The 122,266-nt window shown below is 37.5% G+C and overlaps 2 protein-coding genes and 1 pseudogene across 5 annotated transcripts; 1 reads left to right on the top strand and 2 right to left on the bottom strand.

The window, feature by feature from the left end:
- The first annotated feature begins 2,035 nt into the window (after positions 1 to 2,035).
- On the top strand, positions 2,036 to 75,555 carry LOC117405914 (leucine-rich repeat and calponin homology domain-containing protein 1-like). 4 transcript variants are annotated; one of them, XM_034009429.3, is made up of 22 exons: positions 2,588 to 2,603; positions 5,729 to 5,814; positions 33,438 to 33,582; positions 41,437 to 41,563; positions 42,748 to 42,853; positions 45,559 to 45,695; positions 47,833 to 47,963; positions 49,591 to 49,678; positions 50,813 to 50,918; positions 51,587 to 51,705; positions 52,069 to 52,136; positions 53,561 to 53,647; positions 54,535 to 54,621; positions 54,738 to 54,774; positions 55,488 to 55,604; positions 56,635 to 56,691; positions 57,863 to 57,929; positions 60,555 to 60,665; positions 64,053 to 64,162; positions 65,517 to 65,654; positions 66,054 to 66,131; positions 75,139 to 75,555. In XM_034009429.3, exons 3-22 carry the CDS (start codon positions 33,560 to 33,562, stop codon positions 75,250 to 75,252), a joined length of 1,908 nt encoding a protein of 635 aa, XP_033865320.2. In that variant the 5' UTR covers positions 2,588 to 2,603; positions 5,729 to 5,814; positions 33,438 to 33,559; the 3' UTR covers positions 75,253 to 75,555. The 4 variants fall into 4 exon arrangements, with proteins under 4 accessions (XP_033865317.3, XP_033865318.3, XP_033865319.3 ...); XM_034009426.3 differs by lacking the exon at positions 5,729 to 5,814 and having other exon boundaries at positions 2,036 to 2,603; XM_034009427.3 differs by lacking the exons at positions 5,729 to 5,814; positions 60,555 to 60,665 and having other exon boundaries at positions 2,036 to 2,603.
- Positions 75,556 to 81,053: 5,498 nt separating this feature from the next.
- Positions 81,054 to 85,335, bottom strand: LOC117405782 (S-formylglutathione hydrolase-like; annotated as a pseudogene).
- Positions 85,336 to 98,903: 13,568 nt separating this feature from the next.
- LOC117406193 (5-hydroxytryptamine receptor 2A-like) lies at positions 98,904 to 121,673 on the bottom strand. Its single transcript, XM_034010109.2, has 3 exons — positions 120,808 to 121,673; positions 106,395 to 106,595; positions 98,904 to 102,426 (listed from the first exon to the last, which is right to left on the bottom strand). The coding sequence occupies exons 1-3, from the start codon at positions 121,193 to 121,195 to the stop codon at positions 101,630 to 101,632; spliced, it is 1,386 nt and encodes a 461-aa protein (XP_033866000.2). The 5' UTR covers positions 121,196 to 121,673; the 3' UTR covers positions 98,904 to 101,629.
- Between the last annotated feature and the right edge of the window lie 593 nt (positions 121,674 to 122,266).

Below are 122,266 nucleotides of genomic sequence, written 5' to 3'. Positions count from 1 at the left end.
TCAAAATGTTTCACAGGTAGTGTACCTTGAATCAAGTGCATTTTTAAAACCATCAACTGTAAAAGACCTTGAAAAATATTAAATATGTCAAATTGAACAAATAATTAGGTCAATTATGTTAATTGAGCGCTTAAGTTGGAATGAAAACCAGAAGACCCTGCGGCCCTCAAGGACTGGAGTGTGAAACCCCTGCTTTATATATTGGTCTTAAAAAAGCAGGCATGATGGCAGGAATCACAAGCCAGGCACCAGGAGTTACAGTTCCACGATCATATGCAAATTATAAACTGGCTTGGGCAAACCGAGTGCTCTGATTGGTAAAGACTTGTGTGTGGTACCTCCTAGGGACTGCTGGGATGTCATGCCCTCTGTTGCTTTGCTACCTCGTAACATGAACTACATCCTTTGCACCACAGAAGTCAGGCTTGTACTCTTTTAGCATGAACACTGGGCTAGTATTTATTTATTATTTTCTATAAATGTGTTTCTGCAGCTGCAGAATACAGTCCTTAAATATTAACTAATACAATTATACAATTGGAGAAAATCATTAAAAACTTGTTTTTGGATTGCAGATAAGACCTGATGCCCTTAATAACTTGTGCTCAAGAGTGACAATCCAGATCAAGTTGCATCATAACTGGAAAAGTGGTTCACTAGAAGTTTGGAAAATACTGACACAAAGACAACCTCCATACATAGATTATGACACACTAAAGTAGGAAGTTTTTTTTTTTTTTTAATGTTTCATCAAGAGGTTCTCCAAACATACACAAAACTGTAAGTGTGACATATATAAACAGTTGGACTGACAGCTTCCAAAACCCCCAGGTTATGATGCACTCAATAATTTGTGCTAAATAATTAAGTTTCATCACAACTGGACAAATGGTTCTCTAGTCTAGATAAATGTCACATTTTAAGTTTGACATCTATTACACATACAGACAGACTCCCATTCCCCGATAACGCAATCATTTGTGCTTAAAGGTCGTTCGCATATTTCGTCACATTTGGACAAGCGTAACAAGATCGTGAACTGGAAGACCTACAAACAGGGGTGTAGTGTTGGTGGGTCGTGGGGGAGCGCCGCCCCCCTTCTCTTCGTGAGGTAGAGCACCGCTTCCATACTTCACGTGTAGAATATTGAACTGTTTTGCTCCTATTAATATATGGAGATATACCTGTGTCTAACCCATACAAATAAGCAAAGAATACAATAACCGTAAGAAACCCTTGAGAGATAAATGATGAAAAAAGTTTGAATATAGAGTGCCTGGTCTGGAACAACAGGTGTGAATAAGAAGGGAACCTGTATTAACGCTTTACAATTAGATGTAATAATTGGGACATTTCTTATTTTAGACCCATATATAAGAAATAATGTAGATAAAATAAGCTAAACATTTATTTAAAAGATAAAACTCAATCGCAACAAACAAATAAAGGGTACCTGTGGCCTTTTACACATCTTACTTTGCAAACGGATGCACTTCAGATTCAAAACCTCAGTCTCACTCGCTCTTAAGTGAGACGAGTTGATTCTGGACCAAACCATTCAATATATGAGAAGGGGGAGTGAGGGAGTGTTGCACATAGGATTAATAATACTAATGACGGCGTTTTAATCATTTGTGTATTAGTGTATGAAACTGGTTGTGAAAATATGTACGGGGGGGGGGGGGGGGCTGTATATAATAGCTACGCCTCACTTATAAATATAGCAGTACACCACTGGCTACAGGTAAGAAACAACACATAATCATTCACCAAAAAAATGTGTCAACTAGACTAGAGCATTGATTGACTACTATAGGATAAAGCACCCCCACATTATGTTTTGCTAAAATATGTTTTTATTAAATAAACAATATACCGTAGTGCTTTTTGTCTCAGTAAAAATAAAATTAAAAAAATAAATAAATAACTGCTCTCAAATAGAATAGAATCAATGATTACTTCAACATAATTTTACAGTTAACAAACAGGAAACGGATAATGTATCTTGTAACTAGTGACGCATTATTTTCAGTTTTCCTGAGGTACCAAGCCGTTACTGCATCCAAGTTGTGAGAATTTGCTGCATTGAATGCCATTTCAGTGGCGACAGTGAGGAGGCGAGTGAAGTCTCCAGCAGCAGCTTTGTCTGTTGGAAACTGGACTATCCAGCAAGGGGCGCTGGCCTCTCACTGCCGCTGTCCTGGACTTCCCTTGGCAGGAGTTCAATGTGTTTTTAGTAGGAGCGCAGTCGCAGTGGGCTTCATCCAAGACATTTAGAAAGGAAATTCCCTACCACTGTGTGTATTACTAATCTCTGTGTCTGTTAACTCGATCCAGAAAAACGTTACATTTTTTATATTACGACTAAGGTGTGAATATGGCGACGCTGGGGTCCGAGCCCCAGCCACAGTCTCAACTCGTTTCGGGTATTGTCCAAACTAATATGAACAGTTTGGGATGCAGTAATCTGCCACTGAACCGAGGTCTGGAAAGAGCTTTGGAAGAGGCTGCCAACTCTGGGCTTTTGAACCTCAGTGCGAGAAAACTAAAAGAATTCCCGAGGACCGCATTAAACTACGATCTCACTGATACAGTCCAGGCAGGTAAGAAACCGTGTACCCTACTGTGCTGTTAGAATTTGTATGTGCAATCTTGATAATTAGCCTTTTTTTATCAGCCTGCTATATGTTTCAAGTAATATACTGGAAGTGTTGTTCTGTAAGTAGAAGTTGTTTGTCTTTATCCTATTTTTTAATAAAATATTACATTGGCAACATAAAAAAAACTAAGTACTTTTGTCTTTTGTAGCTGGTTGCATTGTTTTTGCTGAAGAACCTCCTATTTACCGATAATTGCCAGTGAATAGTTTGCGCTGCAGCAAAGTTACTTTGTAAATTACAAATTGAACTGTGTATTTATTTTTTATTTTTTTTATTGTAAAGCTTGTTTGAAAGTAATGATTAATGCTAGTGTGCTATAATCACACACGTCATTAACATGTATGCGAGATACATATTTTTGGTAGTTGTCTTTTTATAGTATGATGCTTAAAGTTATGTTGGTATTTAGTGTAATCGTAAGTAAAGCACTTCGATTAATTTTAGATGTTGTTTTAAACGCCCTATGGTTAAGTATAACACCACTTCAAGTAAATAAATACATTTACCAGGAGTGTGGTCATTTGCAATTTGTACATTTGTATCATGTCAGAATATAATCACTTTATTTGTTTAAACAGAAAAGCAAATGTAGGTATGTTCGCACTAGTGTTGTATGACAAGGCGGAATCCCCAAAAACACATGCTCTGTAATCCTTTTGTAATCCAGAGGATTATACTTGTTTATGCATCGCGTATACAGACCATCCCTGAGTGCAAAATAACCCGTTTGTGTTACATGTTTTTTGTTTAATAGAAAAAAGAGGAACAAAGTGCTAAAACATTATTCATAATTTAGTAATTAAAGAAAAAAAAAGTATTTATTATCAGGTGTGCCAATTTCTGCTAATGAATACCCAAATTGAATATTCAATGAATAACACATTTTTGATTTGCAAAATGTCAAAAAGCATATTTTGTGGTATGGGGTCAGATATAGGCATTACATAGATCTCACAGATGAGTTTCAGTGAGCTGGCAACAGAACAACATGAATAACTACTGTAGGGGTATAAAAGTACCTGTGTTTGGAAGAAATTTGAATACCCCTACAGAAAACCAATAGGTTTTAGTGAACCTGACTGTTTGATTAGAAGTAAAACCCACATTGTGATGTTGAATATTTACAATATGCAAATGTATGCATATTTACAAAATGTAAAACCAACAGTACCTAGAGCCGAAACAGAATGTCTCCTAATCATAAAGCAGCAGGATTTATGGTATCAGTTATCCTGGCTGTCAGATTCCTCTGTCAATGCCCATGCTGGCATTGTGACTTGTATATAATGGGTCTGTATGGGCATAATTGTTTCATTGCCAATGAAGCAAAGTTATTGAGAACGCTGTAATACACCAAGCATCTCAGCACCTCTCTCCACTTCTTACATCTTTACATTGACTGCCAGTAAATGATTGTATTGATTTTAATATCTTGGCCCCTGTTAGTCTTATTTGAGTGGGTTGCTTCACTCTTGTTTATTGGTCAACCAAGGCATTTAGTTGCTGTGCACCTCGAGTGTTGAATGTCGATGTTTTAAAGCCAGATTAAAGACCTAGCAGATCTTTTTTGATTTAGTAGGCCCACAGCTGGATAAGTGCCCTGGGATGCATGTACAGTATATGAAGGGTAGTTTTGGTATGGTGTATATATGTATGAGAGAGAATACTGTATGGGGTAGTGTGTGATATGAGCATTTCATTGAGCAGTGTGTTCCTGCTAAAGTTCTGTGTTGCTTGTGTATGGTTGGAATTCCTTTCAGTTTGACAGCTCACACTAGGGTCTGTTGCTGCTGTTAATGAGCACGTGACTCCTGTAATAACCAGCTTGTTGTTTTGGGTGATATCAAGTGGATGAGTTTATTGAATAAATTGCTCACCAGTTATTCTTTCTCTCTCTTATATATATAGATGTGTGTGTGTGTGTGTGCGTGTATATGTATGTATGTATGTATGTAGATAGATAGATAGATGTATGTATGTATGTATGTATGTATGTGTGTGTATATATATATATATATAGATGTATGTATATAATAGATAGATATAGAGATATAGATAGATATAGATAGATATATGTGTGTGTACACTACTGTATGTAAAGATGAATTTAGTTTAATAAACTCTATAGAAAATTAAGACAATGTAATAAATCAATGTACTAGTCACCCATATTGTCAGTTCAGTTCAGGTATGGCTTATGGTGGTATTGGTTGCAATTGATGATTCCAGAAATAGTAAGTAATATAGGTAACCACTTACATTATAGTATGTATACATTATAAGGTGGTTGATAATAGGCCTGTCCTATAGTGGTAGAGGCAGGCATGAAAGGGTTAACAGGGGTTTGCAATTCATATCGCCTGACGCCCCGGGCAACAAGATGTGTGCGAGGGACAACAAGTTTGTCGGATAAGCACTTTTTTTCTTCTTCTGTCACAATGTTTTGTTGCTAGAACAACTCCCATAGATTTCTAGGGAGTCAAGCAAGGTCCTGAAAACTCTAAACTGCAGAAATACAAATGAAAATTAAACTAAATAAAAATGCGTAACTCTAAACCGCGCAACTCTACAAATGCGTAACTCTAATGTTGCTGCAGATTTCAACATTACAGCGATCGCTTTCCCAACCATTCTGAAAAAATGGGATATAGTAATGCAGGCCTATGAACAGAAAACAGTGGATGCAAGTTGTCAGCATTTCCCGCTTGCTCAATACTTATTGAGGACGCCTTTACTGGTTTAAAAACGCGCTTGATCAGAATGGGACGTGCAGATTACAAGTGCAGCTCATTTGCTATGTATACTCTTTAAAAGTGCACTTTCAACTGTATTTTCAAATTTCAAATGCACAATACTTTTAGATGTGTAATATTTTTCATTTTTCTGTAATTGAAATTTAATTTCAATGTTACTGTAACTTATATAAAAATTGATAGTATGCATTTGGCTTAGACTCCTGATAATACAAATGTATTTGCTGGTCCCTTTTGAATTTGTATTAACGGAATTGACTGTACATAGATTATTTAGCCTATTATTTTTTTCTCCCTCTTAATACAAATGATTAGATTTTTGGGGATTCCTACTGCAGAAATAGCCAATCGCAGACTGGAGCTCAGCATCTTCCAACAACAACAAACCGAGACGCAAACAGGTACATATAGGTTTTAAAGAAAATAATGAGAAAATGTGTTTTCTAATAGCAATAGTGCCCTCTCGATGAAGGCTTTACCATGTGGTAGTTGACCTTGACTTTTGTTAGCACCTTCCCCTTCGGCTCTATACACATAACATACACATCGCAGTCAACTACTGCACAGTAGAGCCATCATCGACAGGCACTATTGCTTCAATAGAAAATGTTCCCTGTTTTCATTTTAATATCGAGCTTGACACTTAAGACCGTTTTTATTTTGTTTCCGCACAAGCAGCGTGTTCCTGTAGCAGCCTGAAGGCACATTTCTATCTATTACAAAGTCTGAGGCCCACTGTGTGAATCACTTGGCACACTGTCTCAAGTTCCATCTTATCAGTCAAGCCCAAGCTTCGACAGCCCTGCTCATTTTACACTGCAATTACAACCGAGTTTCACTTGCCAGCCAAATGCAAAGTCTCAAAGCTAACACATCACACAAACAAGCAAGCTTTAGGTTTTGAACACTGGTTCAGGAAATTAAACAAGCCAAAAAGTATAACTAAATCCTACCAACTTAACAGGGCAGCGGTTAGCCCAGATGCCTATGCATTGGGAGGCTGTGGGTTCAATTCCTGTTCAGGGGTAACCCAGCCAAGAAGTAAATCCGAAATGTGTGCACTTCTCTGAATGGTAGAGCAATGGTGAATGGTAGAGAATTTGAAAAAAAATTCTACTTGCCCCCTCCCCGTAGCACAAAACAGACACACAAGTAGAATATAACTTGAAGGGTTTTACTTTTATTTAACAATGAACACAATCAATTAGTGATTTAATAATAATTTTTGCTTCATGCAGTCGAATAAAGAAAATGTAATTCAGTCCAAACATACTTGCCTAAACTGCATGACACATGGCAAAACAAAAATAATAATTCAACTAAAAAGATTCTAAAGAGAAATTTAATTTGAGTACATTTTAAAACTTATTTTACATTCAAACTAGGTAATCTTCAGATTCTCAGCTGTTTAGAAAGGTACAATACGGTATACTTTTGGTGGGTATTTGTACTGATACACAAGCTGAAAGTCACATTATGCTAAACAGGTAGAATGTAAGCGGTAGGGGCTAGGTGGCATGGCAAGTTCATTCAGTAGCCTTTCAATCCTCTCACTTGGTTTGATTCCCGGTTGAAATGAGATTGATGGTCTCCGCTTAGTCCAAGCAGTTGTTCAGATCATAAAACCACCACACATCGACGATTCCAGTAGACAAGGGTGCTGAGACTACAGCTTCTGAATCCGGAGATTCTCTCTTTAGAACGTGGTCCCATACTGTATAAGTCACAGTTGAGCCACACTGACAGGGCAGTGTGTGAAAACTGACATACTATAGTAGCCTGGGCTGTACCTTTTTAAAAAGAAAAAAAGAAAAGTAGAGATTGTGTTTGATAAAAGTTCACAAATTAAAATGTTGTTTGTTCTCTGCTACTGGTGTACCAAAAAAAGTCACTTACTGAATAAATCTAGTAGTAGTATAGACCTAAATGGTTTCTTTAGATGATACTTTGTGATTATTGGAAACATCTCTGCACATTTAAATTAAGATAATAGCTATGGGCTTCTGGAATGACTAACTGAAGACCAACAATTAAGGTACAAGAAGTAAACAGTGATTTCAGTTGATTTCACTTCAGGGATTTCTGCTTGCTTGTTGGAAACCACCTGACGATAAAGAGGATCTACAGAACAGTTGTGGACTTTCTTTAAAAGACATGTTTTCTTTAAAAGACACTTTTTCATTTATTATTTTCATTTTTTTTCTAATTCATCCAAACATCTTTTATTATTTTTGCTCTTGATAAAAACACATGAAAGACTATTCTTAGTGTGGGTCCTATTTGGGATTTGTATATTTTATCCTATACTGTGTCCAAGCCTGTGTATTTGTGACTGAAATAGACAGCAATCACACCTTAATTGGGACTTGGATACTTGCACTTTCCTTTCCTATCTGTCAGCTATATTATGCATTTGTGTTGCGCCTTATAATGAGAACACAAGTGCTAGTGAGGCAAGTGGGAGCCATGTCCATACAACCTTATAACCTGTTCCATGGGTTACAGTATAAAGGAAGCCTTATAACGAGGGAGCACTGTATAAGATGCTATACACATTTACTGTAGGGTACAGTCAGTGTTGTCAGATTGGGCGGGTATTTTTTTTTTACTGTACGTGAAACAATGTCTTTGGGCGGGATCATTTGTTATCAAGGGTTGTACTTAAAGAAAAGGAATGATTCATTGATTCGTATTTCAGGTGAATGTTTAGTAATTCAGCACATAAAACACAATAAAGTTACAATTGCAAGCAGTGCAGTTGCTGTTTGTTACAATGGGGAACAACATCACAGGTGACTGTGATGTCACAACTTACGCTCCTGATTTGGCAGGTTTTTGTAAAAGCAGTTGGCAACCCTGGTCACAGTATACCTGAATTGCAAGCTCAAAGCTCAAGTCTCGTCTATCCACACCCCAGTACTCTGAATCGACCTATAATCCAAAATGACACGAACATAATGAAGTGCAAGTTGATCGCAGTTGTAAAACTACATTTCTTATCATCAATTTCTGACAAGCAGATAAAACATTTCCAGTTCTGTCTGTATTGTATTTTTCAAAGGGAATTTATGATTTTTTTGCTGATAATATAAGTATCACAGACATAAATGTTTTTTTTTTTTGTTTGTGTGGCACAGATTATAATTAGCGCCGAGACAAATCACCGGACTCAACAGGGTCTAGTCCCAACTGGTTTGGATAAGCGAAAGTATACTGGATCGTATACTGGGAGTGTTTTCCAATTCGACTTTAATATAATGTACTGTAACTGTGCAACGTTTAATCAATTTGGAAGAAAAATGACATGTCAATTTTTCCATTCATCGTCTGTACTAGGAATCTCATTAAATAAAACACTGAAGCAACACATGCCTTCTGAAGAGAGTCTCGCAAGGAATGAATCTGCAAATTGTAATATAAATTATTACAGTTCTGTGTTGCCCACATACGCCTGTGTACACCGTTAGTTCTACAGAAGTGTACTGCCTTAAGTTGTGTCTTTAAGTGGTTATTGCTGAGCAGTCTTGGCCTTGGGGCAGGAAATTGTAAGACCTCCTCCCTCTTTCTCCATAGGCATTTAAAGCACTGGACAGGGGTTATTTTTGGCTCTGTTTCAACCACTTTAAGCTGTGCTCAGGAATCTGTCCTCCCCAGCTGCCAGGGCATCCCCTGGACTGTGTGACAGTGAAACAGTCTCATTAATTGGTGTGCTACAGTAGCTGTAGCATTTGAGCAATGCGCTCAGCCTTGAAGTGGTGTGAGACGTGGTCATCCGAGACAACAAGCTTCCAGTTTGTCAAAACACACTGGCCTTCCGTGCAACCCCGAAGCATGAACTGGTAAAAAGCTAATGGTACATCAAAAGGGCTGCCGGCAGATACTGTATCATGTTTGAATGCTAAATAGAAGATTAAATGAGAAACGGATTGGGAAACAAAGCTGTTAGTACTTTTTCAGTTTCGTTATCTAAACACTGCAAAGAGTTCTGTGTGTGTTTACATTACATCCACATACCGTGTATTATACTTTTTATTGCTAATATTCATTCCTCACTCCATAAGCAGTCCCATTCAACAAGGCACACATTCCAGTCTTGCTTAATCAACGTTGGCATTTTAATTTTCCACAGTTTTATCATTTAATTTTATGTTGTATGTTCCATGTTCTGTACCTCCCTGGTGTAAAATTGTGGCACAAAGGCACAACACAACTACCCTATACTGGCCGCCACACTTTTTATTAATTAATTAATTAATTAATTAATTAATTAATTAATTATTATATGAGAATTCACACTTGGCCTTAGGCTGCTTTCTGGAGATCATCTTCTTAATTGCTGTTAGCATCTGCATTGTAAACAGGGTCAAGCGTGCCCTCTCTGGATGGTCTTTGATTTCTTCAGTAATTAGTGCAATCTGTGAAGCTACAGCACTGAATGGGAAACTGCTGGAAGTGTCAACACAAGGCGCTCATGGGCAATTTAGACTCGGTTGCCTTTCCTAAAACGATACGTTATTCCTAATTTGCTTTGTTTTGATTTGTTGTATAGTATTTAATTACGTAAGGCTTGAATCACTGAATCATGTGTTGATAGAAGTAATCTAGTAAGATGCAGAAGGCAGGAAGCAGTGAGTGCTGGCTTTGCATTTACTGTATCTTTTTAGCCTGCAAGGGTGTTGCTACAGATTGCGACTCATAAGTTATCAATTCATCTAGTGATGACTGCTTTGGTATTGCCCCAAGTTTAACTGCCCACTTGCTTTTCTGTGACGATTTCTGTTGCCAGACGTAGAAAGCATCCAAAAAGATAGCATTACAACTTGTACTGAACTCTGCTGGACAGTCCTCTGACTGGAATCTTGTGCTCTATTCAAGTCTTTAAAAGGCTGTTTTGAGGACTGTTTTTGTTAAGTGTTTATAAACATTCTCTTGGATTAAACTTTGAAAAATTTGAATTTTGTATACTCATCCTCCTCCTCCAACTACACATTCACCACTGAACGTCCCTAACACCAAGTGTTATTTAGAGACATGTAGATACTGTCCAGCACGATTATCCATGTCAGAGTTATATTAGACAGCAGTGCAGGCCTTGCCCACTTCTGTATATTTAAAGTGTTCTGTACTCTTATGATAGCACACTGGCATTGTTAAAATAAGTAATGTAATAACAATCCAGAATTTAAGGGTGATTAGATTGTTTAGATTCACTGTTATTATCGAAACAAGCACCCCCTTACTTTAATCAATGGATACCTACACTTTAAAACATGAAATTATAAATACAATCGTCTCTGGCTAAGAGAACACCCCTCAGGAACAAGAGAAGTGTTCTTTTAGCCAAAGTGTTCTTTAAGACGGAGTTGACCATGAGACACAATATGAATCAATCAATAAATAAATACATACATATTTATTACTTGTCATGACGCATGTGCATCAACATATCACATGAATAGAATAATTAAAAGCAATAGGCAAGTGTGTGTAAATAAAGTATAATAATAAAGTAACAGACAAACTAACGTTAATAAACTAACTGTCAAATTAAATTAACACAGCACCCCTACACACGTTAAAAAATGCAGCAGAATCTCTTAATTATGAATACCTGTACAAGAGCAATATTCAAAACATGCATACAATTATTTAACAGAATGGTGAAGAAGCTCCCCAGAACGTAAAACACCAAATTGCTCGGAGACTTGTCTGATTCAGGTTTTTTGCAGGAGAACCATTTCCAACTTTCTGTAGCAAGAGAAACAGCCGCACATTTCACGGTTTGTTTACATGCCATTTTGTAGCGATAAGATGCACTCGTGGAAATCAGAAATACAAAACGAGCCAATGATATGACGGTGGTTTTGGAAAGTTTGAATAAACCAGTCGGTGTACCTCAAGACACTCTCGCGATGACAAGTCACATTTGAAATAAACCATTTGAATTTAAGTTTGATGATGATGAGTTATCAGGTTACAAAACAGTACTGGATCAGTTGTGAACGAATCACTAGCGGTGCCAAAAAGGTGTTCTTTTAAGCGAAGTTCCTTTTCCTTTAGCCGGAGCATTTACAATGGGAAAAATCTGTTTCACCACAAGGGTGTTCCCTTAGGCGAAGTGTTCACTTAGGAGGTGTTCCTATATGCAGAGACTACTGTACCCCTAACAAGTTGTGGGGCAATGTATTCATGTTCTGCATGTCAGTTGTAGTGGCCAACCAGTTTAAAGTTTGAAATTGGACTGTCTTTCAGTGTTGAGATCTTTGGACCCCCCCACCCCCATCTTCTACAGTAGTCATGAATTGAATCACTGTGGTTCAGAAAATGTTACAAATAAGCAGGAAATTATGGCATGTGGTTTTTTTTCATGTGTCACAAAAGTAAATAAGCAATGTGAACCTTTGAATTAGTTAAATGAACTGTAAATATGATCCTTAATGTTTACCATATGAAAATTGCTAAATGGCAGTGGAAACATAATACTGATAATGGTCTGCTGTACAGTAATTCAGTTAGTGTTTGTTTTCTTGGATCATAACAACAACAACAACAACAACAACAACAACAACAACAACAACAACAAAAAAATCACTTTCCCATGAACATACATGTCAACCCCTAAGTGTTGGTACCAGTGAGACCCCTGCTGAATAACCTTGGGATTAATGAAAAACCTTAACCTAGACCACTAGATTTTGTTTTGGGGTGGGGGGGTGGTGGTGGTGACGGATCAAGATTTTTGCACATGGCTGACAGCTACGCCACTGACCTAGACTTAAGGGCTATGCACACCGGGAGCGAAGCAAACAATACGAATACAGCATGAGTACATTAAAAAAAAAAAAACTGTAGCTAGTCATGAAAAGAAAATAAATATTCCGTTCGTCTGCAGTGATTTTAAATGGAAGAAAACAAATCCTGATGTAAAAGCTGATTTACAGTATGTACACAAGATTGCTTATGTGTATTAAGCCCAGCATACATGAGGAAACATGTTTCCAGAAGCAATGTTTCCTCGTGTATGCTGGCTGTTTCCGTGTGTCCAGAAACCAGGAAACATGTTTCCCAGAGTAGACCTGGGTTCTACTTTGAGAAAAAATTTTAGGAAACATTTTGCCTTTGGCCAATCAGGAGAGACTCTGTGAGTGTGAGTTCATCGGTCATGTGACTTTGCAAGATGGCGACGTCTACAGACTTCTGCAGGCTATGGATGCCTACAATAGTTTACGTTGTAGTAATTTCTGTTTAGCCTAGCAGTAGTTAACATAACGTTATGTAACACTCTGCTAAATAAACAAATAATAATAACATAAGTGTAGTTTATATTAAATATTTAAGTTCAACTTAATGATACTACTTGTGCTGTATTTACCTGTCAGACATTTATTTAACTGAAACAAACATTCATAAGAATTAACATAGCAAAATAAGATAGTACTACTGGTGTTAGCCAGGTGACAGGAGCATGCATTAATATTTATGTGAGCACTTCTCAAAGAACTGACTCCAGATTAGTGTTTATAACTATTTAACAGAAACGATGATGTAAACGGGGATTTTAAGGCGATTTAAGTGAAATAAAGTTTGAAAAACTTTAGGCAGAGGCTGATGAGTCCAGTGCTGTTAGTTTACGTTTGGTTAATAAAACCTGTCTTTTCTTTTGAAACAGCCGCACCTTCTGCGAAGTGTTAAGGCAATTATAAGTGCAGCACCACTCGTGCAGTAAGGCTTCCATCCATATTGAGGTGTGCGGCAGGAATGACCATGTGCTGCTTGAAAAAGTTTCCCGACAATGTTTCCTGATAATGTTTCTTCAAAAATTGTCAAGGAAACATGTTTCCTCGTGTATGCTGGGCTTTAGGGGCGTGACGATCCACTGTCACGATACGATGCGTACTGCGATATGCAGGTATCGTGGGCCTGATTGGCTACTTGTGTGGTGCATAATAAAAACAAATGGCAATTTAATGACTGAGTTAAAAAACAAGAATGAAATGAGAGAATAGTATGTATCCATGACAACTATACTAATAAAACACTTATTCATTCAAGAACCATTTGGTGAACTGCAATGAGCAATGTTGTGCTTTTGGTCTTGTACCAAAGATACGTACCTCTATTACGATATGCTATATCATGTAAAGAAAGATACACTCTTAATTGAGCTCACCAGCATGCTGCAGTTTCTGTAGCTCATACACATTGCACAGTGCCAACCCAATCCAGTGGCACATGATTTGTTACCTGTGAGTTAGGGACTGGAGAATAACACTTATGATAAAAATTAATTAGTAATATGGATACATACTATAATTGGGGCATTTGCTCCAGTCTTTTATTAACCTGAATCATTTAGGGTATCATAAGCACTCTCAAGGTATTTGTTCTCTAACACAGAATGTTCTCCTGTCCTAAAATGGGAGATGTACTGTACAGTATGTTAGAGTAAGGTGATTGAATGCTGAAGTACCTGTGCTTTTCCCATAAATATACTACACGTTTACCATGCTTTTTAATATGCATTATCATACCTCTCTGGATTTTATAATGCTTACCTATGTATATTACACTTTGCTATGCTGCTACTATGATAAACTTCTATTAGGGTAATTCATACTATACAATTCATAGGGAACAGCAAAGATTTTTGTTAAGTTTGAGTCACTTAGTAAAAAATAACATGTGTGAGTTCCATGATGTTTTAACTGGCTTTTCAATTGCTGTGAATCCCCAGAATACATTTGTTCAAGAGGAACCAGAAACTAAAAGCATGAATAACCCCATTTATAAAGCTTTTTAATACAAAGTAGAATTTCTGAGATCCCTATTTCTAACTGTGTAAAATTGTTTCATGACTTTCACACAGTTCCTTTGTCTACTGAATTGCAGACTATAAAACCTATAATCTTACTCGGCTTGGTCTCTTTCTTATAACTGGTTTGTTGCCTATGAAATTCATAAAATTCGGATTGTTTGCCTCGCCCAGGGTGGTTAATGTATTAGAGGCCCAGCTCCCAAGTTTTCCACTATTCGTAAAGCAAAAGCATTTCAAACAAATGTGAGTGTGAAGCTGGTGTTTTCTTACAATTTATTTTTTGTTGCTGTGCATCATTTTGTTTCCTTTACGTTGCTTTGTTTTTATGTCATCAATGTTATCCTGCCATCATGCTTTGAGTTAGATGGAAGCTGCTTTTCTCATTCACTTCCTGTGTTACAAGTCATAGGATCTGAGGTACGTGTTTATTTTAGCACCTAGCGGGGGATTTAGTTTTCTAATTTAGAAACCTGAAAATAAACTATACATTTCTCTTACAATGTTATTGAATAAAGCACAGTAGTAGATGCTACATTAACCTGTACGTGTGAACACCAAGTTAAAAGTATTAATCTAATGTTAAACTTTTACTAGCGTTTTTTTTATAAAACGCTGCATCAGACATAACATTGTTGAATTTGTAATCCTCTACAGCACGAATTTGAGTTGTCGCCAATGGTTTTTACCCTGGTTTTCTCCCCAATTTGGAATGCCCAATTATTATTTTTTATCCCGGTTCACCGCTGTAACCTGCCGGTGACTCGGGGAAACGGAGCCTGAAACACATGTCCGCTGAAACATGTTCCTGCCAATCCGTCATTTTTCGCACTGTGTATCCACAGCAAAGCCACCAGACCTATAATGCCAGAGGACAACACAGATCTGAATGTCTCCACTGTAGACCCGCAGGCGTCCTATCAGCCACATGGGTCTCTGGTGCGCAGTGAACCGTGGATTGCCCTGCCGACCTCAGCCCTCCCTACCAGGGCGGTGCTCGGCCAATTGTGCGCCGCCCCCTAGGAACCCCCAGTCACAGTTGGCAATAATATAGCCAGGATTTGAACCTGCGATCTCCGGGTTATAGGGCGCATCCTGCAGTCCTCGTAGAGCGTCTTTACTGGATGCGCCACTCGGGAGCCCCCCTGATGCAATTTTAAGAAATGTAACGAAAGCAGGTCTGCATCCCATAGTTTGCAATATTGAATTTAGTTAGTTCAGGGAAAAATATAGGCAGCCTCTTAAGTGAGACCAACAAATTAATTGATTTATGAATTTAAAAACCTGGTAGGTTCTAAATGTCTGGAGTGAGCATTTGGTCCCCTTTAATATAAAAGCAGTGGGGGATGCCTGGTTGAGTAGAATGGTTGGTTGTCCTTTTGATATGGAATTTTGCATTTGTGGATTCTGTTGCAGTGCTTTTTTGTTCTTTGTTATCTTAGACAAAAAACATTTTCTGTTTGTGTCTTTTAGTGTTTGTTTCTTGTTATAAAATTGTCAAAACATTAATAAATGAAGAAAAAAATAGAATTGTGTACCATAACATTAACACTTTGTACTTTTATTGGGACCCCCAAAATTTCCTCTGGGACCTTCAGTTTTTTTTAGTTGGGAGTCCTGGACCCTCAATAGGAACAGTTTTGGAGAGCCCTGTAGCATAGTTCTCCAGTCTCCAGATCTGGATAGGTGCATGCACCTCTCAAGCTTTCCGCTACAGATTTGGGACATATTCCAGAGCCTGTTATTTTAAATAAAGTTGTCTCCTTGTAACTGTCGACCTTTATCCTCTGTACGCACTCTTAAATTATTTGGATTGCTTATGAAAATAGAGTCTTGGCAACATCATGTCTGCTTTACAGATAAAAGCAGTTCAACAGTTCTATGAAACCTTTGTGCTCTCATGGCTAATTGAAATAAAACCAGGATAAAACTGGGGCAGCACTATTGAAGAACACAGCTGGGGTTCCAGTGCTAGTTAAGATTCGCTTAGATTCATGTGGCTTTCAGATTTTTGTGAATCAAAAGCGATGTTTTCTTATTGCTGGCAAAGTTAGTGCAGCTGTCAACTCGCTTGTTTCTTTTGTGGAAATGACTTGCAGCTCTCTAAAATGAATGGCTGGTTTTAAACACGGGCCGAGATAGGGGAGTACTCTGTTAAATAGTGAAACAATTCATGATTTTTCTAATGAGGGGAACACTGTGTTCCAACCAAGGCAGCCTGTTTGAAAATACAAAAAGAGCCACAGGAAAGCAGCTCTTACACGGACTCCTGCGGCTGCCCTGCTTGAGGTTTGGTTCAGTGAAGAAAGGAAATGTTTTGTGTTGTCGTGTTTCCAGACAATGAACTGGGGGTGGTGACGCTTCCTGGCTCTGTGTTGGAGAGAAATATGGAAAGGAGTGGGTCTTGGAAGATGAAGAAATATGATGTTGCTTTGTGGACACTGAATTGACTTTCAGAGTTTTTTAAATTTACAGTGTCTCACAGACAGGCCTGACCTCACATAAGTATAGGAGAGGTGGTATACTATCTACAAATAAAATACCATCATAAAAGCAAAATAAAAACCTAAGTCATTGTGTTGAATTTACAAATCCTTGAACTAAAGCAAAACCTTTTGACAAGATTTGGGGGGGAAAACATTTAGCTTATCAGCCAAGAAATAGTAATTAATAGGTTTAGGTTTTTAGGTTTTAAAGACAGTTATTAAAATGTAATGTGGCAGAACAGTGCATCACCAGCTAGTTATGATTTAGAGAAAGAACAGTGTGTCTTGTGACAAGGAATGTTTAATGTCTTTCCAAAATACATTCCAACTTTAATAAATGAATTGGAGCAACAATTAAGCATGGTTTAACAAAACATTTAAAATAAAACTGCTGTCATGGAAATCTTAAATGTTGTAAAAACAACAGTAGTGCCTAGAATCAGAATGCCCTATAACAAAGCTGGACACAAAATCATTGGACTAAAGCAAAACTTTTGACAAGTTGTTTCCTTTCTTCATTAAGATGTATAACACGCAGTATGAATGGTTTTGAAGGAAAAATGACAGTATAAAAAAAAAATGAAATTTGAAGATACAGTATCGTTTTTGATGGCACATCCAACAATCCGCATTTTTTTTAATGAATCTAGAGAAAGCTTTTTTTTTTACTGCTCTTGTGTTATAAACACATCTATGTAAAGAATCAGATTCTTTGTTTTTGCTACTTTTGTTGGTTTTAGCTGTCAGTTTTCTGTCACAGCATAGAGTCTGTTAGATGATTCTTCATCTTCTTGTTCTGGCTATAATAAACAGAAGTTTTGACACTTTGAGCGCCACTGATTTGCTGTATTTGTCATTTTTCATATTTTTGTTTCTTTTTTTAGACTGCATAACTGTGCCCTGTATAATAATGAGGACGTAACAGCAGTGCTGTATGGAACACCCCCCTGCTGTGAGAGAATGCTGGGCCATTGTTAATTGGGGGTTGTAGTGCAGTATGCTGAAGATGTGAATTCTAGTCTGCCTACTTCCCATTAGCTCAAAAGTATAGTAGCTCATGAATAATATCTGAGGGGTGGGGCTAGTTTGAACAGCCGTCTAGCACCATGGACTGAGCATGTCAACTATTTAATTTAGAAGCCTACAACAACTAGATGATTTTGCTAGTCGAGTAGCTGGTGCCAGTAGTCAACTAATACTGTATAGAGATATGTTACTGCAATTACTGTCTTGATGTGTCTTTCTGGGGTGATTTTCATTTGGCAGAGAAACCCTGTTAATATATGATTAGAGTGTGCACTTTTGCCTTTTTTGTTTCCACTCAGAATGGTTTTGTTTTAGAGTCATTATTTATTTAGTGACAGTGCAGGTACAATGCAGTGCAAGCAGCTGGAGGCCATTTGTTTAAACAGCACATTTTGCAGAGGGGACGAGGTTAAGATGTGCACAGAAGAGGCCGTATCTCTTTAAACCTGGCTCAAGGTCAGGGTTTTAATCATTTTTGAAAATGTTTGGGGATTTTCTGTTACACAGAATGTCGGATCCCAGCTATAAAAAAAATAAAAGACTGTGACATCCCCAGAACTTTGTAGGCTTCGGTATTATTTACAGGAAGATAAGAAAACATCACATGTACCCTTTAGTCTGTGTTTTGCTGAATGTGTTCCTATGCTGCGGCTCAGTGGTTAAGAGACACTATTAAAAACCAGTTTTCCAGCTGTTTCCTTATTGGTATACAGAGACTGGCTTTCACGTCAGTTTGAGCCAATTAAAGAAACTCATTACAGTTCACATGCAGAGTTGAATCTCTGTTTTGGTAAAAGCTGTGTCACCTTTGTGCCAATATTGATTCTTGATCCTAGTGGGACACTGGTACCCTGTTACAGTGGTTTATATTGTAGCGTGCACTGGGGAAGGCAGCAGCAGGGCTGGTAGGTGACGTAATCACACCTGGAGACATAAGCCCGATATACGCTCCCTGTAAAGGAGGCGGCTCTTTTGTACAGCGGTATCGGCGCTATGCTTTAGTGCGAGAGGTCCCGGGTTCACGCCCGCCATCCACCTGTGTGTGGATTGCCTCGCCCTGTGTGATGCACCTGCCTGCATTAACCGAGATCGCTACAGTATTTTTACTTCATTGCAATGTATTTTAGAAGTGTTACTCAGGGTTTCATGCATGCAATTATTTTATTGTCCAGTTTCCTTTTTTTCTTATAGGTGACTGTGTTCCAGGCCCAAATCTTTGCGGCGTCTGAAACCCACATTTTGGAATACTAAGTATAAAGAAAAACATGTAATGAGTCTTGCTCCAGATGGGCCGTGGCTTGCGAAGAGGTCAATTTAAATTCCTCTTCAAATGTTTTTATTCCTCTTACTTATTTGTGGGTTCCTCCCACACCCTGCTCCCAAAATCAGCTCTTGCATGCGAGTGCCGTGTGTCTCGTGCAAGTCCTGTTTTTGTTAATGCATTTTATAATAGATTAGTAATTAATGACACCAATTCATTAGAAATGTACTTTTTTTTGTGAAATCCTTAAACAAAAACATTATCTTAGGTAAAAATGATCTCCTTTTTGAGCATTCCTATTAGTTACTGTATGCAGTCTCTAAACTACATTCAATTCAGTGTGGAGGTAAGAAACTCTACCTCCCAATATTGGAAGACCATTGCTTTAAACTTAGAAATGTATCCTGTAATCTCTAACATGGTGGGATATGTGAACTTGATATGGAAGATGGCACTTGTTTTGTAATTTATTGGGAACTCAACATGCTATGGGGGTGTGACCTACTGTACATGCAACCTAAAACTAATTTCCCCATTGCACATGTGAGACAGATTTACAAAACCTGTGACTGCCATTTATTAACCTGGTGCCACACTGTAAAATAAATAATAGTACATCTGGTGCACTGCTGTCTAGAACCATGTGTCATGTAAGTAGGTAAATAGTGCAAACCCACTGAAGTTTAAAATGGTATACAATCAGCACTCACATACCTGACCCTATAACATTTTTACTTCAGTGATGGTTAAACGCGTGTGACGCATATCTGATAATTTCATTTTGGCCCATTCCAACCCTGGTCCGCTTTACAGGATTGTGTTTTAAAATAAGTAGGCTTCCATTTAGATGTACTGTAGTTGGTTTTGTTGGTACAGTACTATATTTTCAACGGAAGAAGTATTTTAATTCAGAACGATATGATTCTGAAAATATCACTTGCCAAAATAGATGACACATGGACTGTAATACAGTACATACTTTTAAATCCAGTACGTATGGTAGCAGTATGTAAAATTCACCATATAAATAAAGTTTCCAGAATTAACAGTATACAGTCAGTATTCAAAATTGCTAAATATAGGCTCAATAAGAATGTCACAGTTCACTTACAAATGAAAATGTACAAAAGCAACTAAAGAATTAAAAAAAAATACATTGCAGTCTCTAAAACTGTTTAACCCTTTCATGACCAAGCATTTTTCAGTGGGATGCTCCCCCAGGACGAGGTGTTTTTTGGCTTCAGTTGACTCTCTTCCTATAAAAATTCACTATAATCTATTTTTTACAGTAGCATCTTGGAAATGGTGTCCTTTTTTCAGAACACTCTGGGGAACATTATAAAGTACTTCAGAAACCATACAAACTTGTATAAAAACATGTTATTCTATGACCCGAGGGACCTTACAATACTTCCTGAAAGTTTTGAAAAATATTGATGTTTGGGCAAATTACAAGACATTGTTTCACCTGAGTGATTGCAATGACATAATACACATTTATTCTCAGGGTCTTTTATTGAGTGATTGCAATGACATAATACACATTTATTCTCAGGGTCTTTTATTAGCAATAATGGACACTACTTGCGATTTCCTTTCTCAAAATAAGTGTTTATAAATAAAATAAGTTATTCATTCCATTATTATCAGTAATAAGGAAAAAACACGTACCTGATACATTTACTTCATGAAATATCTGCTTATATCCACTCGTTTCTTGATATTTCTATATGTTTTTACAACATTTATATATTAAAACACATGAGACAGAATAAATGTTCTAATATAATTATACGTCAAATACACCAGATCGACAGTGTTTGCCCTTTTTTATTCACAGTTACCCATATTACCCTCCGTGTAGCAGAGTTCTAGTTTGAAGTAGCTATGCGGACATTTTGAAAAGAGCTTTGAAACAGACTTTAAAGTTATAAGTGTAAAAAGTTGTCAGGATGTTAACAATGAAAAGAAAAATTACAGGTACGTTATTTAAACAGTTGTAGCAACACGTGGGAACGTATAACAGTACATTTAACAGAACCCCGCTACTTAATCTTTTTTTTTTTTTTAATTTTAGTAATCGGCAATTGATTTTATCTCATTTTTTCCTCCCAATTTGAAATGTCCAATTGTATTTTAGGCTAAGCTCACCGCTACCACCCCTACGCTGACTCTGGCGCGGGGAAGCGTGTGCCGTCAGCTGACCTCTTCTTTTCACTCTGCAGGCAGCCAACCCAGAGCTACAGCGTCGGAGGACAACGCAGCTCTGGGCAGCTTACAGGCAAGCCCGCACGTGCCCGGCCAGTCTACAGGGGTCGCTGGTGTGCGGTGAGCAGAGAACACCCTGGCTGACCTAATCCCTAAACGGAGTGCCTATACAGGATGCGCCACTCGGGAGCCCCTTCCGCTCCTTACTCTAGTCATTTGAACCTTATCCACCCATCTACAGTATGTGACAGTAGAGACAGTGGCCATTTTGCCTGTGACCAAAGAACTGGAAGAGGATGCTGTACGTGAAGATTCTAAGCGAGAAGAGCAAAATAACCAATGAAAAACCTCTGAAGGCCAAAGTCAGCAGTTACGTGAAGATAATAGCCAGCACATGTTTAAAATTAAAAATGAATATTCAAATAGTTAAATCAGTGCTTGGATTATTGCGATGCATTTTCTCCACCTGAAAATAAATGTGTTTTTTTAACAGCCATGCGTGTAGTTTTAAGCAGAACGCTCTGCACAGAATGTTCTGAAGCACAAGAGAAGGAACTACAAGCCTGAATTCAGAGTTACTTCTCTGATGCTTACCATACGTATATTTAGACAGCTCATGACGTAGCTCATAACTCCGTTATAAGAGGAATTGTTTTGCATCCTTACTGTAATAACCCAAACCGGGCCTTTTTGCAGTTGCTAAGGAGTTTTTCCCAGCACCTTTCAATAGGGCTGCAGTTTATCGCATGATTTGTTTTTTTAGCAGGAACATCTGTATTCAATTGTAATAAATACAGTTAATATGAAATTCCACACAGCAATAGCATTCTTCATTGCAGTTTTTGAATTGTTTACAGCATTAATATAAAATAAAAATTCAAAACAAATGTTCATGCCATGAGACTGAGAAAATGAGCTGTAGGCCTGATTTATAAAAAAAAAATCACTGAGGAGTAGGGCCTACACTGTACTGAGTCAGCAAGCTATTTATAGACTTACTCACTGAACAGGGCTTTAGAAAAGCCACAGGCTTTCATTCTTTATTTTTATTTTTCTCTTTCTTTTTCTTTCTCTTGTATCTTGCTCTTTTTTTCCTTCTCTGTTTCCTTTTTCTTGGAGGCATGTTAAGTTTATTTTTCCAGAGAAAAACTGCTGTACTGTATTATTTGAACTCTCAGTCATGACACTTTTTCTTTTAAATAACCTTTACTTAGTATTTGAACCATACTATTATTAGCCAGGCCATTATTGTCTAAGAATTTCGCGATTTTCTCATAGCAAGCATTTTTTTTTTTAGTTGCTGTTTTTTTTTATATCAACTATATTACTGGAAACCAAAAATAGATCTCTTCCCTATTGGCTGCCACTCTTGGTTGTATAAATATGAACTGTGCAACACAGCTAGTGTCTGCACATTGCAAAGGCATAAGGACTGAAGTTTTAGTGTTGTTTCTATAGTACAGTAGATTTTAGTCTGTGGCCTGCTTGCCTGGGGGGTGGGGGTTCCTTACTGTGGACAACAATACTTGATTCTCTTATTCCCACACAGTAGAATTTAATATATTTTTGCCAAAATGTTGATTTTTTTTTTTTTTTTGTCTGCGGCCAGTGTAAAAATACAATTGTATGCTGTCTGTGTGTTGTTAAAAATAAGTCAGCATTCTGTGGAAGAAAGGTATTTATTTTGTGTGGACTTATTGATATATCTGCTTTGTGTAAGTTAACTATAAAAGGTACTGTAGCAGCATTACTGCTGTAAAGCAAAGACTGAATCCGATTTGGTGTGACAATTGTATTGCATATATCCTATATAACTTAATTCTACTGTATGTAATACGTACTATTGTCAGCAGGGTTAATCTATACCTCCAACGATAATCATTACATTATTTAAACCTTGAAATCCTTCGCCATTCTCTGCACTGGCACACTGTAATGATATGAGGGGGGGTTGCCTGATCCCAGGCCAAGGCTTTAGTTAGAAAACTCCCCCCCCCTATTTTCCTTTTCAACTGACTCTTGATTACTTGAGAGTGCGCTGATATTAAATTATCACCTTTCTCATTGCCTTTCTTTCACATGTTTTAGCTTTACTTTTAAATGCTAAATTAATAATACTGAATTGCTGAAGTAACAATTATTTATTTCTAGCTTTTCTTGTATTTGAGCCAGGTGCTGGTAAAGTCCTGCCACGGCCTATACGCCTGCTCAGCGCTCGGCATCGCCACGCTCGGTCTGTGAGACTGGACCCCCCTCCCGTGGCTCTGTGTCAAGGGAGGGTAGGCATCACAGTAGAAGGAGTCAGAAGAGCTTATGCCCACGATATAGCGGGCTACTGCAGTTTTGCAGCCTACAGTACAGTGGCAGCCCGCACCTGCTTTTCGCGTAGGCAGGTGTACATTCAATTGCCCTGTGCCTAGGCAACAGGCGCAGGATGTGCCTCAAGAGAAGCAGCACCATAGAACCCAGGGTGCTCACTACTGTTCAAACTGGTTACTTGCTCCAGTTCCAACACGGCCCTCCTCCCTTCCAGGGCGTGACAATAACAATTGTCACGGACCCACAAGTCGCCACTCATGTGGTTCAGTGGTCCATTTGCATAGTAGACCCCTCCAACAAGTGCGGGGGGTTCTTTTCCAGGTATTTTCTGGTGCCAAAAAGGGATGGTGGCCTCAGACCGATCCTCAATCTGACATGGCGTGGCGCTGGGCAGCGTCGCTAAGAAGGAGGTGGTCTCCACAGACGCGTCCAACTAGGGTTGGGGCGGAGTTTGAAATGGACGAGACAGCATTTATGTCTGGAGAAGGTCAGGTAGGACCAGGCCAGGGTGCTCTTAATAGCCCTATACTGGCCCACGAGAGTTTGGTTCTCCTCCCTGAGGCAGTTCCTGAGCGACCAGCTGTGAGAACTACCGATGTGCCGCGACCTGCTCAGTCAGGCGCAGGACACTTTGTGGCACCCCAACCCATCGAGCCTACGGCTCTGGGTCTGGCCCCTGAATGGCTGCATTTGAGCCGTCTGGGGTTATCGAACAGGGTGATTGACGCCCTGCACAATGCCAGGGCAGCCTCCACCTGTTACCAATATGGGTACAAGTGGGGCGTGTTTCAGGCTTGGTGCTTGTTCCGTGGGTTCGAGCCCACAACATGCCCCATGGCAGTTATACTGCAACTCTTACAGGACCTTTTTGATGAGGGGAAATCCCCGTCTACTCTAAAGGTCTATTTGGCAGCCATTTCGGTGTGCCATGTAAAAATAGATTCAGTCTCCTCAGGAGCTCATTTCCTGGCGGGGCAATTTTTGAAAGGCACCCGGCAGCTTAGGCCACCGGTGAAGGATGTAGTTCCTCATTGGTGGTTGAATTTAGTGCTTAATGTGCTGATGAAACCTCTGTTTTGAGCCCATGCACTCAGCTTTGTCTTTCAAGGCAGCTTGCTTGCTTGCTATCACCTCCGCTAAGCGGGTGAGTGAAATGCAAGCATTCTCAGTATCGAAAGCCTGTCTATTTTTTTCAGAGGCCAGAACGAAGGTTACCCTTCGTACTAACCCGGCGTTTTTGCTGAAGACAATTTCTGCTTTTCATGTTAACCATTTGGTGGAATTGGAGGCTTTCTATCCCCCTCCTTTCCAATCTGACAGAGCATGCCAGCTCCATACGCTTTACCCAGTGCGGGCATTAGCTTATTATGTTGACAGGACTAAAAGCTGGAGGCAGTCAGAACAATTCCTTGTTTGTTACGGGGCTAAGTCCCAGGGACAGGCTCTGTCTAAGCAGCATCTGTCTAAATGGTTGACGGGCACAGTTAAGACTCCTTATGAACTGGCCAATATGCCTTAGCCAGAAAAGCTCACCGGCCATGTGATGAGAGAAAAGTATAGCCTTGGGACGCTGAGGAAGTGCAGTCTCTAGTTTCTTTGTGGGCAGGAATAATAATCGTGTGTCAGAAATTAGAAAGTTTATGCCCGAATTTCTGGCGATTTGAAGCAAATGGACATACACTTAACTCGCACACTCACAAACACAAAATTCTACCATATTGGTCATCCTTGACCTTTATTATATTAATATAAAGAAAAAAAATGAGGAAAATAAGATTCTAAACTTAATTACAAAAGTATATTAAAACAAAATACTGTACAGCTGTACCATACATACAACTACAGCTCTTGTGCTCGCACAGCTAAAAAAAACAACAACTATAAGGTATATCTTTGGCAAAGTATAGTTTTAAAACCATCTTTTTTACCCCTTCAACAGAACTAATTGAACTTTATTAAGTTGATATAATCAGTAAAATGTGTGGATTATAAAGACATTCCTAAATATATTTACAAAATATAGCGATACAAGATGCAGCTGTACCATTGGTCATTACCACTTAAAAAGAATGTTACAATGCTTATCTTCTCTGTAAGACTGTGAGGTTGGCCATATCTCTTACACAGCATTTTACTGTCATCTAGTGAGCACATTGGTTGGGAAACAGTTTCTGTGAGCGAGAGGTATTTATATCACAACCAGGCCAGTGTTCAGTACATACAGTACCTTGTTATAAATAACCTTTCCCTAAAAAAAAAGGAAATACAATTTTGTAAATAGTTCAATGTACTGTAGAACAATGTTCTGGATGAAACCTATGGCAAAATAAGATGTAGTGCTTTGTCCTGGAAACAGATGCTCTGATTGGTTGAGAGTGGCCTAGTGATTTATAATTAAAATAAGAAAACCACAGGCATAAGGCATAGTGTGATTTAGAATTGGCTAAATTGTCTTCTGTAATACTTTAATCACACTGTGAAGCTTGCAGGTAGAGCAGGTTATATGGGAACCAAGCCAGGTCCTGCAGAGACACAGATTCTGCATCCAGTTCCTGCAGTCCCTTATCTTACACCAGCACTTAGTTCACTAACAGCAGCAACAACAATAAATAACTACAGAAATTAACAAGGCTTCATGGAGGAATCACAGTACAAGTACACCCCAAGGTGTCACTAACAAACAGAACTAGTACATAGCTGGGGACCCACATGAAGCACTACGCTGGTCTTTGCTATCAGCTAAAGTTATTATGCAAATCACTGTGGTGAATTATGTTTTTAACAGGCATTATGACTGTTACTGGACTTTGTTCCAACTACTTCCTTCTTTATTTTCAGCAGGGTCAATGAAATAAAAAAAGGAAGTTGTTTGAACAAAGCACTGCTCTGGAATTGAGTGAGCCATAGTTGCCTACCCCTGGTCTAGTTCTGGTACAGTACCTGCTTACAGTATCTCTTGAATTATGCACTGACAGGTCAAGATGGGTAATCATGTCCTACTCGGATCACCTTACCTGTTACACTGACAAAGAGCACCAGACTGGTAAATGAGCCAAGTTGATAAATAATTAATAGGGATCGCTAAAGGCTCTAAGCTGTACACTGTATAATAGGGAACCATTGTCAACAAAAGTACAGAAACGGATTAAAATACAGACAAAATAACTTAATCCACTGCCAGCAAAAATCTCATTGCAGGAGTTGAAACGACATGCAACCAAGTGCCTGGGTGACTCACATTAGCTTTGAGGAATTAAGTAAGATATTGTAAATATTGTTTTTTTAAAAGTTTTTACAGGGAATTGTATTTGAGTAGCTGCATACTCTGCAGAATTAATTGACTAAATGTGATCTTTGCCCCTTTAGCAGTTCCAGGGCGTGGCTGTTGTCTTCAAATGACTTGTTTTGTGTAGGAGTGCAACATGAAGCTGCTGTATGTGGGAGTACACTCAGTTATATTTTGATTACGCCGTCGTTAGTACTTCCAACTTAAGCCCGACTTAATAGTAAATTTCACGCCAAGTGCACCAAAGCAAAGTCATCTCTGGCGTAGTAACGACCACGTTGTGACCGAGGTGCAGCAGGGAACGGAAATTGCCATAGTTTCACATGTTGGCTTTTGCATTCTATAAGCAAAAATGTTAAGAAAAAAAACTTTACAGATCACAAAATATGCACACTGCTGTCTCTATATAAAGAGAACAAGGAAATTCTTAATTCTAAGCTTAACACGACAGTAAGACTTAGTCAGAAGGATAAATGGTGCCATCGTAACACATACACCTGCTTGGAGCACCCTGAGAAAGGTACTGTGAATATTGTGTACTGTGTGTAACTTGTTTATGTAACTAGTTAGTCGTTCTTAGCTAGGACTTGTGAAAAGTTTAGATAGCACTCCGAAGAAGGAGTTAGGGTTTTGTTTTGTTGCTGTGTTTCATTTATTTGTGTTTGTGAATAAAAGTGTGCATAAAAGCACTAAAACTGCAGTTGTTGGATCTGAGTCCGCTGTTCAAAGGCTTGGCCGGGACGCTTTACCACTATGTAATTTGAGAACTTCCTGGTCATTTTAATATAGTTCTTTTAGCCGAAATAGGTTGGGTGACTCTGAGGGTTTTTTTTTTTTTGTATCGCTACAAAAAAAACTGTACAAACACAGTTCTAAGAATATAAATTCAAGTGAAATACAACAGTATTAGTAGTTGTACTGTAGTTTTCAGTTTGCTCCCTTTATTTATCAACATTATTGCAATGCCACCCGCTACCACCAATTGGTTCTTCACCTACAGGAGGGCGAGACATCACAGCCGCTCTGTGGTCTTTTAACTTCATTTTTTATTTTTTTCATGTGACCCCCAACTAAGTTTAAAAGGGAATCGGACACTGAATTACTACCGTTTGTGCCCACGGTAGTAAACTTCAGAGAAGGACTTGCAAAGTTGCACAGATCACAAAAGGAAACAAATTTAAGTTCTCGGTGTGGTGCCGTTTAGATTATCAGGTCTAAAGAAGATAAACCAGCAGAGGGGAAGAGCTAGACAAACAGCCTTTGCTTAAAAAATCCTTTAAAGCTGGTAACGTTTGTGGAGTACAAGGGAAGGGCTTCTAATGCAGGTCATTGGGTCATCAGCAGTGATTGCCTACAGTGGCAAACAGAATTCCCCTCTTAGTCAGTTAATAACCACTTAAGTGTGCCAAGCTTTAACTAAATTCACATAACTCTGTTGTGTGCCTAATTGGCTTCAACTTGTTGCACAAGGTGGCCTGTCCACACAACCGTATATACTGTATGACACACATCACCCAGTGAGGCAAGCAGATATTGTTTGATTTGCATATCATGGCTAGAAACTACTTCAGTTTGTCAGCTGCCTGGCAGCCTTCACCATTGGTTTCCGTTTGAGAGCCACAGGGCTAATTTGAAATCCCCTTTGGATCTGCACAGTTAATAAATTTAAGAGTTGATAAAATCAATAAATAATGTTTTTAACTCAGTGACTCACAAAAGGACTACACAATTGGCACAGTTGGATTGAATAACAGGGTTGGCTGTGACAATCACAATTGAGCTGTATTGTGGACTTCAGGATCATGCATAATTGTAACTTTTATCTTAAGTTCACAAACACCAAAAATGAGCTGTAAAGTAACTGGTGTTGTCGAGAACATTTAAGATTAACAATAACAAACAGATGTACTGACCTCTCTAATTGTTTTACAGTGTGTCAGTGATGTGTTATTAATATACTATGTCTATTCTTGTAATGTGTGTACTCTCATTTGAAATACTCTACAATGACTAATCTTATTCTAATTAGTTTCTTGTTTGAATGAATAGTGAATGACCTCATTTGGCCGTGTGATTTATTGGCGAGTAATGCCAGGAGTCATTTCCTTAGTTGTAAACATGAACCTCATGTAATCTATACAGTTTCTTACATACAGGATGTGCCCCAAAGTAAAGTACAAAGGAAGTAACCCAGAACTTTATCAACAGAGCAGAAAGCTACTGTACAAGACTCTCTGCCAGTTACAACTGATGGGAAAAGAGACCAAAACTAAGATTTAAAACAATGCCAATGCTAGAAAGTGTATATAGCAAATAGTGGAATCTAGTACCAGTGAAAGGCACAGTGAAACACATGAATTATAGATTTTGCTGGCATGAATAACAGGCAACAATACATAAAACTACTCAGAATAAGCAGTCAACAAAGTAAGGCAAAGCTAGTGAGGCAGCGAGGGGGAGTGGTTGACTATTTGAACTCTCTATTTTATAACCCCCCACTCCAAAAGGAATACCAGACTCTTAGTGTAAGTGTTTCCTTGTTATATCCTGTCTTTACAAATGTATTGAGCCAGCTGCTAAGTTATGTAGTAGTTTGACTAGAGTAATGAATAACTCGATTAGTTTACAAGAGAATGGTCCTGTTTGAGGTTACTGCATTGCAGCAGCTCTGTTCTGTGTATATAATATTAGTTTCCAGTGCCTGCTCTGTTGCAATATGCATTAAAGGGGGTGATTGTACTGTAAGGAGAAAAACATTTCACATTTCTATAGATGCATTGGGTGGGGGACCACAGTCAGGATGTGTAATGTCAACCCTAGGCAAAACATTTCCTAGATCAAGTTTCAAAGCATATTTAGATGTGATGTAAATCTGTAGGGTTCAATAAAGCTAGTTAAACTTCCTTGAATAGTTCTCATTACAGTGAATGTGTACCCATAAGTTTCAACTTGGCAAAGCAAATCTATTTTAAAATGTTAAATAAAGCTGGAGTTGAATTACAGTTACATCTGTGTTAAATGTTGTGAATGCATAAATACAATTCAGCTGACCACTGCTAGTCTTTTTGCTGACCATTAGGCAGCGGAAACAGATGCCCTTGGTTTGAGGTCAAATCCAAATCATTTTAAGCAGAGCATTACAATGTCCTGTAATGGCTTCAGTGTTCCATTCCTTTCCAATTACAGTATAACATATAAACCCAGACTTTAGTTTGGCATCGATGTAGCAATGCAGAGGTGGCTAAATGATTTAAAGAATGATAATTAGATTTAGAAAAAAAGACAAGTTCAGGAATGCCATCAAGGACTGATTCCAATTTTAGAAATAATTAGCAGTACTGGTAGTGTATTTTGGAAACCAAAACAAGCTACTTCATTATTTTTTTTATTTTTTTTAAACCACCTAGCTGACAGCTGAAATCTACAGTGTTTTTGATTTCAGTATACGTGTGTGTTTGAATCATTAGGGTCCAAATGGAAGTAGCGCCACCTTTTAAACTTTTTTATTTTTTGTATTTATTCTAAGTTGAAAAGAGGCTCAATAAATCTCACATCTGATAAAGTTAAACTGTGATAGGGATCACTTGCATGGTGAAAAACCTACATCCCTAACAGTGAGTGTGAGACTCTGGTGTATTTTAGCAAAATGCCTTGTTGTGTTACTATTTTTAATATTTACAGTAAGCAGTGGGTGTATTTAGATCAATTGAATCAATTACTTAGACCCTAAATAGCCCTTCTGTCTTTTGCACCTGACCACAAGGATACAGGATTGAACCACGGCATGTGTTGGTTTATGGCTATAGAAACAAATGTTGTGAATGCAATTAATAACAATGCAGAATCAAATTGCTACGGTAGGTAGTAGTGGTGCAATCGGCACCCTAGTTTCGTATTCAATTTATTGTAGAACAAACATTAGCTTTTTTTTTAACAGAAGATCCAGTAACTAAAAACACAGTTGTGGTGTGGTGCCTTATCACATTAGTACACAGCTGCACTGCAGCAGGGTAACCAGAATCTAAAGGTCATCGCGAGTCTTATCCAGCTTATTATTATTATTATTATTATTATTATTATGTGTGTGAGCTGCACACCCTTGCATACGGTTTTCTTTGTTGGTGGATGTTTGTTTCTGTAAAAGCTTGCCAGTCTCATAATTTCGGAACTGCTTTTTCGATTGAAAATGTATATATGGCTTCATAACAATGGGAGAATGAAACAGCACACTTACATATTTTTTATACTGTAACTATCCAATCCCCAAAAAAGATTTGCATAGATATTTTTATTGCTGTTAACTTGTGTGTCTTTCTTATTGCAGTCACTGAGACACTTGGTGGTATGCATGTGCCACTACAGGTGTTCCAAGTTTTTGGGGGTATAGTGAAAGCTAATTGGTACCATTGGCTGTACAGTAAGTAAAATTAATTTGATTGGATGATCATATTGTTACCAATGAAGAACCTTTTAATTAACGTGCAGTACTAAATTATACTGAACTACGTTATGGATTATCCCTATAATTGAGCATTGCTCTTATGGAAACAATGGAAATATACTCAGTCTTACATCAAAAGTACATCCTTGATCCTTGATGTTCTCACCACTTACCCATTGCATTTTCTTATACTGTAAGAATTACTGTAATAATCAAAACACAAGAAAGAAGGCTGTCTTTGATATAAACCTTTTGAAAACAAACCAGTATCTAAAACAGATTTTTTTTAAAATGTAATCCAAATTTAAAAACCCACATCATTCAAAAGTCATTCTGATTCAAAAAATAACACATTAGGCTGCAGTGATTTATTGTCGCTTATAGTTTTCATCACTGGGTTCTGGTGACTTAATCTAACTCTCTTTTGCTCTTTTGAATTTATAATGACACCTCCATGCAAATAGCCTTGTAATTCACTGCAGCCCTTCTGTCATTTCATGTGTAAATACCAGAGATAAAGTGCTGGTATCAAATCTATGCAACCAAGGTTATATTGATGATGAAAAACTCAGTGGTGTGTGCATTGGCAGGGCAGCAGTGAATACAGACTTGAATTCCAAGCCCAGTGGTGGGTAGGACTCCTGCTTTGTACTGTAGATACTGTAGCCACTCTGAAACAGCCAGGCTGAAGACGATTCTTGTTTGTGCGCTGAAGTCCCAGAAAGAAGCAACAACACAATGCTTGCCCTGTAGGAAACTGCATTACTAGTTGGTTCCCTTTTTGGTTTGTAATGATAACGTGACTATGAATGCGTGCTGTTTCAAGGACCTTGCGCAGTGAGGAATATCCTTAACGTGACAGTTTTACTTATTGATGAGTGCTTTTTAACAGCCTCTGCTGATTTAACCTAGACTACAAATCAATTTGTCAACAGTGGTTCCTGTGGTTTCAGTTAGACTTGCTAAACCATTTGCAGTTTTTGTATGTCTTTCTCTTCTAGTGGGTGTATGATTTTCTATGCTATTAATGATATAGCCAAGATAACGGGGCTGGTCGGCTCATTGAATTGTCAATACTGATTCAAATCCAGCCATAGTCTAGCTCTAGTGGTCTTACAACCCAGTTCCTATTGCTGCATTGCAAAACTCTGTCACATCAATGGCTATACAACACTCGATGGTGCTACATTTAGAAATTCTAAAATACATTTTAACAAATGTATTAAGTTTATTTTAGGATTTTTAAAAAACAGAAACAGTTGGCACCTTTGCAGGACAAAATTTGCATGACTGGGCTACTGTACCATCCTCACCCTTTCACCAAATTCATACACTGGCAGGGGGTAAGCACGAAGATTCACAAAAACATATCGCATAAATCTGAGTCTGAATAACTATGATTTTGGGACCAGTTAAGTTGTCTGGTGAAGGGCCACAATAATAGCAATATTCCATTGGAGAAAGAGGCGCTGGCATTCAATAATTGTGCAAAAAAAGTGCAATTCCTCCCATCTAATCTTTCTAGACTTGCTTAAAAAGGCTCCAATCAGTAAGTAGTTTTAATTATCTCAGAGACATTGAAAGACAGTGGAGAAGCAAAATAAGTGACAAGTTGTTGCAAGGAGTTAACCTTGGAAAGTTTGAAGAGTTTGTCAGTCACATTAAAAATAGCTGGTAATGAGCTTGCAATGATGATAATATATTGGTGTCCGCCATGGGCAGGTCTTACATTTGTATCTACAACCAGGCCAAAGAGAGTTGTGATGTGAATAGACGCATTTGTATTGAGAGTTTCTATCCACTTAGGGGGAGGGGGTGTAGGACTAATATATAGATAAAAGTCAATTTTTATTATATTGACTGCTGTGGGGGGAAAAAAAAAAATTCCAGCTCCAGTTTTAAAGAATGAACTTTCAACAAATCAATCCCAGCAGTGATAATAAAACGGATCAGCTTATCAAGGCTATGGGAATGGGAGTTTTATTCTTCCTTACCCAACTCTTACCAGATCACAAACCCACTGAAACACAGAGTGGAAACCTACTGTAGCAGGCACAGATTCTGTCATATAAGTGGAACTGTTTTGATATTGGACTGATATGACTGCACTGGTGGGATTATGAATGCATAACTGGTAGTTCTGATGAGTAACTTTTTTCTTTTTCTCTCTCTCTTTTATTCAAAGACCTGTCCAAGAACCGCTTGCCTGAAGTTCCTGTGGAAGTGTGCCATTTCGTCTCACTGGAGATATTAAATTTGTATCACAACTGTGTTAAAGTCATTCCAGATGCCATTGTCAGTTTGCATATGCTGACATACTTAAACCTGAGGTATGTGGCCGTTATTTTAATTCATCATCGCCAATTTAGTTTTGAGAAGGTTTTTAAAGTAGTTCAACATCTAATTTATATGACTCATCTTTTAGGAGAAGGCCACTTTTCCCAGGCTACAGTGGGTCAGTCAAGCTTGGTGACATCATTGAGAATCCCTACAGTTGCCAACAAATCCAATAGGACCGCCACATAGGAATGACTGACATGCTGTAGTATTTGTAATCCAAGGGGTTTTATGGTGTAGATAACATAATGGTATTTATCCTTGAGGCATTAACTAGCAGAATTAGGTATGTTAGTGTGTAATGTGTTATTTTTTTTAACTTTATAACAATTATGTTTTATTATTATAACGATTCTCAAACATGTTTTAAAACCCATTATAACAAATTGAAACCCAATTTAAATCTGTAAACCTGCAGTTATAGTTTAATCCCTACCAGTTTCCTTACATGTATCCTAATGCCTGGAGTAAATAGATAAGCGGCTACCAAATGTACATTAAAAGACCAAATTGATTTCATCAATCAGTAATTTACATTAGAATAGATTTGAGGGCCTATCACGTTTTGATGCACACCCACTTCAGGCAGACTGCAAACTGAGGTTCATGGCCCACCAGATCATTCCACCTTCCACCTTTCAGAGCAGAGAATACATCCTTTTTTTTTTTTTTTAAAGTGTCCTTCCTGTATTTAACAGGTTGTGTTATCAGCAGTGCCCATGCATTTGGCAGCTTTAACATAAACATGTCATGCATGCTTCACTACTACTAGCAGACTGTGCTAGCAGACTCCGAGATGAGAGAATGAAAATGAAGCGCCGAAATAATATTCCTACGTATTTGTGTTTTGAAAGGGCAACGAAAGCTTTAAAAAACGTGAGAGTAAGTAGCTTCAGATATGTCATTGATGTTGTTTACATTTCCCTTACTCATTTTATGGTAAATATGGAGCTTCAGTTTTGAGTTAGTATAATTATTTTTTAAATCTTACTTTGCTTTGAACTTCAATGCTGGCACTGAACAGCCTCCTCATTCTAATGTCACTGTGACTCTGGTGAAGGTAATTTTCATTTGCTTCCTGTGTAACACAATAATATGACCCCACCTGCGCCTGACTAATTGAATTCCATGCTGGGAAACTGTGGGCTCAGGTGGGGTCCTAGGGAACGGGGGAGAGGAAATCAAGTACAGCTGACTCTTACTAATCCCAACGAGTTGGGACTGGAGCAACATATGTTTGAACTGTTGTTGCAATTATTTGTCAGCTTTTCCACTTGGGGAAAATTAGTTTCTTAAATATAAATTCTATTTCTTCTTTGTTCTCCTTGAGGTATGTTGGGAAAAGGACAGTTTTTTAAGCAATCAGCCCCATTATCTTATAATGTTACAATAACTCTAATGTACTAGGAGGTTAGAGGCAGGGTTAGTGATATCACCTATACTACACTAGATGCTCACTATTCCGAACCAGTTGAAACCGGACACTGTTCAGATTGTATTCTCTACTTTACAAAAAATGTATTCAGGCTTTTGTTTCGTATTTTTTATATTACATGTAATCAGAACGCTGTAATAGCCCTTTGAATGAAACATAGACAGCCGTAAATGTTTTACACACTCATCACATAATTGGGATATTCAGCTGTGGTTTCTACAGCGGCTGCCGTCAGCCTGCATTTCATTATGAGAGTGTGGTTTGGGCTGTTAGGGTTCAGGTTAGCTACTGTACCTGTGAATGAGGCTATTCTATAACAGCATTGTAGACCATGTGCACTAATTGAAAATGTGCATATTTATACACAATCTGACTGCCTTGGGCACCTTCTGGTGTTTTCATTGTAGGCCATAATTTTAGCTGCCACGCTCATGAACCATAACTGGTAACAGACATGATTAAGAACTGGGATATCACAGATGACTTGTGGAACTTTTGCTATATTTCCAGTGTTATCTCACATTTGTTGAATATAAACCTTGTACATGTATTATCAGTTTATACAATCAAACAAATGAATGTGTATCATATCAGAAATGTATACCCTGTTAAGCTGTGCTGTAATAAGAGATCATTCGCTGATGTTCAGGCATCTAGATCCCTCCAGGTGGGCTGAAGCTGGTGAATTGGGCATTTCAAATTGAGGAATGAAAAACGGGGGGTTTATTATGTAACATGATTTACAGTATAATGTGTTTACATAAGCCCTACTTAAGTAATGTAAACCCTATATATCCCTATACAATATAACTGGCACAGATTAGGTAAGCTATAGATTCCCGTTCCCTCAGCAATTGTATTTTGTGAGATCCACTCTGGAAAAGTCTGCTTCCTTGCAGTCGTTTTCCAGTGAAGTTCCAGATGTGTATGGAAACTGCTGGATTCCTTTTCCTTGACTTCTCATTGTGCGTCTGTCCGAGTAGCTGTCTCAGTGATTTGGAATACTGATCAGAGTATCGGTATTGCCGAAGGTGCAGTCTAAGATCACATCAACTCTCAAGACCCACTTGTTCTCTCTTGCTTTCAATACTCTTTAAGCCTGATATCTGCTATTAGCTGCTGTCTAAATTGCTATTTCAGGTTTTTCACTCCATTTTATTGGTATGATTCTGTATGACACACGCATCCACAATGTTTAGAATTCACATCCTAGCCTTATTTAATGTAGTATGCCTGTATTTAATGTATTATCCATTGTTCCTCACTATCTTGTAAAGTGCTTTGTGATGGTGGTCCACTATGAAAGGTGCTATATAAAATAAATATTGATTGATTGATTGATTGATTGATCCCCTGTGATCAATTTCATATTATAATTGATAATATTGCTGTTGATCTGATGTTGATGATAAAAATGGATTGTTTAATAAAAAAAGCATTTCTTTCATTGTATCAGCAGTTGGGGCACAAACAGGGTCCTCCTCCTGCCATCAGTGATGGAGAAGCTGAATGGCACCAGTCACCTCTTGTGACCTAGATGGAGTGCTTGGCTGTAACTCAATTACTTGCTGTCCCGTTCAGCTGGCAGAGCTACACAGTGCAGCCTGTTCTGCCTTGCCATGCAATAGGATTGGTAATTTGATTATCACAGCTGTGACATATTGAAAACATTATTTTATAGAATCTAGTTAATTACCTCAGAGTTATAGATAATAGATTTTACCCAGGGTTGGTTCTCTGTGTTTGCACGTCATTCTGTTTACGTAAAGACAACTCTGGAGGCACTTCTTGGAAAATAGTAAAACAAAACAATACCATGAAAATAGAGGTAGTATAGTAATTTAATACAACATGGATTTACAACAAACCTTAAATTGGCATGCCAGTGGGTATCATGTTATGTGAATTAAGGAGGGGCTGTGCTATAATGTTTGGAAGTAATGCATTTTAAGCACCATACTATTAAACATGCATTGCTTTAAAATAGATGCTTACAATGATTCTGTATGGTTAATATTACAGAAACGTTCCAGTTTTACCTATTTGATCATAGCATACTGAATTAATGTTATAGAAGCATTCTACTGTTATCCTAGCTTTTTTCCCTCTCTCTCTCTCTGAGAATGATTAATTGGTATTTTTAATTACACACTTAAGATTTCAACAAATTATTGTGCTGTGCTAAATTTGTGCAAATAACTGCAAATACTACCAGTTCCGTTCAAGTTTTTAACGATGTACTTTAATAAGAGTTATTATTAAAGTTATTATTCTTAATTAAAAGGCTATCACTACTATATTATATGAGTAATCCTTTTGAATTCCTTAAAAAAAAAAAAATCCTTCAAAGAAAAAAAAAATATCTGATGCTGGGATCAGAGACCATAAGCAAAAGCTTTATCAATGAGCTAGACCAGAACTGGGCAGACACATGGCAAATTAAATTTAATAGAGAAAAGTGTAAAGTATTGCATACAGGCAATAAAAATGTGCATATGGGAGATTAAAACTTTACAATGCATTAGTAAGACTTCACCTAGAATATTGTGTTCAGTTCTGGTCACCTCGTTACAAAAAGGATATTGCTGCTCTAGAAAGAGTGCAAAGAAGAGCAACCAGAATTATCCTGGTTTTAAAAGGCATGTCGTATGCAGACAGGCTAAAAGAATTGAATCTATTCAGTCTTGAACAAAGAAGACTACGCGGCGATCTGATTCAAACATTCAAAATCCTAAAAGGTATAGACAATGTCGACCCAGGGGACTTTGACCTGAAAAAAGAAACAAGGACCAGGGGTCACAAATGGAGATTAGATAAAGGGGCATTCAGAACAGAAAATAGGAGGCACTTTTTACACAGAGAATTGTAAGGGTCTGGAACCAACTCCCCAGTAATGTTGTTGAAGCTGAAACCCTGGGATCCTTCAAGAAGCTGCTTGATGAAGATCAGGAGATTTCTCTGATTTAATCTAATTTAGGATGATGATTCCCTGGAAACTGGTGCACTTTTGGTATGTTATGATGTGTTTACAGCCTTGGCCTATCACCATCCATTCTTACCACATCTTGAACAAGTATGGCTTAAATCTAGAAAATTATAGTATGATGATATCCCAAAATTACTAAACATATTTGTAGTGGTTTTCTGTGACAGGACATCATGATCATAGAAGAATCATTGCTTTTTGTGTGTGTTTGTGAACCTTTGTTCTTGAGCCTAATTAACTCAGTATCATACTACAGCTGCGATATTGAAGGATAGATTGTTTGCTTGATAATTAATTCACAAACCATTTTGTCTGATACGTAAGGTGACCAGATTTTTAAGTCCTTAAACTGGGTCAGTATGGAAATATTGTGAACTTCCAATGTAAAAGCTATGTGGAAGATCTCTGTTTTTTATTTTCACTTTGGCAATGTTTGATCTAATATCATATTGAAAGTGAATGCAGATACTCATGGTGATATTCAGAGTGGAATATTTTACTTTCAAAAACTTTTTTGTGAATAAATGGTCTTATTGTCTTTGTAATGTCATTTCTACACAAAAGGGTAGTCATTACATTACACAGTAACAATTCAATAATATCAAATTCTGAGATTCTATTTTACCATTTAAGATGCCATGGTATTTGTTCTGTATATTTTTTCTATTGCAGTTTCTGTTTGGATCATTAGTGTGTCGTGATTTAATAGATACGAGGATTTTTTTTTCAGCCACTTTCAACTATTAAACTATTACTATTAATAGGTGTTAAATATCCTGTGTTTTGACTGTGTGAAAAACATGCAGCCCATTAATCAGCTTTTCTGAGTTTTGTTTAGAAGCTGCCCTGATTGCAAAAACAGCAGTTTCATTCTGAAGTAGTTATTAAGTCTAGTAATAGTAATCCATGTAGGCAAACCCTTTAAGTTTCTCTGAATAGTTGTATTTCCAAATTCCCCCTTTAACATGCTGTAAGCCGACAGGCATCATTAAAATGGAAAGGAGCCAGTTAAAAACGTGTTAATTGCATGATGAAATTTCTTGTCTTCTGTTTTTCGGTACCAATCATGAGTCTTCTGACAATCTAAATTAACTACGCATTTTACGAAGGCTAATTCATTTGCTGATCTTGGCTGGAGTTTATTTTTTTGAGTCAACAGTATAGGCTGAGACATCGATCAATGTGTAATAAGATTAAATCGTATTCCTTTTCTGATCAAATGAAATGTTGTCACTTCCTTACTTATGAAAGGAATACTATTTAATCTTCCTTAATATAAGCATAAGGATTAGCCTGTGTAAAATGCGCAGAGACACTTTCTCATTATCATTGATTGGTACTGAAAAACTGCAGAGACAAGCCAGGACATACCGTCATACGATTAACATGTTTTTAACAGGTTACTCTCTGTTTTTAAGTGATACCTGGCGGCTTAAAAATGTTAAAAATGAAATTTGTTAATACAACTAGTTGGAGAAACTTTAAAGGGATCGACCCCACTCCCAGTAATTCGAGCCCTGACATTTGCTTCTTTTGCTGAAGGAAAAATGTATGTTTTTGTCAATGTGCTGTTTTTCTTCTATTAAACTAATAAATGTGATAAAGTAAAAATAAGGAGTCACCAAATTAAAAAGAGATTTATCCTGCCTCCTAAGGCAGCTTATTTAGATATTTTTTAAAGAAGAAAAGTCAAAATAAACAAGGACGTGATTCTGTTTTTGTAATTGTTTTAAACTATTTGTATCATATACAGTACTCCACTATCAATTTAAGTAATGTTTTTAAATAAATGAAATGGGCATCTGCAGACCTGAAACTATCATATTTCATTATTGCTAAAAACAACATAAAATGTATACTTAAAGAAATAAATGTTCTGAAACTTTTAAAATATTTTTACAACATGAATTTCACAAATGTGAAAATTAACTCTTTTTTGTATTATTGAGTAACATACGTTTCCTTAGAGGGTACCTGTGGTGAACTGAAAGTGAATATAGACTTATTTCAATAGAAAATATGTTTCCAAATACTTTTGTCACATTTTACAGCCCCTCCTATTGTTGTGATGGGCAATTTTGATGCACAAAGTGTACAAACCATGACAAGCTTCAGTGAACTGCGTTGTAAACATGGCACGGTGATCTGACATGACAGCGTTGATTTCCGCAATTGTTGCCTATACCTACACACAAAGTTGTTTGCATGCAGATATACAAATATCATGGATGAAGATAATAATTCCAACACAATACAATGGTACCTGTATGAACCATTATTGTTAGACTACAGTAGTGTAATTCAAGCAGCGAGAGTGATGATTCAGATGAGGCTAGCCAACAGTTTGTTTTAGCAACAGATATGGTATTAACACAGCAGCCTGTATGAAAATAAAGTATTCTATTACCGGCGCGACAATGCTCTGGGGAAAAAACGGGATGAAATAAGCATCCCAAGAAAGGTTCTGGGGACACTGGGACCAGTGTTCCAAAAGTGGGACTGTCCCGTCACCTTACCTTTCTAAGCATAATATAAAAATGTAAAATCCCAGATAAACATTTGAACGATATCTGGTCACCAAGTTAAATAAATCTCTCTGTGCAAACCTTACTTTCAGTATTTCTAACACTTCCAAGGTCATTTTCACAGAGAGAGAGATTATCCCCTCTTCAGGGGATTTTTCCTGACATTAACCATCCAGCTGCTTCCCCTAATATCTGACATGCCTTGCTGTCAGCCCCTGAAGACATTGGTGAGGTAACCTAGGAAGTACAAGTGTAACAGATTTCCTATTTCAGATAAGATTTAAAAGTGAAAGGGCATGTTTGATAGAACGTGTTTCATAAAAGTACACAACATAGAATTATTTTGTTGGTTACAACCACTTAAGGGTTATAGATGATAAAGCAAAACATAGGTTCACAATAGATAAATATATTTTAAGTGTGATTTGTCTCCGATTAGAAGCCTTTGACTAAATAACTTTTTCACATGCCTGAAGTTAAACAAATCTGGTTACAGTGAACTTACTACTTGGTAATATTTTTAGACTTGGCTTTTGACCACAATTTTAAGTAAAGGAATAACAAGGCTTAGTTTGACACACAGGCTTTCATTATAACTGAAACAAGAGAGCGCTGTTCCAGGAGAAGGCAAACTAAATGGATGTAAAAGGACATAGTTGGGACTTCACTTCTAGTTTTAAAGTGAAGAAGAAACACAAATTGAATAAATAAACCAGTCTTTCAGTCTGCACTTTACTGAAATGAAGACCTTTAACTGGAGTGTTAGGTTGAATCTAAATGAACTCGCATGTTAAGCTGCAGAAAATGATTTCTTTCACTGAAACCCCATACTGGCCTTTTTGTTACAAATCCACTTTTCAAGTTCAAAAGTGTTTTATTTTTTCTTTCTGTTCTGTTTCAGCCGAAATCAGCTCTCTACGTTGCCAGCTTGCCTGTGTGGTCTTCCTCTAAAAGTCTTAATAGCAAGCAACAACAAGCTGGGGGCCCTGCCAGAAGAAATCGGACATTTAAAGCAGTTAATGGAATTGGTATGTACAACTTGTGTAGATCTGGGTTTTCTGTTACAACACATGACCTTCTCTGACAGACTCAGCACTTGGTTTCCTTTTCAATAAAATAATATATATGTATATCAGCCACCTTATGTGACCGTTTATCCTTTGTAGAGTGAAGCGAAAATGAAGCTAACCAATGCAAAAACAGTGATCCTTAAACAGAAAGCTGCAAAGCCTGTTGGATTTGCTACCTTGTGTATTTCTTTTTTTAACATTCTATTTGTAGAACTGGAATCATACTGTTATTTTTAGCACAGTGATTATTCAGCGTGTTTGGAAAGTAAAGTATTTGAAGCTGATTGTGTTTCCCAGCTGAATAAATATATAAATTAAACTTTTTGGTGTTTTTAACTATTTTTATTTGTGCTTCCATTGGCTACTTTCATAGTCCCCAATTACCTAAATATTAGCACTAACCAGGATCTGTGAAGCCAGCTATAAAACTCAGCGAAAGCAAAGTGCAGGGGATGCAGCAGGAAGGTTCCTCCCTACTGTACAGTATACCCCAGATTCTCAGTGTATAGTGAAGAATAGTTTGATAAGCAGTTCTCTTGTTACAGTATGTGTAGTTTCGGAATTGCAGACTGTTCAAGTAATGTGGTGGCATTGTATTCTTTCTCCCCTCTGCTATGACTGACATATTGAAAATCAAATACAAACGGTATATTAGAATTAAGAACAAGAAGTGTGCAACCCATTCAGGATTTCTGTAAAAAATAAATTAAAGAAATGTCATTTCCTTAAATAATAAAACAGCATTTATCTGCGTTTTATCCTGGAAAACAAATTGCATATTAAGATAAGATAGATCAGTAGCGTTGAATTCTATGAATTATCTGTATGTTCAGAATGAAAGTAAAAGAAAATAAATAAGAACCAAACGATTTGAGTCACAATGGAAAGTACTAATGCCAATAAGCAAGCTGAAATTGTTTTAAAGTCTTGCTTATTGGCCCTTTAATAGCTACCTCTTTGTCCTTTTATGTGCTACACAACCTTTTCCCAAGAGGGAAATAGCATTGAATTTTAAAGCGGCTTGAGATACAATTACCCCAGAACCGATGTACAGTATGAGTGCATGCTGTGCAATGGGATGAGTGTAAATGCGTAATTCTCTCAGAGTAATAGCTGCCACGTTCACTTTGTTTCTATGACAGGACATCAGCTGTAATGAAGTCACGGCTCTGCCCCAGCAGATTGGGCAGCTGAAGGCACTCCGAGAGCTCAATGTCAGGAAGAATTACCTCAGCGTTTTACCGGAGGGTAAAGTAAAACATTACTCTTTAAGTTTCCCATGTGTCACTGGTCAGTTTAAAAGTGCAGTAACTAAGGTTTTGAAGTCAATTTCTGATGAAAGCTGCTGAATATCCCCTCCCATCTTTTATCGTTTTGTTGAGCAGGTTTAGTTTTCTTAACTTTGTCTCTGACGGCACAAGCCAGAAACAATGTCCCAAGTTCCATTATATGTATCCTACACACCCTACTGTAGGTGTAGTAGGGGCAGATATCCACCAGATTGGACATAGACAAATAGAAGCTCTCTCCTAGCGAAATACATTTTCATAAATAAAACATGAAAGCATGATTGGTAGTTTTTAATGAGTGCTTGGCATTTTTACACTTTTCTTTTGTATTGCTGTCTTGGATCAGCCTCCAGTTTTTACGTCTCAATGATTCAAATCTATCAAATCACTTAATGCTGTGTGGATTTAGGGTTCATACCACAAAACCACGCTTCATACTGCAGAACAGGTTATTAGGTGATATGGTCTTGACTCCCATTTGTCCCATAATGTATTCTTATTATAAGGAGGAACAAAAATGACAGTGTCTTGCCTATGGCTCTCAACTGTAGCGTTATAAAGGGGAAACACTGTAGTTTCAAAAAGTATTATTCCTAATACTTAGACAGTTGCTGAGCTGCATACAGTGTGAAAATATATGCAAAAGGCAGATAAAAGTGAACTGGTAGCTCAGAAATTCTTGGCATCCAACAATATGTAATTTTAAAAAAAAAAATGTTTAACTTAATGGATTTAGACTGATCATCTGATCGATAACTGCAAGTAAACAGCACTTTTTTCAGGACATTTTAGAACACATTTGGCCATCGAATACTTGTTAGGCTTCCCAAAACTTTAATCTGCTCCTGTTCGCACGTGGTCAAATGTATCATCCCGTGTAGATTATAGTTCAGATGCAAAAAAAAAATTATGCTCCTGCGTCCTGACGCATTTTGGGAAGCGGTGAACCGATTGATCTGAAACTTCGCATACGTCATCAGCAACCAAACCCACTTCAAGTTTGTGAAGCAGAAGTTGCTGCGATAAATTTTACTATCAAAATGGCTGCCAGCAAATTCGCCAAAATGTGCCCCAAATATCAAACTGCTTCTGTTTGCAAACCGTTTAACTAACTAATTCTGAACTTGGTAGGCATCATATTAGGGACAATGGAATTCAAATATGTCAAAATGGTGTTCTTTTGTAAAACAAGATGGCGGCCGGACCTACATTTTCTTCTTAAATTTAAAAGTGCTTCAGTTAAAAAAAGGATTATTTGAATAACTCAAAAGTTGACAAGCATCATCCCTGTGTCAGTACAATTGACTTTTTAAAACATTGTGTTTGTGCGTAAACCAATATGGCCACCTGATGAATTTCTTTTAAAACCTTTCAAAAATCTTCGGTCATAACTTATAACTCCTTACAAAGTGCAGATGGGCTAATGTTTACTATAGAACACAGATAGGAACCCATATATGCTCAATTGAAAACCTTTGACCTCTCCTTAAACATAATTTTCTCATTAACTGATTAATCTAAATTTATGAATTAACAGTAAATTAAGTTTGCACATGGGGTTTCATTTATATACTGTTTTACAGATATTTTCTGTACTGAATAAAGTTGAACAGTTCTTGATAAAAAAATAATAATGGCTAATCTGTCAACCTTTTAATAAATAATCAATTGATTTAGATTGGTCATTGGGATATGTGTTTTGTTAGTGCATCAGCTTTGATCACTGTAGTTTACTGTGTGTGCACAAGAAAACAATGCAATTTTAAAAAGCATGTTTAGATCAACCCCATTTGGTGATACAAGCTGCATACTTTTCCCATAGCAAAGTCGGTGCTTTCTGTCTGGACAAGTTCCAAATTAACATCAGTGTTGCAATCTGGAACCTTTATCAGCTGGGTGTGGGGTGATTATTTCAGGGGTTCATTTCAGACACTACTTATTAAACCTGATGATGGGGCTGGATTGCTTTGTGTTGCATCAGCTTATTGCTCCTTATGTCTGTATTGCACTTTTTTTTTTTTAAGATGTACAGGAAATCTATACAGAAAGGCCAATGTTTTTAATTGGGGGGGTGGGGGTAAAACTGATCCAAATGAAGTTCACACTGTTTGACCTCTGGAGGTCCATTTGATTCCCATTTCAGTAGTGTTTCTCTAGTCAAGGGTGATTTAATTTGTGTGTTTTAACAAAATACCAAAAAATCCATTCTACTGTTAAGCTAAATGGTATGGTTAGCATCAGTATTCAATAGTTTTCCTTTGCCTGTGTTTTCTAAATCTTCAAACACTGCTTGAAATTTGCTGTAAACAGTACAGCACAGAGACAACATGCTGAACGTGTTTTTGTTGATGTGTAAAATGTGTACAATTAAACCTTAGTGAAAAACATACATGGCATTCACTGAGAGAAACATCCATGTACAATCTGTTTGAAGTCGTTCATTGGAACGAATTGTATTATTCATTCCTTCAAGCTGTCCTTGTAACAATTGTGCCTGATTAAAGAAATATTTAGGAACGTGTGTCAGGTCTGATAATGCATACTGAACTGTAATATACGGTAATCTGTACCCCAAAGCAAAGTTTATCATTACTGGAGCTTGGCGTGTAAGATAATAAAAACAAAGGTAATGGTTATCATGTTTTGATCTGTTGTTTCTTTCAGATCTAGTGAGTCTTCCATTGGTCAAGCTTGACTTTTCTTGCAATAAAGTAGCAGTGATTCCAGTCTGCTACAGGAAGATGAGCCACCTGCAGACTCTACAGCTGGACAACAACCCTCTACAGTCCCCCCCTGCACAGGTACTGCACAGTGAAATAGTTAACCCTAACCCAACCCTCTGCAGTCTCCCCCAGCACAGTGAAATAGCTTACCCTAACCCTAACCCAACCCTCTGCAGTCTCCCCCAGCACAGTGAAATAGCTTACCCTAACCCTAACCCAACCCTCTGCAGTCTCCCCCAGCACAGTGAAATAGCTAACCCTAACCCTAACCCAACCCTCTGCAGTCTCCCCCAGCACAGTGAAATAGCTAACCCTAACCCTAACCCAACCCTCTGCAGTCTCCCCCAGCACAGTGAAATAGCTAACCCTAACCCTAACCCAACCCTCTGCAGTCTCCCCCAGCACAGTGAAATAGCTTACCCTAACCCTAACCCAACCCTCTGCAGTCTCCCCCAGCACAGTGAAATAGCTAACCCTAACCCTAACCCAACCCTCTGCAGTCTCCCCCAGCACAGTGAAATAGCTAACCCTAACCCTAACCCAACCCTCTGCAGTCTCCCCCAGCACAGTGAAATAGCTAACCCTAACCCAACCCTCTGCAGTCTCCCCCAGCACAGTGAAATAGCTAACCCTAACCCAACCCTCTGCAGTCTCCCCCAGCACAGTGAAATAGCTTACCCTAACCCTAACCCAACCCTCTGCAGTCTCCCCCAGCACAGTGAAATAGCTAACCCTAACCCTAACCCAACCCTCTGCAGTCTCCCCCAGCACAGTGAAATAGCTTACCCTAACCCAACCCTCTGCAGTCTCCCCCAGCACAGTGAAATAGCTAACCCTAACCCTAACCCAACCCTCTGCAGTCTCCCCCAGCACAGTGAAATAGCTAACCCTAACCCTAACCCAACCCTCTGCAGTCTCCCCCAGCACAGTGAAATAGCTAACCCTAACCCTAACCCAACCCTCTGCAGTCTCCCCCAGCACAGTGAAATAGCTAACCCTAACCCTAACCCAACCCTCTGCAGTCTCCCCCAGCACAGTGAAATAGCTAACCCTAACCCAACCCTCTGCAGTCTCCCCCAGCACAGTGAAATAGCTTACCCTAACCCTAACCCAACCCTCTGCAGTCTCCCCCAGCACAGTGAAATAGCTAACCCTAACCCTAACCCAACCCTCTGCAGTCTCCCCCAGCACAGTGAAATAGCTTACCCTAACCCTAACCCAACCCTCTGCAGTCTCCCCCAGCACAGTGAAATAGCTAACCCTAACCCTAACCCAACCCTCTGCAGTCTCCCCCAGCACAGTGAAATAGCTAACCCTAACCCTAACCCAACCCTCTGCAGTCTCCCCCAGCACAGTGAAATAGCTAACCCTAACCCTAACCCAACCCTCTGCAGTCTCCCCCAGCACAGTGAAATAGCTAACCCTAACCCTAACCCAACCCTCTGCAGTTGTCTCCAAAATTAAGGACTGTTTTAAAGCATGCTTTTTAAGGACTGTTTTTGAGTGTTTATGAACAATCTTTTGGGATAAACAATCCTTTGAAACCTTGGAATAAACTCCTCCCCTTCTCTAAAACCGTTTAAAAGGGTTTGTGAACTGCAAACGTGATTTAATGAATCAAAATGGGATCTAACAAAATATTCCTTAAAACAGTCGTTTTGAGTTTTGTGAATAGGGCCCCACATCTCAAAGATATATCTTGTTTTACACAATGCTAGTTCAGAAAATTGTTTGTTGTGAATGATTATAAATTAGGGGCTAATAAAACAAAATGCTATTCTGCTGTGTTGAAAAAAACTTAAAATAAAGTAATGAGACACCCCTGTTAAAGATGTTGTTTTGGAAGGTTGAACTGTATTCTCTGAGAACATGTAATTTTTTTAATGAAAAATTGAAAACAATGTAATTAATGCTATTGGAGCTACCTAAAAAAAACAGTTAAAATTAGAACATGAAAAAAATTAGTTTAGTTAGCTCTAACCATTAGCATTGTTTCCATTTCTTCCAAATCCCATCAACATTTAAAAATAGATCCTTGGTTATAATATGAATTCTGGCAGTCCTTTTCCAATCCTGGAATAAATAATGTTTTATATACCATAATATACTTGACAGGTCAATTTCAACAGGTTCACTGTGACAGCAATGCAGTAAGCCAGTGTACACCTGGACAGGTGCTTTTGATTTCCACCTCTTTTTACTTTATTCTCTGTAGATCTGTATAAAGGGAAAGGTGCACATATTCAAGTACCTTTACATGGAAGCCTGCAGGATTGACAAGACTGTGGACTCGCTGTATCTGCCAGTGATAGGGAGGCTCAGCTTGTCCCAGCCTGCAGCTGGGAGGTGAGTGCTGTCAGTAACCAGCTGTCTGAATGTCTCTTATTTTCTCCTCTCTCTCTCTCTCTCTCTCTCTCTCTCTCTCTCTCTCTCTCTCTCTCTCTCTCTCTCTCTCTCTCTCTCTCTCTCTCTCTCTCTCTCTCTCTCTCTCTCTCTCTGGAGATTTAGCTACCATTTATAGCCTCGAGATTGCAGGTCAGATTTTTGTCCAGTTCATTTTATAAAATCCGTTCCCTCATTCTTCCGTCATCACAGCCTCTGCCTCCTTCCCCCTGTGCAATTGAGTGTTTCATTTTTACTAAATTTCAAACCCTTCAGCAAGAACACCACTAAGCAGAGATCAATATTCTTTTCATTGCTGTTTCTGTCAGATTATGTGAAAATTGGTGTAAGGCAGCCCAATTACTCCTATAGAGAACTGCCATAAATGTTTTTGTATATGTACGTCACAAAACTTATGAAAGTTTGCTGTATGACCACTGGAATTACTTGCATTGTTTTCATTTTACTTATTTGTATTCATTGATATTTGTGGTGAACCAGCATACGGAGAAACAGGTTGTCCTTGTCTTCTTTATTGTCTTAAATTTGGAAGCCAAAAATATGGGTGGGGGGAGCGGGGCGAGGGGGTTGGGAAAAGGACCGATTACAGCCAAGCCATGTGTCTGTAATTAGACTAGGACGATGTGGGAGTGAAGGCTTGGGGGCTGTTAAATTGGTTGGCCTCTTTAGAAATTCCTCACGGGATACACTCTCATTTTACCACCTTCATGTTGAAAATGCTGTACCAGAATTAAGAACATTTGAGGGTGCCTTATTTTGTGCTTCTTTTTTCATGTGCTCTAGATTTTTAAAAGTAAGTCATTTCAGTCGGTGTGATACAGTTGAAAATAAGTATCCTATTGAGGTAAAACTACAAGGAATCAAGCAGACAAATGTTTTGGCTAGTGCCTTCTTCAGTGTAAGTATCAGATTGGAAGAAATGCATCCGATAAATAAGTTTATCGGTGGGAAATACAACAGCATTTTTTAAGGAAACGAAAGGCAGAAAAGTAGCTGGAAATTGGTCAGAGATATACCGTTTTTTGAACAGACCACAATCATTTACTATATGATGCCTATACTATTCCATGGAGAACATTTTAAAAAAATTGATAAGATATTTCATGGAAGATGAATAGTCTGGTTATGAGCATATGCTTCAAAATTTGTATAGACCAGTCACTAGCATCACAGAACTACCTAACAGCTACTACCTGTACAGTAGCAGTGCTGCTACCTACCCCTCCTACTGCAGACAGACTGGGGAAATCAAATAGCCCAGCAACCCAGGAGCAGCTCAATTATTCTGCTTTTCTACACCCACGCTGTCCATGTCGATGTTTTTCTTTTGAAGCTATTGTAAATCTCTTCTTATGGTCTCCGGGGATAGAGCAGGCTACAAATGAGTTACAGAACGAGTTACAGGTAGAGGATTGCTACGGAGCTCTTTTTCCATGTTAAGGGGAATTAGTTGCTGTTCGTTCTATTCAAAGGAGAGAGAGTGTGTTCCAGAGACGGCTGCTGTCCTCTGCCTTTGTCCCTGCAATTTATTACCAGTACTGATTTTCAATTCTCTCTCCCCATGCTTTAGCATTGAAGATATCGATCAAAACCGAAAGCAGGACACAGATTCTGGACTCGGCAGTGATAATGGAGATAAGCGCTTATCTGCAACGGAGGTATGTAGTGCCATGCCAAATTGTTTCTTGTTGACAGTTATTATTGTTGATAAATTATTAATGAAAGTAAATAATTCAAGTTAATAAACTTCAGAAAATGGATTACTTTCTTTCAAATGTGCCACCCATGTCATTGAGTTTTGATTCTTGTCTTGTTTTTGTTTTTCATCACATCAGTGAAATTTATTTTGAAAAGGTTTAACACAGCATTGTTCATAATGTCAAGCCAAGCTGCTGTAGACCATTTTGACTTAGGTTCAGAATCCCACAAATGCTATTTGCGTTATCAGTGTGAGACTCATTTATTAATCTCATCTTCTGCACCTGTGCAAGTTTCCCTGCTGACAATTGCATTGTGATGTGGTACATTATTACTGCTGTTAACAAGATGCATTGGATATGGATGCATTGAGTTATAGCAATTACAGAAAAAAACAGGTGGGTAGGAGGACAATCCATTTTAAGTCCTTTCCATTCTACATTTAAACTGAAACATAACCAGTGCAATGCAGTACTAAGCTGACCGTTTTATATTGCATTTGTGTTTCTTCCACTTGAGTAGAGTTTGCAAAATTGATGACACTGTATCCAAATCTCATTTTACGGTCCTTAATGGGAATTTATTAATGGGACATGAATATTGTATGACTCCTCAAACACATGTAAACGTAATAGTGTAAGCCGAACAATAATGCCCCCTGAGGCTTATTACACTGTAGGTGCATGCGGGCTTTTTAGTTAGGATCGAGAAGTGAGAATTCACATGTTCAGTCCTGGTGGGCTTTTCCTGTCAGTTGGACGCCAATTTACCATCTGCTACGTCCTCAAAGTCTGAAGACAAAGGGCGTAATTTTGTATGCTTTACGACGTGACGGTTTTTGTCTGAAAACCTGTAAAGAACTAATATAAAAACATGTCAGATGAAACTGGCCCCTGCTGTGTAAATGAGGTCATGCAAAGGAGTTCTGTCTCTCTTGTACTATGTTAAGATCTGGGGCTGAAGTGTGTGAGGTGCCAGGTCTGTGCCCAAACTCTGTCTGTGCCCAAACCCTGTCTGTGCATTTGTTTGCCTCACCTAGTTGATCTCTCTATGCGCGAATATCTATTGACTTTGTGATGCCCAATCTTTTTCAGCCATCAGATGAAGATACTGTCAGCCTCAATGCACCAATGTCAAACATCACAGAGGAAGAGAGCTTTAGTAAAGAGGACTCCAGTGAACGTATTAACCCATTTAAAGGTAAGAAAGTGCTAAGACTGGATTTATTTCAAGTACTATAATCTTTTACATTATAAAATATGTATTGTCAGGCATTTTTTATGAAATCCGGCCACAATTAGTTTCCATAATTCTACTATCTGTTGGATGGCTTCAAAGTATAATTTAGGGTATTTTCATCACATGATTTCTGAGTGGGCTGGCAAATCTACATACTGCTGCAAGTCTGGTGAATTGGGACAGAGGAATACATGCAAAGAGCATTTGTTGCCTGTTTTACCCAACTCGGACCCATTTTAACAAATATTTTGTTCTGTATGAATCATCATCTTTTAAATACAATCCATCTCACAAGTGCAGTGGTAGTGCAAATATTACCTACAGGGTGGGACATTTTTCTTTCTTTTATCCTCAGAAATCCTTCAGAAATTGTTGGAAAGCCCTGTATTCCACTGCATATGTAATAACGTAAGATGTACTAACAAGACGAGGGCATTTGGAGGATAGTACAGTATATAACAAGGACTGTCTTACATGTCATAAGGCTGAATTCATGATTCAAAACGGTCCAAATGTATTGCATGCAGTATGAGGTAGCATGTGCTGCGTAAAAAGTACTGTAGACCGTGAACAAGTGTCCTGTCAACTGCTCTGTAACTATAATACCATTTCTTTCTAAATCATTACAGAGGAGTTCGATCAAGATTCTGTAAAACTGATTGAAAACAATAACCCAGAAGAGGGGCCTCAGGACAAGTTTTTGTACGGGGGGTCTGGTCTGAGCACTCCCTTTGTGACCTACATGAAGGCAAGTTTCAGTATCTCTTCAGTGGTACTGCAGGCTCCCCCTAATTCATACGACAAGAGTATGTGAATGTCACACAATGACAACCTTTCATCTGCCAGATTTGACAAATACAATTGTTTACAGAGAGATTTGTCAACTACCGACAGACTTTACTGGAGACGATAGTGAGACTTTATGGAAGACTATTTTGCTTGAGCATTATGAGTTAGCCAAATGAATAACACTGCCTTTGATAATGTGGAGTAGAAGCTGTTTTCCTAGTGACTGAATTTCTCGCAAATTCTCAAAAAATAAAATTACAGTCGATAGATTGCGTCAGTGTCTCCTGATGTTTTGTATTAAATGTTTCTGATTTGTTTACAGGGGAGGGCAGCTGAGTTTGACGAACCTCTCAGAATAGAAGAAGACACAAGCTGGGCTACAGAGCCAATGTGAGAATCTCCTGTAACTGTGAATCAGCGCCTTTGCACTATACAGTAAAACCTTGTTTTAGCAACCTCTATAATAAAGACCACCTCACAATGAATGTCACTTTTTTACCGTCCAGATTGTCTCCTAATGACGGAATTTAAGGACAACCTATTAAGGCCACCATAAGTAGTCCCTAAAGCATCAAGCTACTATTAAATTACTTCCCAACATGCTGTAAACTTCCAAACCCTTTGAAATTTAGATGCAACATAGTGTAATTCATTGTCTATTAAAATATATAAATTCTAACAGTTTACATTTAAAAAACAGTAAATTAGAACAGGTTGCATACAATAAAATAACATCATGGCAAACTTCTTTGACAAATGTTTTAACAAAGTACCTTCAAGAGTAAGATCACACCACTGTTAAGGCTCCATTTTGTAAGTTCCATTGACTGGCCTCAATAGCCAGGTTTCACTGTATACCACCCTGAATACAAGGGAAAAAAAGGAGAACAGTGTCTGGCTGAGAGGTTAATGATGAGCCTTTCTCCTCAGAAGGACTGGGCTTCAAACCAGAGTATTTCACAATAGAGCTACTGTTGACTAATCTCTACATAGCAATCTCTAGTTTAAGATGGGCATGCTATTATAGGAACCAAAGGGTTAAATCAGAAAGCTTCTTCAAAATCGTGTGGCCAGTGTTGGTAAGTTTAGAATGCTTTGTCTGATGTTTATACATCTTTATCTGGGGTAATGTAAGGTAAAAAATACTTGAAATGTTTAGTTTTATGTTTATAGTAAATTAATCTGTTTACACGTGAAAAATGTTTGGACTAAAATATTTTATTTATTATTTTTATTACAGAGCGCTCTTTGCCATTGATTGCACAGTACGTGCAATTTTGTATGTTTTATCTTTTTAAAACGCGAATTACAGTCATTAGGGAAACAGTTACAAGTGTAAGGAAGTGAGCTTGTTGCTTTAGTTCTGATAGTCACTGGCTTTTATTTCAACCACTGTGCTAGGTGGAGGGCCGTTTTAGTGGTACTTTAATGTGGTAGGTAGCATACCATTGATATTCCACTCTGAAAGAAGCTTGCAGTTGCACCTGCTGTAGTCTGTAGGTGGGGATGGCTTTGTGTTTGGTTTGCACTTGATTTGTGCTTGAATCGCACTTGCCCTTTTTGTTCCAGTGTGTTTCAGTGTGTCTCTCGCTGGTATTTTAATAATCTTTTTGGAAAGTGCCGGGGTTTCCAGATTATGCAATTTTGACTGGGTGTTGTTTCAGTATGTAGTGACATACTTACACACATACGACCGCTGAGTTCTGGTCAGAGAAGCCGTATAAAAAAAGCTCAAATGTTGATTCTGCTAAAATGTAAAAAAAACAAAAAAAAAACTGTTAAATCTTTAGTCATTTTGTTTTACTTTTTTGTAGGACAAACCCACCCGATAATCAAGAGATCCACATAGAAATGATCAACCAGCTCCGAGAGGCAGTGGAATTATTACAAGATCCAAACAGGTTGGCATGCTGGCTGGCTCTTTATTCTTTCTTTTTCTAGTCATCAAAATTTCTGGTTGACGTTTGATTTCCAAAGTGATGTATAAATGCAAAGTTTATTTACAGATTCACTTAATATATTTTTGTGTTTTGCTTTGGATCTTCCCTTCACAGTCTCTTGAGTGTGGCTTACTGCTACTGTTTACCATCATGTGCGTCATATTTCATTGATTCTACTGGTTTATTTCTTTTAATAAGCTTAGCATTCATTCAAAAACAAGCCACTGTTATGCAAGTCTTAGTATATATTACTTGTCATTTGCATGATATATCTACGTTTTCCTCGTAATAGTTACTATGCCCAGTGCTGGGACAGAGTCAACTATAAAACATTGACTATAGTAGGAGATAAAAATTACCATATTTGTGTTTGGCAGAAGTTTACAATATAATTCATTGACATTAGTATAATCAATATAAGTTTAATGGTTGAAATATGTAAAACACAATTCATTGTCTGGTGTTTCTGATGGGGTGGGGGGAGTTGTGTATTGGGTCCAATTCAACTCAAAGGTATTTATCTGCTTTAATGCAGCACACTACATTTGTTTTTTTGTTTTTCATTTACTGGTAAATGAAAATGAGAAACTATTGGAATACTCTTCTGAAATTTAAAAATAAATTGCTACAGTAGGAATTTATGATTGGCCCGAAACCAAGCAGCTCAAGTATTATTTCTGTTTTATGGTGACATCCAATGAATACAGAATATTCCATGGACAGTAGCTATAACAGCATCTTGACCCATTAAACCTGTAACTGTACTACCATACAACCCCAGCTGGTGAGTGTGAATGTGGTCTGACGTATGCAAAGATGAAATGAAATTAATATAATCCATTCAACAGATTAAACATGAATACTGAGGACAGCACAAGAGTCCAGTTATACCCTGTCCATACTGTTACCACAGAGAATTTAAACTCATCTGTAAAGTAAGTGAGTCTGTGGTGTTCCACAGTGACTGCACCTAGCATTTAGACAACCATTTAGGGACAATGGTCACATACTAATTGCCCCTTTTTTTTTTTTTTTTTTAATATGCCTGCAGTGGTCAAACATACCAAGACGTGTCTATGACTCGCACGGTAAGCTATTTTAAAGTTTTTCAGACTCTGCTTAGGTTCTGTAGGAATTAATTACTATTTAATTCTCCCTTCTGATATGCGCTGTATTAGAATGATGAAACGCAACTGGACATGCAAGTTCAGACACATCACTATGATCTGGGTGTCATTGAACTTGAACCTAATATTGATTTGAACCACCGTTTGTCCTTATCACAGCACAGTGGCATAGACTCCACAAGGCGCTGGAAGATGCAGAGGTACAGTTGGCAGAGGATGGTTATGATTATTGTGTTCAAGTCTATGAGGTGTGGCTTTGTTGTGGTAATGACCATTCACACCCAATTCTGGCACGTTGCATTACCATCTTGAAAGTAGCCATCGCCGTTAGGGTACATGTGCCGCACTGTTGGTGGTCTTGATCAGCAAGGATGTTTAAGTAAACTACATCCTTCCATGTAATCGAGGGACCCAGGGTATACTAGGAGAACATGCCCCACACCAGGGTGATGCCAAATCCAGTCGGATAGCTCCTAATAAAGTGGCCAGGCAGTGTATATGTGTCTCAGTAAGTGGAGGCTGGTATATATACATGTGTGTTATAAAAGGAGGTGGGTAAGTTTTGCACTAATTACTAGTCTGCAGTTATGGCTGCCATTGAGACACTGTGGTGCTAAAGATGTAGGCTTGTTCTTCATCTACTCTGTAAATGAGGACAGCTTCATATGTTATAGAGAGAAAGTATTGGTGGAGAGCTTGAGTTCCAGAAGAAGAGGGAATTGATTCTAGGAAAAGCCAGGGTTGAGGCCCAGCTTGCATGCCAGCGGTTTGAGAGACAAATGTCAAACCAGGTAATATGCCTTGAGCTTCAGTGAGATGAAGTCAAGTCTTGGAAGACACCTTCTCATCTGTGTGTAGCTACTGCTGAGCATCACATACACATAACAACAACAAAAAATCCTTGATATTGTTTCATCCGCTCCTTTCTCATCTTGTTCCAGTGTTTTGCAGCATTTCCGTTCATTGTTTTTAACAGTGTGTGTGCATTATTAACCCTTTAACCTCTGGTATAGCACACTGGTCCCTTTTAAAACCACTGTACAGTAACTTAGATATGGTCAAAACTGTGCTGGAGATTAAAGAGGTACCACAGTGCGATGGCCTTTTATTGTTTGTTTCTGGACAGACAACTGCATCACAGAAGGGCTGGAGGGAAAGTTTACAATGTCATAATGGCACTCTGGACCTCTCTGAATAGAACAGGGGTGACATACAATTATGTAATCTAAATACTTTCCCTCTACAGTGTGCTTCAACCTTTGCAGAAAAAAAACACCCATTAATCTCAGGGAGAGATGTTGGTCTCTTACCCATCTGATCCAGTTTAGACATCTGTGCAAGACCTGGGCAGAACACATTGCACACCAAAAAGCTGTCAGAACGAATATGCTAGAATCCTACTCAAGGCCATAAGGTTAAAGGCTATCCTAATAACAATACACCATTCCTCATCCATGTTATATAAGCATCTTATTACACATTATGGACTTAACTTTATAGACAAAGATATTTGCCCATTTATATGTGTGAAGGGCCCATTTTTGTTTGCCGTCTTGCCAGCCTAACACTTGTGCTAAGCTGGGTCCTTTTGCTTATACGTAATAGAAACTAATGACGGCATACAGTACTTTGAAATTTTTGTAGGCCATTTTAGGTGGCCAGTTAGAAAGCCAGAATATCTTGGTCTATATTCTAACGTCAACAATAACAAACATAAAAAACATATCTGTTTGTGTGTGTAGGCCGGACTTCAGGTGGCACACAGCCATAAGTGGAAATGAATGTTCATAGTCCTGATGGAAAATGTGTTTTTCTGTACAGAGTAATTCAAAGACACCAGAAGGACAGAATGATGTGAGAAGAGCATCTGTGGATGGGGTGAGTTTCAGATCATCCTCACTGCTAATAAAGAATAACACAAAAATCAATAATACTGTTTTGATATATATTTTTTTGAATATTTTTTGTGATTTGAGCGAGTCATGAAGTACTTTTGTCTAGCTTGGCTCATTTCTCAATGGCACCAGAAGTCAATATTCATTTGGCATGCATTTCATTGACATTGGTTTTGCATTTACTAGATCTTTTTCCATTCAATATGCAATTTGGTGATATGTATAATGCAATAATCACAGCAGAGGAAGTTAAAAGCATGCTCCATTGATTTGCCTTAAAAATCCATCATTTTATTTAAATGTGTATTTGATTAAGACCCACTTACTGGAAATGCATTATATTTAGATTGTGTATAAAGATCCTTCAGCACATATTTCTTTGGATGTTTTTGGCCAGGGGTCTGGCTCTTCTCACATTAAAGTAAGGCTGCAAATCTGTTGCCCCATTCGCCCTTTAAAATGTCAGACACAATTTCAGTGAAAAACTAGACTTGACTTAGTATTTCCCATCACTTTCATATTTGGCTTTTGCATTGATTTCAAATTTTACATTGAAGTCGACGTACAGTATTTAGTCACAGTAGTTTACAATGCATCAAGCTACTACAAGTGCGGACAATTTTGGGGAACGAAATTACAAATAAAACAAAACATTTTAATTTAAACATTTAGTGAAGTACTGTGCCATTCAGAATTGTAATGTACTGTTTGTTTCAACCATTACAGTCTTACATTAAAGGTATGGTAATAATGTGTGACGATACCAAACTACCTACAGTGTAAATGTGGCCATATCGTTCTAGGGCACAACAATATAAACACGGTCCATCCATCTAGCATACTCTAAATAAACTGACGTGCCACTAATGGATTAAGCGCTGAAAGGAATGGAAGAAGACAAGTCATGTGTTGATATATTACAGCATCCCCTACTGGTTTGACCAGTGGTGAAGTGAAGCAGTGGTTAGAGATTCAGGCAGAGAAGCTTGTCTACTGATTTTCTCTGTAACCTTTGTGTAATTTATTTTGCCTCTCATCCTGCTCTGAAATGGTAAAACCTGTGTTTCTATTTGAGCAAGTAAAGTTTACAGTATAAGCTCATTCTTATTCTTATTTGTGATTTTGTATTTATTTATGTATTTATAACTACCCAGGGTGAAGACCAAACTCCGGCTTCTTCTCCCACTGCAAACACTCCTTTTGGCTTGAAGCCTCGATCTGGTAAGTGTAGCTGTTCAGTATGTGAACCCTAACCTCTACCCCCTTCCCTCCAAGTGAGTCGCTTCTAATGCAACTTGTATTACTTTTGTACACTGTTGTGTGGCGTTTGCAATCATTTGGGGTAGTTCAGGGTCCTGTTGCTCCAATACGAAGTTATTAGCATTTTACTCTACATCTAAGCCTGTACATGGATTTGAGCTTGTACTTAAGTGCTGGAACTGAACAGCCTTCCTCATAGGTGGAGCTGGCGTAGTTTAAAAGTCACATTGCAATTACAACTAACGGAAGACTTGAAAAGTTTACTACTCTGCTTTCTAACCAATAGCTGTTTGGTACGGATCCCAGGGGCGGGTTCAGTTTGAATGTTGACAAATCAATGGCTCGGGAGGGTGGGAATAAGGAAATTCATAGAGACTGACAGATATTATGTTAACACTAAGTGAAGCAGCTTGCGTTTAACATTCAAAATGACTACGGGTATTGAGAGTAAGAAATTAAAACTTTTAATTAGAACAGTGGTTTTGTGTTTCTACCTAGCAACATGACCTGAATGTCGTAGATCCTGAACAAATAAATCAGGCTGTTGACAGTTAAGTTTGTGTGAGCCATAATAACCGTGGCTGTAGTAATCCCATTGTGGCGCTGGTACAGTAGTTTAATATTAGACACACCAGTGCATACGTCGCAACAGTGTATTAGTCGCTCCCCCCTTTTAAGGGCTCTGCAAAAATGCCTATAAAATCGACTTACTCAATGCTTTTTACTGTAACTACTTAGTATTTCTTTCTTTTGAGTGCTAAAAGGAACGGACAAAAATGAAATATTTAATATGAAAGTTGTTTCACCTTGGAATTACCATAGAATTACCATAGTGAACAGTATAGTTGCAGAAATTAACTTGTCTATTGCTAGCTTTAAACATTATCACCTTTTGTTGTGTATCCCTTCTCATAATGCTTAGCAACATACAGAACACTAAAGAAGTGGCAATGAGGCAATACACAAGTTCATTTCTAAAAACAAGATAGTTACATTAAAGGTTATAGATCTTTGTCCTTTACACATCAAGCATAGTATATAAAGAACACTGTTTGTAAATCAAACATGCCTATTGATATGACTACCTTGTATTAATATCCTCCTAAACAAACATACAAAGTCAAAGATGCACACAAGAAACTGCTTGCCAGATACCATTTATTGCAGTGTTTGCTCTGACTTACTTTCGGTGGCTGCCTCCTTTGCAATAGGTATTTCTGCAATTTTATTTGAAAGTATTATTATTATTTAGATTCATGAAAGCACATTAATATCCTGATTTTTCTACCCTTGACTCCATCTTCCAAGAACACCTTTTCCTGAACATCGCTTCTGTGTGTTAAAAGAAAAAACAACTTAGGAATCAGGAAGATTGTTGAGAGAGAGTTTTATATTACACAATGACAGATTGACACTTAAAAGAGAGAAGTGTTCCCTGGAGTTGTGGATACAAATGTCAAAATAATCACGATTGTGTTTAAAAAGAAATTATCAACAATGAGTAATGCACAGGAAGTGCAAAAAGTCGTGAGAAAGTCCAAGGGCGTTAGTGAACATTTTAACTTGAGCAAAAACATCCCAGTAGTCATTAGGCATTAACCCACTAAACCAGTGTGCTGTATGAAACATGCGTTAGTTCTTTAGAGCTTAAAAAGCAGCATCTCCTTTTTAAAGCAACAGCAGTTTTGTATAAATGACAGTTTGAGGCACTAATGAAACCAAAAAAACTGTACCCAAGGCATTTAAAGCCCACAAGGAGTGAAGAGACGGATGACCATTGTTTTTATTAATCTGCTCTCAATCATCAGTCAAATTATTCTTAAACACATTATAATGAAATGCTAACTAGAAACAGATGCCTGATGTTAAGTTTATGTTTATTTTTTATTTTTTGTCTTGGATAATTAATGTTTTTAGAAATCTCTCAGTTTGTGTTTTTGCATTTTAATACACGCAAAACACTGTTTGAGTTGGGGGCCCTCAAACAGAGTGCTTTCTCTAGCAATTTAGGAATAACAGTTAATTTTTGGTTTTCCATTGAATTATACTTCAATCTCTTGGGTTTCCTCTAACCTCAGTATTTCATTAATATCACTCAGATTTCATATGGAACAATCAGTTGAAAAATGTAACACTTAATACATTTAATTTCATCCTTACAGTGGCTAATACTCTTTACCTGTCCAAAATAATGTATTACGTGACAAAGCTAAGATCAAAGCAGTGCCAACCACTTGGTACAGCCTCACAGTTAAGCATTTTGGGTACTGTTTCATGATGAAAGCAAGTAGCATTAGTAGTATCTAGTAGTATTAACTGCCAGCTTTAACTGCATGCCATGAAGTCAAAATGTACAAGTACTAACATTCTGTTTTTGTCATCCGTCTTTGTTTTTTTTGCCTTTCTGTTCACTTTTTCGTTCTGTCATTATTGCACACTTTTTCTGTACATCCATGACTTAAACCCTTACTCGTGCATTTTCTCTGCCTATATGCACATATACATGAACTGCTGCTGCTGCCGCTTTTCCTTGTTTCTTTATCATTTTCGGTTTTATGGTAAATGGACCTGCCTTACCTCCTCCAGACCAGCCCCTCCCTTCCTCTCCTCCTCCCTCTTTCAGCCCTCTTACACAGGCCCTGGCAGGGGATAACGCCAGCCTCACTACCCCAACAGAAGGAGGCATGACAAACAGTGGTAGGTCCTCTTACTGTAATACCAAAAACTGACAGTGGAATCCACTTAACGCAAAGAAAGGCCACAGAGCAATGGCGAGAAACAGTTGACATTGCTGCACAGAGACTATTTTATACTACTGTATCTCAATAGTAAGAAGTTAAATCCACGCCTGCAATATTTCCAATTGGCAAAACTGGAGTAAAAAGCTAATGGTGGAACTATTGGATACAGTGGAATATTAAGAATTCTTCTTTGCATCATGTTGTTTGAAACATGCTGAAGCAGTGCTACCATCAGATTGCTGTTCACAGTCTTAGTGGGCAGATTTGCATGGCAGTGTTATCATCTTGAGATTTTCACTGTAATACACACCGTTCATAATGGTTAAGGCTGGACATGGTGTCCAAACTACCCTATACCCCCAAAGAAAGGGTCCCTCACCAGGGTGATTTATTTGTATTTTTTATTTTTCTATTTTATGAAACAAGCAGACTTGTTCCATTCTGTGACCTTTCAGGCTAACAGGGAATTCTTACAGCTTAGACAAAGGGCTCTGTTACAAGCAGAAAGGCTTAAACCCAGCATTGAAATGAAGCTGTAGCAGAGAGCATGGTAATCCAACATGTATCACTGTCTGCATTCATCAAGAAATGGGATGATATATATACGTGTGTGTGTGTGTAGAAACACGGTCAAGATTTAAAATACATCATTTAAAAAATATAAAGTAAATAATGAAGCTGTGTGTTGTGTATTGCAGTAACGTTTCCCAAAGTGTGACCTTGTTTCATTGAAAACTAACCCCCCTTCAAATAGTATACAGATACAGGGCTGCCTTTCTTTGTTCTCAAACACAGGAAGAAAGTATATGACTGTTACCCAGAGAGCCTCCACCACCCCATTTCATACACTCCTGCATACAGTACCTGCCATCCAAAAATAAAGCAATATGACATAATGGGTTCTGGTGCAAAGTGTAGTGCATTGTAGTTTTATACAAGGAACATCTTCAGGGCTGCTTGACAGAAGGCAAGTCATGGTGACCCTTCAGTAACTGTAATTGTTATTTATAGATTCTGGTTTTGTCAGCTCTCTTGTTCCCTTCTGGTCTAATGCTTTATTTGACATGCAGTAGATGACTGAATTGAATGCTTTTTTGCTCAACACGCCTATTGTTTTTTGGGGAAAGGAGGCTGGGTTGTAAAATTCTACAATGTACTATCAATATCACAGATAGGTCTGCGGAGTAAACTGTGGTCAGTTGGTGGTGCTGCCGTATGGAAACTAGAAATGTGACCACGCTCCTGTCACTCATACCATAGTGGAAGGACAGAAATCTTTTTCAGTTGCTGTGTCTACAGAGGTATCAGCAATTGACAGGAAACAGGAAGCTCAGTAGAAGGAGTAGACTTCATTGCTATACATATTTCATTTGTATGAAACTTTATTTGTAACACTATTTTAAACTGTACACAGTGAGGAGAAAGAACATTTAAATAAAAACATCCAGAATAGGCAATCCTTGTAATTCAAGTGATGGCGTGGGTTGTAGCCTCAAATGCTTTAAACAGTATGTATCCGTTTAATGAAACTTAGTATCAGTTTTATTTTCTTGAAGACGTGTTGTAGTTTGGCAATTTGGTTCTTGGCCCAAATGTTTTGCTGACCCTGCTTTATTGTATACAGTATGTGGGTTTACAGTATGTTCCGGAATTGAAAGGCCAATCTTTATTTGTCACAGTTTGGAAGTAAAGTCAAGAGATTAGTAGTTTGTGATATCCCACGTCTGTTCTGACACAAGCATTTCTTGGATGTATTTCTCTCTAACTGTTCCTGGGTGTTGCAGACCGTTTCATTGTTTGTAGAAAACCCTTCATATCCTTTCAGGTGTTTCAGATTTCTTACTAAGTCACCTTGAATCGCTGAGAATAGAAGTAGGGCATCGCTGGGAGACATGAACACACGAATGCTGGTATAATCACTCAATGTGACTGCTAGGGGAGTTTGTTTCAAGGCAAGCTTACAGTTGTTCACAAAGGCAAACGCATGAAAACACTTTAAGTAAACTGACCAAAAAACAGCTCATCTTTAAACCCTCAGTCATGAGTGACCACCTCTATAAGAATAATTTCAATGCCTTTAGTGGTCGTAATTGAGGGATCGCTATGTGCTTATGTGTAGGTATCCAGATGCTCGAACTTACCCAGTCACAATCAACATTAGTAGCAGTCGTAGTCATAGTAGTAGTTTATTTGGTAGGATCAACATGAATTTAGTGTTTGCCATTTGCTTGACCCACATAGATCCTGAAAAGGTAAAACTGTTCAGGAATAAAATGGAAAGTTTCTGATTTCCCAGACCCGCGTCACTGACTGACAAATTAACCAAATTGCTCAGGTTTCTATTTACAGCATGTCCCTAGATTGCAAGCATATCTGCTATTTTGTGACATTCATTTATCTAATGAGAACACACAGGCACATTTTGAATTGCTCAAAGAAGCAGTAAAACTTAACAGAGGCAGGTGGGGGTCCATGGATCAGGTATTGCTTTAGTTCTGGCATGGCAAGTCCTGTCTTGTATGTAAAGTATAAGATGTCTGTTGAGTTGATAAAGGCAAAATAAAAAACAGTTTTCATGGTAGATATAACTTGGCAAAGTAAGCATTGTCACTGATAATACTGCACGTGGAAGTACAAGCCAAACAGAATCCTGCTCAAGTAGTAGCTTGTCTTTCAGTCCATTAGCCTTGTTCGGTTTTCTGATTTTTGTGAAGTGTACATGCTGTCTCAGGTTACAATGGTAATTGCTTTTATGCTGATTCGCAATTGCTTTTATCTTTTTAAAACCCTTTTTGTTGGGGTGGGCAGGCTAATCAAGAGACTCTGTAACCATATTAGGACTTGCATTTCCTTGAAATCCAGAAGGATCAGTGCTTGAGACAGTCCTGATTTGGTGCTCATGCTCCATCTTGTGGTAGAATGTTTTACTGCAGCACAGAACCAGGGAAAGTATTTAAGCCTGCAGTAGTGGCGTTTGGTGATGGTGATTTAAAGGAGTGCTAACGAAGGTTGTAAAAATCCATTTCCTTCCTCTTATTAGCACAAGCAGAATCATCACTGCCCACATTTATTTCTGTTGAATATCTGTTGGCTCATCTTTGCATGTATTTTATACTTCACTTATGTGGCAAGGTATCGGTACTGATGCAAGATTTAACAAAACATGCAGCAGAAATAAGACATACACCTTCAATGCATAACACCTTAGAATATTAGACCAAAGGTGAGTATTTATGGTATGTACAGAATCCAGTGCATCATAATTCATAGTCCACAGAAAGAAAAATATACATCAACTTGTATATTTAGTTTATTTATTTCTATATGTACTTTATCCAAACAGTATTCTTAAGGACACCAAGAAAATTAGAGTCCATGCACCCGCAGTTTACAATCCGCAGGAAGATGGAACAAATGAGAGAAGAACTGGATCTCATGGATCAGCTCCGTGAGGTCAGTGCCTTTACCCACAGCAAGGTCACACTATTCACAACCCCAGTACACAAAGCTACTCTACACAATACAAACTTAATACACAAAGCTACTTCTACACAATACAAACCCAATACACAACACTCTACACAATACAAACCCAATACACTAAACTAATCTACACAATACAAACTCAATATACAAAACAACTCTACACAATACACACCCAATACACAAAACAACTCTACACAATACAAACCCACTACACAAAGCTACTTCTACACAATACAAACCCAATACACAACACTCTACACAATACAAACCCAATACACTAAACTAATCTACACAATACAAACTCAATATACAAAACAACTCTACACAATACAAACCCAATACACAAAACAACTCTACACAATACAAACCCACTACACAAAGCTACTACAGAATCATGCGTAAAAGGTCCAGCATATACAAAGGGAGAATCTACCCCCAATTCTAATCTTAACAAAAAAAATGGTTTTCATTTTTTAGTAACTGTACAACACATGAAGTGATTAGATACTAGAATATGATGATGATGATGATGATGATGATGATGATGATGATTTCCTTCTATAACATGATCATGCAATTTTTCAAATTGTTGAATTATTGTTAATTATGTTCACACCTACGGCAGCCTTGACTCTTATTTATAACAACTTGCCACTAATGTAGTTCCGTACATTTCTTATGATTGGTTCTATTACATGTAATTTAACATCCCCCAGCCCCACACAGTGTTAGGGACAAATCTCTTGTCTACAGGAAGAGAGAGGACTAGAGCATCTCAGTAGCAGTGGTACATAACCTTTTTGGCTCTAGATGACTGTCAGTAACAGGTTTATCACAAATAATACACGTCTCAATAATAATGTTTCAGTACAATAATCGAGACTAAACACATTAGCAATAATCAATAAAGACATCGCTGTAGAAGAAAGTGTGGGTTCAGTTTTCCTGGTACCAAACTGTAGCTGTTTCACTCCAACGATCTAGCTGCAAACAGGACGGAACTTTACAACACAGGAAGTGATTAGATACTAGGAACATTTTTTACATTTATCTGCAGCATTGCACTTGAAATAAAATCAGTAACAGATTTGTCAGTACAATAAATAATCAAGACTAAACAAATTACCAGTAATCAATTACATTTGTAACCCTTTTCAATGGGACCCTGCACCAGGTACGGTCTGTTTTCAATACAATGTACTAGTCCCCTAAAGCCACTGAAACTGATGCTAGATTTTTTACACTTTTTGTAGCACTGAATCTTTTTTGCCATCCATGAAAATGATTAAAATGCAAGACGATTTTGAAATGTGTTTTCCAGAACATCGAGAGCAGGTTGAAGGTGGTTTTATCCGCGGACCTGGGATCGTCGCTGATGGACGGGGTAGTTCTTTGCCACTTAGTCAATCACATTCACCCCCGATCGGTGGTCAGCATACACGTCCCATCGCCAGCAGTGGTATGTGCAGACTGTGTGATACTCATGCTGGCAGGATAAGTTCCAGGGCTGTATTCTAATAAGTTAGAAAACAAAGATCTGTGTATGTTGCTGGTAAATATCTTTATGTTCCACCATGACTTGTGCTGGTTCATCTCAGGATGTGTGAGCATAAATAATAGTGGTAAAAAATCATAACTATTATGGCTGTGATGTTTTTAAATTATCATTTATGTTATGGTTGATACAATTAGTTTAGACTTATACAAACATTGGTTTATTTGTTCATTTTCTTTCTGTTTTATATGTTTGCAGAAGAGAATATATTTTTGTAGTAGTAGTCCTGTTTTAATGACTGTATCTGAGTCATTAGTAGTAGTCATATGCAGTTTAAAGCTTTGTTTCTATTACATTCCACAGCCTAAACTAAGCATGGCCAAATGCCGGAGGAATGTGGAGAATTTCCTGGATGCTTGCAGAAAGATGGGAGTACCGGAGGTAATTCATGGGCATGTCATTAAAAGCAACTGTATTTTAGTGACTTTGCATTGCTTTAGCACTGGGATGAATAATTAAGACAATGACACGTGAACTGCCAGTGTATCATTTGATAATGCACTCCATTAAATAACTGGATTTCAATAGCAGTCATGCAGTCTAAAATTGGAAACGTTAGTGAAATCATCAAAGTAATTTTATTTATTTATTTATTTATTTTTTAATCATGACATGGCTTATCACGGTAAAATCTGCAGAGAAAATACGCCGTTACAATACTTCAACCCCTCGTGTGTTCTTACTGATAAGGAGAGGGGGAAAAAGAAGCTACATGTTGAACGGGTAACTGCGAGTCAAATTGGTTCAGCTTTCTCAACCATAAAAGTTAATTGTGCTTTTAAAATAAAATAGGTTTAAATTATTCCATTCCTTATTGCCTTTTAATTGCAATAAAAAAACTAATTTGTTTGTAATGTGGAAAATAACAAAACAATAGTAAAACAAATGATGTAGCAGAATATATACAATAACAAGTAGTTGTCATGCCGTCAAAAACCTATAAATACCTCCAATGTTTTGATTTAAACACAGGCTCCATTGAGAAATATGTCCAACATATCGGAACGTTGGGCAGCTGGTTCTTTGAGCTAAAATATATATATATATATATATATATATATATATATATATATATATATATATATATATATATGTATATATATATATATGTATGTATGTATGTATGTATGTATTGTGTTGTGGTAACAGGGAAAATATGTCAGTTTGATTGTTAAGAACATTGTTCCCATTTGAAAGTGGTAAAACTGCAGACTGACCACTAGGTGTCCTCAGTAAGTCAGAAATCAGAGTGGTAGAAAAACACCTCAGTACATTGTAATAAGGTAATTGTAAAATGGAATAATTGAAATTGATTGTTATTCAACTAAGAACTGTAAGAAGTGTATTTTGGGTGTCGCAGAAGAGAGTAAGAGGGTGTGTTAGAGAGAGTGGAGAAAGTTGTTGTACTGTGAGGAGGGCCGTAGCCAGCCATGAAAAATCACTGAGGCACTTGACTCAACTACCAGTGTCAGTCATCCAGTCTCAAATAAGCCTTCAGGTATCACACTTACTTCAAATGCAAAAGTAGAATGCTTCTAAATACACCAGAATGGATATTTAGGGTTTCTGGTTTTCGGGTTTTATTTGAGTGCTCTGTCTGCCTTTAATGTTGCAATTCAAGTCTTAAACCATCTCAGTTTCTTAATTTAATCATGGAAAAGTGATAATAACAAAATAAGCTCAACTGTTTTTCTACCAAAACATTTATAAAACCACAACGATGATCGCTTTACCCTCACTTCATAAAACAAAGACACCACCCTCACTAAACTCGTCAAATAAAATGAATAATGATTGCGATGATTAATTATGTGTTTGCATTATAAGAGCACTACTTTAAAATGCACAACAATTCATTTTATTCCCCCTCTTTCATTCTGCATGTTATTCGCTGGAGTGGAAAGAAGTCTTAGTTAATCGTCTCGTTTCATTTATTAATAAGAATAGAGTTGGCATAAAACATTTTTAAAGGCAGGTATATTCGTCAGAAAAAAAAACAAACTCTAGATATATTTTACATAGTGATATTAAATTGAAATACAGACAGTAGCCTACTAAACACATCAAGCAGTCGACATAAGTAAATAGACAGTTAAAGATTTTGAAGAGCACAGAGCAGGACTTATGTATGCACACTGTCACAACGAGGAATGAAATGAATTTTATTTTGCAGCAAAGCAACATGTGAAAGGCCTAAATAAATAATTATTACTATGATTTTAACTGAGGTCCATGCCTCGGGTGCCTCGACCAGACCAGACTGATGCGTGTTAAAATACAGGGAACCAGCATAGCCGTCCTGGGGCAGATAGGGAACCAACTTTAAAAGTGTAGGTTAGTACCTTCAAGTGAAGATAGGCTTTTTGTTTGTTTCGTATTGCTCACATTGTAAATACAAATCGTGTTGGAACCGCAAGTCAAAGTCTCCATAGTGTTATACAGGCACCTGCACCATTGCACCCAGCCATGTTACCACAATGAGAGAGAGAGAGAGAGAGAGAGAGAGAGAGAGAGAGAGAGAGAGAGAGAGAGAGAGAGAGAGAGAGAGATATTAAGCATTCAGAACAATGTAAAAGAAAAGTGCCATTTTGAGCTGTAATTAGTCATAGCTTGTAGAGACTTAATGAGACTCATTTGTACTTAATAAAGCTGCTATGAAATTGGAGGTGCATTTGTTTTACTGCAGCTGCACAGAAAAAGACATCCAGACAAACATTTCAGTGTGGATGTAAAAAATCATAAATATTATGGCTGATGTGATGTTTTTATGTCTCCCTTTTTTTTTAAACTGAGGCTTTATGTTAATACAGAGTGCAATATGTTGCCTAGTTCAGAACAAACTGCTGTACACATAAGCTAGCCTTGCCTCACCAGTTCCTCTTTGTGATTATTAGTCTACGGTACATAATGTAGTGTACCATGCTGAGTGCTCGTTGTACTTACCAAACCCCCAAAGGTATAATCTGATTTTTAAGTTCTTTTTTAATAGATAATGTTTCCAAACATTCATGACAATAAAACCAAACAAAATAAAAGTACAAACTGAAACATTCCCATTTAGATATTTACGCTGCAGTCAGCAGCAATATTTTGGTTAATGAAAACTAAAACAATCCCTGAAAAAACACAGTGACATCCAGAATATATCCTTACGTTTCCAGTAATTCTAGTCATATTTGTTATTCAACAAAATACCAAAGTAATAAAGCACTGTCCTCAACTACTATTGCAGCTGCATCCACTGGCGCCATCCTTTATTTGTTATTTAGAAACTAATAGAAAATAAACTAATTTGCAATTGATTACTGTCTGAATCAATTGCTCTGGCTGTCTTTATTTCCATTCTGTTTGTTTTCAGCAGTTAGGCACCGAGGCATGTGGCTGTTCCCACAATGCACACCCTGTCGCGGCTTATTGCTGAAGCAATGCATTCCTCCTCCAGGGTTGTTGCCTGCCAGCCCTCCCAGCCCCAGCATGCTCCTCTGTCTAGTTGAAACATTTTCTTTTGGGACAGGAAGATTTCTTTGCTGGCAGATGTGTGGTCTATAAATAGATCACATAAACATGTCTGTTGCTTTACACACACAATTCACAGCTCCTTCAAAAGCAAAGGGCAGGCGAGAGTCTGAGCGGTGGGTCAGCCTTTTTGCTTTATTGGCCTTTCAGATGGTGCATGTTAATTGGATTGTCAGTTTAGATCTTTTGTCTGTTTGTTTCTCACTGCTTAACTAGAATACAAAAATGCTTTCTCATATATGTACATGTTTAAATGTCTTTATAGTCCATGATAAAATTAGCTACTAATTGTCCCCATGCCATAGCACATTTACTGCAATAAAACTGAATTTCCAAATATCTTCAGAATATGATTAGGTTGTATCTTTATGTTCCTTTTCCTTCACATACTAAAGCAGTGTTTACTTCTATATATACTGATTGCTGTGGGTGCGTATTCTGTTTGTATTCAATGTCCTAGTTAGCTACTGTAGTCGAGTGCTGTGGTTGTTAGTGAGTAGCTTTGCTTGTACTGCAGATGACCATATTTGCCTTGCTGCTTCATTGATCTGTCAGCGATTGTGCTAGCCATATTACAGCACAGCATCTCATGCTAGTGAAGTGCCATCACTTTTGAAAAAGACAGTATCCTCCTGCTTCTAAAGTCTTGTCAATGGGATTAAAAATAGCCTGTCTGACAACTGTTTTTCTGAAAACAGCCACAGAAATCCGAAGTCTTAGTAGAAAGTATTTCAGTATGTTTTAGGGCCTATTTGATCCCACAGCAACAAATGTTCCCATTTGTTTGAATTTGAGATATATATTGTTTCTCAGTCTTCAATACCTCATATAGACTTTATGGTGGTATCATATTCAAATTTTAGATGTGTTCTAACAACTAGGTTCTAACAACCATATCAACTAGGGTTGACATTCAGTTTGGCCCTTGCCATTGGCCCTGCCTTGTCTTTTTAAATCACAAACCTGCTTAGTACCAATAATTTGTATCATAACCTCAAAACATATTTCAAGGTCTTTCCATTGTTGTTGTTCAAATAGTTTTAAAGTGCAAATATTTCAGCTGTAATATTTTTAACATTGAACTGTTAAAATAAATGTGTACCTCTTCAAAGCTAAGTTATAACAAGAAACAAGGCACAAATGCTTGCAGTGTATCCTTATCTTATCTCTAACAGCACAGTCTGTTAAACTGAGACCTTTCTTGCTTGCTTGCTTTCTTTCTTTCTCCCTGTTTCTTGAACTCTTCTGTGTTTTTAATTGAATGCACTTTTTTTCTGTTCTGACGGCTGCACGTCCCCGTGGATAGGCTGACCTCTGTACTCCCTACGACATCCTGCAGTCGGACATCTGCCACATTCAAAAGACTGTCTGTGCCCTGCTGGCACGCGGGGACACAAGCACGCAGCATCCTCCAGCCTCGCGCACCTGGGACCTCTTTGGCTTTGGCCTCTTATACTTGTTCTGTCTAGTCTTTCTGTTTATTGCTTACAACTGGAGCATACTAATTTAACCTGATTTGCATGTCGTTTTTCATTCTGAACACATAACACACTTCACAGTTATTTTACTGTTCCCTTATCGGTGCAACATCTTTTCAGTGACTAGTCCCTGTCTGTGGAGGTAATCTGCAGACCATGTTCAATTTCTGAAGCACCATTAGAAATGTAGCTGCTGTGTGTTATTCCAGACTTTCTGTAGGCTCTAATGAATTCACCCACTGTTGTGTCTGCTCTTGCTTTCGAATTAGCACTGCTATGGTCACATATAGTTGGGAGAGTTCCTGGGTTTAATTGGCTTTAGTTTTATTAGATCTTAATTACCTCATTGGGGGAAGGTTTTTTGAATTGTTGTTGTAATTAGTATATATTTACAAGTCCCAGTTACTTTAGTGCTGTCCGTGATAGAGGTAGCCCAATCGTTCCATGTTTTTGTACCACTTGTCATAAATAAATAAAACACCCCTAGATTTATTAGATTTAAAATTGTTAAGCTGATGAGATACATTGTTACTTTTCATGACTAACTGGAAATATTTATATACAAGTTATCTCAAAGGAAGAATCGATTTCTGGATATAAACCACTTGTTTTTTGAGCTGCTTCTCAGCAGCCTTAAAGCCTGGACAGTTCCAAAGTTAAACAATGCTGCAGTTTTCGCCATGTCACCTTCTGGTATATATTTTTAACTAGTCATAGTATTTTTAGTACTAATATTCACCTTGCATTGAGAATATATACTGACAAGCCATTACAGACGTGCTCAAATTTGTTGGTACCCCTCCACAAAAAACGAAGAATGCACAATTTTCTCTGAAATAACTTGAAACTGGCAAAAGTAATTGGCATCCACCATTGTTTATTCCATATTTAATAGAAATCAGACTTTGCTTTTGATTTTTTATTCAACATAATATTGTAAATAATAAAACAAATGAAAATGGCATGGACAAAAATGATGGGACCGCTAAACTAATATTTTGTTGCACAACCTTTAGAGGCAAACTGCAATCAAACGTTTTCTGTAGCTCTCAATGAGACTTCTGCACCTGTTAACAGGTAGTTTGGCCCACTCTTCCTGAGCAAACTGCTCCAGCTGTCTCAGGTTTGATGGGTGCCTTCTCCAGACTGCAAGTTTCAGCTCTTTCCATAGATGTTCGATAGGATTCAGATCAGGACTCATAGAAGGCCACTTCAGAATAGTCCAATGTTTTGTTCTTATCCATACTTGGGTGCTTTTAGCTGTGTGTTTTGGGTCATTATCCTGTTGGAGGACCCATGACCTGCGACTGAGACAGAGCTTTCTGACACTGGGCAGTACGTTTCGCTCCAGAATGCCTTGATAGTCTTGAGATTTCATTGTGCCCTGCACAGATTCAAGGCACCCTGTGCCAGGCGCAGCAAAGCAGCCCCAAAACATAACCGAGCCTCCTCAATGTTTCACTGTAGGTATGGTGTTCTTTTCTTTGAAAGCTTCATTTTTTCGTCTGTGAACATAGAGCTGATGTGACTTGCCAAAAAGCTCCAGTTTTGACTCATCTGTCCAAAGGACATTCTCCCAGAAGGATTGTGGCTTGTCAATATGCATTTTAGCAAATTCCAGTCTGGCTTTTTTATGTTTTTCTTTCAAAAGTGGAGTCCTCCTGGGTCTTCTTCCATGGAGCCCACTTTCGCTCAAAAAGCGACGGATGGTGCGATCAGAAACTGACGTACCTTCACCTTGGAGTTCAACTTGTATCTCTTTGGCAGTTATCCTTGGTTCTTTTTCTACCATTCACACTATCCTTCTGTTCACTCTGGGGTCGATTTTCCTCTTGCGGCCGCACCCAGGGAGGTTAGCTACAATTCCATGGACCTTAAACTTCTTAACAATATTTGCAACTGTTGTCACAGGAACATCAAGCTGCTTGGAGATGGTCTTGTAGCCTTTACCTTTACCATGCTTGTCTATTATTTTCTTTCTGATCTCCTCAGACAACTCTCTCCTTTGCTTTCTCTGGTCCACGTTCAGTGTGGTGCACACAATGATACCAAACAGCACAGTGACTACTTTTCTCCATTTAAATAGGCTGAATGACTGATTACAAGATTGGAGACATGTGTGATACTAATTAAAGAAACTAATTAGTTTGAAATATTACTATAATCCAATTATTTATTATCTTTTCTAAGGGGTACCAACAAATGTGTCCAGGCCATTTTAGAATATCTTTGTAGAATAAGCAATAATTCATCTCTTTTCACAGCTTCTTTGCTTTATTCTATGACATACCAAAGGCATGCAAGTATACATGATAAAATAGCTTTTAATTTCATCACTTTTCAGGAGGAATGAAGCATTATTTCAATGAGCTGTAAGGGTACCAACAAATTTGAGCACGGCTGTACCAATAAGATACCTGTACTTTCGTAATACATGTATAAGCAACTATGTATATATAACATTACAACTATTTTATAGATTGTTTATATTTAGTGTAGTGGTGGTAAAAAAGGGGTTAAAAGTACAATTAAAATTCTGTCTTTCCTACTTTTTAATTCATGTTGTATTAATGCTGACCCTAGAGTAATAGACAAAAATAGCCTGAAGCTACCAGCCAGTTGAAAGCCAAGTAGATTTTATACAATATACAGTACAGGCTGGGGCTAAAGTAGTGCACTATTGAAAAACTCATTGTCTGTATAACTAACCCCCTGGTCCCCTGACCATTCACATGACCACTGGACTTACCAGTTCTGACACCTTTAAACTTTCTCAAGGGATAAGGGACTTTCGGTAGTGTGCATTAGCCATCCTATATATATAAATATATATATATATATATATATATATATATATATATATATATATATATATATATACACACACACACACAGTCAATCCTGCTCATGCGACCAAATGGTCTAAGTGACCACTTTAAATTCTTCCCAATGATATTTGTGCTTTTAACTGTATTAAGCAACCACCTGTCTAACCCGACCAGCGACCACAATTCTATTACCAGGAACGGACTCAAACCTGTATTAAGCACCCTTACAACAGGGCTATTGTTATAAGAAAAATATGGTTTTAAATTGTACGTCCTAAATTCAAAGGAATACGGTAACCATTTTAGCAGTCTTTTATCCGTAATCAACAACAGCACTCTCTTGTAAAGGAAGAGAGAAAACGTGGAGAAACAAAAGGTCCTTCCTAGATAACAGAATTAAAGTTATTAAACTTGTAAAGACAGTAAGTGCCAGAAAAACTGCTGAAAGATTTTGCACTAGAAAGACACAGATTCAGCATTTTGAAACGGAAAGAACTAGGACTTAAGGTTTTAGGTTTTTACTTTTGTTTCACGTGACCGTGTTTTGAGCCGATTCAATATCTTAATTAAACTGTTAATTAGTAAAGACGCTTCTTTTTACCTTGATGTCCTGATTGACTTGATGATTCTATTTCACCTTCTTCATTATTAGAACACAAGAGCACTTCTCCCAGATGCTTTATCTTGCATTTCGTTCTCGCACTTGCCTGGGAACTAGGTAGCTTCCAACGTGTCCGTTTCGTGTTGTGTTGTTCTTTCCCGCTAATTTAACAGAATGTTCTCATAATTAGGATGTAGCGGCTTAAGACTTAAAGGCAAACTGTTAAAACGAAAATAAACACTGAAAAATTCAAGCCATACTTATAAGAGTATGAAAACAATGTGCGTGGTAATCAAAAAAGATCTTATGCTTATGCTGGCATTGGATTCAGGATGCAATGAATCATTGAAAGGCAGACACAGGCATTGAAATTTGCAAAGGATTTAAAACATTTTTTGTGACCTGAGACAGGCAAGCATTCATTACTTTAATAAAATAATTTGTTTTGTAAATGCATTATCTAAATGAATGTTATTAAATTACATACTTCCTTTTGTTCATATGACATCTAATGGCTTTTACAGTGTATGTAAGACGTACATAATTACAGGAAAGCATGTCAGAGACAAATAGAAAATTCATAAGCTATGGGCCCTCTTTTTAGAGACCACCTGTGTTGAGGCCTCTATTAGACTGTCCCTTGAGTGGTCTCTTAATACAGATATTCATGTAACTGTTGTAGTTTTTTTTGTTGTTTAACTGTCAAGCACAATTTCATGATTATCAAATATTTTATTAATAAGATGAGACTATGAAAACCCATTATTTAACTTGTGAGAACAGTTTTTGTAAATAAGGGCATCCTGTGTCACTTCCACATAAGGTACAGTACAATCTGTATGTTCTATTCTACTGTGTAATCTATATGCGTAACATAATTGTTATTTATGTTCATTGCTTCAACGCTATGTATAATTTTGTGTTTTACATTTTTATTTTGTGCTGCTTTTTTTGTTTCATTTTAGGAGAAATTATGTCTGCCCCATCACATACTTGAAGAGAAAGGCTTGGTTAAAGTGAGCACAACCGTCCAAGCGCTGATAGATGTGTCCACAACCATACAGGCCTTGTTTACATGAAAATCAAGTAAGGCCGACCGGACACTGGGTTCAGAACGCTGCCTGCAGCAGAGTGGCACACAACCCACGTGGGTTTGCAGAAACGTGTGCAGCCAAAGTGAACCATTGAACCAACACCTATCGGCTCTATACCTCCTGAAAGACCATTGTTTTAAGAGACATTATTATACTTTTTTTTTCTTTTTTTATTTTAACTAAAAGGACAGTATTTCCACAACTTTAATAGTAATCACATTTTTAACAGTGACTTGCTATGTAAAGATACAGGTATAGCTGTTGGTGCTCACGAAAATTAACCAGAAAGACTACAGATAACTTAGCCGAGGTTTCCCATTGCAGCAGTAATATATTGCCATATGAACTGCTTTTAATCAAGCTTTTGGGGGTATTGACAGTCTATAATCTGTTCCAGTATCACAAGATACTTATTTATATTATTTATATAAGATGTTTATTTGTCTGTGAGGATTAAGGTGTATATGTCACAAAAAAATATATCTGAAAACTGCTTTTTTTATATGGTTAAGTTTTAATTCTATTAATATATATTTTCAGATTAAGTTTCATAGGTAATACGAGTTCAACTTGCAAGGTTATGTTCTATAAACATGAAAATATTAGGATTTTTTTTTTTTTTTTTTTTTAAGTGGCTCTCCAGTGTGTCTCAGGAGACTGTCTGACTTGTATTGTTCACTTCATTCCATGCTGTTTCTAACATTCCAGGATTTGCTCAACACTACCAGCCCCACTTATACAATGAATACGTTTTGGGAACGAATGAATACAGGCCTTTATTTCTGAAAGCTGTGAATGTGCAGGGCCGCAGTTTCATCTTGTGGATGGAACTGAGGATTAAGATCCAGGGGGGTGGATCTCAGCTGTGGGAGAGGGGTGCCTCAGGTCCACCTAGCTGAAACATGGGTTGACCCACTGGAAATGAAGTTACTATCTCTGTTGGGCTATCCAAGATAATTTCTAAAGATATCGTGAAGGTTTTTATTGTTAGTGCTATAAAGTGTACATGTTATGAAGAGGCACAACCTTATCCCCATTAAGCCCACAAATGTGGACTGAATGGGTATAACCAAAAAACAATATTATACTTCCATATAATGTCAAATAAGATTGTGATCTTGAAGTGTTAACTTTTGAACAGTGTGTAATGTGTAAATATCAGAAAAAACAAGTAATACAAGGACTGGAATAAAGCATGGATTCTGTGTAGGTACAGTACAAGCTGGCTGTGTCAGTTACATAAAGCACAAATGTAAGGATCAATCTAACTGCTGATAAATATGAATTCAATTTTTCATGACGTGATAATCGTATAATTGAAAAAAAAAACATGAGATTTCAGACTCTTATTCAACCAGTTAACTGTTTTGTTTATGAAGTAAAACAGCCTTCTGTATGGGTAACCTGACAATTAAAACAATTTTTACACATTTGAATTGAGTTTTTACTGCAAAACAGTAAAACCTGATAATGAATGTTTCACAAAAAGGCAAAAAGTGTTCTAAATGTTTTATGAATGTGCAGTTTAATTAAGCTTGGTGTCCTAAGAAAAAAACTACTTCAGGATTCAGCAGCAGAATCTAATTCGGTTATGCATACGTTTTTCTTGCTAGTTGCCAAATCAACAAAAAAAAATGTCATTTGTCCAGCAAATGTAAATAGATAATGGAGCAGATTTGTTTAGAAAGTAAAAGCAAAAGTTATATATACAGTAGATTGGTAGTGTAGGAGGTTGTAAGGTTGCGATGAAGATAGGTATGTAAAGTCAGTGACAATAAATGGAGCTGCAAAGTGATACTGGTTTGTGAAGGGTAGATATTATGAGTACAGTATTAAATACATTGAAGTTATGATTTAAATGATGAAATCCTTTGGCCAGTCTTCCCTGGGGACTCGTCACATTGGCTCAGGGGCTCCCGTGGGTTAGGGAGGTAAAACCGGCAGGGACTGTTTCTCCTCATCGCTCAACGGCGAACCCTGCTGGCCAGGCACCCAGTGAGCTCAGCGCAGACACCTGCAGAGCTGGTCTTTTTCCTCCAGAGGTCAGTATCTCACTCTCAAGTTCCTGGGTGAAAAAGGAAGCTGGCTTGGTCGTGTGATCGGAGGACACCCACTGAATCTTCGGGTCTCCTGAGCCATGTGGGGAATTGCTGCGGTGAGGAGAAAAGCGATTGGGCATTCCAAATTGGGAGAAAATTGGGAAAAAACTATTTTAGGATACACTAAAATGAAAAATTATCAAAATCAAACGTTGACGCAGTATTTTCAGTACAAATGACACTGTCTTAACTAACTTTGTACAAAGGATATTTCTGATACACTTTTAGCTTGCTTTACTTGATGTTAAATATATATATTGTCGATTTTAACAATGGGATTGACTGGGCAGGAAACAGGAAGCACAGTTGCTTGGGTTCTGTCACCATGGATGGACTCTTAGTTATCCATAAATTGGCCTGTAACTAAGGTTCCATGGTTGGCGAGTCTTGTTCCTGTAAAAAAAAAAAAATATTTAAATATATATTATATAATAATATTTAAAAGCTTTTTTGACTACAATTGGTAAATTTGACTTGAAAAATCAAACACAGATGGAGTATATTGATGGGTTAAATCATGTTCCTCTTTGTATGCAAACCTGAATTCCTGGTTGCTGTATTGATATAACTGTTAATAGTTACAGCCAGTTGTTTCGGCCTGCATTTTTCAGTTTATCAAATCAATTTTGTTTTTATTACTTGTTAAATTTTACTTTACAGTAATAATTGTACACCAACAACATCCAGGATAATACTACAGCACACAACGTGCAGGTGAAAAAATAGCAGAGTAAACAAAAGCGTCAGCATTTATTGTTGAAAATAACAGCTTGCTTTACTACTTCAGTTTTCAATTTGTGGCAGCTAGCACCTTTATGAAATGACCTGCACTTTAAAAACGAAATTGTTTAGTGATCTGTACGGATTGCAGATATTCATATTTTGCTAAGTTTGTGGAATCTAAAAAAATATATATATATATATTCATGGTCTATATATATATATATATATATATTAGTTTATTTAGCAGATGCCTTTATCCAAGGCGATTTACAGAGACTAGGGTGTGTGAACTATGCATCAGCTGCAGAGTCACTTACAACTACGTCTCACCCGAAAGACGGAGCACAAGGAGGTGAAGTGACTTGCTCAGGGTCACACAATGAGTCAGTGGCGAGGTGGGATTTGAACCGGGGACTTCCTGGTTACAAGCCCTTTTCTTTAACCACTGGACCACACAGCCTCCTATATACAGACGTGCTCAAATTTGTTGGTACCCTTACAGCTCATTGAAATAATGCTTCATTCCTCCTGAAAAGTGATGAAATTAAAAGCTATTTTATCATGTATACTTGCATGCCTTTGGTATGTCATAGAATAAAGCAAAGAAGCTGTGAAAAGAGATGAATTATTGCTTATTCTACAAAGATATTCTAAAATGGCCTGGACACATTTGTTGGTACCCCTTAGAAAAGATAATAAATAATTGGATTATAGTGATATTTCAAACTAATTCGTTTCTTTAATTAGTATCACACATGTCTCCAATCTTGTAATCAGTCATTCAGCCTATTTAAATGGAGAAAAGTAGTCACTGTGCTGTTTGGTATCATTGTATGCACCACACTGAACATGGACCAGAGAAAGCAAAGGAGAGAGTTATCTGAGGAGATCAGAAAGAAAATAATAGACAAGCATGGTAAAGGTAAAGGCTACAAGACCATCTCCAAGCAGCTTGATGTTCCTGTGACAACAGTTGCAAATATTATTAAGAAGTTTAAGGTCCATGGAACTGTAGCCAACCTCCCTGGGCGTGGCCGCAAGAGGAAAATTGACCCCAGATTGAACAGAAGGATAGTGCAAATGGTAGAAAAAGAACCAAGGATAACTGCCAAAGAGATACAAGCTGAACTCCAAGGTGAAGGTACGTCAGTTTGTGATCGCACCATCCGTCGCTTTTTGAGCGAAAGTGGGCTCCATGGAAGAAGACCCAGGAGGACTCCACTTTTGAAAGAAAAACATAAAAAAGCCAGACTGGAATTTGCTAAAATGCATATTGACAAGCCACAATCCTTCTGGGAGAATGTCCTTTGGACAGATGAGTCAAAACTGGAGCTTTTTGGCAAGTCACATCAGCTCTATGTTCACAGACGAAAAAATGAAGCTTTCAAAGAAAAGAACACCATACCTACAGTGAAACATGGAGGAGGCTCGGTTATGTTTTGGGGCTGCTTTGCTGCGCCTGGCACAGGGTGCCTTGAATCTGTGCAGCGCACAATGAAATCTCAAGACTATCAAGGCATTCTGGAGCGAAACGTACTGCCCAGTGTCAGAAAGCTCTGTCTCAGTTGCAGGTCATGGGTCCTCCAACAGGATAATGACCCAAAACACACAGCTAAAAGCACCCAAGAATGGATAAGAACAAAACATTGGACTATTCTGAAGTGGCCTTCTATGAGTCCTGATCTGAATCCTATCGAACATCTATGGAAAGAGCTGAAACTTGCAGTCTGGAGAAGGCACCCATCAAACCTGAGACAGCTGGAGCAGTTTGCTCAGGAAGAGTGGGCCAAACTACCTGTTAACAGGTGCAGAAGTCTCATTGAGAGCTACAGAAAACGTTTGATTGCAGTGATTGCCTCTAAAGGTTGTGCAACAAAATATTAGGTTAGCGGTCCCATCATTTTTGTCCATGCCATTTTCATTTGTTTTATTATTTACAATATTATGTTGAATAAAAAATCAAAAGCAAAGTCTGATTTCTATTAAATATGGAATGGTGGATGCCAATTACTTTTGTCAGTTTCAAGTTATTTCAGAGAAAATTGTGCATTCTTCGTTTTTTGTGGAGGGGTACCAACAAATTTGAGCATGTCTGTATATATATATATAATTGTTTTACTGGGGTTTATGCATTTGTTTAAAGTTGGCTGTATAATACAACAAATATGAAAATATCTTCAATATTTTGTAATACTGCTTTTTATGCAACCTTCATGAGTATAGCTATTAGGACTTTTAAACAGTCTTTGTACAGCATTCATATGTGCAATGTCTTACACACATGAAACGTTTTGTTTTTTACCATCTCCTTAACTTCTGTAAATAGTGTACATACTGTAGTACAAATATTACTTTTATTTAACAGTAAACCTTTTATTTGTAAAAAGCAAAAATGCCTCCTATTTTTTACATGTGACTTCTGAGTGTAATGTATCAATACTGATAAAACTGGTTAAATGCCTTTTGGGTGGTCTGGGTCACATACTGTACTGTAATGTTTCAGAGGGCCATCATATTTTTATGTTGCCGGCTTATTTTATCTACACCCCCTCCATGTACATAAAAAATAAGATCTTAACAGTGGTGGACCTAAACATGGCCACCGTTTCATTAATAATATGGGACCTTTTGTGTACCTGGAAAGTCAAACATCCAATATATATAAACAAAAAAATGTTTTGTGAAAATCTGTAAAATGCTGCTGTAAATCCTACTTTAACAGTTTAAACAGTGGCGGTATTTTAGATCTGTCACAATATCTTTATATACATTCTTACAGGAAGTGAAGAAAAAAGGACATCTATACATTTGTTGAACAAATCAGTTTATTGCAAAATGTATTTTAATACTTGCATGCTCCCATACTGTACAATCGGCATTGTGATCAAAGCAATGCCCACACCATTACAAAGTCATTGACTGAAAGGTAGAACATTTCATCGACACACGTACTTAAGACTGTATTCTCTGATGAGCAATGTGCAACACCTCAAGCCCTCGGTGACAGCTGATGAATCCTTAAGCATTCAGGTACTTTGCGTGGTGCTTGATGTGGTTGCTAATGAACGAACAGACAAAGTAATAACCGTGATCATACCCCTAGAGAGAAATAAAACACGCAAGAGTGGACATGAAGTGCCAGGAAAACAAACCACACACAGCCCTTTACAAGCTCCTGAACTAAATGTGAGTTGTTTATTTCTGGTGTGGTAACTTGTGTTTTTCCTTTCTGAAAAAAAATGTACTAGTGACTTTTTGGAGACTCTAGGCCTTACTCCACTCTTACCAAGTTTTGAAACTACTTCCCTTGACTGTTTCTTGACTCTGAAGACCATTATTACTAAAAATAAACTTGTGGATTGCTACAAGATGTAATAATATACTAACAATTTTAAACAACATTGAACATAAAAACCAGACAGGATAAGTATACACACCTGCTGCAGTCTGAAGACCACAGGGGTTTTCTTCTCTGTACAAGCAGCAATGAAGTTATCCGGAAGCAGCTGTCCTGCAGCCAGAAACTGATCATCTCTGCCCTGGTTAATGAGAATGTCCAGCTGTGGGCCGGAGTAGGCACTCACCAGGACTGTAGCATCATAGCTCTACAGAGGCAATAAAAAAATAAAATAACACACTCTGAGGTTTATACAATTGATCTAAATAGTGGCGGATACAATGGCAGTATACCTCCACTAGATTAGATGCAGTCCTTCCTTCCTCAGTCTACACCAAAGCTGGTATTTCTTTTAGGACTTATTTTCCTACTGCAAGTTATGGCTTCAATATTTCCTAAAACGTACCGCCCATTTTGATTTATCCGAGCCCAAATATCCGTTGAAAGCGTTCTGTCCCCAGGGACACTGCATTGGGTTGCAGATCAGAACAAAAGCTGAAACAGACTGGGGAAATATTAACAGACCTTTATTAATTTTTTTGTCATTCTAGATGTGTTTTCTAACTGATCTAATTTGATTTGGTTACAGCGTGGGATAAGTTGATGAACCCGTTTGTAATATTAGACATGCTTCAAGGTAATCTAGTTTGCATATACTGTACTGCTTCCCTGGTGAGCATCTTGAACGTCAAGAGACACACATTTCTCATCCTGTTTGAATACAGAAATGCAGATAATCTTTTATGAAAAATATTTTTCTTAATTTACGCAGTGTAGTCTACCATGACTTCTGAAATGCAGTAACTTCTGTCCTATAGCTTAAGTTATACCTTATATTTCCCAGGGTTCTTGAGGGCACAAATCAAAGCCCCATGGAATGTCCAGAAATTGACATCCTTTCAGAGTCTGCAGGAAAGTGGCGGATAAGGGCGTCTGCTAATAAAGAAATAATAATAATAATAATAATAATAATAATAATAATAATAATAATAATAATAATAAAGTTTGAGCTTATCAAATGAGGAAGATGCAGATCATTAAATAAAACTTACATTATATATTTATATAGATAGATAACAAAAACAGCAGGGGGGGAGAAGTATTAAATGGAGGGTGGCATTTGATCATTTACTGGAAACATAAAAATAAAAAACCAAAAAAAACCTATTTAAAAATGCCATAACTAGTATCGCACATTAATGAGAAAGTACCACTGACGGCACACTAAACGGTTCATATTTGTTCACTATAAATACACAGTCTTGCATACATCTCTCTTAAATTTGATGGATATTTCAGTTTACAAATTGTCTCCTTACTAGTTCATCCTAAATTGCTGTAATACCAGTGTAATGTTATTAAACTAAATACCTCTTCTGTGATGTAGGAGTACATTCGCTCATTTATTTTCCAGTGGTCCTCTGGCGTTCACATAAAACCCAGCTCCTGTACCCAAGTCCCAGCTCCCATCCTCTCCTTCTATATTACAGCCACCTGTAAATATATATCCTGTTAATTCCATCATTCAAAACAACTATCCAAGAAACAGCAATGCAAATCTCTTTACAAAACACAATCCCATCGGAGTAATTCACTGTCCTTCACTGTCTTTTGTAGGAGATACCACATTTGACTTCTAAAGGTAATATTGCTATTAAGGGTGAAAATATTAAATTGTGTATCAATGAATCGTGATACTTTCTTTACGTGATCTATCGTATTGTAACAGAGGACAGTTTGTTCCATGATACAAGACCAAAAGCACAGCATAGCTCATTGTAATAAACCAAGTGGTTTGTGATTGAAGAATAAGTGTGTTTATAGTCATTTTTATAAACAAAATAGTCCCATCATTAAATGATCATTTGATCTTCTTATACACCATACAAGTAGCACATGAGGACCACCCCATGTATCACGACACACATTGTGTTATGATCATGACCAGCATATGTATTGTTACAGCCCTAATTGCTGTTCTTCAACACATTTTACTGTTTCAACGGAAGTTGTTGACATGGGCTTTTAATACACCTAGTTGAACTACGTTCAGAATGGCAAGCTGAGATTTTCCCTGAAGACAGTTTACCGTGCTGGCAAGTCAAATCACTTACGAGAGCAAACCCCCAGTTGATTAGTTAAGGAGAACATGGTTTAACAACTGAAACACACAATAACCTGCAATCATTTCACTGATCAGTTAGAAGAAATCTTTAGTGTCCCATATTTGAAATGCATACTACTGCAGCTATTATACACTATCTTGTCAGCCTGCTGAGTTGCATTTCCTCCATTACAATGTTCATCCACTGATTCCCACGTTGGCAACGAAATGTGAGCTTATCTTATTTACATGCATGTACTTTTGGTGAGTGGAGAGTCATTATATGCTCTTCACAGTGAAGTATATAGTGAAGAGTCACTATATGCTCTTTAGGGAGGGTGGTCTTGTCTGTAGCCACTTCCTGAGGTGTTGTGAGATACAGCCACCAGAGGTGTGGCAATATCCTACAGCAAAACATTCTTTGTGTTTTTCTGCTGAAGTATACCATATTGTGACAATGTCAGTCAAGGTTCTTCTGTAAAAAGCTCTAGACCTGAGAAGATGCACACATGACTGGCATTCACATTGTACACATCACCCTTACGGGGACTGGTGTCCGGGGAGACCATAATGATTCCATGCTCAGCTGCTGCTCGCTGGCTGCCTGCCTGCTTTAGTAATGAAGTTCTGCTCTGTGGATGTTAACCCTGCAAAGAAAAGTAATATGCTTTTATTCCAGTGCAAACATTGAGCAAATAGATTTTTTTTTCTTCTGCCATATAAATCAGGTGCATTTATAGCCTTAAAATCTTTTTTTAATTTTATAGAGAGGTAGTGGGTGCTTTTCACTGAAGCGAAAAGATCAGGGGTTGATTAGATTAACCTTTACCCAGTTAGGAATAATCTGGATTTTATTAGAGCACTGTGGAAATCACTCTGGTTATCCTGGCATTACCCCTAAAAACAGCTGGTTGATGCTACGCATTAAAAATCCAGCTGTTGCTTATCCCAGATGGGTACAGGGTGATCACAGGAACCTCTTAGTACACATTCTTTATAATTTGTTAATACAGAGACAAACAGAAAAACAGATCAAATACTGTATGTATGGTTGGTTTTATTTTACAAAGCCCCTTAAAACTGGCACCCAGGTCCATACTATGATGGTCTTGTTATAACTCCAAGGGCTCTTCAGCCTCCTTAATCTGGACTTCAATTTTATATACAAGCCCAATCCCCCGAAAACAAATTGCTGAACCATGGCTGAACTATCCTGTTATAGAACTGTGCAAGACACTATCCCCATTTTGTCCCAGGGCACATGGACAAAATGTGTGCCATACTGATGTATTGGTGGGGAAGCTAAAGTTGTTTCAATGCTAATAAGTGCTTTTGTACCATTTGATAAATGTATATTTTATTACATTGTAATGAGTAGCACGTTGAATGTTCTCTACTGAGAAAAATGACAATACCACGACTTTATGAAAAAATACCAAAATGTGCTTGTGAGCAAAAGAGGTTTGATGACCACTGTACTAGAAGAACATTTATGCAATGCATTTCTATTAAACATACAGTAAACTTACCAGACAGCCAATCCAACATTCTAATATATCGTATTGTAGTCTAAAAATCCATGCTTAATGTCTCTTGATTTTAACAAGCATTACTTGTATAACTATTTTTTTTTTTTTTAACTTCGTACAAATCCAGAGGTATAAATAATTACTGCACCTGTCATGCTCGAACACTTTCTGGAAACCATCAAAGCACTTGTTGGACGAAACTAGAGTCAGCGCCATTGCTTTGTTAAATAAGAGAGTTAGTAAAATGACACTGCATTAATAAAGTCGGCATAATAGATATCTAGTAACTAAAGCAACCTTTTTGAAATTAAGTTTGTTAATAACAACAGTCTTTCAAAGTAGTGCACCATTCACATCACATTCAGGTATGCACACAGGCAAATCTAAATGCGTGCTGTAATTAATTGTAACCAAACAAGTGCAGTACTATATTAGTAACTGTCTCGATTAGTCTGAACCACACAGTAGTAACCGTTCTTCTCACGGGACTACTAAAACTGCGTTCACTACCTGGTAGGTGAAACCTGCGACACTGATGACTTCTTTATATAAAACATTTATTAACGAAGCTGGAAAACGAATTAATCAATTCAAAATTCTAACATGTATAAGAAGACGTATGCAAATGAATGTTATGCAGTTTATGTCTAGTAATGTTGTAAACAGTTACAGTGCACACAGTCCAGGCTGCGGTGCGTGACGTTGAGCGTCAACGTGGATGTAAACCCATCCGCTATGGGAGGTGAAAGTAACACAAATTAAATAATGAATGACAATTCAGAGGCGTAGCTAGGATTAGATTTTTACTGAGTCAAACAAAAAAAAAAAAAGTTGAACAAACCTCTTGCAGATCCTGTTCATGTTACAAAGGTAAAAGTTATTATCTTATAAAGCCTAGAGACTGTTCATGCAAACTGCAGAGCAATATTAAGTCCCTTGGATGATGATGTTAATGTTAAAATTTGATGACCCATATTATTTCAAAGATTAAAACTATTTGTCTCCCAGCAAAACCACAGCAACCTAAAATGGCCATATTCACAGAAATATGTGATTTTAAAAGGACAAGAATATTAAATGCAAGTATTGAATGTTAAATACTACCATCGAATGTTAAATGCAACAGTCGAATGTTAAAAACTAGCATCAAACATTAACTATGAGCTTTATACATTCAATGTGCCTTTTATCCATTCGGTGTACACTTTGTCATTCAATGTGTTTTTTCATCCGTTCGATGCTTGCACTTGCAAACTGTCAATCAATCTCATCCGCCTTGCCCTTCCACATCGGGGAGATCGGTGTTTCTCCTTGTTACCTGTTAACCTGTTCAGCCAATGAGAGGCTTCGATTTCACTATGTAACACAATTTTTGTTCCTGGGTAGTAAGTGTTATTTCCTAATTGCTTGTGCCTCAAAAGTATAGAAAATGGCTATTATTCCCCACAAGCTTTGCTTTTGTGACCAGGACAGTGATATTTTGAAATTTACCTATTTCCAATGAGAAAACGGGCGAATTTGTGTCTTTTCGTTCACATAAAGTCAGAAAAAAACAACATATGAATCCAAATTAACATGTATTTAAACTAAAGTAATACAAAAATGACTACAAAAGATTTAGAAGTGAGTAGTTTTTCGAGATTTACGATTATACTGTAAATCACTTTCACGAATCAGCCCCCAAATGTAGTCTCCCATCATGTTCTCGTTATACTGTCCTTGGTAGCGGCGTTCAAAGTCCAGTATATCCTGGTGGAAGCGCTCGCCTTGCTCCTCTGAGTACGCTCCCATGTTCTCCTTGAATTTATCAAGATGAGCATCAAGGATATGGACTTTGAGGGACATCCTACAGCCCATTGTGCCGTAGTTCTTCACCAGTCTCAACCAGCTCCACATAGTTTTCGGCCTTGTGATTGCCCAGGAAGCCCCAAACCACTGCGACAAAGCTGTTCCAAGCCGCTTTCTCCTTACTAGTGAGCTTCTTGGGGAATTCATTGCACTCCAGGATCTTCTTTATCTGTGGTCCGACGAAGACACCGGCTTTGACCTTTGCCTCAGACAGCTTAGGGAAGAAGTCTTGAAGGTACTTGAAGGCTGCCGACACCTTATCTAGAGCTCTGACAAATTGTTTCATAAGGCCCAATTTGATGTGCAGTGGTGGCATCAGCACATTCCGGGGGTCCCAGCCGTACTCATCATACTTCAAGGCATCCAGCAAGGTCTTGATGCTGTTGTAATCCTCTTTGAGGTGCACCGAGTGAGCCAGGGGAAGAGACGGGTACTTGTTACCATTATGGAGCAGCACGGCTTTGAGGCTCCTGGATGAGCTGTCAGTGAAGGACAGTATAACGAGAACATGATGGGAGACTACATTTGGGATTCGTGAAAGTGATTTACAGTATAATCGTAAATCTCGAAAAACTACTCACTTCTAAATCTTTTGTAGTCATTTTTGCATTACTTTAGTATAAATACATGTTAATTTGGATTCATATGTTGTTTTTTTCTGACTTTATGTGAACGAAAAGACACAAATTCGCCCGTTTTCTCATTGGAAATAGGTAAATTTCAAAATATCACTGTCCTGGTCACAAAAGCAAAGTTTGTGGGGAATAATAGCCATTTTCTATACTTCTGAGGCATAAGCAATTAGGAAATAACACTTACTACCCAGGAACCAAAAAAAATAAAAAATTTGTTACACAGTGTTTTCAAACTGAACAGCGGTAGCTGTCTTGTGCTGTCTGTAGAAATTTTAAAAAGGGTCTTGTTTTACCTGTTTTGTTTGTAAAAAGTTGCGTAGTATGTAAGTTTGACATTTAGGTGCCCCACTGCCTGAAATGCACAGGGGATACCAAGTACTAATACCGCCATAGAAGATATTGTCAACTGTCTTATTTGGTATGCCCTGTGTTTCTCACTGTCAATACCAATCTTGTGTGTGTACTGTATATAAAATAAATATATAAACAAATACAGTATCTGTAAACAATAACGTTATATGTAATACATTATGCATTTTTAATATCATTTACACGACTCGTGTTTATTCCAGACATAACAGCACAAGCCACAGAGCAACAACATTCGTGATCGTTTACTTTCAATTTTCCAAATCCAAAAAATGTATTTAAAAAAATGGCTACTTTGAAATCGGCACGATCGTTTATAAACAGGTAGGTCGCATAGTTAAAACATTAAGTTTTCATTATTTAAGGATTGTTTTAGCTGCGCATGTCAAAGACGTTTTTAATGAAAACAAACTATAACTGATTATACACATCACAAAGAAATCATGCCGTCCTGTCGAAAAAGTTAAATGATTGACAACTGCCACTGTTGCACATCACTCGTATTTTACCTCAGACACGAGCAAAATAAAAATAAGACGTGCCTGTTGGACGCTTATTTTTACGCATGCGCACTGCGCCAAGGGATACAGGTTTCTGAGGGGGGTACTGAATTGGTTACAACACCTGTTAACTGAATAAGTAACTCAGACATGACTTCAGATAAAACTTCCACCAACGGGCCGTTCGCATAAATTCCGCTTGGCTCTGAATTAATCAAAATAATGTGAAGCCACTCTAAAATGTACAAAACGGTATCATCACTGGTATTAGTTTCTAGCATATTTCTCGCTAGAATAATTTTTTGTCGAGCAGCTTCAGCCATGTGAACCTAATAAAATAAAATAAAAACCGTTGTAAAAACAAGAAGCCAACTGTTTCATTAGTATCAAACATACTGTACGTTGGCCCCAGTTTATGGACTGCTTGGAGTAACGTTAAATGGGTAAACTCCCTACCAAAATGTTAGAAAAGCATCTTGCTTTTTTAAGAAGCCACGGTAGTTGTCATTGTTTCTGATTACTATTGCTGTTTTGGGAAGTCTTTTGTTTTTCTATACATTCTTGGAGCTGGTTGTTTCCTGGGAGTGATGTAAGTATAGGCGCAGTGCAAAATTCAAATTGCATTAGTCGCTGTATGACATTTGAGAGCAGTCGTCGCTGTATGACATTAGCAGACACCTCAAGGTCACACACTTTTTTCAACGTATCCTTACATCACCCCCTTGTGGTGTCAAAATACATTCAACAAACATTTTCTTTATTTTTTATTGTTATTACTTATATTATTTAATATGTTTAACACATATATTCTGTGATATATAAAATACATGATTCTGGGTATATCAATATCCAACATAAAATACTGTAATGACACATATATAAAAAGTAATTAATCTACAAATTAACATTACATCAGACTGCTGACAAAGTATCTTGAATGCAGACTATTCTGGTGGTCTGTATTTTTCTTTGGTGGTCAGGGCCAGCATTTCAGGTTTACGGTAGTCACCATACATTAAAGTTTTCAACTTTTAAAAAATGGCTGAGGTTGTGTAGAGCATCCTTTTTGGTTTCTGTTGGGTTAATACTGTACTTACTGTAAACACATGTATGTTTTATATGGAGGGAGTGTTTTATCCCTTTATTATTCCTGTGATATGCTGCTGTTGTAAATTGTACTGTATAACTGTGCTGATTTTTTTAGTAGTTTGTAAGATCATCCATGGATAAGTAAAGGGTATTGTGATTAATGAATGGTTCTGTTTTAATCTGTATTGTAACAGCATGAGAACTTATTTAAAGGGCCAACATCCCTCCTGAAAACATTCCACTTTATCTTGTACTGCATTATAATCATTTATATTATGCATTTACCATAGGTCACTATCCTTTTTGTGCTTTGCCATGAGAAATGCTAAAAGACTAAAAGAAACATTTTGACAGTAGGTCTTTCCTAATACTTTACTAACAACTGTAACTTCAAATCCTCATTTATAAAGGTAAAAGAAGAAGAATCCTAAGTTACCAAATGTAACAGGTAATGCTTTCCACGCAGACAATACTGAAGTTTATAACAATTTAACCTTCAGTGTTCCAGATTCAAAGGGAGTCCTAGGAGAGGAGTATGAAATTGTTAATAATATCAGCCTGTTTTTCATCTTGGTTACCAAGCAACTGTTCAACAGGTGAAGCCTGTGAAAATACTCCATCACTGTATTCTAACAGGTGCCTGTCCTACATTGGAGTGTTTGACTGTAAACGCTAACACCCAGTGACATCCTACAGAAACGTTTCATCATACACAAATGCTAAACCAATTTTCAGTGCTCATGATGTGTGTTTGTGTTGTGCTGTTTTGAACAATTAGTATTGACAGTTTGAATCCCATGCAATTATATTTTACAATTTTGCTCATATTAAATTAATGGATGACATTTATGAAGCTGCATATTTTAGAATTGACAGTGTCGATTATTCCTTGCTTAAGAAATTTAATAAATGCACAGGGGGGGGAGGAAAACATGCTCTAAGGAAAAATGATTTCAATCTCATATAAAGTACCTAATTTATACATAAAAAGGCATGCAACTGGCTCAGAAGTCACTCATTATAATCATACTATATTCTAGTATAGTAGGGAGTCTTAATGGTAGGATTCCTACAAATGGAATAAAAGCATGACTCATGCCACAGCTAAATTAGTCCTTGAAAATAGGAATGCATATTGTTGCTTATCTGAAAATACAACTCACCAGATAGAAATGTCATTTCTAAAAGAACCTCACATACTCTTACTATGTTATGAGTAATAAGAGGATGAAATACTATGTTCATATTTTGTCCTTCACAATATGTTCAGTTAAAGGGTACAATTTCATTTTAGCTCTAAAATGAGAACCTGCATTGTGTTGCATTTTTTATATGTTTGTTGTTTTTACCACAGGTTAGATACAGTTTACTGTACAAAATAAATACAATACTAAAAAACAGTATGCTAGGCTGTAGTTACCAACACTGTTTCACCCTCAAGTCAATCTCCTCAGTCATTTACCATTATGACACAGGAGTGTCCAGCTACAAAAGCAACAAGCCACCTGGGGCAGAAAAAAAGTGACAGTAGAAATAAAAACACTATTTTAGTTTAGATTTTTGCCTGCGCCAGAGTGAGAGTGGCCAGTATCATAGAAAGTGAGCAGATGCCTTTTCATTTGAAATCTACAGTGGTAGTATTGCACATGGAAAATGTGCATATACCCAATAAAAAAACAACAGCATGCAAATAGCAGTATTAATCTTTAGAACAACTGTAAGGAGGCCATTGATTATGATTGTTGTTAATCTTATGTAGAAGCAGCTGTTCTTTTCATAAAGAGAAATGGAAGGTGTAAACCCTATTTGTAATGAAATCACTGAAGTGCAGTAAAGTTTACATCTATTGTAAGTAACCCGTCTTTTGAAGTGAAAACTCACGAGCAGGTAAGTAGTTACAGAACACCCTTTACAAGAAACTCATTGCTTTTACTGTCTATTGTATCTTAAAAATATATTTCAAAATGTAATCTCTCTTTCCTGGCTAGCGCTCCCAAGTTAAAAATTGAGAAATGTATTTCCCAGGTGATTTATGACAAGCCTTGCTCATTTTGGGGATTTATTTCTAAAGCACTCACAAAATATTGTAAAAAATCACTCACCTTTAAGAATAACATTGTTATTTTGAAGCCGACTCTGGCTCTTTATGAAATATCATGAAACCTGTTATTGTGCAACGGGTTGCAGGGACTTTGCCATAGATATGTCAATTTATTTTTTTATTCTGACCAGCAGCTGACCAAATGTGGCCGGATCTTAACTAATGAAACAGGTGTCAGTCATACCTGTCACTTTCCTATTGTTGACATTGGATACCACTATCCACACCCCACTCAGTCATGGCGTGTCGTTGGCTCAGCTGGTCAGAAACAGCTCTGAAACTGAAAGTGGCGAAACCTCTTGTATAATAAGTAAGGCGTTATCGTCTCACTCCGCAGGTCATCTTAGACCTAATAGCTGAATTTCACCTTTTCATCACCTTGTTGACTATTGTCCTGGTAACACCAACAGCATTGACTTTCTCCACTATAGAGGACCATATGGCCTCTTTGGTAGCATAACTGATGTTGGTTGAGGCTTTTCCAAATAACTAAATTTCATGCTTAGTGATCTCAGCCGTAAGGACTCTCAGCTCCTCCTCAGAAAACTTTTCTGTGCGCCAAGGGGACTTTGCTGCCCTTCCTGTGACATTTTTTTAAGTGCGCCCGCTAAACAGCCCGATGCACAGGCAGTGCATTATCTGTGCGTGTTGAGTAATTTGCATTGCTCTTAAGATTACATATGCTGCAGTGGAAAATAATTGCTTGGCTACTAGGCAATTTGGATTTTGCAGCCACAATTGTTTGCACTGCGCCTATCCTTACATCAGCCCCTTAGTTTCCCAGTTTGATTCCCCAAGCACACTTGTTTATTGTTAGTGTGTAACAGCACTACCTGCTGGAGGAGACTGACTAAACAAACAGTACATGCCTAGTGCAGCAGGTACAAGAGAGAGTTCACTTTGAAGGCTTTGAGTGGATCAATGGCTATATCTTTAAGACACCATGTCAGGATGTGCGTGGTGTGGTAATAAAGGAATGTCCAAAACAGTGGGTGTACATGCAATAAAAAGGACAGTTTTTATTAAATACCCTCGATACCAGCAATGGTATGGGGATAAAAACTGTGGGTTACAGTCCCATACAAAAATAAACAATTATAATCTAGGTGCACGGTAAAGTGCTCCGGGTGAATGTGCTGGTGCTCTGGATGAATGTGCTGGTGTCCCGGGTGAATGTGCTGGTGCTCTGGGTGAATGCGCTGGTGCTCCGGGTGAATGTGCTGGTGCTCTGGGTGAATGTGCTGGTGTTCCGGGTGAATGTGCTGGTGCTCCGGGTGAATGTGCTGGTGCTCCGGGTGAATGTGCTGGTGCTCCGGGTGAATCTGCTGGTGGCTGGTGCTCCGGGTGAATGTGCTGGTGCTCCGGGTGAATGTGCTGGTGCTCCGGGTGAATGTGCTGGTGCTCCGGGTGAATGTGCTGGTGCTCCGGGTGAATGTGCTGGTGCTCTGGGTGAATGTGCTGGTGCTCTGGGTGAATGTGCTGGTGCTCCGGGTGAATGTGCTGGTGCTCTGGGTGAATGTGCTGGTGCTCCGGGTGAATGTGCTGGTGTTCCGGGTGAATGTGCTGGTGCTCCGGGTGAATGTGCTGGTGCTCCGGGTGAATGTGCTGGTGCTCCGGGTAAATGTGCTGGTGCTCCGGGTGAATGTGCTGGTGCTCCGGGTGAATGTGCTGGTGCTCCGGGTAAATGTGCTGGTGCTCCGGGTGAATGTGCTGGTGCTCCGGGTGAATGTGCTGGTGCTCCGGGTAAATGTGCTGGTGCTCCGGGTGAATGTGCTGGTGCTCTGGGTGAATGTGCTGGTGCTCCGGGTGAATGTGCTGGTGCTCCGGGTGAATGTGCTGGTGCTCCATGTGAATGTGCTGGTTCTCCGGGTGAATGTGCTGGTGCTCTGGGTGAATGTGCTGGTGCTCTGGGTGAATGTGCTGGTGCTCCGGGTGAATGTGCTGGTGCTCTGGGTGAATGTGCTGGTTCTCCGGGTGAATGTGCTGGTGCTCTGGGTGAATGTGCTGGCTCAGTAGCTTCAGCTCCCATCACAGTCTTCATATGCCAAAACAACAACAAACAACAACAGAGCTTCGGCTTGTTAGAATTAGCGTAAGGGGCTGTACTCACGTAGCTGCGTCCTCTTTGTACTACCAGACTCCTCCTTGTGATCAGTGCGGTTCCACGCTCTATTCAATCACTGCACGCAACACAGCTAATCACTATAGATCTCATTAAATCCAATGTAAAAACAATCATGTAGGTGTACTTAGAACCATGTAAACTACAAAATGAATGCCTGTTGCTGTCATGCAAATATAAACAAAAGAACTGGCACCCATGCATAGCCACTCAGTAGTCAAGCTTGATGAAATATCAACTGAAAATAATGATCAATTCAAAGTAAGATGGTCCTCTTCCTAGAATCTTTAGATTAAGTTTGCCATATAAGGCAGAACGTTTGTTAGTTCCTGCTGTGAATAAACAAATACAATTTTTCATCAAAAGGCAGTGATGTGTATGAGTTCATGTTTCATTTGGCAAAAATACACAAAGAACCTGTATAAATTAGGATATGACTTCTCTCAATCTTGCATTACATTGTGGATGACACCCTGTGGAGCAGTGTTTGTTTACTTTGTAAAAGGAGCGGTGACACAGTAGTATGATCATTCTTGTTAGTCAAACTCTTAATTTAGTCTCTCACTGTGCATGTGGAAGATTGCATCTGTTTCTAAAAAAACAATTACAATAGAAATAAATAGAATATATTATGGTTCTGAATGTGTAATACAAACCCTAATAAGTAACCTGAAACGTGAATAATAGCTGCAAATGTACATTATCTCAAATGCAATATTTTACAAATAGCGTCTATAAGCTCATAACAAGCTGAATTTAATCTAACTAACTTTAATAATACCGGTAACAAATTTATAATCAACTCAATATCACAGGAATAACATCAATTCCAATGTGATAATATGGATACGGATATTATGTGTTACTCAAAAAGAGAAAAGCCATAACTCATCAAGGGCCTCGTCCCACATGAGCTATACTCTAAATGTGTTTGTTTGCACAAGGCATTGTGAATAAATAGGATTGTGTTACATTTTAATGTATGACTCCTACAGCAAAAGTATGAATGTTACATTAAGCATAGTGTAGAAATAGTGTGTGGGCAGCAGTGGAATTTCTTAAAATGTCATACTGCAATATTCTACCATCTAAGATACAGTGCATGCTATTGGAAATCTAAGTGGCTTTTTAACCCCCGATGAGAATCAAATTCCCTGTGAAAGGGGGTATAGTGGAGACAGTTGTATGTCATACTTCACATCTGTGTATATGACTGGAGACCCAGTTATCCTGTTGTCATTAAACTTTGTATTAACATTATTTAGCTTAAGTTACGAGGATATCACATTCAGGGGGCATAGGGGGTGTCTGTGTGTTTGTACTTTCATCCATCTGAATGTCACACTTACATTTCTGCATATATCTTATGCTGCTCTATCCTGTATAAACTGTTGATGTAAACTGTCATAGTCATCAATATTTCCATCCTGCTAATAGCTCTATTTTGTATTCACAGCCATTGCAGGAGATTTATGTTCTGAAATACTTGTTATGGCAGTGTGGGCTAGGTATTACATTATCGAATCCAGCAGTAGTGTGGGAGGCTTGGGTGATGACAGAGTGATTGTGATGCAAACTTTTTCCATTAACTGTAACTGAATTCTACCGAAGAAATCAAGTAAACATTTTATTTTTTTTTCGAATTATTTTGCCGGTCAGATCAGGATACCACCCGCACAATTGCAACAGCAGCTTTCCTTTTTTTCTTTTTTAAAATGTCAAATTATGTGTTTTGAATGTCAGGGTTGAAAGAAAAAAAAAAAAACATTTTCCAGGCTTCTCTTGCTGTTAGTTGTTCTTTGTGAATACCACATGTAGAGGACTTGACGTTTATAATTGCATAATTGTGATGAAACTTGGTTTGGACATTCTTACCAACATAGTTGTTATTAGTCATCATCGCAGATGATCAGGATAGCAGTTTCAGTATTGGCACTAAAAATGTATATGCGACTACAGTACTCTTTTCAAGATTACAAAATTAATCAAGGGAGTGCACTCTTATAATGGACACAGCTGCTGTGGCAGTCAACCTGTTGTACCGAGTTTCTCAGCTTGTCTTTTTGCCCTTGGATTTGTTGCACAAAGTAACATATGTTCAAGTGTGTTCTAACATTTGTGTTTGATGAACCACGTGTTCCTCTTTCAGAGAACACTTTCTTCATATAATAAAACTCAACAAGTCTGCTTAAAAAGTATTTTAAAAAATAAAGAAATAGGTCTTTAAGAATTTGCCTCAAACAAGGGGGCAAGAATGCTTAGAAATACATAATATATGGGGTGTTTTTACTTTGTAAGCCCATGTTGAAACAATCTGTTAGATTGTAAAGTGTTATGACTACCAATCCCCATTTGCATTTTCATGTCCCTTATGCAAAGACAACCTTAATATGTAAACACACTATACTTTGTTAAGAAAACATGAAGGAATACTGTATGGAGTGTAAAACAGAATATGGTTGAGGGACACCTTTATTAGACATATTTAATACATGGAAACTAGATTTATTTTTTCAGTAGTCCACCTCCTGAAAACACACACACACACACAAACCACTCCAGTCTGATTGGGAGAACTTACAGTATCCAGTTTATTCTGAACAGACAAGAGAAAAATTGCTAGACATAAAGTTGAGTAACAACATTAAATAAATATTCTGTTGGTTCTGAATGTGTCTGCAGTGCAGTGTACCGTATGTCTCTTGTCCTTTTATATGGTAAATTAATATCTACTTGTGTGGCTCAGTATTTTTAAGACCTGGACATCTTGAACGTTTCCTTTATTGTAATGGCCCAGAAAAAAAATGTCTGGCCTTTTGTTACTTTCATAAAGATGCCGTGAACTGAACTAATATTAGCAACGGGCAATAGAAATGTGCTCATCATTATTTGTTTGGGTTCCTCTGTCTGTAGCTGAGACAGTGGCGTATTTATTGAATATCTATTTATGGCAATGTAACAGGATAGCATCACGCCCCAAGCTGTTACCAGCAGGAAGGAGACTCAGAGGCTGGAAAGCTACAGTTTAAGTGCTGGTTGTGCACGTTTATTAATGAAACACAAATAAAACAGGAACAAACAAACATGGCATGAGGGCCAAAATAAACACAAAGCTCAAGAAGGACTATAGATATGGCTGGGCACCATGCACATGGCCATTCCCCAATTATAACTCAATTACCTAATTAGGGAATGGCCACATTCCACCTGTGATTGTTAGCAGGATGGATTTAACCCCATCCCTGCCAAACCTACATTCACACATAACACTATTTACATTTAGAACTTTTGCCCTGCCATAGGCAACAATGGGGTTGTAAAATATACTGCTGATAAAACTTTACCCAGCCATTTTCAAAATAAAATACTGTTATGGCAAAAGGAATTGAACATTTTGGATTAAATAAGTAAGTTTTACACTCTCAAACAATGCTAGTGTGAGAAGAATAGATGATTGGTTGGGTTGTCCTAGAGATGTTTAATTTGGAATATAGGAATCATAAAAATATCAGGGGGGTAGTTCGACGGGGACTACAAGTATGTTTTTGTGCTCTGTGTATTTACTATCTGTCATGCCATTCAGGCCTTTAAATTACATACACAGAAACTACGATAATGATTCTACAAAGCGGTTAATTGTCAAGACTTCAATATAGCTACCGGTATTCATGGGTCAACCATAAATAACACAGCAATACCAATGCTAAACAAATTTATGCTAACAAAACTACTTTAATTGGGACTAAATATTAGTGCCAATACGACATAAGCAGTAAAACTACCCAAAAATCTAATTTGTGAATTAAAATGGATAACTTTGTGTTTTGTAATGTTCTACAGAAGCCCACATGTATTCCTTAATTATATAATCAATATTGTGAATAAAATACTATACTTTATTGAAAAAAAAAAAAAACTATTTACCCTATAAATCATTATCGTAGTTTTGAGTCTATGGTTTAAAGCAGTAGTTGCAGCTGTTCTGTTTGTGTAAGAGATAGATTCTGAGTTTTTTGTTATTTTTTTTCATCTGCGGTTCAGGGGTTCAGTGTACACCATCGAAATAAAAAGTTTTGCTTGAGACTGGATTCTCATTGGTTGCCCTTTTGGCACAGTGCGAGATTGACAGTTGGCAATTCATCTTTCAATTTATTAATTTGCAGGTCAATCATGGAGCCACCTATTCACCCGAAAGCCCGTCAAGCCTGTCGTATGGATGCATTGACTAATTAATTTCTGAATTGCTGCACCAATTGATGAATTAATTGATGAATTGATGGACAAATTGCCAAAATAATTTCTCAATTGATGGACACATTGCTGAATTAATTTCTGAATTGACTAATTCATTTATGAATTGATGGACGAATTGCTGAATTAATTTATGAATCGACGAATTAATTTATGAATTGATTGACGAATTGCTGAATTAATTTCTGAATTGATGGATGAATTAATCTATGAATTTGTGCATGAACTGATGAATTAACTGACAAATTAATTGATGAATAGTTTTGGCACAAATGGCACTCCATAAGTTTCAGTATTGGCACTAAAAATGTATACGCTATTCCTCTTTTCAAGATTAATCAAGGAGTGCACTCTTACAATGGGCACCTCAGCTGCTGTGGCAGTCAACCTGTTGTATCGAGTTTCTGCCAAACTATCTCAGCTTGTCTTTTTGCCCTTGGATTTGTTTTAACATATGTTCAAGTGTGTTCTAACACTTGTGTTTGATGAACCACATGCTCCTCTTTCAGAGAACACTTTCTTCATATAATAAAACTCAACAAGTCTGCTTAAAAGGTATTTTAAAAAATAAAGAAATAGGTCTTTAAGAATTTGTCTCAAACAAGGGGGCAAGAATGCTTAGAAATACACAATATATGGGGTGTTTTTACTTTGTAAGCCCATGTTGAAACAATCTGTTAGATTGTAAAGTGTTATGACTACCAATCTCCATTTGCATTTTCATGTCCCTTATGCAAAGACAACCTTTGAATATGTAAACACACTATACTTTGTTAAGCAAACATGAAGGAATACTGTATGGAGTGTAAAACAGAATATGGTTGAGGGACACCTTTATTAGACTTATATTTAATACATGGAAACTAGATTTATTTTTTCAGTAGTCCACCTCCTGAAAACACACACACACACACAACAACTCCAGTCTGATTGGGAGAACTTACACTATCCAGTTTATTCTGAACAGACAAGAGAAAAATCATTAGACATAAAGTTGAGTAACAACATTAAATAAATATTCTGTTGGTTCTGAATGTGTCTGCAGTGCAGTGTACCGTATGTCTCTTGTCCTTTTATACGGTAAATTAATATCTACTTGTGTGGCTCAGTATTTTTAACACCTGGACATCTTGAGCATTTCCTTATTGTAATGGCCCAGAAAAAATGTCTGGCCTTTTGTTACTTTCATATTGAGCAATGAGCAATAGAAAATAAATGTGCTCATCATTTTTTGCTTGGGTTCCTCTGTCTGTAGCTAAGACAGTGGCATATTTATTGAATATCAATTTGACAACAATGGGGTTGTAAAATATACTACTACTAAAATTTTACCAGACCATTTTCAAAATAAAAATATTGGTATGTCAATCATTTTGGATTAAATAAGTAAGTTTTACACTCTCAAACAATGCTAGTGTGAGAAGAAAAGATGATTGGTTGGGTTGTCCTAGAGATGTTTAATTTGGATCATAAAAATATCAGACCTTGTCTTTAACTGCAGATGAAACTTATACCCAACTTATTTCCGCCAATGGGAGCTGTCTTGCATTAACCAAGCATTAGCAGTTATGCATGAAACATGAAAATGAAAAGGCTACCTCGTGTGTTAAATAATTTATGAAAGTTAAATTAGTTGAGGCTTCTGAAAAAGAAAACTGTTAAGTAAGAACAAGACCTTTAAAGTAGATAAGAGTGAGATTAAAGGTGCCTACAGTGACACGCTCACTTCTAAATTATTTTGATCCATAATTATCTTGAACTATACAGAACATGGCAGATAGCCCATGATATTTAACTATTTTGAACTATACAAAACATGGCAGACAGCTCATAATATTTCACTCTCTTGAACTATACAAAACATGGCAGACAGCCCATGATAATTCACGATGGCAGTTAAAAGGGGTTTTAAAAACATGGTGACCAAACTTTCATGCAAGCTTCTCAAATATATACTCCAGAAACTGTTTTTATCTCACAACATTGTCTTGTACAATATGGATCTCTATTGCTAAATACACGTTACACACTTAAACATGACAAGTTACTTTATACAGAGTGGAAATGTTGTAATTTAAAGGCTATGACAATAATGGTTCATGTGAGGTGTCAGTAACACAACCATTTTGTTTTGGAAATTTATGATCATTTACGGTATGAAAAATGAAATGAAAGTAGTACCATACATTTTCTGTCTTAAACATTTCCAAGGGCACCTTTGCAAATCAGTCAGTGCTGTTGGAATGTCACAGAGGTCGTTACATTTTTCCAGGCCTTGTCAGAAATTCTCTAACTGTACCACCATAGGAATTCTGTATGTAATTCAGGCTCCCAGACATGTCAACGGGTAGACATTGTAAGTTGTGAAAATCAATATTGTGCTAGCAAAAGAGGATCTCAGAACAAATTCAGTTAAACTATACTGTGCATCAAAAGAAACTTATCACTTATGTTTGGATAAAATTCACTAGATGTGATCAAAATATGACAAACTGTTTTAGACCAGGTGCAGTGACTTTTTATTGTGCTGATTAACAATTGACATCATGAAGATGCTGCAAAATGATCTGTCGATCTTGGGCAGGTGTTGTGACTCTTGGTCTCCCAGTTCGTGGCCTGTCATTGACATAGTGTGTCTGGTTATACTGTCTCACCTGGTTTGAAATTGCTGGCTGTGAGCACCCAAGACGGTGAGCCACAGTACGCTGCCCTAGTCCAGCCTCCAACATGGCAATTGCACAAAGGCGCTGCTCTCTTGACAGACGGGGCATATTGTTTTTTTTCTGTGATTTTCTTTATTGCTTTTATTCAAGCTTGCAATTCAACAGCTGAAATCACTCCATATCCAGTGTCCAATCAACTGTCTCACTAATTAGGTGATTAAGTGCATATGCTTCAGTCATAGTCACTCAAGCGTGTCATGGTCAAGGATGAATGATCGAGTGATTAAAAAGAAACCAAAAACTTTGTCAATGTCCATCATTTATATACCTTATTTTTTCGAAAATAAATGTGTTATAATAGTGATAAGTTTCTTTTGATTCTTGGTATATCATTTTAAACTATTTACCCTTTAAGGAACTGTGGGGATACCATGTTAAAACTATTTCTGCTGCGTAGCACTGAGAAATGAAGTTTTAGCAAATCTCCAAGACAAACATGATAATATATTTGTTGGGGGTAACATAAAATGTCTAAATATATCAATTAAACATTAAAAGTAGGTTCAGTGTAGAAAGTGTAGCTTTTGCAAAACAAAACATATTTGTATTGTTTTCTCTTTATTGATATTAAAATAAACCTTGACTGTCTTTTCCCACAGTTACAACTATATTTTGGCAGTATAAAATGATTCCTGAAGTGTATGCTGTGGATTCTGTTGTAAAAGCGTTTTATTTGTAATATTAATAGTAAGATACAGCCTCATCAACCTAGCTTGTAGTATATATCTTTTGATAAATGCTATGGGTTGCCAGATTGTCAGTCTTTCTTGTACAAAAAGAAATTCGTAAAACTGTATGGCAAAGTTTCACCGAGAAGTCTTTATCAATGTCTTCACTTTCTTGTACTTAAAATGAATGATAGTCCAGCACAGTTACACGCAACTCATCTTCTCAGTCACCTGACCGGTATTGGGTTTAGAACTATTAAAATGATGAATTCCTAAGGAAACAACAGAATAGTCTTTTCTTTCCATCCGGCTGCCGTTGCTCAGTGTGTTCATGTCTCCCAGCTGGAGCTGAGTGGAGTTGTAGGCCAGAGGTGGAAGAGTGTTGACCAAAATGAGCTGCAGTGGCTTCTTCTCTTCCTTGTACTGACACTTGATGTAGCGTGAGAATGCTGAACGATATGTCTTGTTAAACAGCGTATACACAAGGGGGTTGACTGCAGAAGACAGGTAACCGATCCACACAAAGACATTGAGCAACCCGCCAATTACACAAGTGTTGCAGGTGTCCTTACAGATTACGGCCAGCACATTGGTAACAAAGAACGGGCACCACATGATCACAAACAAAAAGAAGACAATCCCAAGGACCTTGGACGCCTTTTGCTCGTTGCTGATGGACTGCATGGTCCGTTGTCCGCAAACACTGAAGTCTTTGCTCAGAGACCTGCGGAACAGTTTTTCTGAGGACAAGGAGCTCTGCTGGAGGAAGCTGAAGGATGTCCATTTGGTTTTGGGAACCAGTTCATCCAAGCACAGGGTCACTTCGTTCTGCAGAGCCCTGATTGTCAAGAAGTAGGTCACCACCATGATGGTCAGTGGGATGAAGAAGGCCACAAAGGAACCCACCAGAACAAAGTTGTCGTCCGTGAGAAAGCAGCTGCCGTCCTTGACAAATTTGTATTTATCCTGCAGGCCGAAAACTGGAACAGGCATAGATATCCCTTGAAAATGAAAAAAGAGAGAAACAGGTAAGCCATTGACCTTTGCTCCTTGAAGATAGTTTTTGGAACTCATTTCTTTGTATCATTGATCTCACTACCCAGCAAACTTTGATAAAGCATTGGTAGGATCAGCACTACATTATCTACAATGAATAATGCAGCAGCAGCAATTCAGTTTTAATTTCAGATGTTTACCTCATGCCACTTTGGTGTAAGTTTAAGGTCTTTTCTCCAAAGTGCAATTTGCTAAAAAAAAATTAAAAAAAACTATTGTACTGTAGTAACAACAACAGTTAAGGTTAAATAACTCAAAAGTGTCAGTTACAACAAAATGCAATTTTGCGTCATTATTTCTGAAATAAATTAATCTGTTAATTTAACATAGCTCGTAACAAACACCTAAGGGATATTTTGTATGTCCTTAAATTAACCTTTTGAGTGGTTTATTATTTGTTTTGCTAGGTGTTTTATTTAACTTAACCAAATTGAGAAAAAATAAAAAGAGAAGACCAGGATAAATCAGATACTAATTGTTTTCCCTTTTACTAAAAAATTTGGCCAATTGTGTTTTGAGGGTGTGTGGTAGTATTTGAGCATGCTCTCTCAATTGCTGCACCCATTTATTAAAGTTATCAGACTCAATTCAGAAAAAAAACAAGACTGTCAGATTCTTAAAAAAAAAAAAAAATACAACAACTTTATAATCTTGTGCTGAATATTTGTTTTGTGGTTCAAACAATGTTTGAGCAGAATGAGTCACTTCTTTGGCTCCCACTCACAAGCATTCTTTAATTTATTTATGCAAGCACAACTTAAAATAAGCATGCAGAAATGTGACTTTTAGAAGAATAAATCATGTTCAGAAGAAGGTTCCTGGTTCAATTATGAGCCATGATGTGAATAAAATATCAAAACAATTGTGATTATGGAATTGCAACAGTATGTGTGTTGAGGTTGTACCACGGCCTGGATCTCAAGCACAATGCCAGTGGTATGAGACAGCAATACCATAGAACCCCCAATAATGTTGGACTAGAGTAATGTTTGACATTCTGTTAATTCAATTGTTTGTTGAGACTTTTTGTTGCTTTGTTGGTACTTTTTGACACTTCTGCTGCTTTTGTTGACACTTCTGTGAAATAGTCATGTGTGACTTTGCAATACTTAAGGCCTACAGCAGGTAGCTATAGTATAAGTTAGATGGGAGATTTGAAAACACCATGACAATGGGTGCTGACTAACCAGGGGTTCTGTTTACCAAAACGTAATCCAACAGGGAAATGATGGTCCACTTTGTCATGTATATTAAAGGAATAACAAATGCCCCAGAAAACAACTATTAATTGGCCTACTTGCTGGTGGAAGCGATGTAGCAGTTGAAAGGTGTCAATCAGAACACCAAAAACACCAAATACAATATTGGAGCAAGCATTTTAGACCAGAACAGCGCCCATAGAGCTATATTTTTAATTTGTGACAGGCTATTTTGTTGCAGACTGTAGCCTTATTTTAGCACAGTATTTATTTTTTTTCCACAGCCACCACCTGAATGGTGACATCATCTCCATTGGATATAGCTTGAAGCTATCAGATATCAGATAAAACAACATTCCAGATTATTGTATCACATTGATATCAGTGACTGCTATTACCATAATATTCAATGGCCTTATCTTTCGGTGATACAGTTTGAACATCAAACTCAAAGAGATGTACACACACCAACCCACTGAAACTCAATCTGTATGAAAATCAATTAAGACTACGATGTACACAATCAGATAGCAATGCTTCCCGCAATGCCTTTTATTCTATTTAACACTTCGATACTGTTCTCTCTAAATAGTTGGGAGTGCAATACTGCACTGAAAGACCAGAACAGATCAAAACTGCTGCCCAATGTAATGAAAATGTGATGTTCCTACCCCTTTAAAGGAACTCTGAAAAACGACAACCATACAGATTCGTTGGACCCTGTCCACATTCTATCTGAGTGACAAAGTACAGTTTATATAGAGCGTAAGAGCTTTCCGTAATCTCAGTGCCGTTTTACCGCTTCTCTGGCCTTTGAGCTGGTGCTAACACTGGGAGTGTTTAAAAGACAGAAGTAGTTTAGCCAAGACCATTATTGCTTACTCTTTCTGCTCTTTTTTGTGACTGTTTTTTTTTATGTTTTGTTGTCTTTAAGCAGCTAATTTGTTGAAACTAAATAATGAATATACTCTCTTGCATTGCAGCCCTTTGATTTGAGTGGGAACCTGTTTTAACAAAATAGTTTCTTAAATCTTACCTGTCATGCAACTACATTGGCTGTATAACTCTCAATTGTGCAGTTTCTAAAGAAACATGCTATCATAAACATATATTTTCATTTTAAAACATGACACCTGGACCGACACTAGGTAAAGAATGTTCTCACTTTGCTAGCCTTTCCTTTTAGGAAATCTATTAGACTTACACTTCCTGGGTCATTTCACACCTGCAGTGCCTTTGAGGTGAAACATCTTACCGGCTGCAAAGCAGGTCAGTCATTTTGGGAAGCAGCTGGTTGGTTACTAACTCTGAAGGGTGGGGACAATTTCACTTTCCAGGTGAAATGACCATGAAAGTGCAAGACTATCAGAAAGCAAAGCCTGCAATTTACTTTAGGTTAGAGAAATTGATGTTTCAGACAAACATGTTTAGGAATGATTTTATATCATTGTAAACAATTTAATGTTTGTTTGTCTAAATAAAAATAAACTGCATTTTCAAATGTTACAGATATCAAAAGCAAATAAATAAAATAAAATAAAATAAAATATCCTTTGGTACTTAGAATTTTTTACTATAAGTGGCTGAAAATGTTTACTCACATTTATTAAATCGTTCAGTACACTGTGCTGGTTGACAAAGACGCACTTGTGCTTGCTGTAGCTCAAAGGGTTGCTCTCTAAGTGGTGCTTTTAAGCATTGCCCCCCCCCCCCTTTCCTTTTGTTTTAATGGTATTGAGTATAACACACAATAAAGACAGATTGTATTTCAATGTATCAATGGAATTATCTAGAGATCTCCAGCTTGCACAGCATATGCTCTCTCAAATTGTCTAGAATGTATGAGAATCCAGATCATATTAGAAAAGTCAATACACTCAGTGGGTGTCAGTAGATACGTTTCCCCTACAGAGCTAAGGTATTGTATTGCAACCAATATATACATTGGCCGATATATTCCCCTATGGACAAATTTCCGGCAAATTGCCCTCTCCATTGTAATTGCATTTTGCTTGATGTACTGGTAAGTCTTTTTTTATTGGTTGTTCTTTTTTGTATTGTTTCTATGGTGTAGCTGCTGTTGTCCATTTAAAGTTGGGTTAACCAGTCAACAAAGGGACTGAAAAATGGTGGCTTCTTTAGACTGGGGCCAGCTTAATACAGGTCAACTCCTAAAGGCTGATATTCAAGACACTGTTGTTATACCCTCCAACTCAGGGTCTATTCAGTCAAGACTAATTCCTGTGCATCAGGAATCAGCAGTGCCAGCAGCAGGATCTCCAGCGCGGCTATATTTTTTAAGTGTACTTGTTGCAGCAATGCCAAAATGCAACTCCAGTGAGAAGCAATGCGACCACCATCTGTCTCTGCGTGTGTTGTTTTGAAAGTGACTAATATTATGTAAGTAGACCTATCAAAATGCACCTATACCTAGAGCTAGAACAGTTTCATGAATGTAAAACTGGATTTTGAAAATACAGACTTAAATAAAAACAGCAATAAGTGATCATTAACAGCCCATTATTGCTTATAGGATTGTCCTTATCACTTTTCTACTGTTATACATGTCCTGCATATAATTGTATATGTGGATTATAGTACCTCTCACAACTGGCTTTATCAAATAATTACCTTATTACCTCATCAGTTTTAATTTTTGCGTGTCATTGTTCTTACCAAATGAATCCTAACAACTGCAGTTTTGTCATTCTTACCAACAGATATAGTCCAAACAGCTATTATTTTCATGAAGGCCTTAGTTCTTGTGTTGAAACGGCTGTGATGAATGGGGTTTCTAATGGCAATGTACCGATCCAGGGAGATCGCACACAGATGCATGATGGAAGCAGTGGAGAACAGCACATCCAAGTAAATCCAGATGGGACACAGTTGTGAAGGCAGGGGCCAAGCATATCCTGAAAAACAACAATGGAAAATGGGAAAACATGGGAAAACATAGAGCAGGAGCAAACAGAAACAGAATGTCTTTGGTATTATAAATGAATTAATAACCTTAACCTTAGAGCATGTCTCCATAAAAAAAAATTACACGTTTAGCCAACTAAAATAATCAATATTTTGAGAGAATTCAATGAGTTCCCAGAACTATTTAAAGTTTGACGAATACATTGGCCTGAGTCCAGAACCATACCGAAACAGAATAGGCATGCATTAATTACAGAACAAAAGCAAGAGCTTTATACCAGATTTATTTTTCCATTACCGATGTTGCAAGGATGTTTACAGAAAAATAGCAGATATTATGAAATATGGAGCTCTTCCTTCAAAGTTACTTTTGTCCTTTACATAAAAAGTATATATATATTACAAGCATGTTGGTACATTGTTTTACATGGTTTAATCAATTTGCTGAATACAAGGTCTCTGCTCTCCCTAGCTAAATAATGTTTTGTGAAACGCTAGTCATTGTTTATGCAATGTGGCACACATCTTTTTAGCCCTGACAATAGGCTTTGTCATCATGGTAACTTAGTTCACTGCAGGATTAGCAAGATGTTTTGAGAGAGCCTGCAGCTGTCCCAGGATGCTCTCCTCTCCAGTGAGTGAAATCTCACATCAAAGGTATAAGTAGGCTGGAGGGTGTAAACTGGTAGAAGGAGGAAAAGAGCAAAGATTGCTAAATTTGGAAACCAGAAATAAAATCTGTTGCTGCTTCAGAGTATATACAAGCTCAAGCTGTTTGTCATACTGTATATGATTTCTGTGACTTGGTGGCACCTACGCAGGTGCAGTTACTACCACATTTGGGTTATTCCTACCATGCATATTAAAGGCTATACCATATGTCTAAACTCATTACATACTGTACTGCATCTTCGGTTATCAGTTATCCTGTCCCCCCAGTACAGTGTGGCAGGTGGAAGACACAATCAGTGTATAAGGGCTCCCATTTTTTGAACGAGCACCCTAAAAACTATTGTACTCTTTTATGACTTTGTTTTTTTGTTCTATAAATTACATTTATCTTTTTCTACATGATTTCGGGGTTTGCTTTTAGCTTCCTTTTTGCCTGCAGGAGAATTCAAGAGTATATTTCTATAAACAGTAATTGTAGGACCCTAAATAAAAAAAATACTAAATAAATCATTTGAAGATAATTTTTTATTGAAGTAGTCAGTCCTGTGCTGGTGTTTCAACTGCAGAAAGGGGAACTGAGAGTGTTTTTTGGCATTTTGACTCCCAATCTCTCTAAAAACCTGCCACAAAGAGCTGATGGCAACAGCAGCCACAAGTACTGTACTATTCATCGTAGTGAAATGCAAGCTGTAGCAGTTTTTAGAACAAATTATAATTAAAGGGTGATTAGTAAATTATTAAAATGCCATTAGGCCTGACACCATGAAAAAATTAAAATAGCTCCTCTGCGTCATCACCAAGACTCCAATCACATTAAAGACAAAGTTCCTGTTTTTCTGCTTTACCAGGACACAAAAGACTGAATCTGAATCCTTCTGTACAAGAAACACAAAATGAAGTTATAAAATGGCTTGGATAAATTAAATACTGTGATTGGCTGAACAAGATCACATGACCGTGCTGCAATAATTGTCTTACCTCATGGCTGTGACATCATAGACCAACTTACCTGATCTATTAATATTACTACACCTTAAAGCTCTTGTTACACGAGTCAATGCGCTGGCAACATAAATTGTAGCAACGTGTTGCCTATGACGTCACCGCGGGGGATTTGACCTGTTACACGATACAACTAAGTTAACTCGCATTCGATACAAATTGCCTTTAATCCAAGCAATAACCAATCATATTTAAGAACTATGTCACGTGGTTCTGGTTTTCAGGTCATATACTTACAAATACCAAGCATCAGTACAACTATTTAGTATTACTGTCATCTTTAAATAATTGAACAACTAATAATTATAATAATAAAGTAGTAACGTTTACAGAATAAAAGCAAATAAGCCAAATATGTAAAACTCAGTTTAACGTACAGTACTACACGTAGGTAAAAAATGAACGATAATTCTTTATTTCTTGAAATGCTGTAAAATATATATCAGTCATAATAAAAAAAAAAAAAACACTGCCTTTTATGGTTATATAATCATAGTGCTGCGGAGTAACGGTTTAAAAAAAGGTAACAAAATAACATAATATGGACATCGGTTTAGCAGAGTTACAGTAGCTACATTTTTTTCCCCTATTATTATTATTATTATTATTATTATTATTATTATTATTATTATTATTATTGCTGCCTTTTATACAAAGGTATTTTAAATATTAAGAAGGGGAGACCTGAACAACGGTGCAGTTCGGGCGTAGTTAACGATAGTTGGACAAAGATTTTAAGTAGTTTTAAAAACTTGTTAAAAGTAACTCTAGTCCCAGCATTGGTTGTTATCAAAACAGTCCACTACCAAAATAACGATGTGTTGACCACCCTTAATAAAACTCTATGAGAAGTATTTCTTTCTCCTGAGTCCAGGTAGGTAATTGTGGCTTTCGTTTCCATTTCAACTGTTGTTTTCATTGTAGCAGACAGAATCACGTGACACACACCAGTGCTCTGATTGGATATTGCCTGGAACCTGTTGCTTGGAGTAGGATTGCTGTCCACTCAAGCAATCGCGTTGCCACGCAGTTGCCAGAACGTTGACAATACGTTGTCAGGGCTGTTACACGGGGCAGTCCTCACGGGATTTGGTCGCAGGCGATAAAAGTTGCTAGTAAATTGACTCGTGTAACAAGGGCTTAATAGTAACAATTATGAGTTGCTCCCGAGTGGCGCATCCAGTAAAGGCGCTCCGCGTGGAGTGCAGAATGTGCCCTATAGTCTGGACGTCGCGAGTTCGAGTTCAGGCTATTCTTTGCCGACCGAGGACAGGAGCTTCCAGGGGGCGGCGCTCAATTGGCCGAGCGCCGCCCGGGGGGAGGGAGGGCTAGGTCGGCTCACCGTGCACCAGCGACCCCTGTAGTCTGGCCGGGCGCCTGCGGGCTTGCCTGTAAGCTGCCCAGGGCTGCTTGTCCTCTGACGCTGTAGCTCTGGGTGGCTGCATGGTGAGTCCGCAGTGTGAAAAAAAGCAGTCGGCTCACTCAACAATCAATTTTTTCATTGATTGGCAAATATACTGTCTGTGGTATTTATTTAGTCAGAGAACAGAACAAGCAGTAGCAGTAACACTATTCAAAAGCCATCTGAGAAATCACTACACAGTCTCACTCACCATGTAATATACTGTATATGCAGCAGCGGCATCTACTTATTAAACTAAATATCGTCTTATTAGAAACATATTTAAAACAAAATTAAAATCTCTCCTGCTCTCTGCTGACACAACCGTTGGGCTTTTAAATAAGGTCAGATTCGGCATAGAATTCTATTGTGCTCGCCGCGGAACGGGAAGGATCTAGGGAAATGCAATCAGGGAAATGATGCCGGTTAACGGCCATCGGTTATTATTGGTCAGAGGCTGTTTTCCCACCGATGCCCCTCCCTCGAGTGCCAGTGCAGTGCAGTGTTTGGCTGTCAGATGTGGGAAATGAGTCTGAAAATGTTACTATAAATGGCAATATTCAATGTAATGTTTATGGCAAATAAAAAAAGTACAAAATATATGTTACAATCAAAGTCGGCGTTACACCTTTTTTCAAATTATCAATCGAGTTTGCAGATTTGTTGCAACATAAAATGATTTTCGTTTTGAATGTATAGTTATACAGCGCGCGCTTTTTATTAAGACAAAAGGGTTGACTTCACTGCTGAGATGGCGTACAGACCACGATGTTGACAGTATGTGTTTATATGATATTTTCATTTTATTTTTGATTTGGGGTTCAGGGGCCAGGTTCGTTATAGCCGCAGGTTCGTTATAATGAAGGGCGTTATAGCGAAGGTGTACTGTGTTTATTTTAATATGCCTGCAATAACAAAGATTTGATATTAATCTGATACAAACACCCACATTAATTTAATATTAAATTAATTAAAAAGAAATGTATTCAGTTATAAATGCAGGTATCGATAACAGAGCAAAGCAGCATTTTGAATTCAGGAAATGAGATCAGAAAACACATTAGGAGCTCTATAAGTGTGTTTTACTACAGCACTAACTACTGTGCATATACAGTGCTGTAAGCAAAAGACATAGAAACATTACAATGTATCCTGAAGCTCAAATATTATTATCTCAGTGGAATGATTTAATTGTGGGCAATCCATCATTTACATCCTGGACGTCTAATTAACAGCTCAGTTGATGCATGAGAAGCATCCCTTATGCATTGCCTTGTATAAAAAAATGCAAGACAATGTTTCTTAAAGTTAAAACACAGCCATTAAAATGAGACACAGCACTATAGCTGAGTAATTTCAGGATCCGACTGTCTGAAAATATGCATGGGCACATAAAGCAAGTTATATAGTACCTGCAGGCATTCTTGTGTCAGTGTGTCTGCATACAGGCAGTAAGCAGTAAAGAAACACATCATTCAACACAGCTTTTATGGGACTCAAAAAACATTTTAAGGGGAAGGCTGTCAGGGGCATGATAGTTCAGCTATATACCTAGCCATTGTATTGGTAGACTTTTCCTTGATTTTGATATTCACAGTTTTTCTATGTCATGTTTCTAGGTGCATTTAGAATGGATTTTAAAATCATAGATTACTTTTAAAAATCTATCTATCTATCTATCTATCTATCTATCTATCTATATATATATATATATATATATATATATATATATATATATATATATATATATATACTGTATATATATATATATATATATATATATATATATATATATATATATATATATACATACAGAGCATCGAAAGAAACATATCACTATTATAATACATTTATTTTAGAAAAAAAAGGTATATAAATGATGCACACTGTCTTATGACCCCTGAATATTTATTTATTAGCAGACCAGGGAATAATTAGACCAGGGAACCTCTCTGAGATTAAGGATAATGGTAATGATTCAAATACATGTAATTGTTTTAACAGGGCCTCAGTTAACTCTAAAGTAGGGCTTCAATGGAGGCAAGTACATTTGAAAGTAGTTTAAAGCTAATAATGTAAGGTAAATGACCACAACGTTTGGTGTTACATTTCTGAATTATTCTGGAAAAGCATTCTGAGACACGGGTGCTGTTTCAGATTGTTTTCTTTTTGTAACACTTCAAAACAAACAGTGCCATCAATTAAATTATACTGTAATTACATGTGCACTAAAATAGTGTCTATTATAGAACTGCAGTGACTAAATCAGCAAGTCCTCATAAATTCACACAAACAGCCTTGTTTCAAATCTGCATTGCAATATTCTGCAACTTATTGTAACGTTTTCCCACATTTATTTTTGCAACCCTTTAATTATTATGCTAAGCAATGCATTATAATAAACTATGTAAGTAGTCTATGCGTAAATATTTTCTAATGCCCAAATGAAAAAAGACTGAAGCTGAAATGTAATGTAATCAAACTAAATCAAATGTACATCCTTGGTTTTAATCAATAGTGAATTGTAAAGTGTTGTCTGAATAATACATTTTTTAATTGTTTTGCTTTAAGAAAATAATTTGCAAACGTAAAGTTCCACAACTTAAAAGCTGGTGCTGCTATTTAGAATAATAAATAAATAAATAAATAAATAAATAAATAAATAAATAAAAAGAGGATCTGAGAAATAAGGGCAGTAAGTGAGATGATACTTTAGGGTCAATTAGCCTCACATCTAGTCCTGAAAAAGCTAATTTAATTTCTGTATCATGTTGAAAGCATTGCAGGAAAATTAAAGTAAAAAAAAACAGCCCAGGTTTTTAATGTGTGCAAGGTTAGGTAACCAAATTGCACTGACTGAGCGCCCGGAAGAAGCACCACAGTCCAATAAAGCAGTATGCAGTTTACGCAAGTCACAGTGTAGTCACGTACTCACTGCACTGCGCTACGCGACCTGTCTTGTTCTGAAAAGCGATCTCCGTTCATCATTTGAAAATACTGCATCCCAATTAAACGAAGTGACGTCCCAATTAAACGACATAAACAGCATTGGGAAGAACCGTCTCCCGGTTGGGCGGCGACAACCGTATATCATTCACAGACAATAAGAGTCTTTCACACATAACGCAACGCATGTATTGGGGTATAGTAAAGTGATGTGGGGTATCTCTTTTTATTGAAATTTTAATTAAAAACGTATGACTTTTCGTTATGTATCACATATAAAATAAGCATCACGTTTTCTTTTCTTTTTTTTTCTTGTTTTTTCATTAGCTTTTAATGATGTTTGCAATCGTTTTGAGTGGTTCTGAATGGCAGGGTTTCCACGCAGTTGGTTCAACAAATATGTTTAAAAAGACAAATACGGGCTTAACATCAGCTTGCTGCAAGACTTACAACAAAGTTACAAAAACGCCCACACAGACTGAGAAATTTGTTGACCTTGTATGGACTAACGGTGTAACGTCATTTTTTGCTACTGTACCTTGTCAAAATGTGCTACCGGTAACAAAATATGACATGTGTAAGCGTAAAATGTTTGCTACCTTGTCAACATCTAATACCTGGTAAAAATCTAATAGGTGTACCAAAATGTAGGAAATCTGTAGCTATAAACGTTCTTTTTTGGTCTAGTTAAAACAATCCAACAATTCATCTTGGTGTTTATTATAGAGAGTAGTTTAAAATGATTAAACACATTATATAGCAGAACTAAAATAATGTAATATAATTAACATTACTTATTTTCAAACTAATATCAACAACATATCAGAACTCACACCAGGCAAATATCTGTATTAATAATAATAATAATAATAATAATAATAATAATAATAATAATAATAATAATAAAAGAAAATTAATATAATTCGCATATCTACCAAATCCTGTGTGTTGTGAAAATGTAATACAGTACAATATTTTGTTAATTACTCTAGGTCTACAAATTGAAAGATGCCTTGGAGGTAGCAACATGTGATGGGTGTGTGTGGACTGTCAAAATGTCATACCTTGGCAATTATCTATTGAAGGTAGAAACATTTTTCCATATCACAGGACAGACTTATTGTAAAACGCACACAACATACAGTAGCATCAGTACATACAAGCTTTCCTACCAATAATAATAATAATAATAATAATAATAATAATAATAATAATATGTATGCTACCTTTGCAAAACAATTTTACAAAGGTGCACTATAAGTTAGTTTTATAGTTTTGAGAAAATGCTACGCTTCAGTGTAAAAAATTATGTCAGTGTATAGGTGCTTTTTCCTTTTTTTTTCTTTTAAAAAACATATACCTCCCTCTGTAGAACACTTTACCAGTCATTAACAGCATCTGTCTGGATTTAATATAAAACTAATTAGTTACATGTGGAGTAAAATGTAAGTTTACAAAACACAAAAGCCCTGGCTATTTGTTTTTGATAAGTGTCCTCGGTCTGCAAGGAAACAAAAATCTGGACATGGGCAAGTGCAAGGGGGAAACTGTCTGGGCATGTGCAGTACGCATAGTAGGAAAATTTGACAGGTAGCTGCTGGCGAGAGCTTTGCACATCCCTGCGGAATTCAGATTCAGGTATTTATTGTTATTAATTTTATTATAATGGTATGTAGTGAGCAATGTAAGCGCCTATTTTTTATTATTATTTTTTTGGTGGTCAAATGAGGCAAGCTGCATGTGCGGTCCTTCAACACAACCTAAAACATAGCGTAAACCCACGTTAAGAAAGCAGTACGATATCTGTCGTCACGCAAGGCCAAACTGGAACTCAGACAGAAACATTTAAATATACCCTCCAGTATTTTAATATTAAATAGGTTATTTTCATTTGGAAAAATAATTTCTCTCCCTAAAAGATAACGACATGGATACCCAAATTACCAGAAAAGAACGACCAAAATAGCGTGAGAGAAAGGTGAGACTTGTTTTAATTTTTCCATGGAAACCCCACCGAAATTAGCCAAATACTGTGTCTTTATTAATGTGTTTATTTTTTATACAACCGTGAAGGTGCATTCATCTGAGTTCAGGAGCTGCTCTGCAGTTCTAGTAGCCTAGTAGAAATATGTAACAGCCCGGGTAAGTGTGATACAGATTCCTGTGTCGGTGAGATTGGATGAGGTTAAAGACATAGCATAAGTGGTTAAGACTCTCGCTTGCCATGTGCAAGGTTGCCGGTTTGCGCCCAGCCTCCAACCTGTTACATCTCGATCAGATAAAAATGTCTTTATTGACGTAAGAGCCACTGCCATCTGGTGCTCTGACTTTGGAAACAAGTTTCCTTCAGTTATCCTGTCAATACGCTGCTAGGCTCCAGGTGGTGCTGGTGTTCACTAATATAAAGACACTTTGGCTGCTCTAATCAACATTATATGTTTGTTACAACATGTATAATATGGGGATTGTTACTGTCATTTTGTTCCATAAACAAAGGTACACTCATTTTGAAATGTTGGGGGTGTAATATACTGCTTACTTCAGCGTCCATGTTTTTAAAGTGTTAGAAACCAAACTAAACTCGGTAAAGATCAACATAAAATATCAAACGCAGTTAGTCATCTCTAAGCTTGACTGTGTTCCAGCTTTTAATTTACTTTGTAGAAAAATAGCCTTCAAGGAGTCCAGGTTCTTTCTTTTTATATTTGTTCTTATTACCGTCTTCCCAGTGCTGGAATACATTAATATAGCATCATGTTATAAGCCTCTAACAAACAACAAATCAAGGTTGTGTGAAGTCTTGCGAATGCTTTGGGGGTTGTGGGGGATCTTTTTTTTTTTTTTTTTCTTTCATTGGTTTCTCTGGGGGGAGTTTTTAATTTCAAAAACTCAATATTTACTGCTGTTCCGACTAGACACATAAACATGCCAATAGTACAGGTATCTATATGTGAAGGGTAATGTGTATGTATTCTCAAAAGAGAAAAAAGAAACCTTGACAATATTTTAAAATGTTCTGTCTCCTCTGAGAGAGGACCTTCCAGATAAGACAAAGAGTCTGCTTATTTTGGGAGTGTTGTTAGGTACACTTGATAGATCCTGTTTCCTTTTAGAGACTTCATGTTTCAGCTAGAGGTTAAGTGACTGATGAGGAAACTAATACATAAGGGTACACTGCTGATTACATGACTTTGCTAATCTGAGGGAAGACATTGTTGCAGGTAACCTAGGCAACTCATTAAAACCCTTTTAAACTTTTAAATCTAGATTTCTGTAAAATGTTTCTAATTGCCCTTGGAAGATTTTTTTTTCTTCTAATATTGTACAGAGTGTGTTATAATCATTTTGCAGTGAGACCCGTTCATTAGCCCTCACCTAGCGGTTAAAGTGCATTGATTTCATTTGTTGAGTCACAAAGGAGTAGCAGCAGGAACTTACACGGCAGATCATTACAAAAAACAAAGGTCTGATTGCTTTGAAAAATGTGGAATAAAATGGATCATTAATGGTTTTATTCTCAGAAACTGGGTCTTGGAAAAAAAAGTCATGTAGTAAGAAGCAAACAAAAAAAAATACAAAATATAAACCAAATATAGAATGAGCCAGTATCGACTGGCTATAGGAAAAGACATATGCCGATGTTACATTATGTTCAATAGTCCAGTATTAGATCTTATTGAGTCTATGAGAAGTAGTTGTATGTTTAATACATCATTTTTGTGAATTTCTATGGCTTATTGCAGCTTTTTTTCAAAATTGTTGCAAGGAACTGAAACAAAATGTCTGATTTAAGACTACTATTTGACAGCTAAAATGTAATGTTTAATAGTGAAATATCTATTTTTAAACCGTGATGTGCTGTGAAAAAAATGCAGTCCAGCCCAAGTTTTACAAGTTTTGAACGATGTGCACAAACCTGCAGGGATGTATTCTACCTATAGAATAAAATATTCACTTCTGATATTTCATACAGATTATTTTTTATAGCTTTCTTCTCCCTCTACAAATTGTTACTAAAATCTCTGCTCTCTTTTCATCTGTGGCAACTGTAAGCAGATTGGAAATCCTAAACAGATATACAATCACAGCTGTTCACAGCTGTTCACTCTCTAGTGATCACTTCAGAAATGTAGCTTTTAAAATCGTTAGTAAGCATGGCAAATAATGACCTCAGCAGAAACAACAATAGAGATTCATGTAGAATTAAAGCAAAGGATTTCTTCCAAACTGGAGATTTGTATCCTTTTGTTGAGATTACACATCTTCTAAGAGGGGCATTTTTTTATTTCCTAATAGGCTGATGTGGCTTTGCTGATACATGGTATGTTTGACCTTAACTATTTTATACTGAATTTAATTTCATATGAACAGGATTTTTTTTATACCATAATTATTAAGTATCTGTTGTTATAAGCTAATATGTATGCATTGTTGCCACTAGAAGCATTTCCTCTAGAGATGTTAATAAAGCCTACTATTTTGTCAGACGTGCCGAGTCTTACTTACTGAAAAAAATAATTTGTAAAAAAAAACATACTATATTTAAATTTAATTTTTAAGTGCCTTAGACAGGAGCAACTCAAGGGCTCCATCTGCCCGGTTTCACTTCATAAGTGCTGTTCCTCCCTGTGACCGCGCTGTTGTTGAGTGGCGTGTGAGGTGACGTCACGGACCAGGAAGTAACAGAAACAAAACAATGGATGGGCGGGTGAAGCTGCAGCGCTACGGCGCTCAGCGTATTTATTAAATAAATAAACAAACGATTTGAACAAAACAAAACAGAAACAAAATGGCACGTTGGCCAAACAAATAGAAATAAACAAAGCGTGCTGGTTTTACCACCAGCACGATACTTAGCAGTTGTTTTTAAATTTATTTTTCTCTCTCCTCCCTCTCTCCGCTCTCACTCCTCATAAACTCTCCCCTGAAGGTAGAGAGCTGCAGGTTTATATACAGTGACCATCTCCCGATTAGCAACAATTAATCAATGAATTAACTCGGGAGATGGTCACTGTCTGCACGAGTTTAATAAGGATGTGTGACTGTCAGCTAGCTAAATAAATCACTAGCTGATCAGTCAGGCATCCTCACAGGGTTTTTCAATTATAAAAACTATAACAAATACGCGGCGCTTTGATCTGCAACGCCAACAAAAATACAAATATATATATAGGGGCGGGACACTCCGCCACACTCCCCAAAAATGACTTGTGAAGCTTATGCTTCCAAGAATAAATTAAAATTGAACCCAGAGCCCAGAAAGGCCTAGGAGCACAACATGGCCTCAGTTATTTCCTGTATATAATTGCACCAGGTTTTACATACATTACTAGCAATATATTATATTTTACATTATTATTATTTTGTTCTATTATTATTATTAGTCGTAGTAGTCGTAGTAATATTATTATTTTATTGGCATAAACTATTCTTTCAAATACTATAGAAATGAAATGTAAAATTCATTTTTTTATTTTTTTTATTTAGTAATTGGCCATTGATTTTGACCTGTTTTTCTCCCAATTTGAAATGTCCAATTGTATTTCAGGCTCAGCTCACCGCTACCACCCTTGCGCTGATTCAGGAGCGGCGAAGACACACTGTCCTCTGAAGCGTGTGCCGTCAGCCGACCGCTTCTTTTCACTCTGCAGGCCCGCCAAGCAGCCAACCCAGAGCTGCGTTGTCCTCTGACGCTGTAGCTCTGGGTTGGCTGCTTGGCGGGCCTGCAGAGTGAAAAGAAGGCAAGCCCGCAGGCGCCTGGCCAGTCTACAGGGTCGCTGGTGCGCGGTGAGCTGAGGACAACCTGACCGTACTAAGCCCTCCCCTCCTGGGTGGCACTAGGCCAATTGTGTGCCGCCCCCTGAGAGCTCCCGTCCATGATCAGCAGTGGACTTGAACCGGCGACCTCCAGGCTATAGGGCGCATCCTGCACTCCACGCAGAGTGTGCACCGAAATGTAAAATTCTTTATTGTATGTATGACAAAAGTGAAACAGCCACTGAAAAAAAGTAACTTATTTTGATGATATTATTTTTGAAGCAAGCTCAAAGTGTAATTCCAATTATTAATGTAATAGATAATGGGGGCATTGCAAGATCCACCAATAAACAGTTCAGTACAGTGAATTGGTTTGTAAGCCTAAACCTAAATTTCAAGTTAAGGGGTAGCAAATGAGTAATACATGCATTTGTTATGCAATTATTATTTTTTTTTAATCATTTAAGTAAAAAAAAAAAAAAAAAAAAATCACAATTTGCCCATTCAGTCCCTACTCACCAAAATCAGTCCGAGAGGTCATATTCTAAAAGGGATTAAAATGTGAAAAATGTAATAAATTTATTATAAAAGGGACAGGCTGTCTGTGATTTGCCCATTGTGGAAAATGAGGCCAATATATTTTGTAGGGTACTGTAGCCTCATCATGAACTTTACGTTTTTCTGTGCATCATCCCTCTCCAGCTAAAACAATTCCATCTATCACGAGCACTTGGGGACTGACATTTACTGAGTTGTGGGCTGGTGAGGTAATGGTGAAATAATAATGACAAAGACTTCCTAAAGGGGCAAGGTCCTGGGAACCCATATTAAATTCAGAATTATTACAGACCTGTCCTTAATCCTACTTTGAATTGGCTGTGGCATTTTTACCTTATTAACCCATTAAGGAAAAGAACGATAGACCATAATCTCCCTATAAGAAGGAGCCACATGTAACCCTATATATATATATATATATATATATATATATATATATATATATATATATATATATATATATATATATGCTGCACTCCAACAGATGAATACATGCTGTACGGTGGGGTATTTGTTACCTGCCACCCCAACTCATACCTCTTCTTTGCTTACTAAAAATCTTAGTATCCCGTACATATAATCAGACAAAAATATATATATATATATATATATATATACTGTATATATATGGTACGATTTTTCAAATGTACTTCAAAATATATACGCCACAAAGACACACAATATTTGACCTTCTAGGCTGGGGATGTGTTCTGCCTTAAGATCTTTATATGTCTGCATCTGTGTCAATTTGCAAAGCCAGGCTAAAATCAATAAAATGATGCACACAAGGTAAGACAGATCAAGCAAGGGGCACATCAAGCAAATACATGAACCTACAAAATACCCCTTACAAAAAAACAAAAGTGCGAGTCACAGATATCCTTATAAATGTTTACAGGCTCTGATATTCTAATATACCATGGTAGAACATTAGAAAGGAGCATAAAGCAGAGAGAAAGCATGATAATGCACAGAGAAGTACGGTAAATCTAGATTAAACACAGCAATAATCACTATAAATCAAGTTTATGTGAATCTAGCCAAATCCTTGCAATTATTCTAATTAAACAGCGTTCCTAAGATTTTCTAACCATTGACTAATTAAAAATAAATATTGTACAGTGAATATGAATATGAATATGAATATTTTTTTTCCAGCGCACAAAAACCTTGATAAACAAGAGTAAAAGGGCTACTGAAGTACGATTCACTTTATCAATGGATACAGTGAGGATGGTGGAGCAGCTGTGCAGGCTAGTGAGCCAGATCTGTCACTCAGTGCTATTAGATTGAAATCCTGAACACCTACTCTTTGAATTGGTCATCCAATTTCTGTCATATTGTATGAATTTAGACATTAAAGAGATCCTACAGATTCAAATCCCAGTGTGCGTGCATTACATTGATCTACATGCCGCATCACTCTTTACAAGAACCAATCCCTTCCATTACAGAAATAGTGGAATTCAATGGGACTTTCATAGATTTATATACCTCCTAGTTTGTTTGATTTTTTAATCTTCTGAATCCTACAGATGATAATCAAGAGATGCTAATTTTAAAGGGCAATATCTTAATATTGATTTCCTACTCCTGTGTCTTTCATGCATACCAGCCAACTACTTATTGCTAAAGGATTATTCATAATAAAGGGAATTCAAAATGCTATTTGTAATTGTTTCCTGGTTCACCTGAAATATGGAAACTGAATAGGAAACTAATAATCCCTGTGACTGGATTGACAGACCCTGTTCAGGTAAATGCAATGAGATAAACAATATCCACTGTATTGTAAAAAAAGAAAGAGTGGTGGTGTGTGATATGTGCCGTCCAGTTTTAATTTGCACTCTGGATGACAGACTTACCATAGAGTATTGTGAGCATGGAGACAGGCATGACCAGAAAGCCCAGCAACATATCAGTGATGGCAAGAGACATCAAGAAATAATTGGTGGCATTTTGTAGTTTCTTCTCCAGGGAAACAGCCATAATCACTAGGATGTTGCCGGCGATAGTTAAGATGATCACAATCACAATGAGCAGGGCTGGCCAGTTCTTATCCGTGACTAATGGAAAGCACTGTGGCGTGAGGCTGTCAGCGCAGGACAGGTCTGAGAGGTTCTCAGCGTTCATGGTCTTGTTACAGGCGTGTGAGACGTTAGCTTTTCCCAGCAGTTTGAGATCAAGGTTCAGCGGGATGAAAGAAACGGTCGTCACATTCAAGGTGTTCCTGTTTTCGGCTAAGAAGCTCATTTTCTGAAACTTTACACTGTCATTCAAACATAAAAAGTTTATCAGAGAGGGCGAGCCACTATAGAGTTAAAGTGTTGCCTCAAAACCAAAGTAGATGTTGAACCTGTATTGTGCCATTTTGTCCTGTCATTTCCCCACTTTCATCAGTGATCATTCCAAGCAGACCCTTGTTTATCTTGTATTCCATTGAGGAACTCCAATGGAAGAGTCCATTGCCCCTGATTTAGGTAGTTCTGTGGCAGCATTTATGACAAATGTATCCAGGAGCTCTTGGAGAATTTAGGGTTTGTCATTTCCCTCTTGCACAAGAGGTGCTGGTTTTAAATAAGTATTGTATATTCTAAGAAATGTACACACTTGCTAGCTGCATGGCAGTTGTAAAGTCATCACTTGAGATAGAACAGGCTGTCTTTGTTCCTTTTAGCTGTGGAAAGAATACACCTTATCACAGATATCAAGAGCAGATGAAGAAAGCTGCAATCAATATATTCCTACGTCTTCATATCTGACCTTTACATTAGCACTTGACTGATCTTCCACAGTAGAGAAAATTAAAGACGTATGACAACTTAGTTCTCCTAAATATTGTTAAAAACAAAAGTTACTTTTCATCTGATACATTTCAGTCATAAAGGCTATTTATCGCAACACAAGAATCATTACAAATCAGTAATGGTACAGGTACTGCAACTGAGTAAGCAAGCACTGACTGACTGTCTTTCTTTTTACTTGCTGTATAAACCACAGAAATATCTCACACCACACAGCCCATCTTTATAGCAAGACAAAAACATCTGCAACCATTAACTACTTCTTGACAAAAGAGCTGATTTTGACAAACAAAATTAAATATTCCTTTAAGAAGCATTTTCACAAGCAGACCTCACACAACGTTTTTACACATTTAAGACTCAGAAGAAGAAATACCTTTTTTCCTTTTAGCTTGTGTCTGTCCCTTCTCCCTCTCCAAGGTCTTTTCTAATGCTACACATATCTTTAAATGCAGTAGTTTAGTTATCTTCAGCAGTGAATACAAATAAAATATTTGTCTGCAGCCAGCAGAGCTAGTCC

The sequence above is a fragment of the Acipenser ruthenus genome, chromosome 9 (assembly GCF_902713425.1).
Source record: "Acipenser ruthenus chromosome 9, fAciRut3.2 maternal haplotype, whole genome shotgun sequence".
In the NCBI taxonomy this organism is placed as follows: Eukaryota; Metazoa; Chordata; class Actinopteri; order Acipenseriformes; family Acipenseridae; genus Acipenser; species Acipenser ruthenus.
Note: the sequence above shows the minus strand (reverse complement) of the source record. Positions and strands in the feature narration are given on the sequence as shown.

Excerpts from the sequence above, each read along its gene's own strand:
- LOC117405914 (XM_034009426.3), top strand. The coding sequence starts at position 2,378 with ATGGCGACGCTGGGGTCCGAGCCCCAGCCACAGTCTCAACTCGTTTCG. Across the intron at positions 2,604-33,437 it reads CACTGATACAGTCCAGGCAG|ACCTGTCCAAGAACCGCTTG; the intron begins GTAAGAAACCGT and ends TTTTATTCAAAG. Across the intron at positions 47,964-49,590 it reads TCCCAGCCTGCAGCTGGGAG|CATTGAAGATATCGATCAAA; the intron begins GTGAGTGCTGTC and ends CCCATGCTTTAG.
- LOC117406193 (XM_034010109.2), bottom strand. The coding sequence starts at position 121,195 with ATGAGCTTCTTAGCCGAAAACAGGAACACCTTGAATGTGACGACCGTT. Across the intron at positions 106,596-120,807 it reads CATGCTCACAATACTCTATG|GATATGCTTGGCCCCTGCCT; the intron begins GTAAGTCTGTCA and ends GTTGTTTTTCAG. Across the intron at positions 102,427-106,394 it reads TGTTTGGACTATATCTGTTG|GGATATCTATGCCTGTTCCA; the intron begins GTAAGAATGACA and ends TTCATTTTCAAG.